Here is a 144,179-nt window from a genome sequence, read left to right on the forward strand (position 1 = left end):
GAAGATGTAGAGCTAAAAAAAACTATGGTCAGGAAACACTGCATGCTCTCCTCCGCTCCAGGAATGGAACCTTATCTCCTTTTGGTAACAAACTCTTATCAACGTTTTCTCTTAACGTGATTCCGTTTTGATTTAATTCACTTTGTACTGGGTAACTTTAGAATTTGGTCTAGACCTGATGATGCTGAACCATGCGACTGTGACCATTTTTCAACACAGGATACGATGCACTTTATTATGTTCTGCGGACATTACACTGAGATCAGGAAAAGTTATCTGCTCCCTATTTTACGTAACCAGGGCTTTATCCAGGTTAAACCAGCCCTGTTGTTTTGCAACTTCTCCCTAATGTTAAAGTAGCTTTTTCCGTCGCTAGTTTTCTAGTTGCAGGTGCACGTTTAAACAAGCATCGCATAAGGCACAGGCACTTTATCTCTGAAAAATGAATTTCCTCTTTTCTCATTTATCTGAATGAGTTGTGTTTTAATAAGTCCTTCTTCTTATCTCTTTTTAAATATTTATGTATGTCTCATTGTAGATTCAGTGTTTTTAATATAATGATTGTATGTTTTAAATTTGTTAAATTTTGTGCTTTGATGAAATTGTGATATGTAATTCTGCTCGATCTTTTATGATTTTCAATAATCGAATAAAGATAATTGACTGACTGACTGACTGACTCATCCCGAGCCTTGCAAGCAAGGGTATATGCATGCAACTTTCACACGCATGATTTCTTCTGTGACATTGAGATATGTCTTCATACTACTTTTGACCAGTTGAAGTTTGTAATATAGAAAAACGTGAAATTCACGCTTTACTAAGGGCACTGTCCCCTACGAGCGGTGATTTGAAATAACTGATAAACAGGCTGCATCAGCGTAATGGGTTGAGAAAGGGCAAAGGTAGTAATACTTTTATCACATAAAACACACAAGGTATTCACATCTGCCATGAATACCAGTATTCTTTTCACTTGTACATTTTATTTCTTCACTTCAGATCCGATTTGGAATATGATTACAGGACCTACGTAAACTCACAAGTAACAGGTGTAGTAATCAGATGAGCAAACTGAAGTATACTAGAAAGGGAGTAAGACTGGGATCTAACAGTCCTGATGAAGGCCGGGAGATGCACGAAATCCGGCAGAAACGTGTCGACTTCCTTACAGAACGGAGGGGTGATTGGTGCTTAAATCACTAACTTCACCCCCACCCTTTGGTAGGGAGACACGTTTTAGCCCTAACAGGGGAATCCTGGAATAAAATAGTTACTGGGATATCTCTTAGTTACTTTTACATTTATTATCTGCATTTGTTTTTCTTTGGATCCTTCCTTTTCTTTGGGTTTGTATTGTCGTCCCCTCTCTATTGCTCCACCTCTAGCATTGGTCAGCGCAGAGGTGTCGCAGCCCTATGATGAAGCATGACACAACTTGCTCTGGGCGAGGGCAGTCTATACAAAGCATTGCACTTTGCTACTCTTTGCACTTAAGTTTCTCATTCAAAAAGCGATCCACATGTCCTCACTTCTCTGTGCGTGATAAGGTGCCAGTCCGGACAGGAGTCCCCGCTCATCCAAGCTTCAAGCATCAAAAGAGCCTCGACTCCTCCCCTCTGGCATGTTGTGTATGTCCGAGGTTCTTCTGCAGGCCCAGTATGTCAATCAAGGCAAGAAAAGGGGGGCTCATTTCTTCAACAACAGAACTTCACAAGTGCTGCTGGGTGTAAGGGCCGCCAAATACCGAGGCTGCCCGCCTTGAGTCCACATATGGCTTCTTTCTTCCACCACCCTCTAGCAGTCTCCACTTCCTGTGTCTTTATCCCATGCTCGAAGGTTCTTTTCCATCTCTGTAATCCTTCAGTTTCCATTTGGCCTCTTTCTTCCACCACCCTCCACTTCCTGGCTCTTTATCTCATGAATACGAGGCTGCCCGCCTCGAGTCCACCTCTGGCCTTTGCCTTCCACCACCCTCCACTTCCTCCATCTTTAGCTCACGCCTGCAGGATGTTCTTTTCCACCTCTGTCATCAGATCTCTCTCCTGCTTTCTCCCTCTGTCTGTCTTTCTCAGGGTAAGAGTCTGATGATGAAAAATAAGTTTCGATCACCTGAAAGGGGAATGTTGTGAACCCACAGCTAGCACCGGCACAAATTAAGCAGGTGTAGCCGCGGCCTCCTGCGGTTGGGCGGCAGGTCCCCAGCCCACGGCGGACGCGTTACTCAAGGCCTTGCCATATAAAGTGACGCTTCATATGAATAATCCATGACCCGGCATGTTAAGCCTCTGTAACATGATCTGAGCACGAGGCGCTCGGGAGGACGCTAGTGGAGCACCGGAGACGACTGCACCTCCCTGAGGGCGGGGTGAGGTGGGGGGGGGGGAGAGGGGGGGGGGAGTCTACTGATCCATGCGAAGGGGATATCCCTGAGCTTTTCGGGGCGGTCACTGCCAACCCCTACCTGGACCACAGCAGGCTCTGCTAGTTTCGTGAGAGTAAAGTCTCTGAGGGGGGGGGGTGAGGGGGGGGGCACACAGAGGCGGACTGGCCTTCTTTGGGGGCTGTCTACAAAGGGGAACCGGCCTTTATAAGGGGACTGGACTTCAGAGGGCGGTGTCTTTTATGTGTGAGTGAACTGGCCTTAGGGGGCTGGCCTTCCACGGAGGGGCTGGTGTACATTGGGGGGCTGGCCTTCCACAGAGGGGCTGGTGTACATTGGGGGGCTGGCCTTCCACAGAGGGGCTGGTGTACATTGGGGGGATGGCCTTCCCAGGAGGGGCTGGTGTACATTGGGGGGATGGCCTTCCACGGAGGGGCTGGTGTACATTGGGGGGCTGGCCTTCCACAGAGGGGCTGGTGTACATTGGGGGGATGGCCTTCCCAGGAGGGGCTGGTGTACATTGGGGGGCTGGCCTTCCACGGAGGGGCTGGTGTACATTGGGGGGCTGGCCTTCCACAGAGGGGCTGGTGTACATTGGGGGGATGGCCTTTCCAGGAGGGGCTGGTGTACATTGGGGGGATGGCCTTCTCAGGAGGGGCTGGTGTATTTTTTATTTATTTATTTATTTATTTATGCATTTTTTATATAGCGCGGACTTTACCCGAAGGCGTCAGAGCGCTTCACATTAGGAACAGAAATGAAACATAATGAGAAACATTACAAAAGAGCAGATTACTAAAACATACGTTACTTACATAAGGTAATAGTGACAATTGTGAGCAAACAAAAAAAAACATGAGGTAGTAAAAATTGTGAGCAACCAAAAATACATGAGGTAGTAAAGGTAATAGTGACAATTGTGAGCAAACAAAATACTTGAGGTAGTAAAAATTGTGAGCAACCAAAAATACATGAGGTAGTAAAGGTAATAGTGACAATTGTGAGCAAACAAAATACTTGAGGTAGTAAAAATTGTGAACAACCAAAAATACATGAGGTAGTCAAAAGTGCACAAGAGGAAAAGTGACAAGTGTGCAGTTATAAGTGAAAACAGAGTATAATTTGAGGTATAATACTGCAATAAGTGCTGGCACAAGAACAGGCGTTACGTAGGCAAGGTGGCCCTTGTGCAAGTATCAAAGGTAAAAACATGTGAGAGGTAGCAACCGTGTGTTACATGGGCAAAGTGTAGTGTGCATGTTACAAAAGGGCACCGAACACAAGTACATGGAGAATACTGCAAAAAGGCAGACACTCCCACCACAGGAAAACACTGGGAAGGCACTCCCATGGTCATAGAAAGTAGAAAATATCAGTAGTGGGGAGTCTTCCTCCAAATAGCAAGAGGACGTGAATTACTTTTGGAGGTGTCTCTGGAGGAGGAGAACTTTGAGGTCCCTTTTGAAGGCCTGGGAGGAGGCGGTGGTCCGGAGCTCAGGCGGAAACGAGTTCCAGATTCTCACTGCGTTGCCTGAAAAGGATTGGGCCATTGTTCTTTCCTTCTTGAAAGTGGGAGGTTCAAGCAGTAGATTCTCGGCATTGCGTGAAGGTCTAGAGCCTCCAGAGAGTTTCAGTTTATTCGCCAGGTAGCGGGGAGAGGAGGAGTGCAAGGCTTTGTGGGTGATACAAGCGGTCTTGTAGATAGCTCTAGCCTCGAAGGGAAGCCAGCGGAGGGTGGATAACATCGGTGTGATGTGATCGCTTCTTTTGGCCCCATAAATGAAACGAGCTGCTGAATGGAAGACAGACTTAAGTGGGGACAGGTGAGATTTGGGGAGGCCAGTAAGAAGAGAATTGCAGTAGTCCAGTCTGGAGAGGACCAGCGATTGCACCAGGGTTATAAGGTCCTGCTCCGGGAAGAAGCGACGGATTCCCCAAAGAAGGCGCAGTTGGTAGCGAGCAGATTTTGCAACAGAATTGATTTGGGGAGTTAGATTGAGTTTTTTGTCTAGAATGACACCCAGGGATTTTGCGCTGTCGACAATGATGGGTTTATTGTTTAGTAGATTCATCTGATCCATCCATGATTGAACCGGGGGAGGAGAGAGTGAGGAGGAGAAGAGGAGGAATTCAGTTTTGGAGGGATTCAGAATCAATTGATGAGATGACATCCAGTTTTGAATGGAGTCAAGAGTAGATCTTAGGATGGAGAGATCATGAGTGGAGGCAACCTTGAGGTAGAGTTGAGTGTCATCAGCATAGAGATGATAGTGAATCCCGGATTTGCTTAGGAGGTTTCCCAGTGGTTCTAAGTAGAGATTGAACAGTGTGGGTGCAAGTATAGAGCCTTGAGGAACACCCTGAGCTACCGCCACAGGAGAAGAAAGATTGTTCGCTATTTTGATCATTTGGGATCTGTCAGAGAGGAAGGATGCAAACCATTTAAGCACAGTGCCCTCCATGCCCATTCTCTGTTGAAGAATATTGAGGAGGGTGTTGTGATTAACAGTGTCGAAGGCTGCGGAGAGGTCCTTGGGGGGCTGGACTTCCACGGAGGGGCTGGTGTACCTTGGGGGACTGGCCTTCCCAGGAGGGGCTGGTGTACATTGGGGGGATGGCCTTCCCAGGAGGGGCTGGTGTACATTGGGGGGCTGGCCTTCCCAGGAGGGGCTGGTGTACATTGGGGGGATGGCCTTCCCAGGAGGGGTTGGTGTACATTGGGGGGCTGGCCTTCCCAGGAGGGGCTGGTGTACCTTGGGGGGCTGGCCTTCCCAGGAGGGGCTGGTGTACATTGGGGGGATGGCCTTCCCAGGAGGGGCTGGTGTACATTGGGGGGCTGGCCTTCCCAGGAGGGGCTGGTGTACATTGGGGGGCTGGCCTTCTAAGGAGGGGCTGGTGTACATTGGGGGGCTGGCCTTCCCAGGAGGGGCTGGTGTACATTGGGGGGCTGGCCTTCCACGGAGGGGCTGGTGTACATTGGGGGGCTGGCCTTCCACGGAGGGGCTGGTGTACATTGGGGGGATGGCCTTCCCAGGAGGGGCTGGTGTACATTGGGGGGATGGCCTTCCCAGGAGGGGCTGGTGTACCTTGGGGGGCTGGCCTTCCACGGAGGGGCTGGTGTACCTTGGGGGGCTGGCCTTCCCAGGAGGGGCTGGTGTACATTGGGGGGATGGCCTTCCCAGGAGGGGCTGGTGTACATCGGGGGGCTGGCCTTCCCAGGAGGGGCTGGTGTACATTGGGAGGATGGCCTTCCCAGGAGGGGCTGGTGTACATTGGGGGGATGGCCTTCCCAGGAGGGGCTGGTGTACATTGGGGGGCTGGCCTTCCCAGGAGGGGCTGGTGTACATTGGGGGGCTGGCCTTCTAAGGAGGGGCTGGTGTACATTGGGGGGCTGGCCTTCCCAGGAGGGGCTGGTGTACATTGGGGGGATGGCCTTCCCAGGAGGGGCTGGTGTACCTTGCGGGGCTGGCCTTCCCAGGAGGGGCTGGTGTACATTGGGGGGCTGGCCTTCCACGAAGGGGCTGGTGTACATTGGGGGGCTGGCCTTCCCAGGAGGGGCTGGTGTACATTGGGGGGCTGGCCTTCCCAGGAGGGGCTGGTGTACATTGGGGGGCTGGCCTTCATAGGTGAAAAGGACTTTATTAGGGGCTGGCCTTCAGATGGTGCTGGCTTGTATGGGTGGGGTGACTGGCCTTAGGCGGGTTGGCTGCCAAGGGGTGCTGGCCTTCATGGAGGGTGTGCCTTCATAGGGGCTAGCCTACAGAGGGGGGCTAGCCTACAGAGGGGGGCTAGCGTACAGAGGGGGGCTAGCCTACAGAGGGGGGCTAGACTACAGAGGGGGGCTAGCGTACAGAGGGGGGCTAGCGTACAGAGGGGGGCTAGCCTGCAGAGGGGGGCTAGCCTACAGAGGGGGGCTAGACTACAGAGGGGGGCTAGCCTACAGAGGGATCTGCTTACATGGGGGCTCTGGGGGGAGGGGTGCTATGAGGGGCTGAGGCAAGACGCATTTTGCTCTAGTATCTCTCTAAATATCCGATTTGCATTGCAGGTGGTATGCGCACTTTCAGGCAATTTTCCTTAAATGTTGCACAATTACAATGGAGCAAAGTATGTGCATTTCGCCCACCCCTAGAGGTTAGCTCTGGACAGGTCTAGCTTGCTCATTGGAAGACAGTGGGACGGTCATACAAAGCAGAACTGAATCTGTAAATGAGTAGTGTGCACTAAGATGCGGGGTCAACACTGACACCCCTCTTTTTGTGAGCACCTGGGATGGAGAGAGCCAGTGTTGTCTTAACGCATGGGCATGCTGGACACTCTCCCGGGGGCCCACAAGCAGAGGGGCCCCACGCAGACCAGAATTTAACACTAATTTTCATTTAAACATTGTTAGGTTGAGCCTGGGCAGCGCATGCGCTGCTCTGCGAGCCATGCTGTATTGGAGTATGTACTTGAAGCCCCGCCCACTCTCCACCCATATTTGTCATTGGCTTCTGTCATTGTCCTACCTAAATGGTGGCTTCTAATTCGTTAATAGGCTTGTCAGTCCCACCGTAGTACCGCCCTGTCTACATTTGTACCCTTCCATGAGGACTGCCCCTTCGGTAGTTACACAGCATGTCTTGTTCAGTCTGTAGGCACTATTTTCTTTCATGAGTCTCTCCGACTGCCGGCACCACATGCCTTCCTGCAACATTCCGCGTGCCTTGAGCTCCTCCACTTTCCAAGCTTCTTTCAATCCTTCTCGCAATTACAAGGCTTTGAGCGATCGGAACTGTGCATGACAATGCCTTTTATTTAGGTGTTAATTATCAAAACAGATAAATAAAAGGCATTGTGATTTACAATGCCAATGCCTTAAACTCTCGCAAATGCGAGACCTATTGCATTGCAAATGCTTGTGATTTCTGTGAGTGTGTAGGCAGGGCCCAGGCAAAACAGCATTTTCGACCCCAGGAGGTCATTACCAATTTGTGGTGATGCCCATTGTCTCGAAGAATGCACCTGCCACTTTCCAAAGGTTGGTGAACCAAGTTCTCTCAGGTCTTGATGACTACTGTGCAGCTTATCCTGATGATATTGCTGTCTTTAGCTCCACTTGGGAGGATCACCTGATCCACCTGAAGAATGTTTGGAGGCCCTGCAAAAGGCCGGCCTAACTATCAAGGCTACTAAGTGCCAGATAGAGCAGAGTAAGGTTGTGTACGTGGGCCACCTTGTAGGTGGAGGTAAGGTTCAACCATTGGAGAGCAAGATCCAGACCATAAAGGACTGGACTGCTCCCAAAACCCAGACACAGGTCAGAGCTTTCTTGGGCCTGTCTGGTTACTACAGAACGTTTGTGAAGAACTATGGGTCCATTGTGACACCACTTAATGACTTAACCTCTAAGAAAATGCCAAAAAAGGTTCAGTGGACAGTTAGCTGTCAAAAGGCATTTGATGACCAGAAGCAGGCCATGTGCTCTGCCCCTATTCTAAAAAGTCCAGATTACTCCAAATAATTAATTGTCCAAACAGATGCTTCTGAGTTGGGTGTGGAATCTGTTCTTTCACAATTGAATAAAGATGGTCAAGACCAGCCCACTGCTTTTATTAGCAGAAGGCTGGCCCCTAGAGAGAAATGAGAGGGAGGCCTTTGCTGTGGTTTGGGCCCTGAAGAAGCTGAGGCCATACTTGTTTGGCACTCACTTCAAGATTCAGACAGACCATAAGCCCCTCTTGTGGCTAAATCAGATGAAGGGTGAAAAAATCCCAAACTACTCAGGTGGTCCATTTCCCTACAGGGGATGGACTTTACAGTGGAACATAGACCTGGAACTGACCATGGCAATGAAGATGGACTCTCCAGATAGTTCCACTTAGAACATAAAGACTCAACTGGTGAAGGTTAGTTTAATGTCCCTACGTTTGGGGGGGGGGGGGTTGTAGGGGAGTAGGGTCTGCTTCCTATGGTCACCCCCACTTTTTGCTGTGATTCTCTGGTTATTCGACTTTAGTGTGGCTGGTGGCCTGCTAATCAGGCCCACAGCCCAGCTGTTCTCTCTCTACATTGATACCATGTACTGTAGGTACATACCTAATTGGGAATTGGGTCACCTTCGTGAGCCCCTGTATAATGTACCATAGGTGCCCAGGGCATAGGTGCATCCAAGGCCTACCAGGGGCTGCAGCATGAATTATGCCACCCCTGGCTGGCCATCCAAACTGACACCACAGACTGATCACTCAGCTTGGGCAAGGTGGTATAATCACCCCTTGCTTAGATATATTATTCCTATATCTGCCCTTATATATAGACACATATGTACCTATAAGTCACTCCTATGGCAGGCCTTGCAATCCTTAAAGCAGAGTGCTTGGTTTTATGTGAGATGGTACTCTAGCCTGAGCTAAGCCAGTCTGCAGCTTTCGGAACCATGTCCTTATAGCTGTTCTATGATATAGTCATACCATATACTCTTAAGTGCATTATAATCTTTGCGGTTAATGCTAACTTTGGTTTGGCTTTATCAAAACATGTCGTGTAAGGTGTCAAACAATTTGGAATACTACCCCCCCCCCCCCCCTCCAGTCCTGGCGGCGGGGGTAGCATTCCACCCTTCTAGAGGGAGAAGGCATGTAGTTACTGCTTTACCCGGTTAAACTTAAACAGAACCTCAGCATCACAAAATGGATGCTGCTGCCACAGACATGAGTCTGATCTCCTGCAGCTGGATGAAACTCCGGCAAGGGAGGCCTGTAGTGGATTGGGGCAGGGTGGGTTCAATGGAAAGATGATTTTCCAGGCTCTGCCTGGGGCACACAAGGTGCTCCATGCATAGCCCGGTTCAAACCAGTTGCTAGGGCACTCCAGCCCCAACTCCGGCGCGAAACTGGACAAAGAGAAAGGGGTGTAACCAGCCCCTTCTCAAGGTCCACCCATAGGAGGGACCTAGCAGGTAATCCTGCCCCTTAGATTAGTATTAAGATGGGAGCTGTGTCTAGAGACATTAGATTATCCTGGAAAGAAACTCTGAAATGAACTCTTGGACCTTCGACGCTCCAAATCGACTGGAAGACTGAAGACATCTCCCTTGTGGTCAAGGAGTGATTACCTTGTGCAGACAGGCACCACCAGTAACTCTCCGGTTTGCTTTGTCGACGCTTCTGCCAGAACGCGAAGACTCAGCGATTCAGGAACTAGACTTTCAGACTTCCCAGACTCCGATCCACATCCACAGCGAAGCTGAGAACCGTGGCGGACACGAGAGATGTGTGACCGGACATCCTGGGCTACTTGCTTTTTGATAACCATGCAGCTTCAGAGGTACCCTCGAAGTAGTGCATTGGGGTTTTAGAAGCACACACTCAAGCAGCATTTGCACCGAATCTCAGCCTTCCACACTCCATGAGTGCCGCGTTGGGCCCGCTCCTGCATTTCAGCTCGACATGTGTTCCCTGTTGCTAGCCCGTTGGCTAGTGAGCCCTACGAAGACGAATCTTCAAATCTACAATGATTGCCTGGTTGCTCCAGACTTGCTCCAGCTTTCCTGTGAAGGAGAAGCACCCCAGACCTTGCTGGTCTTAACAGAAGCCCATTTTTACTTCCTTACTGGGTTGGGGTTACCAAGGCTTGTTGGGTCCAATCCGGATACTGATAGTGCAGTCACCTAGATCCTTTGTGTGTCAGCTCGTATCAAGCGCCTGGTCATCGTCGACGCCTCCTGCTCCACGTGGCTGCAGAGACAAGCTTCACCTCTTCACCTGATTGCATCTCAACATCGGTTCCTTCCTGGTTCCTTCCTGGTCACTGGCTTTCAGGTTCTTCACGACTCCAATCCACCCTTGGATCCACCCGAACACTTTTCTCCTGGTCACTTGCAGCACTTTCTTGCAGCTCTCCATAGGAAACAGCTACGAAACCTGACACGAAAAGACACCTATGCACCCGGCTTTTCTGGGTGAGGTAACTCGAGTACTCCGGTGCTCCCATGGGTATTAACTATCCAAGTGTCCTAGTTTAACAGGGTTCTACCGTAGTCCATCTAGAAGTGTCCGAAATCTACTACTTTGTAACTTTTACGTTCCCATTGAAACTCTATGGTAACTCACGTGTGTGTTTAGACACAGCACACACATCCTGTGGGACTCCTACTTCCTAACATTTGGTTGTCCAGTGTAGCCCCAGCGATTCTCTAGGCCCTAGGCCTATTCACTATTCCTGAAGTGGTTCCTATACCACTTACTTAGTATATGGTTTGTGAGGCCCCTAGGGCAGGATTGTATTTGTGCAACTTATAGTATGCTTAATGAGTAACTTGTAACATACCTCGAACTCTGACCTCATAAAGAGTTCAGAGGGGTTGTGTTAGTAATAAATACATATATATTGGATATATACCTTGTATGGTGTCCTTTCATTTGATATTCAAGGGGTTATTGTTGGTAAAACAGCTGGCTTCACATGCCCTCTTGAGTTTAGCCTAAGACCTAAGACTGCTTTGTCCATGCTACCACTAGGATAGCTGGTCTATAAGGTTGACTTTACAACCACCATCATAAGGGTTGTTTGGACTGATACAGGGTGCCCACTAGAATAGTGGACAACATGTGCCAGGCTAACTTCTCACAGAGTGGAGTAGCTTAGAGCGTAGTGGTGTACAGTACATTGATATAGAGAGCAGTAGAGTGGTGTAGAGTAGAATGCAGTGGCATAGAGTGCAATGGTGCAGAGAAGAGTGACGTAGAGTTCAGTGGTGGAGAGTGTATTGTTGCAGAGTAAAGTGACATAGAGTGCAATGGTTTTAAGTAAATTGGTGCAGAGTGCATTGGTGGACACTGCACTGGCATAGAATGGAGTGTAGAGAGGAGACTCGCTGACATTGTTTTAACCTTTGCCTGTGATACTATGTGCTTTTAAACTCACCTCCTCCCTGTTATTTGAACCTGTGACAGGGAACGATCAGGGCTTCCCAGCGCAGCAGATTTTAGCGCTGCCGCGGGCCTCATTACTCTTTGCCGCCATCGCCCCGGACCAAGCCCAAGCCACGCCCACTATCTCCAGGCCATGCCTCTTCTCCCCCTATAACCATGTGCATTTCCAGGACGCGCAGCGGACGAGCGCAGCGGGCGCGCCGTTTGCACGCCGAAGGTGCGCCTAAGGCAAGCCCGTCTGCTCCCGTCCGCACCAGGTCGGGCCTAGGGACTAGGCAGTATGGGGAAAAATACAGCTATACCTCCCTCGAACTCTGCTCTCTACAACACTCTCGCCTTCCCTGCCTCGACCCCGCCACACGCGCCTGCCTAACGGCTAATAACATCTGCCCCCCCACTTTATCCAGGACACCTCTGCCACATCGCCCCAAGGCTCTTACTCCTCCAGTCCTACCCCAAGGCCTAACGACCTTACACTCCGCTGCCTATACTTTAACACCAGATCTATGGTAAAACATCAACTAGACATCTTCTTACTGCTTAACTCTGATAGACCGGACATAATACTTATCTCTGAAACCTGGCTTACCGAGGACTCTCTACCGGATGTCCTTGCAGCTCTCCCGGCAGACTACTACATATTATCAGTGAACAGAGCACCAGGAAAGCCTGGGGGTGGCGTCGCCACCATCATCCATAAAGATCATAAGTTCATAACATTACCCTCCTTGGATCTACCAGATACCGAAAACCTTGTAATTAAATCCGACACAGATAAGGGAACTATGGTATTGGTATTAATCTCTATCGTCCACCGAAAACTATGCCCACATTCCCGGTCTCTCTGTCCGAGCAAATGGCCAGCTTAGCTGTCAATTATGACAAGGTAATGCTGATTGGGGACTTAAATTACTGGTACAACGACCCGGAAGCAGGACCTCAGGCCACGGAACTCTTTGAGCTCCTCTCCCATATAAACTTTTCTCAATTAGTCCTGACCCCCACTCACGAAAAGGGACATATTCTGTACCAGATCTGGTCACACAATGTCCCACTGTCCACCCCATCCACAACGCCCTGCATATGGTCTGATCACCATTTATTGCAATTCTCCTATACTCTTCACGGCCACACAAAGGTCCCTGCCTCGGCTGGGGGGGTGAGTAAGGAAATGGAGCTCACTAAACAACCAATATTTTCTGTCCACCTTGGCTAATTCTATTCCAGCACCCTCCCCAAACATTAACCTCATGGAAAAAGATCTCACTGACTGGCTCTTGGCGGCCTGCAACGAGCATGTTCCACTCACCAAGTTCTCAATCGCTCGCCGCATGGACGCCCACAGGTGGTTTACAGCAGATCTAAAAAAACAAAAATTACAATTGCGCCAATTGGAGAGAAAATGGAGACATGGGTACTCTGACGAAGACAGAACATCTTATACAACTGCCCGCAGGAATTACAAGAATTCCATCCTATCTGCTAAGGCAGCTTTCTTCTCCGATAACATTTCGAATGCCCCAAATAAATCCAGTGAAATCTTCAGGGTTGTGAATGACCTTTGTAATGATGCCAGAACCTCCCCCTCTCAATCCCCCACTCAAATGCTGTGCAATCAGCTTAATAATTTCTTCAAGGACAAGATCGCCATTATAAAAGAAAGCATTCCAATCAATCCTACCACGGCGGACAGAGCAGATATCTGCAGAAACCTGTCCGAATTCGAGGCCTTTCCTCCGATAGACCAATCTAGGCTAGCAGAATTGATGAACCGTGTGAAATCCGGGTCTCCCAACGACCCCTGCCCCCTCCATGTATTAAAGGAAGTTTATTCAGCACTCCCACTAGGCATACTCCCTCTCTTGAATGAGTCCCTTTTGCAGGGAATAGTTCCCAACTCATTTAAAAACGCTACGTTGGTCCCATTAATTAAAAACCTGGTGCCGATTCATCAAATCTGTCGAACTACCGACCCATATCCCTCCTCCCTTTTGGTGCAAAGATTCTAGAAGCCTATGTGGCCAGCTGTATCTCTAACTTCATAGAAACATCTGACTACCTGGAGCCAAACCAATCCGGCTTTCGCCAGGCGCACTCTACCGAGGCAGTGATCCTCGCTGTCCTGGACACAATGAGGTCTAATGCCGATAGGGGCTTACATCAGGCCTTGGTCACCGTGTCGAACAAGCCGGCCTACGAGGCACGGCCCTTGGCTGGGTGAAGTCCTTCCTGAGCGACCGATCCCAGGCAGTCATGCTCGGAAACTTCACAGCGCCCAAATTACCCACCACCTGCGGCGTCCCACAAGGCTCATCTTTGTCCCCCCTCCTGTTTATTTGTACCTTAAACCCCTATTACACTCTTTAAAAAACAGGAGGGTCACAATCTACAACTATGCGGACGACCTGCAGCTAATTTTCCCACTGGACTCAACTGACTCCGTCGAGGAATTCCAGTCCACGATGCTGCACATTCAAGAGTGGATGTAGCTGAACCACCTAAAACTCAACCCCGGAAAGACCGAGCTGGTACTCCCGGGTAAAAGTTCAATCAGCTGAGGCCCTCAATTCTGGCCGTCATCAATGGGATCTCCTCCGTCTCCCTCTCTCTCGGTGAAAAGCCTCGGGATCACCATCAACTCCGATCTCTCTCTGAAAAGCCAGGTGGGAGCGGTGATCTCGTCCAGCTTTCTCCAGCTACGCAAGATTAAGAAAATTGTTCACCTACTCACGCACCCTGCCCTCATTCAGGTGTTTATCGCCTTGGTCCTCTCCCGATTAGATTTCTCTAATTCCATGTATTTAGGCCTCCCCCTGGTACTATCTAAACGCCTGCAAATCGTGCAAAATCAGGCGGCCAGACTAATCTTCAAAAGCAACGGTAGGAGTTCGGCGAAACCACTACTGGCCACCCTTCACTGGCTACCCATAGCCCAACGGGTAACATTCAAGGTAGGCTGTTTGGCCTTCAAGGCCCTCCACGGAAAAAGCCCCAAGTTTATTAACAACCTTATTACCAAACATGAGCCGACCCGCAATCTCCGCTCCGCCCACCTGTCCCTCCTCACTCTGCCCTCCTTCAAAAGGAAGCATCTTGGCGGATGTCGATTCGCTCACTTGGCCCCAAAGGCTTGGAACTCTTTCCCCTTGTCACTCTGTAGATGCACTAATCTCATGAAATTCAGGGGCGCACTGAAGACCTGGTTATTTAAGCAAGCGTCCGGTTAGGTCACTGTTTGTCATCTCTCCTCATAATTAGTGCCATGAAACCTCTGGGTGCTCGTGCGCTTAACAAATTCCGTATAACATAACATAACATAAAAGAGTGGAGTGGTGCAGGGTAAAGTGTAGTGGCGGAGAGTGGAGTGGCATAGAGTGCATTGCAATAGAGTGGCATAGAGTAGAGTGGTACAGAGTAGACTGCAGTGGCATAGAGTGCATGAGAGTAGAGTAGAAAGGTGTAGAGTTCAATAGCAGAGAGTGCAGTTTTGCAGAGTAGACTGGTGTAGTGTGCAGTGGTGTGTAGTAGAGTTGTGTAGAGAATGTTAGTGTGGAATGTAGAGGCATAGAGTGGTGCAGAGAGCAGCAGTGGTGTAGAGGACAGTGGCGCAGAGTAAAATAGAGTGGCATAGAGTTCAGTGACTACCAGTACAATAGCATAGAGTGCAGTGCGTATAGTTCAGCGGCGTAAAATTTTGCAGAGTAGGGTACAGTGGCATTGAATAAAGTGTTGCAGAGCAGATTGCCGTAGAGTGCATTGGTTTTGAGTTAAGTGGTGTAAAGTGCATTGGCGTAGAGTGCAGTGATGCAGAGTAGAGTGCAGTGATGCAGAGTAGAGTGCAGTGGTGCAGAGTAGAGGGTTGTGGCACAAAGTAGATGCTGTGGCACAGAGTAGAGTCAACTGGCACAGAATGGAGTGGAGCTGATTGGATTGGTGTCGAGTGCAGTGGCTCCAAGTGCTGCAGAGTCATTGAGTGCAGTGGTGCAGGGTAGACTGTTTCAGAGTAGAGTGGAATGGTGCCTGGTAGAGTACAGTGGAGTAGAATAGAGCAGCATAGAGTGCAGAGTAGATGACAGTGGCGTAGAGTGGATTGGTATATAGTGCACTGGCATAGAATGGAGCGATACCGAGTAGAGTGCATTGGCGTAGTGTGCAGTGACATAGAGTGCAGTGTTGCAGAGTAGAGTGGCGTAGAGAGCAGTGATGCAGAGTAGAGTGCAGTGATGCAGAGTAGAGTGTAGTGATGCAGAGTAGAGTGCAGTGGTACAGAGTAGAGGGTTGTGGCACAAAGTAGATGCTGTGGCACAGAGTAGAGTCAACTGGCACAGAATGGAGGGGAGCTGATTGGATTGGTGTCGAGTGCAGTGGCTCCAAGTGCTACAGAGTCATTGAGTGCAGTGGTGCAGGGTAGACTGTTTCAGGGTAGAGTGGAATGGTGCCTGGCAGAGTACAGTTGAGTAGAATAGAGTGGCATAGAGTGCAGAGTAGATGACAGTGGCGTAGAGTGGATTGGTATATAGTGCACTGGCATAGAATGGAGCGATACAGAGTAGAGTGCATTGGAGTAGTGTGCAGTGACATAGAGTGCAGTGTTGCAGAGTAGAGTGGCCTAGAGTGCAGTGGTGAAGAGTTGAGTGGCATAGAGTAGAGTGGCACAGAGTGCATTGGTGAAGAGTGAAGTGGTGCATTGTAGAGTAGTGTGGGGTAAAGTGCATTGGCATAGAGTAGAGTGGCATAGAGTAGAGGCGTAGAGTGAAGTGGTGAAGAATGGAGTGGGGAAAAGTAGAGTGAAGTGAGACATTGTGGAGTGGAATGGAGTGGAGTGGCACAGTGTGGAATGGTGTAGATCAGACTGTAGGGGTGTGGAGTGGTGCAGCCTAGAGTGGAGTGGGGTTAAGTGTAGTATCCTTGGTGTGGAAGAGTACTGTGATTACAGACAACTAAGGGTGGGCGGAGCTTGCAGAGTTTCACTACACGGAATTCCACAGAGTGCCCATAAAACTCTGAGTACCCCCTACCCTGGCCCTGAAAGAGCCCTGACATGTGAGTGCCCTCTGTCCCGGTCCTCAAGGGGCTCTGACACATGAGTGCCCTCTGCCTCGGTCCTGAAGAAGCCCTGACATGTGAGTGCCCTCTGCCATGGTCCTGAGGAGCCCTGACATGTGAGTGACCTCTGCCTCACTCTTGAGGGAGCCCTGACATGTGAGTGCGCTCTGCCCAGGTCCTGAGGGAACCCTGACATGTGAGTGCACTCTGTCCCGGTCCTCAAGGGGCCCTGACACATGAGTGCCCTCTGCCTCGGTCCTGAAGAAGCCCTGACATTTGAGTTCCCTCTGCCTCGGTCCTGAGGGGGCCCTGACATGTGAGCGCTCTCTGCCATGGTCCTGAGGGAGCCCTGACGTGTGAGTGCACTCTGCCCAGGTCCTGAGGGAACCCTGACATGTGAGTGCACTCTGTCCCGGTCCTCAAGGGGCCCTGACACATGAGTGCCCTCTGCCCCGGTCCTGAAGAAGCCCTGACATTTGAGTTCCCTCTGCCCAGGTCCTAAGGGAGCCCTGACATGTGAGCGCTCTCTGCCATGGTCCTGAGGGAGCCCTGACATGTGAGTGCGCTCTGCCCAGGTCCTGAGGGAACCCTGACATGTGAGTGCACTCTGTCCCGGTCCTCAAGGGGCCATGACACATGAGTGCCCTCTGCCCCGGTCCTGAAGAAGCCCTGACATTTGAGTTCCCTCTGCCCGGTCCTGAGGGGGCCCTGACATGTGAGCGCTCTCTGCCATGGTCCTGAGGGAGCCCTGACATGTGAGTGCCTTCTGCTCAGGTCCTGAGGGAACCCTGACATGTGAGTGCACTCTGCCTCACTCTTGAGGGAGCGCTGAAATGTAAATGTAAATGTATGTATACTTGTAAAGCGCACTATCACCTTTCAGGCATCCTGGCGTTGTATACCGCGGTGGAACCCTTCCTGGCTTTCCCTGTGAGATGCCCCCTGCTGGGCACCCCCCAAGGTGAAGCCAGGCATCCCGCCGCGGGGGGCCGTTGTGGAGATTAAGCAAGCTATTGCCCAGAGTTGCAGAGTGGGAAGAGGTGTGGCGCCGCTGCTAGGGCGACTGACTCTGGAATCTGGGGATCACGGTTTGATCCCCGGCACCGGCGATAATCTTCCCGACGGCCCCCAGCTCCTAGAGACCCTTACGGGTGATTGTGCGCTTTACAAATGTGGATTATTATTATATTATATTATTACCCATGATTAGAGTAGGCACCGAGGCGAGAATTATCGAGTCTGTGGACATTGAGCCCAAGACCTTGCGGCGTTGGGCATTGAACCCTGGTCCCAACCTCTGGTCAGACCTCTGCATCAGGGTCTGCCACTTCTAACCAGTGAGCCACACTTCTCTGAGTGCCCTCTGTTTTGGTCCTGGGCAGCCCTGACATGTGAGTACACTCTGCCTCACTCTTGAGGGAGCCCTGACATGTGAGCGCCCTCTGCCTCACTCTTGAAGGAGCCCTGACATGTGAGTGCCCTCTGCCCCGGGGCAGGGGAGCCCTGACATGTGAGTGCCCTCTGCCCCAGTGCAGGGGAACCCTGACATGTGTGTGCCCTCTGCCCGGTGCTGAGGGAGCCATGACATGTGAACGTCCTCTGCCCCCTTCTTGAAGGAGCCCTGACATGTGAGTGCCCTCTGCCTCAAGCCTGACGGAGCCCTGACATGTGAGCGCCCTCTGCCTCAATCCTGATGGAGCCCTGACATGTGAGCGCCCTCTGCCTCACTCTTGAGGGAGCCCTGACATGTGAGCGCCCTCTGCCTCACTCTTGAAGGAGCCCTGACATGTGAGTGCCCTCTGCCCCGGGGCAGGGGAGCCCTGACATGTGAGTGCCCTCTGCCCCAGTGCAGGGGAACCCTGACATGTGTGTGCCCTCTGCCCGGTGCTGAGGGAGCCCTGACATGTGAACGTCCTCTGCCCCCTTCTTGAAGGAGCCCTGACATGTGAGTGCCCTCTGCCTCAAGCCTGACGGAGCCCTGACATGTGAGCGCCCTCTGCCTCAATCCTGATGGAGCCCTGACATGTGAGCGCCCTCTGCCTCACACTTGAGGGAGCCCTGACATGTGAGTGCCCACTGCCAAGTGCTGAGGGAGCCCTGACATGTGAGTGCCCTCTGCTTCGGTCCTGGGCAGCCCTGATATGTGAGTAACCCTGCCTCACTCTTGAGGGAGCCCTGACATGTGAATGCCCGATGCCTCGATTTGAGGGAGCCATGACATGTGAGTGCCCTCTGCCTCGAACTTGAGGGAGCCCTGACATGTGAGTGCCCTTTGACCCGGTGCAGGGGAGCCCTGACATGTGGGTGCCCTCTGCCCCAGTGCAGGGGAGCCCTGACATGTGAGTGCCCTCTGCACAAGTGCTCGGGAGCCCTGACATTTGAGTGCCCTCTGCCTCAGACCGGAGGGGGCCCTGACATGTGAGTTCCCTCTGCCTCAGTCTTGAGGGAGCCCTGACATGTGAGTGCCCACTGCCCTGTTCCTGATGGAGCCCTGACATGTGAGCACCCTCTGCCTCACTGTTGAGGGAGCCCTGACAAGTGAGTGCCCTCTGCCCCCGTCCTGAGGAAACCCTGACATGTGAGTGCCCTCTGTATCGGACCCAAGGGGGCCCTGACATGTGAGTGCCCTCCGCCTCAGTCCTGAGGGAGCCCTGACATGTGAGTGCCCTCTGTCTCAATCCTGAGGGAGCCCTGGCATGTGAGTGCCCTTTGCCCCTGTCCTAAGGGAGTCCTGGCATGTGAGTTCCCTCTGCCTCAGTCCTAAGGGAGCCCTGACATGTGAGCGCCCTCCAGACCCGGTTCTAGCGTGTGGGCCGGGTGGGCCAGGCCCACTCAAACATGAATTTTGCCCCCACCTCCCCCTCGTGTGTGTCAGGATTGCTGATACAGCTTCCGGGCACACACAGCCGCACCCCAGTACTTCACAGGTCTTTAAAAGACCATTTACGTGCTAATGAGGCTTTGTTGCTTTGTTCACCCCTTCTTAGAGCCCCTGCATTGCTGGAAGAATTAGCCCCACTCAGACATTTTTGGTAGGAGACCGACAAAATGTGTCTCTTGTTGCTCTTTTTGGGGGGAAATTATTTGCCATGTTTTGCCCCTCGTCACGGTCAGCCAGGATCCATTCCTATCTTCCACTTGAAACTCCAAAATGCTCCAGTGACAGGAAGTCGTGCATGAGCAACGCCAGGTCTCCTAGCGCTTTCTGTCAGGCTTTGCTGAAGAGGTTCTACCATTTTAGATTTAATGCCACATTGATGGTAGTGGGCACACCCAGCTCATCCAGGCACACTGGATCAGCAGTGATGCTCTGCTGTTTCAAAGGCGGAGGCAGTTATTCACCCACATTCGGTGAGGAACCTTCTCTCAAGGTGGGAAGTGGCTTATTTTCTTTAAATTAAGAACCGTGGTTTGCACCCACTCTGCTGTAGCAAATGCTTAATGGTGTTTAAACGGACTTGCTTTATTTAATTGCAGCCAATCACTGGGTGAAACGTGGAAATGCCTCTGATCGCGGTGGAAACCAAAAGTGAATGTGTTCTCCTTGTGTAATGTAACTGGTGCTCAGGCAACGCACTCCAATAATGTGGCAACATTAAACGTGAAATGTAGCAGACAGCGCTTTATAAATCAGATCACTCAAGGTTCAAGGCAAGTGTCCTTTGGATCGAGTGGCAATTGAGAGCCCTGGAGCGGAGACTGACGGCACTGCACTTTTCTCATAGTGCCTGCAGTCAGTCAAAAACATGTTCAGAATACATGACCATCCATTCTTGGCCTCTCGGCAGAGAGCACAGGGTGGTCACATACTCCTGTTATTGTGATTCTGTTGAAATGGGTGTGATGGGATCCTTTTGATGGCGCTACACAGGGCTTTAAGTGAGATGAAAAAACTGGGGAAGGTCTCTCAATGGGGCGTGGCCACTAATTAGGGGCGTGGCTTTTAAACACTTGCGCTAAAATTCTTTGTTTAGTATAGTGTGCCGCCCAACTTGTATTTTGCTGTTTCTGTCATTGCATTCATATATGTGATACAACAAGTAACATCATACCTACAACAAGTAAGGACTATTGGCTTTGTCAACGATTATTAGTTACATAAGGTAAATAAGCTGCAACTATACCTTGCTACATATAATATTGAAAACGCTTCCAATTAAAGCCCTGGTGACCCTACCACAATGTTGCTGCTCTTGCGTTTCAGAAAGAGAAGGGACATACAGAGAGAAAATGACTCTTAAAGGATTTCCCTTCCCCCACAAAGCTCACCTGGCATGACGTCATGCCGTAACTTCTCCATTAGTGAGAAGTGGGCAGCGCACATCCATGTGCTTGTCTCGAAACGGGTCTCTATCGGGCTGTTTTGCGCCCTGGCACTTTTTTCCGGACTGCAGTGACAGCAAACTGCTGTCTCTGCAGTCTGGAAAAAACGGACCGCCTGTGCCAGGGCTCAAAACAGAGCCCGATAGAGACCCGTTTCGAGGCCTCTTATAAAAAAACTCCCGGGGCCTCGACCCCTTGAGACCCGGCCCACTTAAAGCCCTGGCGCTACACAGTCTTCAAAGTAATAAGACTAAAGTAGAGTAAAAGAAACTGCAGTGCTCGCGTGCGACGTAAGTCATCCCTAACTTTACGTTTTACCACTTTCAAATGTCACTAGCCGCCACTGGCAGCGACATTAAGAAGGCCAACAAAAACTGGCCACTGAAATTTAAAACGTTCCTCTGAACGTTATTTTTCTACTTTTAGGAGGTGCGTGATTGGGCGTGAGCTCTTTCTCACAACCCCCACCCCCCAATCATGCATCTCGTTTTAGAAAGGTGGGCTGTGCCCCTGCCCACTCGTGCAGGTAGAATAGGGGCGAAGGGGACACATCTTTTCTTTGACACAAATGCAAGACAACAGTAAAAATGTCCAGATAACTCTGGTGATTAATTATCCTGCTGGAGAGCAATCCTTTGTCTGTTAGTAGTTTTTAAATGCAGATGAACTGTAGTTTGTGTGGACAGCTCAGTGGGTTACTGCCTTGCTTACAGAGATCCTTTTATACTTGCAGTTCAGCAGTTACAATCCTAACAGGACAGTGACCTATGAACTGTCATCAAGGAGCCGCAGTATAATTAGAACTTTATTGTGTAGTTAATATTTCCCCAGTCTGTCATTATTCTAATGTTGCTATAAAGAGTTTGTTAGGGCAGATATACATTTTAATCAGTAAAGTCCCCCTGCCACCATTACTGGGGTATGCTTTAAATCCTGCGTTTGTGCTTCTCCAGACCAAACTCTCTTAACACATGCTGCCCACCAGTACGGATGACATGTGATTCCTGCTCCTTGCAATCCTCATTGGCTTATGTGACATTCCCTATAGGCTGATTTACATACTTGTATGATTCATTGTCTCTGCATAATGTGGGCACAATGTAAAGTACACTATGAGTAGCGCTACACAACTAATGAAGTGCATATGAGAGAGGGGCTACGGAGATACGAGGGGCAGTGGTGGAGCGTGGCAGTGAGGGAGTCTGAGGAGGAGGTCATGGGGGAGGGTGGGAGATACAGAGATATGAGGGGCAGCGGTGGAGCGTGGCAGTGAGGGAGTCTGAGGAGGAGGTCATGGGGGAGGGTGGGAGATACAGAGATATGAGGGGCAGCGGTGGAGCGTGGCAGTGAGGGAGTCTGAGGAGGAGGTCATGGGGGAGGGTGGGAGATACGGAGATATGAGGGGCAGCGGTGGAGCGTGGCAGTGAGGGAGTCTGAGGAGGAGGTCATGGGGGAGGGTGGGAGATACGGAGATATGAGGGGCAGCGGTGGAGCGTGGCAGTGAGGGAGTCTGAGGAGGAGGTCATGGGGGAGGGTGGGAGATATGAGGGGCAGTGGTGGAGCGTGGCAGTGAGGGAGTCTGAGGAGGAGGTCATGGGGGAGGGTGGGAGATACAGAGATATGAGGGGCAGTGGTGGAGCGTGGCAGTGAGGGAGTCTGAGGAGGAGGTCATGGGGGAGGGTGGGAGATACGGAGATATGAGGGGCAGCGGTGGAGCGTGGCAGTGAGGGAGTCTGAGGAGGAGGTCATGGGGAGGGTGGGAGATATGAGGGGCAGTGGTGGAGCGTGGCAGTGAGGGAGTCTGAGGAGGAGGTCATGGGGGAGGGTGGGAGATATGAGGGGCAGCGGTGGAGCGTGGCAGTGAGGGAGTCTGAGGCGGAGGTCATGGGGGAGGGTGGGAGATACAGAGATATGAGGGGCAGCGGTGGAGCGTGGCAGTGAGGGAGTCTGAGGAGGAGGTCATGGGGGAGGGTGGGAGATACGGAGATATGAGGGGCAGCGGTGGAGCGTGGCAGTGAGGGAGTCTGAGGAGGAGGTCATGGGGGAGGGTGGGAGATATGAGGGGCAGTGGTGGAGCGTGGCAGTGAGGGAGTCTGAGGAGGAGGTCATGGGGGAGGGTGGGAGATACAGAGATATGAGGGGCAGTGGTGGAGCGTGGCAGTGAGGGAGTCTGAGGAGGAGGTCATGGGGGAGGGTGGGAGATACGGAGATATGAGGGGCAGCGGTGGAGCGTGGCAGTGAGGGAGTCTGAGGAGGAGGTCATGGGGAGGGTGGGAGATATGAGGGGCAGTGGTGGAGCGTGGCAGTGAGGGAGTCTGAGGAGGAGGTCATGGGGGAGGGTGGGAGATACAGAGATATGAGGGGCAGTGGTGGAGCGTGGCAGTGAGGGAGTCTGAGGAGGAGGTCATGGGGAGGGTGGGAGATACGGAGATATGAGGGGCAGCGGTGGAGCGTGGCAGTGAGGGACTCTGAGGAGGAGGTCATGGGGGAGGGTGGGAGATATGAGGGGCAGTGGTGGAGCGTGGCAGTGAGGGAGTCTGAGGAGGAGGTCATGGGGGAGGGTGGGAGATACAGAGATATGAGGGGCAGTGGTGGAGCGTGGCAGTGAGGGAGTCTGAGGAGGAGGTCATGGGGAGGGTGGGAGATACGGAGATATGAGGGGCAGTGGTGGAGCGTGGCAGTGAGGGAGTCTGAGGAGGAGGTCATGGGGGAGGGTGGGAGATAAGGAGATATGAGGGGCAGTGGTGGAGCGTGGCAGTGAGGGAGTCTGAGGAGGAGGTCATGGGGGAGGGTGGGAGATACAGCGATATGAGGGGCAGCGGTGGAGCGTGGCAGTGAGGGAGTCTGAGGAGGAGGTCATGGGGGAGGGTGGGAGATACAGAGATATGAGGGGCAGTGGTGGAGCGTGGCAGTGAGGGAGTCTGAGGAGGAGGTCATGGGGGAGGGTGGGAGATACAGAGATATGAGGGGCAGCGGTGGAGCGTGGCAGTGAGGGAGTCTGAGGAGGAGGTCATGGGGGAGGGTGGGAGATACAGCGATATGAGGGGCAGCGGTGGAGCGTGGCAGTGAGGGAGTCTGAGGCGGAGGTCATGGGGTGGGTGAGAGATACAGAGATATGAGGGGCAGGGGTGGAGCGTGGCAGTGAGGGAGTCTGAGGAGGAGGTCATGAGTTGGAGGGACTACGGAGATATGAGGGGCAGCGGTGGAGCGTGGCAGTGAGGGAGTCTGAGGCGGAGGTCATGGGGGAGGGTGGGAGATATGAGGGGCAGTGGTGGAGCGTGGCAGTGAGGGAGTCTGAGGCGGAGGTCATGGGGGAGGGTGGGAGATATGAGGGGCAGTGGTGGAGCGTGGCAGTGAGGGAGTCTGAGGAGGAGGTCATGGGGGAGGGTGGGAGATACAGAGACATGAGGGGCAGTGGTGGAGAGTGGCAGTGAGGGAGTCTGAGGAGGAGGTCATGGGGGAGGGTGGGAGATACGGAGATATGAGGGGCAGCGGTGGAGCGTGGCAGTGAGGGAGTCTGAGGAGGAGGTCATGGGGGAGGGTGGGAGATACGGAGATACGAGGGGCAGTGGTGGAGCGTGGCAGTGAGGGAGTCTGAGGAGGAGGTCATGGGGGAGGGTGGGAGATATGAGGGGCAGCGGTGGAGCGTGGCAGTGAGGGAGTCTGAGGCGGAGGTCATGGGGGAAGGTGGGAGATACAGAGATATGAGGGGCAGCGGTGGAGCGTGGCAGTGAGGGAGTCTGAGGCGGAGGTCATGGGGGAGGGTGGGAGATACAGAGATATGAGGGGCAGCGGTGGAGCGTGGCAATGAGGGAGTCTGAGGAGGAGGTCATGGGGAGGGTGAGAGATATGGAGATATGAGGGGCAGCGGTGGAGCGTGGCAGTGAGGGAGTCTGAGGAGGAGGTCATGGGGGAGGGTGGGAGATATGAGGGGCAGTGGTGGAGCGTGGCAGTGAGGGAGTCTGAGGCGGAGGTCATGGGGGAGGGTGGGAGATTCAGAGATACGAGGGGCGGCGGTGGAGCGTGGCAGTGAGGGAGTCTGAGGCGGAGGTCATGGGGGAGGGTGGGAGATACAGCGATATGAGGGGCAGCGGTGGAGCGTGGCAGTGAGGGAGTCTGAGGAGGAGGTCATGGGGGAGGGTGGGAGATACAGAGATATGAGGGGCAGTGGTGGAGCGTGGCAGTGAGGGAGTCTGAGGAGGAGGTCATGGGGGAGGGTGGGAGATACGGAGATATGAGGGGCAGCGGTGGAGCGTGGCAGTGAGGGAGTCTGAGGAGGAGGTCATGGGGGAGGGTGGGAGATACGGAGATATGAGGGGCAGTGGTGGAGCGTGGCAGTGAGGGAGTCTGAGGAGGAGGTCATGGGGGAGGGTGGGAGATACAGCGATATGAGGGGCAGCGGTGGAGCGTGGCAGTGAGGGAGTCTGAGGAGGAGGTCATGGGGGAGGGTGGGAGATATGAGGGGCAGCGGTGGAGCGTGGCAGTGAGGGAGTCTGAGGAGGAGGTCTTGGGGGAGGGTGGGAGATATGAGGGGCAGTGGTGGAGCGTGGCAGTGAGGGAGTCTGAGGAGGAGGTCATGGGGAGGGTGGGAGATACAGAGATATGAGGGGCAGCGGTGGAGCGTGGCAGTGAGGGAGTCAGAGGAGGAGGTCATGGGGGAGGGTGGGAGATACAGAGATATGAGGGGCAGCGGTGGAGCGTGGCAGTGAGGGAGTCTGAGGCGGAGGTCATGGGGGAGGATGGGAGATACGGAGATATGAGGGGCAGCGGTGGAGCGTGGCAGTGAGGGAGTCTGAGGAGGAGGTCATGGGGAGGGTGGGAGATATGAGGGGCAGTGGTGGAGCGTGGCAGTGAGGGAGTCTGAGGAGGAGGTCATGGGGAGGGTGGGAGATACAGAGATATGAGGGGCAGTGGTGGAGCGTGGCAGTGAGGGAGTCTGAGGAGGAGGTCATGGGGGAGGGTGGGAAATACGGAGATATGAAAGGCAGTGGTGGAGCGTGGCAGTGAGGGAGTCTGAGGCGGAGGTCATGGGGGAGGGTGGGAGATATGAGGGGCAGTGGTGGAGCGTGGCAGTGAGGGAGTCTGAGGAGGAGGTCATGAGTTGGAGGGACTACGGAGATATGAGGGGCAGCGGTGGAGCGTGGCAGTGAGGGAGTCTGAGGAGGAGGTCATGAGTTGGAGGGACTACGGAGATATGAGGGGCAGCGGTGGAGCGTGGCAGTGAGGGAGTCTGAGGCGGAGGTCATGGGGGAGGGTGGGAGATATGAGGGGCAGTGGTGGAGCGTGGCAGTGAGGGAGTCTGAGGCGGAGGTCATGGGGGAGGGTGGGAGATATGAGGGGCAGTGGTGGTGCGTGGCAGTGAGGGAGTCTGAGGAGGAGGTCATGGGGGAGGGTGGGAGATACAGAGATATGAGGGGCAGTGGTGGAGCGTGGCAGTGAGGGAGTCTGAGGAGGAGGTCATGGGGGAGGGTGGGAGATACGGAGATATGAGGGGCAGCGGTGGAGCGTGGCAGTGAGGGAGTCTGAGGAGGAGGTCATGGGGGAGGGTGGGAGATACGGAGATACGAGGGGCAGTGGTGGAGCGTGGCAGTGAGGGAGTCTGAGGAGGAGGTCATGGGGGAGGGTGGGAGATATGAGGGGCAGCGGTGGAGCGTGGCAGTGAGGGAGTCTGAGGCGGAGGTCATGGGGGAGGGTGGGAGATACAGAGATATGAGGGGCAGCGGTGGAGCGTGGCAGTGAGGGAGTCTGAGGCGGAGGTCATGGGGGAGGGTGGGAGATACAGAGATATGAGGGGCAGCAGTGGAGCGTGGCAATGAGGGAGTCTGAGGAGGAGGTCATGGGGAGGGTGAGAGATATGGAGATATGAGGGGCAGCGGTGGAGCGTGGCAGTGAGGGAGTCTGAGGAGGAGGTCATGGGGGAGGGTGGGAGATATGAGGGGCAGTGGTGGAGCGTGGCAGTGAGGGAGTCTGAGGAGGAGGTCATGGGGAGGGTGGGAGATACAGAGATATGAGGGGCAGCGGTGGAGCGTGGCAGTGAGGGAGTCTGAGGAGGAGGTCATGGGGGAGATACAGAGAGAGGAGGGGCAGCGGTGGAGCGTGGCAGTGAGGGAGTCTGAGGAGGAGGTCATGGGGGAGATACAGAGAGAGGAGGGGCAGCGGTGGAGCATGGCAGTGAGGGAGTCTGAGGAGGAGGTCATGGGGGAGATACAGAGAGAGGAGGGGCAGCGGTGGAGCGTGGCAGTGAGGGAGTCTGAGGAGGAGGTCATGGGGAGGGTGGGAGATACGGAGATATGAGGGGCAGCGGTGGAGCGTGGCAGTGAGGGAGTCAGAGGAGGAGGTCATGGGGAGGGTGGGAGATACGGAGATACGAGGGGCAGTGGTGGAGCGTGGCAGTGAGGGAGTCTGAGGAGGAGGTCATGGGGGAGGGTGGGAGATACGGAGATATGAGGGGCAGTGGTGGAGCGTGGCAGTGAGGGAGTCTGAGGAGGAGGTCATGGGGGAGGGTGGGAGATATGAGGGGCAGCGGTGGAGCGTGGCAGTGAGGGAGTCTGAGGCGGAGGTCATGGGGGAGGGTGGGAGATACAGAGATATGAGGGGCAGCGGTGGAGCGTGGCAGTGAGGGAGTCTGAGGCGGAGGTCATGGGGGAGGGTGGGAGATACAGAGATATGAGGGGCAGCGGTGGAGCGTGGCAATGAGGGAGTCTGAGGAGGAGGTCATGGGGAGGGTGAGAGATATGGAGATATGAGGGGCAGCGGTGGAGCGTGGCAGTGAGGGAGTCTGAGGAGGAGGTCATGGGGGAGGGTGGGAGATATGAGGGGCAGTGGTGGAGCCTGGCAGTGAGGGAGTCTGAGGCGGAGGTCATGGGGGAGGGTGGGAGATACAGAGATACGAGGGGCAGCGGTGGAGCGTGGCAGTGAGGGAGTCTGAGGCGGAGGTCATGGGGGAGGGTGGGAGATACAGCGATATGAGGGGCAGCGGTGGAGCGTGGCAGTGAGGGAGTCTGAGGAGGAGGTCATGGGGGAGGGTGGGAGATACAGAGATATGAGGGGCAGTGGTGGAGCGTGGCAGTGAGGGAGTCTGAGGAGGAGGTCATGGGGGAGGGTGGGAGATACAGAGATATGAGGGGCAGCGGTGGAGCGTGGCAGTGAGGGAGTCTGGGGAGGAGGTCATGGGGGAGGGTGGGAGATACGGAGATATGAGGGGCAGTGGTGGAGCATGGCAGTGAGGGAGTCTGAGGAGGAGGTCATGGGGGAGGGTGGGAGATACAGCGATATGAGGGGCAGCGGTGGAGCGTGGCAGTGAGGGAGTCTGAGGAGGAGGTCATGGGGGAGGGTGGGAAATACGGAGATATGAAAGGCAGTGGTGGAGCGTGGCAGTGAGGGAGTCTGAGGAGGAGGTCATGAGTTGGAGGGACTACGGAGATATGAGGGGCAGCGGTGGAGCGTGGCAGTGAGGGAGTCTGAGGCGGAGGTCATGGGGGAGGGTGGGAGATATGAGGGGCAGTGGTGGAGCGTGGCAGTGAGGGAGTCTGAGGCGGAGGTCATGGGGGAGGGTGGGAGATATGAGGGGCAGTGGTGGAGCGTGGCAGTGAGGGAGTCTGAGGAGGAGGTCATGGGGGAGGGTGGGAGATACAGAGATATGAGGGCAGTGGTGGAGCGTGGCAGTGAGGGAGTCTGAGGAGGAGGTCATGGGGGAGGGTGGGAGATACGGAGATATGAGGGGCAGCGGTGGAGCGTGGCAGTGAGGGAGTCTGAGGAGGAGGTCATGGGGGAGGGTGGGAGATACGGAGATACGAGGGGCAGTGGTGGAGCGTGGCAGTGAGGGAGTCTGAGGAGGAGGTCATGGGGGAGGGTGGGAGATATGAGGGGCAGCGGTGGAGCGTGGCAGTGAGGGAGTCTGAGGCGGAGGTCATGGGGGAGGGTGGGAGATACAGAGATATGAGGGGCAGCGGTGGAGGGTGCCAGTGAGGGAGTCTGAGGCGGAGGTCATGGGGGAGGGTGGGAGATACAGAGATATGAGGGGCAGCGGTGGAGCGTGGCAATGAGGGAGTCTGAGGAGGAGGTCATGGGGAGGGTGAGAGATATGGAGATATGAGGGGCAGCGGTGGAGCGTGGCAGTGAGGGAGTCTGAGGAGGAGGTCATGGGGGAGGGTGGGAGATATGAGGGGCAGTGGTGGAGCGTGGCAGTGAGGGAGTCTGAGGAGGAGGTCATGGGGAGGGTGGGAGATACAGAGATATGAGGGGCAGCGGTGGAGCGTGGCAGTGAGGGAGTCTGAGGAGGAGGTCATGGGGGAGATACAGAGAGAGGAGGGGCAGCGGTGGAGCGTGGCAGTGAGGGAGTCTGAGGAGGAGGTCATGGGGGAGATACAGAGAGAGGAGGGGCAGCGGTGGAGCATGGCAGTGAGGGAGTCTGAGGAGGAGGTCATGGGGGAGATACAGAGAGAGGAGGGGCAGCGGTGGAGCGTGGCAGTGAGGGAGTCTGAGGAGGAGGTCATGGGGAGGGTGGGAGATACGGAGATATGAGGGGCAGCGGTGGAGCGTGGCAGTGAGGGAGTCAGAGGAGGAGGTCATGGGGAGGGTGGGAGATACGGAGATACGAGGGGCAGTGGTGGAGCGTGGCAGTGAGGGAGTCTGAGGAGGAGGTCATGGGGAGGGTGGGAGATACAGAGATATGAGGGGCAGCGGTGGAGCGTGGCAGTGAGGGAGTCTGAGGAGGAGGTCATGGGGGAGGGTGGGAGATATGAGGGGCAGTGGAGGAGCGTGGCAGTGAGGGAGTCTGAGGAGGAGGTCATGGGGAGGGTGGGAGATACAGAGATATGAGGGGCAGCGGTGGAGCGTGGCAGTGAGGGAGTCTGAGGAGGAGGTCATGGGGGAGGGTGGGAGATATGAGGGGCAGTGGTGGAGCGTGGCAGTGAGGGAGTCTGAGGAGGAGGTCATGGGGGAGGGTGGGAGATATGAGGGGCAGTGGTGGAGCGTGGCAGTGAGGGAGTCTGAGGCGGAGGTCATGGGGGAGGGTGGGAGATACGGAAATATGAGGGGCAGCGGTGGAGCGTGGCAGTGAGGGAGTCTGAGGAGGAGGTCATGGGGAGGGTGAGAGATATGGAGATATGAGGGGCAGCGGTGGAGCGTGGCAGTGAGGGAGTCCGAGGCGGAGGTCATGGGGAGGGTGAGAGATACAGAGATATGAGGGGCAGCGGTGGAGCGTGGCAGTGAGGGAGTCTGAGGAGGAGGTCATGGGGGAGGGGCTACGGAGATATGAGGGGCAGTGGTGGAGCATGGCAGTGAGGGAGTCTGAGGAGGAGGTCATGGGGGAGGGTGGGATATATGAGGGGCAGTGGTGGAGCGTGGCAGTGAGGGAGTCTGAGGAGGAGGTCATGGGGGAGGGTGGGAGATACGGAGATATGAGGGGCAGCGGTGGAGCGTGGCAGTGAGGGAGTCAGAGGAGGAGGTCATGGGGAGGGTGGGAGATACGGAGATACGAGGGGCAGTGGTGGAGCGTGGCAGTGAGGGAGTCTGAGGTGGAGGTCATGGGGAGGGTGGGAGATACAGAGATATGAGGGGCAGCGGTGGAGCGTGGCAGTGAGGGAGTCTGAGGAGGAGGTCATGGGGGAGGGTGGGAGATATGAGGGGCAGTGGTGGAGCGTGGCAGTGAGGGAGTCTGAGGAGGAGGTCATGGGGAGGGTGGGAGATACAGAGATATGAGGGGCAGCGGTGGAGCGTGGCAGTGAGGGAGTCTGAGGAGGAGGTCATGGGGGAGGGTGGGAGATATGAGGGGCAGTGGTGGAGCGTGGCAGTGAGGGAGTCTGAGGAGGAGGTCATGGGGGAGGGTGGGAGATATGAGGGGCAGTGGTGGAGCGTGGCAGTGAGGGAGTCTGAGGCGGAGGTCATGGGGGAGATACGGAGATATGAGGGGCAGCGGTGGAGCGTGGCAGTAAGGGAGTCTGAGGAGGAGGTCATGGGGAGGGTGAGAGATATGGAGATATAAGGGGCAGTGGTGGAGCGTGGCAGTGAGGGAGTCTGAGGCGGAGGTCATGGGGAGGTTGAGAGATACAGAGATATGAGGGGCAGCGGTGGAGCGTGGCAGTGAGGGAGTCTGAGGAGGAGGTCATGGGGAGGGTGAGAGATACGGAGATATGAGGGGTAGCGGTGGAGCGTGGCAGTGAGGGAGTCTGAGGAGGAGGTCATGGGGGAGGGTGGGAGATACGGAGATATGAGGGGCAGTGGTGGAGCATGGCTGTGAGGGAGTCTGAGGAGGAGGTCATGGGGAGGGTGGGAGTTACAGAGATACGAGGGGCAGTGGTGGAGCGTGGCAGTGAGGGAGTCTGAGGAGGAGGTCATGGGGGAGGGTGGGAGATACAGAGATATGAGGGGCGCTGGTGGAGCGTGGCAGTGAGGGAGTCTGAGGCGGAGGTCATGGGGGAGGGTGGGAGATACGGAGATATGAGGGGCAGCGGTGGAGCGTGGCAGTGAGGGAGTCTGAGGAGGAGGTCATGGGGGAGGGTGGGAGATACGGAGATATGAGGGGCAGCGGTGGAGCGTGGCAGTGAGGGAGTCTGAGGAGGAGGTCATGGGGGAGGGTGGGAGATACAGAGATATGAGGGGCAGCGGTGGAGCGTGGCAGTGAGGGAGTCTGAGGAGGAGGTCATGAGGGAGGGTGGGAGATACGGAGATACGAGGGGCAGCGGCGGAGCGTGGCAGTGAGGGAGTCTGAGGAGGAGGTCATGGGGGAGGGTGGGAGATACGGAGATACGAGGGGCAGCGGTGGAGCGTGGCAGTGAGGGAGTCTGAGGAGGAGGTCATGGGGAGGGTGGGAGATACAGAGATATGAGGGGCAGCGGTGGAGCGTGGCAGTGAGGGAGTCTGAGGAGGAGGTCATGGGGAGGGTGGGAGATACAGAGATATGAGGGGCAGTGGTGGAGCGTGGCAGTGAGGGAGTCTGAGGAGGAGGTCATGGGGGAGGGTGGGAGATACGGAGATATGAAAGGCAGTGGTGGAGCGTGGCAGTGAGAGAGTCTGAGGAGGAGGTCATGGGGGAGGGTGGGAGATACAGAGATATGAGGGGCAGCGGTGGAGCGTGGCAGTGAGGGAGTCTGAGGCGGAGGTCATGGGGAGGGTGGGAGATACAGAGATATGAGGGGCAGCGGTGGAGCGTGGCAGTGAGGGAGTCTGAGGCGGAGGTCATGGGGGAGGATGGGAGATACGGAGATATGAGGGGCAGCGGTGGAACATGGCAGTGAGGGAGTCTGAGGAGGAGGTCATGGGGAGGGTGGGAGATACGGAGATATGAGGGGCAGTGGTGGAGCGTGGCAGTCAGGGAGTCAGAGGAGGAGGTCATGGGGGAGGGGCTACGGAGATATGAAAGGCAGTGGTGGAGCGTGGCAGTGAGGGAGTCTGAGGCGGAGGTCATGGGGGAGGGTGGGAGATATGAGGGGCAGTGGTGGAGCGTGGCAGTAAGGGAGTCTGAGGCGGAGGTCATGGGGGAGGGTGGGAGATACAGAGATATCAGGGGCAGTGGTGGAGCGTGGCAGTGAGGGAGTCTGAGGAGGAGGTCATGAGGTGGAGGGGCTACGGAGATATGAGGGGCAGTGGTGGAGCGTGGCAGTGAGGGAGTCTGAGGAGGAGGTCATGGGGAGGGTGGGAGATACGGAGATACGAGGGGCAGCGGTAGAGCGTGGCAGTGAGGGAGTCTGAGGAGGAGGTCATGGGGGAGGGTGGGAGATATGAGGGGCAGTGGTGGAGCGTGGCAGTGAGGGAGTCAGAGGAGGAGGTCATGGGGGAGGGTGGGAGATACAGAGATATGAGGGGCAGTGGTGGAGCATTGCAGTGAGGGAGTCAGAGGAGGAGGTCATGGGGGAGGGTGGGCGATACAGAGATATGAGGGGCAGTGGTGGAGCGTGGCAGTGAGGGAGTCAGAGGAGGAGGTCATGGGGGAGGGTGGGAGATACAGAGATATGAGGGGCAGTGGTGGAGCGTGGCAGTGAGGGAGTCTGAGGAGGAGGTCATGGGGGAGGGTGGGAGATACGGAGATATGAGGGGCAGCGGTGGAGCGTGGCAGTGAGGGAGTCTGAGGTTCCGTGACGATTTGAACCCGTGTTTTCAAGTTTGTCGGAAATACATAATATTAGTATCAGCGAACCGCAAATGATCCATTTAGCATATCCTGGTGTTTTCGCTACGATACGAGCAAGAGCACTCCTGTTATGAACACATTTCTGATCTACCCACGGCATCCATCTTAGATCATGTCCGCCATTTTGTGTTTCTTGCCCTCACATACGCAATAACCTCTGATCACTTCATTTCGATTAAGGACACGTAGCCTTAGCCGGAGATTCACCTCTTTCATGACACGTGTACCTTAAACCAGATCACGCTGTAGCTGCATGACTTGACAAAGGCTGCCTCCTCTGCCCGAGGCCAGCCCACCTGAACTGGTTCTCGTGTCCATGGTCCCGATCATGATTAGGCGGCCGAAGCCGGTAGTCTTGCCCATTTACAACCCACAAACATCTCTTATCCCGCTTTCCTATCTCCTACACCTGGCTCTGCTCCTTTCCTTCTGGGCCTTTATTAGGGGGAGGTAACGAACTTTACGATGAGGCGGTCCGGCTCTTGAATGCAATATTGACAAGGGATTGTGATGGACTAGTGAGAACCCCTCTTCGTGATGTTTGGCATCAGATATTATCGACAGTTCCTGTGTAACGCCAAATATTTATTGTTTAAGATACAAAGGTTTAGGAATGTACTGACATGTGAAATATTTGCCTGAAGCACAATTTTTAGTATATAAGGCGCAACCCTCAATGTACAAATCGAACAGGCTCCTGGTTACTGCCCATGCGTAGTTTCTGTGACTTCTGTGTCCCTGCAGTAATAAACCTTTGGTCTTTGACGCCACCATCGAGAGGCCCGTGTTTCTGTTCATTTGCGCACCAAGGCAGGTGGAACTCCGGGGTCTTTGGGTGTTGTTCCCTGACACCTCTGGACGGAACCAAAAAGTCCAGAACTCCAATTGGCGCCCAACGTGGGGCGACGTCATTCGGTACCGGTCCAAAAGCCTGAAGAGTTCGAGGAGCTTCGTGTGAAGATTTCCGAGGGAGGCGCCCCACTTCATAGATCCCGGCATATCGCAAAAGTGGCCCGAAGTTCTCTTCCACGAGGGTTCCCGTTCAGGACGGCTGCAGTGGGCCGTTGCCTTGACCGTCGCCCTGTCTTGGACCCGAGGTGCAGCCCTTAGTACAGCGAAACGTGACGGGTTTCTCCTTGGTGACGTCTTCAGTGCCTCAGTTAAGTATTTAGTGATAGCTAGCTGGTTACTTTGTGAGGATTGTTAAAATCCTTGATCGGTTCTTGGTTTGGTTTGGTTTCGTAAGATTATCACTAGTTGTTCTGGTTACGATAATCTATTTGGTTCAGTTTGGGTATCGATACATTAGTTTGGTTTTGGTAGGCCTAAGTTCTTGGTTCGAGTGCACATATTTGTTCCGTGTTTTGTTTGTTTTGTGTTCCAGACTGAAAATGGTAAGTCGGAAAATGTTGTCTTGTTTCGGTTGCAACCATGACTCACGATTGGAGGATTCCTGTCTGGTTCCTCCGATTGGGACTCCCCTTTATGACTTATATTGTAAACATGGTGTGGGTCCTATATCTTATAATGAGGTATGGGTCCGTTACTGTAAGAAGGATGGTGTCCTTAGTTGGCCACTACATGGTAGTTTTGAACCCGAGATTCTTGATAATTTAGAAGCGAAATTGTTTAGTAAGAAAGCCCGGCCGGCAATGTTTGATTCTTTCCGTTATTGGCGAAAAGAGTCCAAACAGAGAGAAATGAAAAGGTTGAAGAAAGAACAGAAAGAGAAAGAAGAGCTAACTCTAGAGCAAGCAACTAAACAATTGCAAGATAATGAGTGCGAAAAGGCAATAGATGTAGCAATTAGAGAGCATAATTTAGCGATTGACAAGTGCTACCCTGCCTTGCCATCGAAAACAGCTAAGATACTGGAGGATCCCGAAAACGATCCTCTGTTGTCTTATCTGTTACGGTCACCTCCACCGTATGCACAAGGTGCTACGGCCCAACTTGTACCGAATGTCCAATTGCCGGTTGCTGGACAACCTGGTGTTCTTGTTCCTCAGAATCAAGTTCCTGTACCTCCTGTGGTTAATGTGAATATTCCTACGGCTCCTCCTCTTCCTGGGTTGCCGTCTTCTATACCTGTATCTGTCTCGCTTACACCTACTACATCACAAACTATTTTTCTCGATACTCCTACTACCTCGCTATCTGTTCCTACCTCTACTGTGTTCTCTACGTCTGCAAGTGTGTTAACTCCACTTTCTGTACGTCGAAAGATAACTGATTCTGTTGCTAATATACTGTCTCCTTTATATAAATCTTTAATTAAGACTCCTACTCCTGATTCAGTTCAGAGACGTAGTCAGCTACCAAGTACTGAAGAACGGGGAGTTTTAGATTCCACGGCTCTCAGATGGATTACGAAAGTTAGAAGATATAGTACGAGAGATGTACTAGATACGTTTATGCAGTGGAAGGAACCAACGCAACGGTACGTCTTTGATGAGATGTGCTCGTTGTTACGTGAGGAAATAGAGGAAGATGATGTTGAATCAGACTTGGAAGATTTAATTATAATTCAAAAAGAGTTTGCTGCAGGAATGATAGTGGGTGATAATATAAAAGAAGCGATGGAACTTATTTTAAGTTTTAGGAATGATCCATCTCTTCGTTCGCCGAGAGATTTAGAGAAAGGTAAAATGAAGCCAAGTCGCCAATATCCTATGAGGGAGGTTCCTCCAATTTGGCGCGAAGCAATACAACGTGATGATAATGCGGGTATTGCAGCTGCTCCAGCACAGTTCCAACGAGTGTGGATACACATTCCATGGAAGCGAGCTGAAGTGCTAGCGGTGAAACAGGCCTTGCCAGATCCGCGTAAAAATCCAGCTGGATATTACAAGGAATTAACACAGACAGTTGAGGCTTGTATAATGAACTTAGCGGACATCGATATGTTATTTGGCAATGTAGTTCCACAACCAGTGTGGGCTAAAATTCGTAGGGAGGATCATCAAGTAGCCTTAGGTGGTGATTGGGCAGCTATCACCGCAGCGGATGGTCAGCAAACGGGTGGTGCAAAACCCGAACCCCTAATTGCTAATCTTCCAGGTAGAATAATTGACTTAATGAAGACTCTGATGCCTGCGTTGCGTGTTAATTGGGATAAATTATCCGCATGCAAGCAAAAGAAAGATGAAAGTGTCTCCGACTTCTTCACGAGGTTCGAAGAGACATTTGTAGATCATAGTGGTCAGGATATGAGCACTGAAGGAGGACAGAGACTGTTTGTCGATAAATTTGTGCATAATTTGTTACCTGAATTATGCAATAAATTAAAGGATTCAGAGAGCGCGTGGGCTGTTTCCACAACTGCGCAAATACTTGCGACTGCACAATACTACGAAAATAGGGATAAAGAGGAAAAGGAAAAATCAGAGAAGAAAACGAAAGATTTAAAGACTAAAGTTCTTTTACAGCAGGCGTATCCGCCTCGCACGAATCAGACTAATATGTGTTGGACAGGCCACATGAAGGGCCGCTCTCCCCCAGCCCAACCAGGCCCGAGAGCCGCCACGACAGTACCACGCACCATCATTGTACATCTGCTGCCCTCTCAGGGCCCCTGCCTGCGAGGCAAGCTAACCTCGTGGGCCCGATCCCCTGCCGGCCCACGCGGCCAACCTGAACCGCCATCTTGGACACTTCACCACGAGGTCGCCTGGCCCCCGATCGACCCCGACCCTGGGCCTGGCCCGGCCTCAGACATCTCGGCACCACCATCCACCCAGGAGGTGAGCGGGCTACTTGGCAAGTCAATGGGAGAAAGAGGTGTCGATGGCTCCCCCCGCCAAGTGCCGCTCGCCCATCGCCTCCCCGGGCGCTGGCTCCACCCCCCTGCTGGGTGTCTGGAATCCCGCATCCCGGACCCCCGACCTCCAAGTGCGAGGGTCCGGACATCAAAGCACGCCAGCCCTATAACTGGGGCAGCTCCAGAGCAGGAAGGCAGTTGTATCTTGGAGTCGAGAGACGTAAAGAGGAACTCATCCTGAACGGACTACTGGCGCTGCCGTAGCTCTGTCCTGTGCACCATCATCCTGCCTGTTGGCGCTGCCACAGCCGTCGTAACCTTCATCCTTCATCGTCGTCCGGATCTGCTGGCGTGGCCGCGGACCGTTGTAACCGTCATCTTCATCGGGACCTGCAGGCTCCGCCGCGGACCGTCATCTTTCATCCGACCATCTCGGGACCTGCTTGGCTCCTCCACGGCCCGATCATCAAGAACGCCGAGCTCAAGGATTGAGAGCTATTTTTGGACTCACCGGTAACTAAAGACTGTCCCGCTACCCTTTTCCTCAACCAAAGACTAAGCTAGAGGGGACCCCTGAGTCCAGACCTCCTTGTACCATATCATCGTAACCTAAGAATTGCATATAAAGTCTCGTTAACCTTCAGTCTTGTGTGGTGTCCGTCTGTGGGGGGGAAGTTATTCATCTGTACAGTCGTTGGAGACGGCTCTCCCTGGAGACCTCTCCCCGTACCTCGGCCGACCCTCCCGGTCCGTCTAACATTGGTGGCCAGCGGCGCGATTCGAATCACCGCATAACGTACAGAAAATAGCTCACCCCACAACGAACCATAATGACAACTAAAGAAAGCGGATCAACCGAGAAGTTCCAAATGGAAAAACTAGAGGAATACAGCCACCGTGAACTAAAGCAGTTCTGCATCGAACTAGGTATCGCTACCACCGGACTAAGCACCAAGGACGATTTTAAACATGCCCTACAATCTTGGGCAGAGACCGGGGATACCGAAGCCCCTGAGCAAACCACCACAGCCCCTGAAGGGCAAAGAACCGGTCTCCCGCAAGACGAGATCCAAGAAAGAGAAAAAATCCGACTACACGAGCTAGAAATGGCCCGACTCAAGATGGAAATAGAACTCAAGTTGGCCGAACAAAAAATCAACTTAGAGCACCTACGTCTCCGAGAAGAAAGAGAAGAGAAACAGAGACAAAGGGAGCTCGAGGAAAAGAAACTGGCGTACGAGCACGAACGGAACATAGCCGAGATCAACCTGCGCAAACAGAATAAAGAGTTAGGGGTGCCCGAGAGACCACACACCCCGGGGACCGCGGAGAAAAAAGTACACATCCCCAAGGATGTGGTCCGAGAATATTTCCGAGAGGACGACATCCAACAATGGTTTAAGGCCTATGAAATCGCTATGACTGCGCACCGGATCGATAGAACCGACTGGGGTGCCGGCCTATGGGGCAGATTCCTCAATGAAGGCCGCGATACCCTGTTACAGCTCCCAGACCACCAGATGACCTCCTACGACCATATGAAAGCGGCCCTCCTCACCCGCTATGGTCTCACGCCCGAGATGTACCGCCAGAGGTTCCGAGACTGCACACGCATCCCGGGTACAACTTGGGTGGACTATGTAACGTACTTTAGCAGAGCTTTCGAAGGCTGGATCAAAGGAAACAACGTCACGACATACGAGCAGCTGTTCAATCTGATGGTATGGGAGCATCTGTCCAACAATTGCTTCATCGAACTACGCCAACACCTCCTCGACAGCAAGTTGACCGATCCCCGGCAGCTCGCAGCCGAAGCTGACCGGTGGGAGATAACCAGAGTGGGCCGGAATGGGTCCTACGAGCAAAACAGGAACAACAATGGACACCACCGACCGAGAGGAGGGGGAGGGGGCCAAGGACGAGGGAGAGACAACACTCCGGCCGCCCCCGCTGCCAGCACCACCCCCCCGGCCAACCGGGGCAGCACCCCGGCGCGACCGGGGTACAGAGCCAATGTCACATGTCACCGATGCCAGCGAGTCGGCCACTATGCAAATGACCCAAGCTGCCCGCACTATCAGAGTCCAAAACCCCGCCAAATGGCCGCCGCGGCACTAGGGGAAGAACAGATCCCCGAGGAACAAGAAACAGACCAGCAAGAGTATCAAGAGTGGGAGCCAGCTGCCATGACTCTCGCGTGCTTAGGGGGAAGAGACATGGTCCCGCGGGTCCCCCTACCCGCTAACACCCAGAAGTACAGCCAATGGGTAAGCATCAATGGACGACGGGCCGAAGCCCTTCGAGACACCGGGGCCAGTGTGACAGCCGTCCGCTGTCACCTGGTGACCCCCGAACAATATCTACCGAACATCCTCTGCCCTGTGCGATCAGCCGACAACTCGGAAAGTCTGTGTCGGATGGCCTGCGTCCCCTTTGAGTGGGGGGGGGTCTCCGGCATGCTGAAGGTGACGGTCCGAGACGACTCCCCCGTGGACTGCCTACTCGGAAATGACCTGGAGAGCTCCCCGTGGGCAGCCGTGGAGCGAAAAGAACACTTGGGGATGTTAGGCGTCCCGGACTGGGCGTGCGTCACCACCCGGTCCATGGCCGCCCGGGCCAACCCTCACCCAGAAGAACCAGAATGGCCGGCGCCGCCGCCTCCGGTCGCCCCAGCCGAGACCACCGACCATGACACCCCCCTCGAACCTGCTCCACCTTCCGACATCGCTAACCTTGACCAGTGGGCCCAAGAGGGGGGACCCACGCAAGAACAATTTCGCCGGGAGCAGAAGACCTGTCCCTCCCTAGAGGGACTCCGCCAACAAGCGCTCGCCCAAGGCGCAGGGGATACTTCCGGAACTCATTGGGTCTACTGGGACAATGATCTACTGTACAGCGAGCAAAGAATCGCCGAGCTGGGGGCCAACAGAGTACTAGCGGTACCCCTCCGTTTCAGAGACTTCCTGTTAAACTTGGCCCACGATGTCCCCCTGGCAGGGCACCTCGGACAAGATAAAACTTACAGCCGCCTAGTGACCCACTTCTTCTGGCCCAAAATGAGAAACGATGTGCACCAGCATTGCCGATCTTGCCCCACGTGCCAAGCCAGTGGGAAGAGCGGCCGCAAACTAAAGGCCCCCTTGCAACCCTTTCCAGTAGTCACGACCCCATTTGAGAGGGTCGGAATAGACATTGTGGGACCCCTAGACCCGCGTACAAAACAAGGCCATCGCTTTATTCTGGTGCTGGTGGACCACGCCACCCGCTACCCTGAGGCTATACCTCTCCGGACCGTGACAGCCCCAGTGGTCGGCCGGGCCCTGATGGGGATCTTCTCCCGTGTGGGGTTCCCCCGAGAAGTCGTCAGCGACAGAGGCACGAACTTTATTTCTAAATACATGAAATCACTCTGGCAACAGTGTGGGGTCACCTACCGATTCACGACCCCCTATCACCCCCAAGGGAACGGACTGGTTGAGCGGTTCAACCGCACACTAAAAGGGATGATCGGGGGATTGGAAGAGCCCCTCCGTCGCCAGTGGGATGTACTGCTGCCGTGCCTCCTCTTCGCCTACCGAGAGGTCCCACAAAAATCACTAGGCTTCAGCCCATTTGAACTGCTATACGGGCACCCAGTGCGGGGGCCGCTCAGCCTGATCAAAGAAGGCTGGGAGATGCCTCCGGCCAAGAACCCTCCAGACGTCTTCCGGTACCTCCTCACCCTCCGCAACCAGTCACAGCGGTTCAGAGACCTAGCAAAAGCCAACCTAGAGGCCAGTCAAGAGGATATGAAAAAATGGTATGACCAGAACGCCTCATCCATTGAATTCGAGCCGGGGCAACAAGTATGGGTAATGTCCCCCACAGAACCTTGCGCTCTCCAAGACAAATGGACGGGGCCCTTCAAGGTGATCGAGCGCAAGGGCCCTGCCACCTATCTGATCGATATGGGGTCCTCCCGGAACCCACTCCGGGTCCTCCACACCAACAGGCTGAAACCTCACTTTGCACGAACCGAACTCAGCCTACTGATGGCCACAGACAACGGGGCTGAAGACGACTCCGAGCCTCTCCCTGACCTCCTGCGGACCCAGGAGCAAGACGGCTCCGTAGATGGGGTCCGCCTCTCGGAGACCCTCACCAGAGAACAACGCCAAGAGTGCCAAGCCCTCCTGTCACAGTTCGCCAGCCTGTTCTCCCTCACCCCAGGTGTCACGTCCTGGTGTGTGCACGATGTGGACACCGGAGATAGCCCTCCTATCCGCCACCGGGCCTACCGCGTACCTGATCGGGTACGGGCCTGCATCCAGGCGGAAGTGGCCAAGATGCTCACGCTCGGGGTCATCGAGCCCTCAGACAGTCCATGGGCCAGCCCGGTCGTGCTGGTCCCCAAAGCAGCCGCCCCCGGAACCACCCCAGAACTCCGGTTCTGTGTCGACTACCGGGGCCTGAATGAGGTCACCCGGACGGACGCACATCCCATCCCCCGGGCAGATGAACTGGTCGACCGAATGGGAGCTGCCCGCTACCTCAGCATCTTCGACCTGACAGCAGGTTATTGGCAGATCGGCCTCACACCCCGAGCACAGGAACGTTCTGCCTTCTCCACCCCCGATGGCCACTATCATTTTACGGTCATGCCTTTCGGCATGAAAAATGCACCAGCGACTTTCCAACGGCTCGTCAATAAGGTCCTGGCGGGGCTCGAAGGGTTCAGCGCCGCCTACCTAGACGACATCGCTGTGTACAGCCACCACTGGACCGAACACCTCCACCACCTCCGAGCAGTGCTGCAAGCCCTTCAACGAGCTGGCCTCACGATCAAGGCCAGCAAATGTCAAATTGGACAAGGGTCTGTGACCTACCTCGGGCACCAGGTGGGAAGCGGCCTAGTGGCCCCTCTACAGCTAAAAATTGCTGCCATCCAGGACTGGCAGCCCCCTATCACCCAAACCGAGGTACGAGCATTCCTGGGCCTCACAGGCTATTACCGAAGGTTTGTAAAAGACTATGGAACCATAGTGGGGCCTCTCACGGAACTCACGTCAAAGAATCAACCAAAGAAAGTGAACTGGACCCCAGAGTGTCAAACGGCATTCGAACAATTGAAGGCCGCCATGTGTTCCGCTCCTGTGCTCCAGGCCCCCGACTACAGCCGGGAGTTCCTCGTCCAGACGGACGCCTCCGACCAGGGCATTGGGGCGGTCCTGTCCCAAGTGAACACCGAAGGCCTTGATCAACCCGTGGCCTTCATCAGCCGGAGGCTCCTACCCCGGGAGCAACGCTGGAGCACCATAGAGAGAGAAGCATTCGCAGTGGTATGGGCCCTCAAAAAGCTCCGGCCCTACCTTTTTGGCACCCACCTCCGGGTGCAGACCGACCACCGACCCCTGCAGTGGCTGATGCATATGCGGGGGGAAAACCCAAAATTGCTGCGCTGGTCCATCTCCCTGCAAGGTATGGACTTCACAGTCGAACACCGGCCAGGACCAGACCACGCCAACGCAGACGGCCTGTCCCGGTTTTTCCGCCTCGACGACGAGAGTCCCCAGGAAGATGGGTAACTCTCCCCGCCTTCAGCTGGGGGGGACGCATGTTGGACAGGCCACATGAAGGGCCGCTCTCCCCCAGCCCAACCAGGCCCGAGAGCCGCCACGACAGTACCACGCACCATCATTGTACATCTGCTGCCCTCTCAGGGCCCCTGCCTGCGAGGCAAGCTAACCTCGTGGGCCCGATCCCCTGCCGGCCCACGCGGCCAACCTGAACCGCCATCTTGGACACTTCACCACGAGGTCGCCTGGCCCCCGATCGACCCCGACCCTGGGCCTGGCCCGGCCTCAGACATCTCGGCACCACCATCCACCCAGGAGGTGAGCGGGCTACTTGGCAAGTCAATGGGAGAAAGAGGTGTCGATGGCTCCCCCCGCCAAGTGCCGCTCGCCCATCGCCTCCCCGGGCGCTGGCTCCACCCCCCTGCTGGGTGTCTGGAATCCCGCATCCCGGACCCCCGACCTCCAAGTGCGAGGGTCCGGACATCAAAGCACGCCAGCCCTATAACTGGGGCAGCTCCAGAGCAGGAAGGCAGTTGTATCTTGGAGTCGAGAGACGTAAAGAGGAACTCATCCTGAACGGACTACTGGCGCTGCCGTAGCTCTGTCCTGTGCACCATCATCCTGCCTGTTGGCGCTGCCACAGCCGTCGTAACCTTCATCCTTCATCGTCGTCCGGATCTGCTGGCGTGGCCGCGGACCGTTGTAACCGTCATCTTCATCGGGACCTGCAGGCTCCGCCGCGGACCGTCATCTTTCATCCGACCATCTCGGGACCTGCTTGGCTCCTCCACGGCCCGATCATCAAGAACGCCGAGCTCAAGGATTGAGAGCTATTTTTGGACTCACCGGTAACTAAAGACTGTCCCGCTACCCTTTTCCTCAACCAAAGACTAAGCTAGAGGGGACCCCTGAGTCCAGACCTCCTTGTACCATATCATCGTAACCTAAGAATTGCATATAAAGTCTCGTTAACCTTCAGTCTTGTGTGGTGTCCGTCTGTGGGGGGGAAGTTATTCATCTGTACAGTCGTTGGAGACGGCTCTCCCTGGAGACCTCTCCCCGTACCTCGGCCGACCCTCCCGGTCCGTCTAACAATATGCAATAGAATTCGTATCAGAGGACAGATTATAGTTCAACCAGGCCCCAATACCAGTGGAATCAGTGTGCATACTGTAAGAAAGAGGGTCACTACAAAAATGAATGTCCAATCTTAGCGCAAAATAATGCAGCAGCAGCTCAGAGAGGTCGTGGTGGTTTTGTGCAGAATTCTAGAGGTCGAGGACGAGGTGCTATGCCTCCGCAAACGAATGATCGTCCCTCCAATCACTTTGATCAACGAAATGTACAGTCAGCTCAACAAAATAGATCTCAGCAATACCTTGTTGAAGATTATTGTGAAGTGGATGAGGGATTTCAGCAAAATGGGTACTAGGACAGCCATGGACAGAGAGAGGGAGTAGTATCAGTTCCAGTGGATCAGAGTGGGCCTTATGTCGCAGTAGCAACATCAGGTGTAGTCGAACCGTTTCTGTTGGATACTGGTGCCGCAAAAAGTTCTATCATTCATGCGAAACTCCCTGGCGCACCTTTGTCCGGCTCAACAAATGTTTCCGTAGGTTTTTCAGGCGCCCCTGTTTACAACCCGATATCTGGTCCTTTGTCTATTTCTGTTGGACCGTGTCAATTGAAAGCACCCTTGATTTTGACGACAGGTTGTAATGAAAATCTGCTTGGTTTAGATTTGTTAAAACGACTATATGCGACATTGTACTGTTCTCCGGAAGGGGTACAGCTTACTTTGGGTAAAAGAATCACTTCTCCGATGTACTTGTCAATAGACGCACTCCCGCCAGAGCTGCGCTCACTCCCTGATTCTCTTTGGGCGACTGGTCCTAATGATGTAGGCCTTTTAGAAATACCACCGTATGTAGTAACTTTGAAAGCAAATGTAACATTTCCAAGAATTCCCCAATATAAAATATCTAGTGAAGGAGAACGTGCACTTTTATTGATTGTGCAAGATTTGATTAAGAAAGGCGTGGTTGAAGAAACTCGAGGAAATGTTTGTAATAGTCCTGTATTGCCGATTCTGAAACGAACTGATCCTACGAAACCTCCAGTGTACAGGTTTGTCATAGACCTTAGAGAAGTTAATAAAATTGTGGTTCCGCAGTTTCCTGTGGTTCCAGACATTACTGCATTGTTAACATTGATTCCTGCTACAGCCACTTGGTTCTCAGTCATCGACTTGAAGAATGCCTTTTTCAGCATTCCGATAGCCGAGGAAAGCAGAGACATTTTTGGCTTCTGTCTAGGAGGTCGAAGTTTCAGATTTAAACGCGCTCCACAGGGATACTGTGAAAGTCCATCTATTTATAGTCAAGCATTAAAAAGCCACTTAGATTCTTTTGTCCTTCCTCCAGGTTCTGCCCTAGTACAGTACGTAGACGATCTTTTAGTAACTGCCGATGACAAGGAAACTTGCAAAGCAGCTACAGTATCGTTATTGCATCATTTGTCTGATTTGAATCACAAGGTATCACCTTCCAAGATGCAATACTGCTGCCAAGAAGTGACCTACCTAGGTCATCTCTTGTCAAAGGAGGGAAGGAAGTTGACCCCAGAAAGAATAAAAGCAATTACGCAAATGAGTGTTCCACGCACACAGAGAGAAGTACGTGCCTTTTTAGGTATTACCTCCTACTGTAGGCAGTGGATTCCAAATTTTTCTCTTTTAGCGAAACCATTGGTAGCTTTGACTGGGAAAAATGTTCCGAGTCCGGTGCCATGGTCTGATGAATGTCAAGAGAGTTTTACTGAATTACGAAAAGCCTTGTGTTCAGCTCCTGTATTGGGTACACCTGATTACAGTAAGCCATTCACGCTCTACGTACACGAGAGAGAAGGTTGCGCGTTGAGTGTCCTGACACAGAAGTTTGGTGATAAACAACGCCCTTGTGCGTATTTCTCATCAACATTAGATCCGGTAGCTAGAGCGTTGCCTAGTTGTTTGAGAGCTACAGCGGCAGCTGCGGCTTCCATTCGGCAATCTGCTGGTTTGGTGATGAACAACATGCTAGTGGTCATGGTTCCTCATGCTGTGGACACACTCATGAATCGAACGAAGACACAACATCTTACCAGTGCGAGATTATCTGGTTACGAGTTGACATTACTAGCGAGTCATATTCAGATCAAAAGATGTAATGTATTGAATCCAGCAACGCTGTTGCCGACTGATCAAGAGTCGAGTGATTCTGAGCCACATGACTGCTGTTTTAAAACGGAGGAAGAGACAAAAGGACGCATCGATTTGAAAGATACTCCGTTATCCGATCCGGATGGTACGCTGTATGTGGACGGGTCATGTTTTAAATTGGAGAATGGTGATGTGACTGCTGCTTACGCGGTAACGATGTTGAAGACGATTGTGGAGACTGCAAGAGTGAGTCAGAATTCTGCCCAAGCTGCAGAATTAATAGCTCTAACGAGAGCATGTGTTTTAGCTGAGGGAAAGAGAGTGAATGTATTCACAGATAGTCAGTACGCATTTGGCGTGGCCCATAGTTTTGGCCGGTTGTGGAGAGAAAGAGGTTTCATTACGTCCCATGGGACTAAGATTCAACATGGTCAGCTAGTTAACGACTTGTTGGAATCTTTAACCTTGCCGACTGAAGTTGCAATTGTAAAGTGCAGTGCTCATAAAGCAATCACGGATGATGTTGGACGTGGGAATGCTTTTGCTGATGAAATTGCTAAACAGACAGCTAGAGACATGATGAGTAGAATGTATGTTGCAACGTCTGCAAGATGGATCGCTGAGTCTGGGATGTGTGAAGATACAATGGAAAGTGTGAAAGAGATTCAGAAAGAAGCAACTGAGGAAGAGAAACGTGTATGGAGAGAGAGTACGGGCAAGTTGGACTCGAATGGATGTTGGATTGATTTGACAGAGCAGCAGCGTTGGATGTTGCCGGATGCGTATGTGCTTGCAGTAGTGACAATGGCGCACGGAGTAGCGCATATAAGTTCTAAAGGGATATATAAGATGTTGGCTCCGGTCTGGAAAAATGAGGGAATCAGTAAGTGTGCAGAGAGAGTGGTGAAAAATTGTATGGTGTGCTTGATGCATAATCCTGGCAAGGGAACTCCAACTCCAGCTGGTCATTTCGCTCCTCCTTCCTGCCCCTTTGAAGTGATTCAGTTAGACTTCATTCACATGGAACGCTGTAATAATTTAAAATATGTCTTGGTGGTGGTTTGTGCTTTTTCCAGGTGGATAGAAGCATACCCACTGAAGGACAATACTGCCTTATCAACTGCCAAAATTCTTCTCAAAGAATATTTCCCTAGATTTGGAATGCCACGGATTGTATGGTCAGATAACGGAAGTGAGTTTATAGGGAAAGTTATGCAGAGTGTATGTGCAGGCCTAGGTTTGAAACAAAAATTTCACAGTGCGAACCATCCCCAGTCAGCTGGTTTAGTGGAGGGTTACAATGGCACCCTCAAGCTGAAGATAGCTAAAATACAAGCATCCACAGGTTTAGCCTGGCCAGACGCACTTCCTTTGGCTTTGTTATCAACAAGAGCAACTGTACATTCTAGAGTGGGGCTTAGCCCATACGAGGTAGTCTTTGGCCGCCCAGCAAATATCTGGGGTGTGCCAAGGCCTAAGGAATTTAAGTCTATAGAATATCCTATGTTGATAGACTACCTTTACGACTTGACTGCTAAATTGAGTCTTATTCATCAACAGGTTTTCGATGCTTTGCCAAAACCTCCGGAGAGTCCAGGGCATCAGCTGAAACCAGGAGATCTGGTTGTCATCAAGAACTTCGCGAGGACGAAGAACCTTCAACCAAGATTTGTGGGGCCCTTTCAGATCTTACTGACAACGAGGACAGCCGTTCGTGTAGCTGGCCGCAAGCATTGGGTGCACGCATCTCATGTTAAGCGTGTACCCTTGCCGCTACCTTACGACGACTGGGTGAAAAAGGGAATTGGTGCCTCCAAAACTGAAAGCACACCGAAGTTCATCCCTTTCAGCGATGCCGAATTGATTACTGACACTCCAAAATCTGACTCTCCTCCTGAAAAGACTCTTTTGAACACTGAACATTTGTCTCCAGCATCAGAAGAAACTTTGCTATCTGCGAACTTAAACACTGCAACAGCTGCTAGTGATACACTATTTTCCGATCAGACAATACCTGCGAAGCAGAGATACAACCTGAGAAAACGTAACATGGACAAATAAAGCAGGCAACTGCATATTGTGATTTTGATATATTGAACATTTGCCTTCAGCCAGGAAGTTTACTATTGTTTATCATTTTTTTAAAATTGCCTTGCCGTCTGGGTAGCCGTAGGGTCGTGGCTGTGTGCCTAGTTTGAATCTGCAGGGGTCTGACACAAGGTCGATCTTTCTGTTGGTTCTGGGAACTCCCAGGGCTGACAGAGGCATTTTCATCTACGTACACATCATCAGTGGTCGCGAGCGGATTGTAGAAGATGGAGCTTCCTGCGCTGCAACGAGAAAATGTGATTTATGTTCGCAGAAACAGACTGTACAGAATTCTTCGTAGCAAATGCTTTTTGATGCAATGTGCCGTTACATTTTTGATTATTTTAGCAACATTGGTGGGTGGAATCGTCTTTAGTATAAATCTGATTTTTGTGCCAGTTACTACAGTACCTCCCCTTGATCCTGCCATTTCTACTGTTTCTTCTATACACTCTTTTCACTCGTTTCCTGAACATGAGCAAGCCCGACGCACAGAGTTCATTAACAACACTTTTGTACAGCTCTTGCACCAACACCAATTGGTAGTTAACACTACAGACTGCTGGGTGTGTGGCTTGATACCCCACACTATGGATAAAGGTATTCCCTATCTGGTTTTGCCTTTCAGCTACAATGGATCATTTCAGGCCCTTCAAACCATCTTTGCTTATGCCCTTGAGACCTATCCTCCACGTCCACCACGTTCCACTAGATATAACTCTGCCAACAAAGCTTTAGTCCAGGGAATTATTGACATGATCAAGGATGTCAATAATACTCCATCTTACCCTAGAGACGAACTACGAGTGTATTTAAGTTGGAATACTTCAGAGTATCGCCTTAGTTTAGGAGAAAGCAAGCGTAAAAGCTCAACTCCAATCTGGGTCGTACCTCACCGAGGTCAGGTCTGTTTGCAAGGGAATGGGAGAAATCCGAGAGCTCAGCTAGGGAGGAGTGAGTGCGTTGAGACTTATGTGTTTCCGGCTAACTCTTCCCCTGCCTTCCTTACTGCTAGGGGTACCTACTTCATTTGTCGAGACCGAGCTTATACATGGTTGCCTGCTGACTTTTCAGGTTCATGCTATATTGCTCGATTGTTGCCTCCAACATACACTGCTTCATCTGATTACCACAGAACCAGAATAGCGAGAGGTGTCTTCAGCAAGGAAGATACTGCTGGTCAGGAAGCTGGAGACTTCTTCAAAGGCTTCCTTCCGTTCTGGGGGCCTATGGCCAATAGTAGAAACATATGTCAGCTAACACGGGTAGTTGAATCTACTATTACTGAAACTGCTGGTGCCCTTAGCAATTTGACAGCTGAGCTTCAGGCGGATAGACTCATGACGTTGCAGACTTGCAGATCGAGGTGGGGTATGCAGAATGATCCAATCGAGCTGCTGTGTCTTTATTCCTAATAATGCTCCAACAGTCTATGAGGCGATCTCTAAGCTACACAAGATTTCCGACTCTATACATGTAGACAAGGGAAACTGGTCCTTTATGGAGTGGTTTTGGACTCTGATCTCAGCGTGGGGATGGAAGGTTCTAATGGTCATCGGTGTCATCTTAGTATTCCTATTCTCATGCTGCCTGATTATCCAGTGTGGTCCTGCTCTGTGTAGTTTTTGCGCTGCAACTTGTCTCAGAAAATCACCTGCGTTTGGAGAAAAGGCACGAGAAAGGATGATGATACAACAACATGTTACTGACCTGATGAGTATAGAACTAGACTCTGATATAGACTGAGTAATTGCCTATGTAAGGGCAAAAGGAGGGTCTGAGGTTCCGTGACGATTTGAACCCGTGTTTTCAAGTTTGTCGGAAATACATAATATTAGTATCAGCGAACCGCAAATGATCCATTTAGCATATCCTGGTGTTTTCGCTACGATACGAGCAAGAGCACTCCTGTTATGAACACATTTCTGATCTACCTACGGCATCCATCTTAGATCATGTCCGCCATTTTGTGTTTCTTGCCCTCACATACGCAATAACCTCTGATCACTTCATTTCGATTAAGGACACGTAGCCTTAGCCGGAGATTCACCTCTTTCATGACACGTGTACCTTAAACCAGATCACGCTGTAGCTGCATGACTTGACAAAGGCTGCCTCCTCTGCCCGAGGCCAGCCCACCTGAACTGGTTCTCGTGTCCATTGTCCCGATCATGATTAGGCGGCCGAAGCCGGTAGTCTTGCCCATTTACAACCCACAAACATCTCTTATCCCGCTTTCCTATCTCCTACACCTGGCTCTGCTCCTTTCCTTCTGGGCCTTTATTAGGGGGAGGTAACGAACTTTACGATGAGGCGGTCCGGCTCTTGAATGCAATATTGACAAGGGATTGTGATGGACTAGTGAGAACCCCTATTCGTGATGTTTGGCATCAGATATTATCGACAGTTCCTGTGTAACGCCAAATATTTATTGTTTAAGATACAAAGGTTTAGGAATGTACTGACATGTGAAATATTTGCCTGAAGCACAATTTTTAGTATATAAGGCGCAACCCTCAATGTACAAATCGAACAGGCTCCTGGTTACTGCCCATGCGTAGTTTCTGTGACTTCTGTGTCCCTGCAGTAATAAACCTTTGGTCTTTGACGCCACCATCGAGAGGCCCGTGTTTCTGTTCATTTGCGCACCAAGGCAGGTGGAACTCCGGGGTCTTTGGGTGTTGTTCCCTGACACCTCTGGACGGAACCAAAAAGTCCAGAACTCCAAGTCTGAGGTGTAGGTCATGGGGGAGGGTGGGAGATACAGAGATATGAGGGGCAGCGGTGGAGCGTGGCAGTGAAGGAGTCTGAGGCGGAGGTCATGGGGAAGGTGGGAGATACAGAGATATGAGGGGCAGTGGTGGAGCGTGGCAATGAGGGAGTCTGAGGAGGAGGTCATGGGGGAGGGGCTACGGAGATATGAAAGGCAGTGGTGGAGCGTGGCAGTGAGGGAGTCTGAGGAGGAGGTCATGGGGGAGGGTGGGAGATACGGAGATATGAGGGGCAGGGGTGGAGCGTGGCAATGAGGGAGTCTGAGGAGGAGGTCATGGGGGAGGGTGGGAGATACGGAGATATGAGGGGCAGCGGTGGAGCGTGGCAGTGAGGGAGTCTGAGGAGGAGGTCATGGGGAGGGTGAGAGATATGGAGATATGAGGGGCAGTGGTGGAGCGTGGCAGTGAGGGAGTCTGAGGAGGAGGTCATGGGGAGGGTGAGAGATATGGAGATATGAGGGGCAGTGGTGGAGCGTGGCAGTGAGGGAGTCTGAGGAGGAGGTCATGGGGGAGGGTGGGAGATACAGAGATATGAGGGGCAGCGGTGGAGCGTGGCAGTGAGGGAGTCTGAGGCAGAGGTCATAGGGGAGAGAAGAAGATACAGAGATATGAGGGGCAGCGGTGGAGCGTGGCAGTGAGGGAGTCTGAGGAGGAGGTCATGGGGGAGGGTGGGAGATACGGAGATATGAGGGGCAGCGGTGGAGCGTGGCAGTGAGGGAGTCTGAGGAGGAGGTCATGGGGGAGGGTGGGAGATACGGAGATATGAGGGGCAGCGGTGGAGCGTGGCAGTGAGGGGGTCTGAGGAGGAGGTCATGGGGGAGGGTGGGAGATACGGAGATATGAGGGGCAGCGGTGGAGCGTGGCAGTGAGGGAGTCTGAGGAGGAGGTCATGGGGGAGGGTGGGAGATACGGAGATATGAGGGGCAGAGGTGGAGCGTGGCAGTGAGGGAGTCTGAGGCGGAGGTCATGGGGGAGGGTGGGAGATACAGAGATATGAGGGGCAGCGGTGGAGCGTGGCAGTGAGGGAGTCTGAGGAGGAGGTCATGGGGGAGGGTGGGAGATACGGAGATATGAGGGGCAGCCGTGGAGCGTGGCAGTGAGGGAGTCTGAGGAGGAGGCCATGGGGGAGGGTGGGAGATACGGAGATATGAGGGGCAGCGGTGGAGCGTGGCAGTGAGGGAGTCTGAGGCGGAGGTCATGGGGGAGGGTGGGAGATACAGAGATATGAGGGGCAGCGGTGGAGCGTGGCAGTGAGGGAGTCAGAGGAGGAGGTCATGGGGAGGGTGGGAGATACGGAGATATGAGGGGCAGTGGTGGAGCGTGGCAGTGAGGGAGTCTGACGAGGAGGTCATGGGGAGGGTGAGAGATATGGAGATATGAGGGGCAGTGGTGGAGCGTGGCAGTGAGGGAGTCTGAGGAGGAGGTCATGGGGAGGGTGAGAGATATGGAGATATGAGGGGCAGTGCTGGAGCGTGGCAGTGAGGGAGTCTGAGGCGGAGGTCATGGGGGAGGGTGGGAGATACAGAGATATGAGGGGCAGCGGTGGAGCGTGGCAGTGAGGGAGTCTGAGGAGGAGGTCATGGGGAGGGTGGGAGATACAGAGATATGAGGGGCAGGGGTGGAGCGTGGCAATGAGGGAGTCTGAGGAGGAGGTCATGGGGGAGGGTGGGAGATACGGAGATATGAGGGGCAGCAGTGGAGCGTGGCAGTGAGGGAATCTGAGGAGGAGGTCATGGGGAGGGTGAGAGATATGGAGATATGAGGGGCAGGGGTGGAGCGTGGCAATGAGGGAGTCTGAGGAGGAGGTCATGGGGGAGGGTGGGAGATAAGGAGATATGAGGGGCAGTGGTGGAGCGTGGCAGTGAGGGAGTCTGAGGAGGAGGTCATGGGGGAGGGTGGGAGATACAGCGATATGAGGGGCAGCGGTGGAGCGTGGCAGTGAGGGAGTCTGAGGAGGAGGTCATGGGGGAGGGTGGGAGATACAGAGATATGAGGGGCAGTGGTGGAGCGTGGCAGTGAGGGAGTCTGAGGAGGAGGTCATGGGGGAGGGTGGGAGATACAGAGATATGAGGGGCAGCGGTGGAGCGTGGCAGTGAGGGAGTCTGAGGAGGAGGTCATGGGGGAGGGTGGGAGATACAGCGATATGAGGGGCAGCGGTGGAGCGTGGCAGTGAGGGAGTCTGAGGCGGAGGTCATGGGGAGGGTGAGAGATACAGAGATATGAGGGGCAGGGGTGGAGCGTGGCAGTGAGGGAGTCTGAGGAGGAGGTCATGAGTTGGAGGGACTACGGAGATATGAGGGGCAGCGGTGGAGCGTGGCAGTGAGGGAGTCTGAGGCGGAGGTCATGGGGGAGGGTGGGAGATATGAGGGGCAGTGGTGGAGCGTGGCAGTGAGGGAGTCTGAGGCGGAGTTCATGGGGGAGGGTGGGAGATATGAGGGGCAGTGGTGGAGCGTGGCAGTGAGGGAGTCTGAGGAGGAGGTCATGGGGGAGGGTGGGAGATACAGAGATATGAGGGGCAGTGGTGGAGCGTGGCAGTGAGGGAGTCTGAGGAGGAGGTCATGGGGGAGGGTGGGAGATACGGAGATATGAGGGGCAGTGGTGGAGCGTGGCAGTGAGGGAGTCTGAGGAGGAGGTCATGGGGGAGGGTGGGAGATACGGAGATACGAGGGGCAGTGGTGGAGCGTGGCAGTGAGGGAGTCTGAGGAGGAGGTCATGGGGGAGGGTGGGAGATATGAGGGGCAGCGGTGGAGCGTGGCAGTGAGGGAGTCTGAGGCGGAGGTCATGGGGGAGGGTGGGAGATACAGAGATATGAGGGGCAGCGGTGGAGCGTGGCAGTGAGGGAGTCTGAGGCGGAGGTCATGGGGGAGGGTGGGAGATACAGAGATATGAGGGGCAGCGGTGGAGCGTGGCAATGAGGGAGTCTGAGGAGGAGGTCATGGGGAGGGTGAGAGATATGGAGATATGAGGGGCAGCGGTGGAGCGTGGCAGTGAGGGAGTCTGAGGAGGAGGTCATGGGGGAGGGTGGGAGATATGAGGGGCAGTGGTGGAGCGTGGCAGTGAGGGAGTCTGAGGCGGAGGTCATGGGGGAGGGTGGGAGATACAGAGATACGAGGGGCAGCGGTGGAGCGTGGCAGTGAGGGAGTCTGAGGCGGAGGTCATGGGGGAGGGTGGGAGATACAGCGATATGAGGGGCAGCGGTGGAGCGTGGCAGTGAGGGAGTCTGAGGAGGAGGTCATGGGGGAGGGTGGGAGATACAGAGATATGAGGGGCAGTGGTGGAGCGTGGCAGTGAGGGAGTCTGAGGAGGAGGTCATGGGGGAGGGTGGGAGATACGGAGATATGAGGGGCAGCTGTGGAGCGTGGCAGTGAGGGAGTCTGAGGAGGAGGTCATGGGGGAGGGTGGGAGATACGGAGATATGAGGGGCAGTGGTGGAGCGTGGCAGTGAGGGAGTCTGAGGAGGAGGTCATGGGGGAGGGTGGGAGATACAGCGATATGAGGGGCAGCGGTGGAGCGTGGCAGTGAGGGAGTCTGAGGAGGAGGTCATGGGGGAGGGTGGGAGATATGAGGGGCAGCGGTGGAGCGTGGCAGTGAGGGAGTCTGAGGAGGAGGTCTTGGGGGAGGGTGGGAGATATGAGGGGCAGTGGTGGAGCGTGGCAGTGAGGGAGTCTGAGGAGGAGGTCATGGGGAGGGTGGGAGATACAGAGATATGAGGGGCAGCGGTGGAGCGTGGCAGTGAGGGAGTCAGAGGAGGAGGTCATGGGGGAGGGTGGGAGATACAGAGATATGAGGGGCAGCGGTGGAGCGTGGCAGTGAGGGAGTCTGAGGCGGAGGTCATGGGGGAGGATGGGAGATACGGAGATATGAGGGGCAGCGGTGGAGCGTGGCAGTGAGGGAGTCTGAGGAGGAGGTCATGGGGAGGGTGGGAGATATGAGGGGCAGTGGTGGAGCGTGGCAGTGAGGGAGTCTGAGGAGGAGGTCATGGGGAGGGTGGGAGATACAGAGATATGAGGGGCAGCGGTGGAGCGTGGCAGTGAGGGAGTCTGAGGAGGAGGTCATGGGGGAGGGTGGGAAATACGGAGATATGAAAGGCAGTGGTGGAGCGTGGCAGTGAGGGAGTCTGAGGCGGAGGTCATGGGGGAGGGTGGGAGATATGAGGGGCAGTGGTGGAGCGTGGCAGTGAGGGAGTCTGAGGAGGAGGTCATGAGTTGGAGGGACTACGGAGATATGAGGGGCAGCGGTGGAGCGTGGCAGTGAGGGAGTCTGAGGAGGAGGTCATGAGTTGGAGGGACTACGGAGATATGAGGGGCAGCGGTGGAGCGTGGCAGTGAGGGAGTCTGAGGCGGAGGTCATGGGGGAGGGTGGGAGATATGAGGGGCAGTGGTGGAGCGTGGCAGTGAGGGAGTCTGAGGCGGAGGTCATGGGGGAGGGTGGGAGATATGAGGGGCAGTGGTGGAGCGTGGCAGTGAGGGAGTCTGAGGAGGAGGTCATGGGGGAGGGTGGGAGATACAGAGATATGAGGGGCAGTGGTGGAGCGTGGCAGTGAGGGAGTCTGAGGAGGAGGTCATGGGGGAGGGTGGGAGATACGGAGATATGAGGGGCAGCGGTGGAGCGTGGCAGTGAGGGAGTCTGAGGAGGAGGTCATGGGGGAGGGTGGGAGATACGGAGATACGAGGGGCAGTGGTGGAGCGTGGCAGTGAGGGAGTCTGAGGAGGAGGTCATGGGGGAGGGTGGGAGATATGAGGGGCAGCGGTGGAGCGTGGCAGTGAGGGAGTCTGAGGCGGAGGTCATGGGGGAGGGTGGGAGATACAGAGATATGAGGGGCAGCGGTGGAGCGTGGCAGTGAGGGAGTCTGAGGCGGAGGTCATGGGGGAGGGTGGGAGATACAGAGATATGAGGGGCAGCGGTGGAGCGTGGCAATGAGGGAGTCTGAGGAGGAGGTCATGGGGAGGGTGAGAGATATGGAGATATGAGGGGCAGCGGTGGAGCGTGGCAGTGAGGGAGTCTGAGGAGGAGGTCATGGGGGAGGGTGGGAGATATGAGGGGCAGTGGTGGAGCGTGGCAGTGAGGGAGTCTGAGGAGGAGGTCATGGGGAGGGTGGGAGATACAGAGATATGAGGGGCAGCGGTGGAGCGTGGCAGTGAGGGAGTCTGAGGAGGAGGTCATGGGGGAGATACAGAGAGAGGAGGGGCAGCGGTGGAGCGTGGCAGTGAGGGAGTCTGAGGAGGAGGTCATGGGGGAGATACAGAGAGAGGAGGGGCAGCGGTGGAGCATGGCAGTGAGGGAGTCTGAGGAGGAGGTCATGGGGGAGATACAGAGAGAGGAGGGGCAGCGGTGGAGCGTGGCAGTGAGGGAGTCTGAGGAGGAGGTCATGGGGAGGGTGGGAGATACGGAGATATGAGGGCAGCGGTGGAGCGTGGCAGTGAGGGAGTCAGAGGAATAGGTCATGGGGAGGGTGGGAGATACGGAGATACGAGGGGCAGTGGTGGAGCGTGGCGGTGAGGGAGTCTGAGGAGGAGGTCATGGGGGAGGGTGGGAGATACGGAGATACGAGGGGCAGTGGTGGAGCGTGGCAGTGAGGGAGTCTGAGGAGGAGGTCATGGGGGAGGGTGGGAGATATGAGGGGCAGCGGTGGAGCGTGGCAGTGAGGGAGTCTGAGGCGGAGGTCATGGGGGAGGGTGGGAGATACAGAGATATGAGGGGCAGCGGTGGAGCGTGGCAGTGAGGGAGTCTGAGGCGGAGGTCATGGGGGAGGGTGGGAGATACAGAGATATGAGGGGCAGCGGTGGAGCGTGGCAATGAGGGAGTCTGAGGAGGAGGTCATGGGGAGGGTGAGAGATATGGAGATATGAGGGGCAGCGGTGGAGCGTGGCAGTGAGGGAGTCTGAGGAGGAGGTCATGGGGGAGGGTGGGAGATATGAGGGGCAGTGGTGGAGCGTGGCAGTGAGGGAGTCTGAGGCGGAGGTCATGGGGGAGGGTGGGAGATACAGAGATACGAGGGGCAGCGGTGGAGCGTGGCAGTGAGGGAGTCTGAGGCGGAGGTCATGGGGGAGGGTGGGAGATACAGCGATATGAGGGGCAGCGGTGGAGCGTGGCAGTGAGGGAGTCTGAGGAGGAGGTCATGGGGGAGGGTGGGAGATACAGAGATATGAGGGGCAGTGGTGGAGCGTGGCAGTGAGGGAGTCTGAGGAGGAGGTCATGGGGGAGGGTGGGAGATACGGAGATATGAGGGGCAGCGGTGGAGCGTGGCAGTGAGGGAGTCTGAGGAGGAGGTCATGGGGGAGGGTGGGAGATACGGAGATATGAGGGGCAGTGGTGGAGCGTGGCAGTGAGGGAGTCTGAGGAGGAGGTCATGGGGGAGGGTGGGAGATACAGCGATATGAGGGGCAGCGGTGGAGCGTGGCAGTGAGGGAGTCTGAGGAGGAGGTCATGGGGGATGGTGGGAAATACGGAGATATGAAAGGCAGTGGTGGAGCGTGGCAGTGAGGGAGTCTGAGGAGGAGGTCATGAGTTGGAGGGACTACGGAGATATGAGGGGCAGCGGTGGAGCGTGGCAGTGAGGGAGTCTGAGGCGGAGGTCATGGGGGAGGGTGGGAGATATGAGGGGCAGTGGTGGAGCGTGGCAGTGAGGGAGTCTGAGGCGGAGGTCATGGGGGAGGGTGGGAGATATGAGGGGCAGTGGTGGAGCGTGGCAGTGAGGGAGTCTGAGGAGGAGGTCATGGGGGAGGGTGGGAGATACGGAGATATGAGGGGCAGCGGTGGAGCGTGGCAGTGAGGGAGTCTGAGGAGGAGGTCATGGGGGAGGGTGGGAGATACGGAGATACGAGGGGCAGTGGTGGAGCGTGGCAGTGAGGGAGTCTGAGGAGGAGGTCATGGGGGAGGGTGGGAGATATGAGGGGCAGCGGTGGAGCGTGGCAGTGAGGGAGTCTGAGGCGGAGGTCATGGGGGAGGGTGGGAGATACAGAGATATGAGGGGCAGCGGTGGAGCGTGGCAGTGAGGGAGTCTGAGGCGGAGGTCATGGGGGAGGGTGGGAGATACAGAGATATGAGGGGCAGCGGTGGAGCGTGGCAATGAGGGAGTCTGAGGAGGAGGTCATGGGGAGGGTGAGAGATATGGAGATATGAGGGGCAGCGGTGGAGCGTGGCAGTGAGGGAGTCTGAGGAGGAGGTCATGGGGGAGGGTGGGAGATATGAGGGGCAGTAGTGGAGCGTGGCAGTGAGGGAGTCTGAGGAGGAGGTCATGGGGAGGGTGGGAGATACAGAGATATGAGGGGCAGCGGTGGAGCGTGGCAGTGAGGGAGTCTGAGGAGGAGGTCATGGGGGAGATACAGAGAGAGGAGGGGCAGCGGTGGAGCGTGGCAGTGAGGGAGTCTGAGGAGGAGGTCATGGGGGAGATACAGAGAGAGGAGGGGCAGCGGTGGAGCGTGGCAGTGAGGGAGTCTGAGGAGGAGGTCATGGGGAGGGTGGGAGATACGGAGATATGAGGGGCAGCGGTGGAGCGTGGCAGTGAGGGAGTCTGAGGCGGAGGTCATGGGGGAGGGTGGGAGATACAGAGATATGAGGGGCAGTGGTGGAGCGTGGCAATGAGGGAGTCTGAGGAGGAGGTCATGGGGAGGGTGAGAGATATGGAGATATGAGGGGCAGCGGTGGAGCGTGGCAGTGAGGGAGTCTGAGGAGGAGGTCATGGGGGAGGGTGGGAGATATGAGGGGCAGTGGTGGAGCGTGGCAGTGAGGGAGTCTGAGGAGGAGGTCATGGGGAGGGTGGGAGATACAGAGATATGAGGGGCAGCGGTGGAGCGTGGCAGTGAGGGAGTCTGAGGAGGAGGTCATGGGGGAGATACAGAGAGAGGAGGGGCAGCGGTGGAGCGTGGCAGTGAGGGAGTCTGAGGAGGAGGTCATGGGGGAGATACAGAGAGAGGAGGGGCAGCGGTGGAGCATGGCAGTGAGGGAGTCTGAGGAGGAGGTCATGGGGGAGATACAGAGAGAGGAGGGGCAGCGGTGGAGCGTGGCAGTGAGGGAGTCTGAGGAGGAGGTCATGGGGAGGGTGGGAGATACGGAGATATGAGGGGCAGCGGTGGAGCGTGGCAGTGAGGGAGTCAGAGGAATAGGTCATGGGGAGGGTGGGAGATACGGAGATACGAGGGGCAGTGGTGGAGCGTGGCGGTGAGGGAGTCTGAGGAGGAGGTCATGGGGGAGGGTGGGAGATACGGAGATACGAGGGGCAGTGGTGGAGCGTGGCAGTGAGGGAGTCTGAGGAGGAGGTCATGGGGGAGGGTGGGAGATATGAGGGGCAGCGGTGGAGCGTGGCAGTGAGGGAGTCTGAGGCGGAGGTCATGGGGGAGGGTGGGAGATACAGAGATATGAGGGGCAGCGGTGGAGCGTGGCAGTGAGGGAGTCTGAGGCGGAGGTCATGGGGGAGGGTGGGAGATACAGAGATATGAGGGGCAGCGGTGGAGCGTGGCAATGAGGGAGTCTGAGGAGGAGGTCATGGGGAGGGTGAGAGATATGGAGATATGAGGGGCAGCGGTGGAGCGTGGCAGTGAGGGAGTCTGAGGAGGAGGTCATGGGGGAGGGTGGGAGATATGAGGGGCAGTGGTGGAGCGTGGCAGTGAGGGAGTCTGAGGCGGAGGTCATGGGGGAGGGTGGGAGATACAGAGATACGAGGGGCAGCGGTGGAGCGTGGCAGTGAGGGAGTCTGAGGCGGAGGTCATGGGGGAGGGTGGGAGATACAGCGATATGAGGGGCAGCGGTGGAGCGTGGCAGTGAGGGAGTCTGAGGAGGAGGTCATGGGGGAGGGTGGGAGATACAGAGATATGAGGGGCAGTGGTGGAGCGTGGCAGTGAGGGAGTCTGAGGAGGAGGTCATGGGGGAGGGTGGGAGATACGGAGATATGAGGGGCAGCGGTGGAGCGTGGCAGTGAGGGAGTCTGAGGAGGAGGTCATGGGGGAGGGTGGGAGATACGGAGATATGAGGGGCAGTGGTGGAGCGTGGCAGTGAGGGAGTCTGAGGAGGAGGTCATGGGGGAGGGTGGGAGATACAGCGATATGAGGGGCAGCGGTGGAGCGTGGCAGTGAGGGAGTCTGAGGAGGAGGTCATGGGGGAGGGTGGGAAATACGGTGATATGAAAGGCAGTGGTGGAGCGTGGCAGTGAGGGAGTCTGAGGAGGAGGTCATGAGTTGGAGGGACTACGGAGATATGAGGGGCAGCGGTGGAGCGTGGCAGTGAGGGAGTCTGAGGCGGAGGTCATGGGGGAGGGTGGGAGATATGAGGGGCAGTGGTGGAGCGTGGCAGTGAGGGAGTCTGAGGCGGAGGTCATGGGGGAGGGTGGGAGATATGAGGGGCAGTGGTGGAGCGTGGCAGTGAGGGAGTCTGAGGAGGAGGTCATGGGGGAGGGTGGGAGATACGGAGATATGAGGGGCAGCGGTGGAGCGTGGCAGTGAGGGAGTCTGAGGAGGAGGTCATGGGGGAGGGTGGGAGATACGGAGATACGAGGGGCAGTGGTGGAGCGTGGCAGTGAGGGAGTCTGAGGAGGAGGTCATGGGGGAGGGTGGGAGATATGAGGGGCAGCGGTGGAGCGTGGCAGTGAGGGAGTCTGAGGCGGAGGTCATGGGGGAGGGTGGGAGATACAGAGATATGAGGGGCAGCGGTGGAGCGTGGCAGTGAGGGAGTCTGAGGCGGAGGTCCTGGGGGAGGGTGGGAGATACAGAGATATGAGGGGCAGCGGTGGAGCGTGGCAATGAGGGAGTCTGAGGAGGAGGTCATGGGGAGGGTGAGAGATATGGAGATATGAGGGGCAGCGGTGGAGCGTGGCAGTGAGGGAGTCTGAGGAGGAGGTCATGGGGGAGGGTGGGAGATATGAGGGGCAGTGGTGGAGCGTGGCAGTGAGGGAGTCTGAGGAGGAGGTCATGGGGAGGGTGGGAGATACAGAGATATGAGGGGCAGCGGTGGAGCGTGGCAGTGAGGGAGTCTGACGAGGAGGTCATGGGGAGATACAGAGAGAGGAGGGGCAGCGGTGGAGCGTGGCAGTGAGGGAGTCTGAGGAGGAGGTCATGGGGGAGATACAGAGAGAGGAGGGGCAGCGGTGGAGCATGGCAGTGAGGGAGTCTGAGGAGGAGGTCATGGGGGAGATACAGAGAGAGGAGGGGCAGCGGTGGAGCGTGGCAGTGAGGGAGTCTGAGGAGGAGGTCATGGGGAGGGTGGGAGATACGGAGATATGAGGGGCAGCGGTGGAGCGTGGCAGTGAGGGAGTCAGAGGAGGAGGTCATGGGGAGGGTGGGAGATACGGAGATACGAGGGGCAGCGGTGGAGCGTGGCAGTGAGGGAGTCTGAGGAGGAGGTCATGGTGGAGGGTGGGAGATATGAGGGGCAGTGGTGGAGCGTGGCAGTGAGGGAGTCTGAGGAGGAGGTCATGGGGAGGGTGGGAGATTCAGAGATATGAGGGGCAGCGGTGGAGCGTGGCAGTGAGGGAGTCTGAGGAGGAGGTCATGGGGGAGGGTGGGAGATATGAGGGGCAGTGGTGGAGCGTGGCAGTGAGGGAGTCTGAGGAGGAGGTCATGGGGGAGGGTGGGAGATATGAGGGGCAGTGGTGGAGCGTGGCAGTGAGGGAGTCTGAGGCGGAGGTCATGGGGGAGGGTGGGAGATACGGAGATATGAGGGGCAGCGGTGGAGCGTGGCAGTGAGGGAGTCTGAGGAGGAGGTCATGGGGAGGGTGAGAGATATGGAGATATGAGGGGCAGCGGTGGAGCGTGGCAGTGAGGGAGTCCGAGGCGGAGGTCATGGGGAGGGTGAGAGATACAGAGATATGAGGGGCAGCGGTGGAGCGTGGCAGTGAGGGAGTCTGAGGAGGAGGTCATGGGGGAGGGGCTACGGAGATATGAGGGGCAGTGGTGGAGCATGGCAGTGAGGGAGTCTGAGGAGGAGGTCATGGGGGAGGGTGGGAGATATGAGGGGCAGTGGTGGAGCGTGGCAGTGAGGGAGTCTGAGGAGGAGGTCATGGGGGAGGGTGGGAGATACGGAGATATGAGGGGCAGCGGTGGAGCGTGGCAGTGAGGGAGTCAGAGGAGGAGGTCATGGGGAGGGTGGGAGATACGGAGATACGAGGGGCAGTGGTGGAGCGTGGCAGTGAGGGAGTCTGAGGAGGAGGTCATGGGGAGGGTGGGAGATACAGAGATATGAGGGGCAGCGGTGGAGCGTGGCAGTGAGGGAGTCTGAGGAGGAGGTCATGGGGGAGGGTGGGAGATATGAGGGGCAGTGGTTGAGCGTGGCAGTGAGGGAGTCTGAGGAGGAGGTTATGGGGAGGGTGGGAGATACAGAGATATGAGGGGCAGCGGTGGAGCGTGGCAGTGAGGGAGTCTGAGGAGGAGGTCATGGGGGAGGGTGGGAGATATGAGGGGCAGTGGTGGAGCGTGGCAGTGAGGGAGTCTGAGGAGGAGGTCATGGGGGAGGGTGGGAGATATGAGGGGCAGCGGTGGAGCGTGGCAGTGAGGGAGTCTGAGGCGGAGGTCATGGGGGAGATACGGAGATATGAGGGGCAGCGGTGGAGCGTGGCAGTAAGGGAGTCTGAGGAGGAGGTCATGGGGAGGGTGAGAGATTTGGAGATATAAGGGGCAGTGGTGGAGCGTGGCAGTGAGGGAGTCTGAGGCGGAGGTCATGGGGAGGGTGAGAGATACAGAGATATGAGGGGCAGCGGTGGAGCGTGGCAGTGAGGGAGTCTGAGGAGGAGGTCATGGGGAGGGTGAGAGATACGGAGATATGAGGGGTAGCGGTGGAGCGTGGCAGTGAGGGAGTCTGAGGAGGAGGTCATGGGGGAGGGTGGGAGATACGGAGATATGAGGGGCAGTGGTGGAGCATGGCAGTGAGGGAGTCTGAGGAGGAGGTCATGGGGAGGGTGGGAGTTACAGAGATACGAGGGGCAGTGGTGGAGCGTGGCAGTGAGGGAGTCTGAGGAGGAGGTCATGGGGGAGGGTGGGAGATACAGAGATATGAGGGGCGCTGGTGGAGCATGGCAGTGAGGGAGTCTGAGGCGGAGGTCATGGGGGAGGGTGGGAGATACGGAGATATGAGGGGCAGCGGTGGAGCGTGGCAGTGAGGGAGTCTGAGGAGGAGGTCATGGGGGAGGGTGGGAGATAAGGAGATATGAGGGGCAGCGGTGGAGCGTGGCAGTGAGGGAGTCTGAGGAGGAGGTCATGGGGGAGGGTGGGAGATACAGAGATATGAGGGGCAGCGGTGGAGCGTGGCAGTGAGGGAGTCTGAGGAGGAGGTCATGGGGGAGGGTGGGAGATACGGAGATACGAGGGGCAGCGGCGGAGCGTGGCAGTGAGGGAGTCTGAGGAGGAGGTCATGGGGGAGGGTGGGAGATACGGAGATACGAGGGGCAGCGGTGGAGCGTGGCAGTGAGGGAGTCTGAGGAGGAGGTCATGGGGAGGGTGGGAGATACAGAGATATGAGGGGCAGCGGTGGAGCGTGGCAGTGAGGGAGTCTGAGGAGGAGGTCATGGGAAGGGTGGGAGATACAGAGATATGAGGGGCAGTGGTGGAGCGTGGCAGTGAGGGAGTCTGAGGAGGAGGTCATGGGGGAGGGTGGGAGATACGGAGATATGAAAGGCAGTGGTGGAGCGTGGCAGTGAGGGAGTCTGAGGAGGAGGTCATGGGGGAGGGTGGGAGATACAGAGATATGAGGGGCAGCGGTGGAGCGTGGCAGTGAGGGAGTCTGATGCAGAGGTCATGGGGAGGGTGGGAGATACAGAGATATGAGGGGCAGCGGTGGAGCGTGGCAGTGAGGGAGTCTGAGGCGGAGGTCATGGGGGAGGATGGGAGATACGGAGATATGAGGGGCAGCGGTGGAACATGGCAGTGAGGGAGTCTGAGGAGGAGGTCATGGGGAGGGTGGGAGATACGGAGATATGAGGGGCAGTGGTGGAGCGTGGCAGTGAGGGAGTCAGAGGAGGAGGTCATGGGGGAGGGGCTACGGAGATATGAAAGGCAGTGGTGGAGCGTGGCAGTGAGGGAGTCTGAGGCGGAGGTCATGGGGGAGGGTGGGAGATATGAGGGGCAGTGGTGGAGCGTGGCAGTAAGGGAGTCTGAGGCGGAGGTCATGGGGGAGGGTGGGAGATACAGAGATAACAGGGGCAGTGGTGGAGCGTGGCAGTGAGGGAGTCTGAGGAGGAGGTCATGAGGGGGAGGGGCTACGGAGATATGAGGGGCAGTGGTGGAGCGTGGCAGTGAGGGAGTCTGAGGAGGAGGTCATGGGGAGGGTGGGAGATACGGAGATACGAGGGGCAGCGGTAGAGCGTGGCAGTGAGGGAGTCTGAGGAGGAGGTCATGGGGGAGGGTGGGAGATATGAGGGGCAGTGGTGGAGCGTGGCAGTGAGGGAGTCAGAGGAGGAGGTCATGGGGGAGGGTGGGAGATACAGAGATATGAGGGGCAGTGGTGGAGCGTTGCAGTGAGGGAGTCAGAGGAGGAGGTCATGGGGAGGGTGGGAGATACAGAGATATGAGGGGCAGTGGTGGAGCGTGGCAGTGAGGGAGTCAGAGGAGGAGGTCATGGGGGAGGGTGGGAGATACAGAGATATGAGGGGCAGTGGTGGAGCGTGGCAGTGAGGGAGTCTGAGGAGGAGGTCATGGGGGAGGGTGGGAGATACGGAGATATGAGGGGCAGCGGTGGAGCGTGGCAGTGAGGGAGTCTGAGGTGTAGGTCATGGGGGAGGGTGGGAGATACAGAGAAATGAGGGGCAGCGGTGGAGCGTGGCAGTGAAGGAGTCTGAGGCGGAGGTCATGGGGACGGTGGGAGATACAGAGATATGAGGGGCAGTGGTGGAGCGTGGCAATGAGGGAGTCTGAGGAGGAGGTCATGGGGGAGGGGCTACGGAGATATGAAAGGCAGTGGTGGAGCGTGGCAGTGAGGGAGTCTGAGGAGGAGGTCATGGGGGAGGGTGGGAGATACGGAGATATGAGGGGCAGGGGTGGAGCGTGGCAATGAGGGAGTCTGAGGAGGAGGTCATGGGGGAGGGTGGGAGATACGGAGATATGAGGGGCAGTGGTGGAGCGTGGCAGTGAGGGAGTCTGAGGAGGAGGTCATGGGGAGGGTGAGAGATATGGAGATATGAGGGGCAATGGTGGAGCGTGGCAGTGAGGGAGTCTGAGGAGGAGGTCATGGGGAGGGTGAGAGATATGGAGATATGAGGGGCAGTGGTGGAGCGTGGCAGTGAGGGAGTCTGAGGAGGAGGTCATGGGGGAGGGTGGGAGATACAGAGATATGAGGGGCAGCGGTGGAGCGTGGCAGTGAGGGAGTCTGAGGCAGAGGTCATAGGGGAGAGTGGAAGATACAGAGATATGAGGGGCAGCGGTGGAGCGTGGCAGTGAGGGAGTCTGAGGCGGAGGTCATGGGGGAGGGTGGGAGATACAGAGATATGAGGGGCAGCGGTGGAGCGTGGCAGTGAGGGAGTCTGAGGAGGAGGTCATGGGGGAGGGTGGGAGATACGGAGATATGAGGGGCAGCGGTGGAGCGTGGCAGTGAGGGAGTCTGAGGAGGAGGTCATGGGGGAGGGTGGGAGATACGGAGATATGAGGGGCAGCGGTGGAGCGTGGCAGTGAGGGAGTCTGAGGCGGAGGTCATGGGGGAGGGTGGGAGATACAGAGATATGAGGGGCAGCGGTGGAGCGTGGCAGTGAGGGAGTCAGAGGAGGAGGTCATGGGGAGGGTGGGAGATACGGAGATATGAGGGGCAGTGGTGGAGCGTGGCAGTGAGGGAGTCTGACGAGGAGGTCATGGGGAGGGTGAGAGATATGGAGATATGAGGGGCAGTGGTGGAGCGTGGCAGTGAGGGAGTCTGAGGAGGAGGTCATGGGGAGGGTGAGAGATATGGAGATATGAGGGGCAGTGGTGGAGCGTGGCAGTGAGGGAGTCTGAGGAGGAGGTCATGGGGGAGGGTGGGAGATACAGAGATATGAGGGGCAGCGGTGGAGCGTGGCAGTGAGGGAGTCTGAGGCGCAGGTCATGGGGGAGGGTGGGAGATATGAGGGGCAGTGGTGGAGCGTGGCAGTGAGGGAGTCTGAGGAGGAGGTCATGGGGGAGGGTGGGAGATACAGAGATATGAGGGGCAGCGGTGGAGCGTGGCAGTGAGGGAGTCTGAGGAGGAGGTCATGGGGAGGGTGGGAGATACAGAGATATGAGGGGCAGGGGTGGAGCGTGGCAATGAGGGAGTCTGAGGAGGAGGTCATTGGGGAGGGTGGGAGATACGGAGATATGAGGGGCAGCGGTGGAGCGTGGCAGTGAGGGAGTCTGAGGCGGAGGTCATAGGGGAGGGTGGGAGATACAGAGATATGAGGGGCAGCGTTGGAGCGTGGCAGTGAGGGAGTCTGAGGAGGAGGTCATGGGGAGGGTGAGAGATATGGAGATATGAGGGGCAGTGGTGGAGCTTGGCAGTGAGGGAGTCTGAGGCGGAGGTCATGGGGAGGGTGAGAGATATGGAGATATGAGGGGCAGTGGTGGAGCGTGGCAGTGAGGGAGTCTGAGGCGGAGGTCATGGGGGAGGGTGGGAGATACAGAGATATGAGGGGCAGCGGTGGAGCGTGGCAGTGAGGGAGTCTGAGGAGGAGGTCATGGGGAGGGTGGGAGATACAGAGATATGCGGGGCAGGGGTGGAGCGTGGCAATGAGGGAGTCTGAGGAGGAGGTCATTGGGGAGGGTGGGAGATACGGAGATATGAGGGGCAGCGGTGGAGCGTGGCAGTGAGGGAATCTGAGGAGGAGGTCATGGGGAGGGTGAGAGATATGGAGATATGAGGGGCAGGGGTGGAGCGTGGCAATGAGGGAGTCTGAGGAGGAGGTCATGGGGGAGGGTGGGAGATACGGAGATATGAGGGGCAGCGGTGGAGCGTGGCAGTGAGGGAGTCTGAGGAGGAGGTCATGGGGGAGGGTGGGAGATATGAGGGGCAGTGGTGGAGCGTGGCAGTGAGGGAGTCTGAGGAGGAGGTCATGGGGAGGGTGGGAGATACAGAGATATGAGGGGCAGCGGTGGAGCGTGGCAGTGAGGGAGTCTGAGGAGGAGGTCATGGGGGAGATACAGAGAGAGGAGGGGCAGCGGTGGAGCGTGGCAGTGAGGGAGTCTGAGGAGGAGGTCATGGGGGAGATACAGAGAGAGGAGGGGCAGCGGTGGAGCGTGGCAGTGAGGGAGTCTGAGGAGGAGGTCATGGGGGAGGGTGGGAGATACGGAGATATGAGGGGCAGCGGTGGAGCGTGGCAGTGAGGGAGTCAGAGGAGGAGGTCATGGGGAGGGTGGGAGATACAGAGATATGAGGGGCAGCGGTGGAGCGTGGCAGTGAGGGAGTCTGAGGAGGAGGTCATGGGGAGGGTGGGAGATACAGAGATATGAGGGGCAGGGGTGGAGCGTGGCAATGAGGGAGCCTGAGGAGGAGGTCATGGGGGAGGGTGGGAGATACGGAGATATGAGGGGCAGCGGTGGAGCGTGGCAGTGAGGGAGTCTGAGGAGGAGGTCATGGGGAGGGTGAGAGATATGGAGATATGAGGGGCAGCGGTGGAGCGTGGCAGTGAGTGAGTCTGAGGAGGAGGTCATGGGGGAGGGTGGGAGATATGAGGGGCAGTGGTGGAGCGTGGCAGTGAGGGAGTCTGAGGAGGAGGTCATGGGGAGGGTGGGAGATACAGAGATATGAGGGGCAGCGGTGGAGCGTGGCAGTGAGGGAGTCTGAGGAGGAGGTCATGGGGGAGATACAGAGAGAGGAGGGGCAGCGGTGGAGCGTGGCAGTGAGGGAGTCTGAGGAGGAGGTCATGGGGGAGATACAGAGAGAGGAGGGGCAGCGGTGGAGCGTGGCAGTGAGGGAGTTTGAGGAGGAGGTCATGGGGGAGGGTGGGAGATACGGAGATATGAGGGGCAGCGGTGGAGCGTGGCAGTGAGGGAGTCAGAGGAGGAGGTCATGGGGAGGGTGGGAGATACGGAGATACGAGGGGCAGTGGTGGAGCGTGGCAGTGAGGGAGTCTGAGGAGGAGGTCATGGGGAGGGTGGGAGATACAGAGATATGAGGGGCAGCGGTGGAGCGTGGCAGTGAGGGAGTCTGAGGAGGAGGTCATGGGGGAGGGTGGGAGATATGAGGGGCAGTGATGGAGCGTGGCAGTGAGGGAGTCTGAGGAGGAGGTCTTGGGGAGGGTGGGAGATACAGAGATATGAGGGGCAGCGGTGGAGCGTGGCAGTGAGGGAGTCTGAGGAGGAGGTCATGGGGGAGGGTGGGAGATATGAGGGGCAGTGGTGGAGCGTGGCAGTGAGGGAGTCTGAGGAGGAGGTCATGGGGGAGGGTGGGAGATATGAGGGGCAGTGGTGGAGCGTGGCAGTGAGGGAGTCTGAGGCGGAGGTCATGGGGGAGGGTGGGAGATACGGAGATATGAGGGGCAGCGGTGGAGCGTGGCAGTGAGGGAGTCTGAGGAGGAGGTCATGGGGAGGGTGAGAGATATGGAGATATGAGGGGCAGCGGTGGAGCGCGGCAGTGAGGGAGTCTGAGGCGGAGGTCATGGGGAGGGTGAGAGATACAGAGATATGAGGGGCAGCGGTGGAGCGTGGCAGTGAGGGAGTCTGAGGAGGAGGTCATGGGGGAGGGGCTACGGAGATATGAGGGGCAGTGGTGGAGCATGGCAGTGAGGGAGTCGAAGGAGGAGGTCATGGGGGAGGGTGGGAGATATGAGGGGCAGTGGTGGAGCGTGGCAGTGAGGGAGTCTGAGGAGGAGGTCATGGGGGAGGGTGGGAGATACGGAGATATGAGGGGCTGCGGTGGAGCGTGGCAGTGAGGGAGTCAGAGGAGGAGGTCATGGGGAGGGTGGGAGATACGGAGATACGAGGGGCAGTGGTGGAGCGTGGCAGTGAGGGAGTCTGAGGAGGAGGTCATGAGGGGGAGGGGCTACGGAGATATGAGGGGCAGTGGTGGAGCGTGGCAGTGAGGGAGTCTGAGGAGGAGGTCATGGGGAGGGTGGGAGATACGGAGATACGAGGGGCAGCGGTGGAGCGTGGCAGTGAGGGAGTCTGAGGAGGAGGTCATGGGGGAGGGTGGGAGATATGAGGGGCAGTGGTGGAGCGTGGCAGTGAGGGAGTCAGAGGAGGAGGTCATGGGGGAGGGTGGGAGATACAGAGATATGAGGGGCAGTGGTGGAGCGTGGCAGTGAGGGAGTCAGAGGAGGAGGTCATGGGGGAGGGTGGGAGATACAGAGATATGAGGGGCAGTGGTGGAGCGTGGCAGTGAGGGAGTCAGAGGAGGAGGTCATGGGGGAGGGTGGGAGATACAGAGATATGAGGGGCAGTGGTGGAGCGTGGCAGTGAGGGAGTCAGAGGAGGAGGTCATGGGGGAGGGTGGGAGATACAGAGATATGAGGGGCAGTGGTGGAGCGTGGCAGTGAGGGAGTCAGAGGAGGAGGTCATGGGGGAGGGTGGGAGATACAGAGATATGAGGGGCAGTGGTGGAGCGTGGCAGTGAGGGAGTCTGAGGAGGAGGTCATGGGGGAGGGTGGGAGATACGGAGATACGAGGGGCAGCGGTGGAGCGTGGCAGTGAGGGAGTCTGAGGAGGAGGTCATGGGGGAGGGTGGGAGATACGGAGATACGAGGGGCAGCGGTGGAGCGTGGCAGTGAGGGAGTCTGAGGAGGAGGTCATGGGGGAGGGTGGGAGATACGGAGATATGAGGGGCAGCGGTGGAGCGTGGCAGTGAGGGAGTCTGAGGAGGAGGTCATGGGGAGGGTGAGAGATATGGAGATATGAGGGGCAGTGGTGGAGCGTGGCAGTGAGGGAGTCTGAGGAGGAGGTCATGGGGAGGGTGAGAGATATGGAGATATGAGGGGCAGTGGTGGAGCGTGGCAGTGAGGGAGTCTGAGGAGGAGGTCATGGGGAGGGTGAGAGATATGGAGATATGAGGGGCAGCGGTGGAGCGTGGCAGTGAGGGAGTCTGAGGAGGAGGTCATGGGGAGGGTGGGAGATACAGAGATATGAGGGGCAGTGGTGGAGCGTGGCAGTGAGGGAGTCTGAGGCGGAGGTCATGGGGGATGGTGGGAGATACAGAGATATGAGGGGCAGCGGTGGAGCGTGGCAGTGAGGGAGTCTGAGGCGGAGGTCATAGGGGAGGGTGGGAGATACAGAGATATGAGGGGCAGCGGTGGAGCGTGGCAGTGAGGGAGTCTGAGGAGGAGGTCATGGGGGAGGGTGGGAGATATGAGGGGCAGCGGCGGAGCGTGGCAGTGAGGGAGTCTGAGGTGGAGGTCATGGGGGAGGGTGGGAGATACGGATATATGAGGGGCAGCGGTGGAGCGTGGCAGTGAGGGAGTCTGAGGAGGAGGTCATGGGTGAGGGTGGGAGATACGGAGATATGAGGGGCAGCGGTGGAGCGTGGCAGTGAGGGAGTCTGAGGCGGGGGTCATGGGGAGGGTGAGAGATATGGAGATATGAGGGGCAGTGGTGGAGCGTGGCAGTGAGGGAGTCTGAGGAGGAGGTCATGGGGAGGGTGGGAGATACAGAGATATGAGGGGCAGTGGTGGAGCGTGGCAGTGAGGGAGTCTGAGGAGGAGGTCATGGGGAGGGTGGGAGATACGGAGATATGAGGGGCAGCGGTGGAGCGTGGCAGTGAGGGAGTCTGAGGAGGAGGTCATGGGGGAGGGTGGGAGATACAGAGATATGAGGGGCAGCGGTGGAGCGTGGCAGTGAGGGAGTCTGAGGAGGAGGTCATGGGGGAGGGTGGGAGATACAGAGATATGAGGGGCAGTGGTGGAGCGTGGCAGTGAGGGAGTCTGAGGCGGAGGTCATAGGGGAGGGTGGGAGATATGAGGGGCAGTGGTGGAGCGTGGCAGTGAGGGAGTCTGAGGCGGAGGTCATGGGGGAGGGTGGGAGATACGGAGATATGAGGGGCAGCGGTGGAGCGTGGCAGTGAGGGAGTCTGAGGCGGAGGTCATGGGGGAGGGTGGGAGATACAGAGATATGAGGGGCAGCGGTGGAGCGTGGCAGTGAGGGAGTCTGAGGCGGAGGTCATGGGGGAGGGTGGGAGATATGAGGGGCAGTGGTGGAGCGTGGCAGTGAGGGAGTCTGAGGCGGAGGTCATGGGGGAGGGTGGGAGATATGAGGGGCAGTGGTGGAGCGTGGCAGTGAGGGAGTCAGAGGAGGAGGTCATGGGGGAGGGTGGGAGATACAGAGATATGAGGGGCAGTGGTGGAGCGTGGCAGTGAGGGAGTCTGAGGAGGAGGTCATGGGGGAGGGTGGGAGATACGGAGATATGAGGGGCAGCGGTGGAGCGTGGCAGTGAGGGAGTCTGAGGAGGAGGTCATGGGGGAGGGTGGGAGATACGGAGATACGAGGGGCAGCGGTGGAGCGTGGCAGTGAGGGAGTCTGAGGAGGAGGTCATGGGGGAGGGTGGGAGATACGGAGATATGAGGGGCAGCGGTGGAGCGTGGCAGTGAGGGAGTCTGAGGAGGAGGTCATGGGGAGGGTGAGAGATATGGAGATATGAGGGGCAGTGGTGGAGTGTGGCAGTGAGGGAGTCTGAGGAGGAGGTCATGGGGAGGGTGAGAGATATGGAGATATGAGGGGCAGTGGTGGAGCGTGGCAGTGAGGGAGTCTGAGGAGGAGGTCATGGGGAGGGTGAGAGATATGGAGATATGAGGGGCAGCGGTGGAGCGTGGCAGTGAGGGAGTCTGAGGAGGAGGTCATGGGGAGGGTGGGAGATACAGAGATATGAGGGGCAGTGGTGGAGCGTGGCAGTGAGGGAGTCTGAGGCGGAGGTCATGGGGGATGGTGGGAGATACAGAGATATGAGGGGCAGCGGTGGAGCGTGGCAGTGAGGGAGTCTGAGGAGGAGGTCATGGGGAGGGTGGGAGATACAGAGATATGAGGGGCAGCGGTGGAGCGTGGTAGTGAGGGAGTCTGAGGCGGAGGTCATAGGGGAGGGTGGGAGATACAGAGATATGAGGGGCAGCGGTGGAGCGTGGCAGTGAGGGAGTCTGAGGAGGAGGTCATGGGGGAGGGTGGGAGATATGAGGGGCAGCGGTGGAGCGTGGCAGTGAGGGAGTCTGAGGTGGAGGTCATGGGGGAGGGTGGGAGATACGGATATATGAGGGGCAGCGGTGGAGCGTGGCAGTGAGGGAGTCTGAGGAGGAGGTCATGGGTGAGGGTGGGAGATACGGAGATATGAGGGGCAGCGGTGGAGCGTGGCAGTGAGGGAGTCTGAGGCGGAGGTCATGGGGAGGGTGAGAGATATGGAGATATGAGGGGCAGTGGTGGAGCGTGGCAGTGAGGGAGTCTGAGGAGGAGGTCATGGGGAGGGTGCGAGATACGGAGATATGAGGGGCAGTGGTGGAGCGTGGCAGTGAGGGAGTCTGAGGAGGAGGTCATGGGGAGGGTGGGAGATACGGAGATATGAGGGGCAGCGGTGGAGCGTGGCAGTGAGGGAGTCTGAGGAGGAGGTCATGGGGGAGGGTGGGAGATACAGAGATATGAGGGGCAGCGGTGGAGCGTGGCAGTGAGGGAGTCTGAGGAGGAGGTCATGGGGGAGGGTGGGAGATACAGAGATATGAGGGGCAGCGGTGGAGCGTGGCAGTGAGGGAGTCTGAGGCGGAGGTCATAGGGGAGGGTGGGAGATATGAGGGGCAGTGGTGGAGCGTGGCAGTGAGGGAGTCGGAGGCGGAGGTCATGGGGGAGGGTGGGAGATACGGAGATATGAGGGGCAGCGGTGGAGCGTGGAAGTGAGGGAGTCTGAGGCGGAGGTCATGGGGGAGGGTGGGAGATACAGAGATATGAGGGGCAGCGGTGGAGTGTGGCAGTGAGGGAGTCTGAGGCGGAGGTCATGGGGGAGGGTGGGAGATATGAGGGGCAGTGGTGGAGCGTGGCAGTGAGGGAGTCTGAGGCGGAGGTCATGGGGGAGGGTGGGAGATATGAGGGGCAGTGGTGGAGCGTGGCAGTGAGGGAGTCTGAGGCGGAGGTCATGGGGGAGGGTGGGAGATACAGAGATATGAGGGGCAGCGGTGGAGCGTGGCAGTGAGGGAGTCTGAGGCGGAGGTCATGGGGGAGGGTGGGAGATATGAGGGGCAGTGGTGGAGCGTGGCAGTGAGGGAGTCTGAGGCGGAGGTCATGGGGGTGGGTGGGAGATACAGAGATATGAGGGGCAGCGGTGGAGCGTGGCAGTGAGGGAGTCTGAGGCGGAGGTCATGGGGAGGGTGGGAGATATGAGGGGCAGTGGTGGAGCGTGGCAGTGAGGGAGTCTGAGGCGGAGGTCATGGGGGAGGGTGGGAGATACAGAGATATGAGGGGCAGCGGTGGAGCGTGGCAGTGAGGGAGTCTGAGGCGGAGGTCATGGGGGAGGGTGGGAGATATGAGGGGCAGCGGTCGAGCGTGGCAGTGAGGGAGTCTGAGGAGGAGGTCATGGGGAGGGTGAGAGATATGGAGATATGAGGGGCAGCGGTGGAGCGTGGCAGTGAGGGAGTCTGAGGAGGAGGTCATGGGGAGGGTGAGAGATACGGAGATACGAGGGGCAGTGGTGGAGCGTGGCAGTGAGGGAGTCTGAGGCGGAGGTCATGGGGAGGGTGAGAGATATGGAGATATGAGGGGCAGTGGTGGAGCGTGGCAGTGAGGGAGTCTGAGGAGGAGGTCATGGGGGAGGGTGGGAGATATGGAGATATGAGGGGCAGCGGTGGAGCGTGGCAGTGAGGGAGTCTGAGGAGGAGGTCATGGGGGAGGGTGGGAGATATGAGGGGCAGTGGTGGAACGTGGCAATGAGGGAGTCTGAGGAGGTCATGGGGGAGGGTGGGAGATACAGAGATATGAGGGGCAGGGGTGGAGCGTGGCAATGAGGAAGTCTGAGGAGGAGGTCATGGGGAGGGTGGGAGATACGGAGATATGAAAGGCAGTGGTGGAGCGTGGCAGTGAGGGAGTCTGAGGCGGAGGTCATGGGGGAGGGTGGGAGATACGGAGATACGAGGGGCAGCGGTGGAGCGTGGCAGTGAGGGAGTCTGAGGAGGAGGTCATGGGGGAGGGTGGGAGATATGAGGGGCAGCGGTGGAGCGTGGCAGTGAGGGAGTCTGAGGAGGAGGTCATGGGGGAGGGTGGGTGATACGGAGATATGAGGGGCAGTGGTGGAGCTGAGGTAATCTAAATTTTATGGTCCAGTTGTGTTCCCTAGCGAGTACCCCACCGACTCCATGTACGAGTTAAAGTGCATGTAACTTCCCTCCTGTGTCAGCTATGAAGACGCAAATACATTTGCGTCCAACGTTAACATGTCCTCTTTCAGACCCACCATGAATGGGTCGAATGGTCCGTTCCTAAGTATGCTATGCCAACGTCTTTTTGTAGTATACTCCTACGTTTTTCAGCTCTGGCTGAAGTAGGCCCTGAATCTCTGCCACCGAGCCACTTTTCTGGCTTCTGACTCCGAGAAATCTCTGCCCAGGCAGCCCCTGTACTCGTGAACTCTGACTTACTTTCAGCGTGGCCCCTCGCGCTCGGCTCAGCCTGCTGCCTGCCAAGATTGACTATAACCTTCGAGTTATCTGTTTCCCTCCCCGAAAATACATTCCAGCCTGCTAGCTTCAGTAAACATCCTTCCTCAGCTACAGGGCTAAAGGGCCGACCTGTCTCTGTGCAAGTAATTCATAGCTTCGTTGCCATGCTTCCATGGAAGGCCCCATGCCCCCACGCTTCTCATACAGACACTCAGGCGCTTATACACGCACTCACAGCAAGTATAGAATAGCTTCTGCTCTAGAGACCTTTCTGCCCAGATAGCTTAGTTCCTAAACATCAGATATCAGATATGATAGAAGCACAAGTTGATCTGACATGCCAGACTTTTGTCTCTTTCCGTCAGTGTAAATGTCAAGTCCCCTGCACCCCTCCAATTTCACGTCATGCAGCTGCGTGCGCATCCAAGTTTCCGATTTCTGCTGACATTGCCACATTTTCTGTTAGTGCCACCCCTTTGTGACACCTATCAGTGACGTTTCCAGAACACACCTCTAGTTCACGCCTCTTGATTACGCACATGTACCACGTGTATATTGTTATCTTGTCTTCTCTCAGCTGTTACGCCTTCTATACTGTTTTAAATGGTGTACAATAAGTATATAAGCTATGTACTGTTAATAAAATGTTAGCGCGCTCATCTATCCCTTCTGACACCCTGTGTGGTGGTCAGAACATGATATCCTGGCCATGACCATTCCTTTTTAAGGAATAAAACCCTTAGAACTCTAACACCACGGACTCTGTCTTTTTTCACCCGATCTGAGTTATTATTGATTAAGTACTTACCTGCATAGAAATTAAGAGAGTAAATTAATTATTTACGTCATTTTGGCGCCCGAATAGGGACCCCTCCCCCACCTCACGCGCCGGTTGGCGCATTGCAAGCTCTGTCCCCTGCCATCAGTTAGAAGGAACATACGCGTACTGGCAGGATTTCCTGCATCTCCCTCTGACCCACGGAGGTGACGAAGACTGCGATCAGTGCCCAGACGAGGCGGTGAGGAGTGCGGAGGATCCCGACCAGAGCCTAGCCGAAAGAAGCAAGGTCCGAGGTGTCAAGAGGCCCACCAGGTTTCCGAAGTTTTCCGAAAATTCCAGAAGTTTTCCGAAGTTTTCCGAAGTATCGAGTCGAGTCCAGTCGAGTTTTCCGAGGCCTTCTGTTTCCGTGCTTCCCGGTGAGTACCATTGCTGGGTCGTATCTAGACGGGTTTGGGTACGCAAGTCCGGTCTGCAATGTTTTTAGGCAGTGTATCTGTACTGTTTAGCAGTATATCTAGTATTCCGAATTTCTGAATTTTTTGCACTGTTACAACAGTGTATCTGTACTGTTGAGCAGTACATCTAGTATAGTGGGGTAGTCATCTATGTTTTAAATGTTTTTGTGATCAATGTCGTGGTATGAATGTGATTGTTCTCTTGTGCATTATTGTGTTTTTTGTATAAATAGTTACATTCAGAATTAAGTACCAAGGATCGAGCATTTCAGTATCAAGTAGGCACAATGCCGTTTTTCAACAAGTTAAAGCAGATAGGAACCAGGAAAGGGATGTTAGAGGAAGAAATTCCGATCCCCCCTAGGGACACTCCAGGTAATTTCATGTATAACAAACATGGCATAGACGCCATATTGTATCTAGAGTTATGGACCGATTATACCAAGCACCTAGAGGAAAGATACCGATGGCCAGTTAACGGAACATGGGATGCCGAGTGCATCATAAAGGTAGAAGAAGCATTACGGAAAAAGAAAGCTAGACAATCTCAGAAAGACGCCATAGAATTTTGGCGTAAGGAAACACATAAACGTGCTGAAAGAGCACTTCGTAGAGAAGACAGACTTAAAGAATCAGAAAAGGCCCAAGAAAACGAATTAGTTATTGAAGGAATTCGAGTAAAATCAGAACAAATAGATCGCATCCGAAATAGCCAAGTGAACAACATGTATCTTTTGGCCGAAGGTACACCTGACGCCATTTCAGAAATACCGAAAAATTTGCCGTCACCATTAGTTCCCACTAAAGTAATGCACAAGACTACTAAAGACATATTCCTAAATTCATACTTAGAAGATGTAGCACCAGCTTACACCAATCTGCCTGTTCGTGCCCTGCCTACTGACAGGGACGGGGGTGGCACTCAACCCCCAGGTCAAGTTCCGACGGTACCGCAACAGACTTCTCCCGTTCCGCCAGCCCCGCCGCTTCCCGCACTCAAAACTGACTTACCGAAACAACGTTTGCCTGATCCACCTAAACGACAAGTTCAAGTTCAGATACAGACTCCACAGGGAGGTAATGCACAAGCGTCCGCTTCAGGAGGTGCGACCGCGGGTCCTCAGACCCCGCCACCAACTCACAGATTCAATCTCAGAGATATGCAGAGTCCTCTCACGTACAGGTCTCCCCACTCCTCTAATTCATCCCGCCTTGACGCATTAAAGGAAAACATGTCAGTTTGCAGATATGATCCAGTACCCGGAAAGGACGATTTAATGATATTGGCATCATTACGGTTAAGATCTGCTACTGATAGCTTGTTATGCTATGCAGGAATGAAGGAGCGTCTAGACAGAATATATGAGTTTGTTCAGACAGGAAAGGACCCTGACAGTATTAAGGATGCCATGGAGAAACAGAAAGTTGGCATGCAAGCGCTGATACTACGATTCTTCATAAATTGTCTAATAAGAGAACGAGACAGGCCCGGAACAGATCAGAGTGAATTAGACGCATTGAACAAGTGGGGTCAAAATATAGCTGATGGAAGACATGACAGACAGAATTGCATAGACTCTATGTACAAGAAAATTAGGAAAGCTGTGATAGCCGTACATCAGAAAGAGAAAGAAGAAGCTCCCTCCGAGGAGGAAGAAGAACAGGAAGAACCCGAAAGAAATGTAGGAACAATAGCATATGTAGGTAAGGGAACTTACCTTAGGAAGGGTATCCGTCCGGAGAGCAAGAGAGTTTTCTTCTCTGCCTTAACAAATCCGAATTCTGCTGAGCATCAGTTCCAGGAAACTGATAAAAGGCTTCGAGATCGAGTTGGGTACCACGTACTAAATTCTATGGATGAACAAGAACTAGCCCGATCAGCTGTATCATGGGCCGAAAATGCAGACATATATAATGATGACACAGTGGCACAGACATTTCTGAACCTCTCCCCCGACGAACAGAAATTAGCAGGTGTATACATGATTCAGCACCTTCTCATCAAATACAGAAAACATTATTCCGATCCAGGTCCCTTACACGAGACACTAGAAGCACTACTGATGGATAGATGGAGAGGTCTAAGCACTAAATTAATTCAAATAATTCTAGAACAACGACACAGATATGATACCTTTGTAAGCTCTGAATATGTTCCCGCCCCACCTCCAGAAAGGAAAATGTACCACATGCAATGCGGGGGTGGTATTGAAAGTCAGAACCCCTTACGAGAAGTGCACCCTGTTATGGGTGAGGATAAAACCTTGAAACGCGTGTATGTACACACGCCTCTGACTAAATTAGAACTGTTAGAAATGAAGAAACTAGTACCATGCCATGATAAAGACCCTGCCGGTTTCCATAGAGAGCTTAAAGACATGTTATTAATGGGGGATTACACGTATGATGATATCATGAAAATGTTGAAAGTATTATTGCCTACGGGTATATTCGAGAAATTAAAGGAAAAGGAATGGGAGGTGGGAGACACAAAGATTGCCTGGGCAGAAATAGAGGAAGAAGAAAAGAAACGGGTCCCAGGGTTAGGCCTTGGGGACAAAACTAAAGCATTACCAGGTTTGATAGTACAGGTCCTGCCCAGATTATTGACAACAAGAAAGGAGGATTGGGATGCAATATCGTCCTGTAAACAGAAACATGATGAAGATACTAGTGACTTCTATTCCCGATTCGAGAAATGTTTTATTATTAATAGTGGCCTCCAGCCAAGTAGCGAGTCGTACCCGCATCTTTTTGTATCAAAGTTAGTCGAGAATTCCTTACCGTTAGTCAAAAATAGAGTGTACAAGGTCGAGAGTACATGGCAAGCAAATACGCCATCACAGATGTTACAAATGTTACAATATCATCAGAACAGAATCAGAGAAGAACAAGATCAGGAACAAAAACGCATGAAAGACACAAAGATGAAAATGTTAGTAGCTCAGACGGTCCCATCCGATGGTCACAGAAAGGGTGCGACCCAGACAAGTCACACTGCAGCTCCCGTTAAAGGGACATGCAATTATTGCAAACAGCCAGGTCACTACGTACACAGGCTCACAAAATGTTTCCCTGGGTTTTTCAGGACAGCCTATTGTAAATGAGGTATCAGAACCAGTTCCCCTGGCTGTGGGTCCATTATCATGTGTTACAGACCTGTTACTCACGAAATCATGTCCAGAAAATCTGTTAGGAATTAAAACATTGAAGGGTCTAGGAGCTATAATATGCTGTTCCCCGGAGGGAGTTAGACTCTTTCTGCGGGATTTCAAGGGTCATTATGTTCTGCGTGAATTTGATGTCAGATTGAAAAATGTACCAGATTACTTGTGGGCAAAAGGCCCAACTGATGTAGGCTGTATGCACATTACACCATACCGCGTTACACTCAAGGCAGGTGTTGTATTACCCAGAATCAGACAATATAAGTTACCACCCGATGCTGTAGTGGCTTTACTGAAAATCATTGAAGAGCTCATTGCCCAAGGAGTGGTCGTCGAGACCGACTCCAATATCTGCAATTCACCCATCATTCCGATTCTTAAACGTACTGATCCCAATGCACCGCCAGTATATCGGCTGGTGATTGATCTTCGAGAATTGAATAAATGCATTATTCCACAGTATCCTGTGGTCCCCGATATCTCCTCTCTATTGACTGCTATTGATTCAGAAGCAACGTTCTTTACTGTAATTGATCTCAAGAACGCCTTCTTCAGCGTGCCTATTGATCCAGAGAGCCAATATCTCTTCGGATTCAGTTTAAATGGACGCAGTTTCAAATTTTCGCGCGCACCTCAAGGATTCACAGAAAGCCCCAGCATCTATAGTCAAGCATTGAAAAGACAACTAGATTGTATTCAAATGCCAGTTAACACCGCTTTACTGCAATACGTCGATGATCTGCTGATCACCGCACGAAGTGAGCCCGAATGTGAAAAAGCATCACTGACAGTTTTACACTTCCTGGCCGACAAGGGACACAAGGTGTCCCCTTCGAAGCTACAATTCTGTGTTCAGCAAGTTGTGTACTTGGGTCACTTGCTGTCCAAAGTGGGGAGACAGCTCACTCCCGATCGCATTCAGTTAATTGCAAATATGCCACAACCCCAGACACAAAAGGAAGTGCGGGCCTTCATAGGCCTCACCTCGTACTGCAGACAATGGATTCCCCAGTATGCATTTCTAGCCAAGCCACTCATCCAGTTAACGACACAGGAGGCAGCGACTTCGACTGCCCTCCCTTGGACTCAGGAACATACACAAGCTTTTGAAGACTTAAAGAAAGCCTTATGTCAAGCACCAGTTTTAGCGACACCCTGTTACAGCAAACCGTTTACACTTTTTGTTACAGAACGTGATGGTACAGCGTTGTCTGTCCTCACCCAAGATCAAGCAGGTTCACATAAGCCTTGTGCTTATTTTTCTAGTACATTGGATTCAGTAGCCCAAGCACTCCCTGCGTGCTTAAAGTCAGTAGCAGCAACAGCGTTAGCAATAAGACAAAGTGACTCAATTGTTTTAGGTCATCAGTTAACAGTTCAAGTACCACATTCTGTAGAGGTTTTGTTAAACAGAACCCAGACTCAACACTTGACTATAGCACGACTGACAGGTTATGAATTAACACTATTTCAGCCACACATAGAAATCAGACGCTGCAGTATCCTGAACCCCGCAACACTATTACCAACAGTTGTGACAGATCCAGCCCCACATGATTGTATAGAAATCATTAATGCAGTAACAAAGCCTAGACGAGATTTAACAGATGTTCCACTGACAAATCCAGACCTGACACTTTATGTGGACGGTTCATGCATGAGAACAAGTACAGGAGAATTAGTGGCCGCATATGCCGTGACCACTGAAACTGAAGTTAAAGAAACACATCGTATTGACACACTGTCTGCTCAAGCAGCAGAACTCATCGCTCTGACCCGAGCTTGTATTCTAGCAAAGAACAGAAATGTTAATATATACACTGATTCCCGTTATGCCTTCGGAGTTGTACACGACTTCGGAGTCCTCTGGCAAGAACGAGGTTTCCTGACCTCTCATGGGGCCAAGATTCAACACGGTCCCCTCATTCAAGCGCTGTTAGAAGCAATACATTTGCCCTCGGGCATATCAGTCATGAAGTGTAAGGCACATACTAAAATTACAGATTCTGTTTCCCAGGGTAACGACCTGGCAGACCAGACAGCAAAACATACAGCACTGACTCACATCCAGATTACTGATGTGACAAAGACAATAGTACCGATAAAGTGTATGGCAGTTAGAGATCCCGCCCTAGACGTAATTGACATTCAGACACATGCTACACCAGATGAAATAAAGAAATGGACTGAACTAGGAGGGATTCAGACAGATCAAGGTTGGATAACGAAGGAAAAATCTATATGGTTTCTCCCTGACTCAATGGTTCAAGTCATGATAAACACAGCACATAGCCCGGCACATCTAGGAGAGAAGGCGATGTTAGACAGTTTACAGAATCTCTGGTACAACAAACACTTACGAGCAGCAGCAAAACAGAAAGTGCGTACTTGCATGATCTGTTGTCAGTTCAATCCAGGTAAAAGCGTCCCTGTAGAACAAGGTGGATTTCATCCTCCCGATCACCCTTTTGAAGTCCTCCAGATGGATTATATCCAGATGAACAGTTGTCGAGGTTTTAAATATGTCCTTGTAGTTGTTTGTGCTCTGTCCCGCTGGACCGAAGCATACCCAGTTCCAGACTACACTGCTCCGACCACTGCCCGACAGTTGGTTCGTGAATTCTTCCCACGGTACGGTTTGCCCCGTGTCGTGTATTCAGATAACGGACAGCCATTCTCGTCCGAGTTGATGAAACAGGTTTCCCTTTTGCTAGGATATCAGTGGAGGTTCCACTGTGTCCGACATCCCGAAGCAGCAGGCCTTGTAGAAAGGCATAATCAGACACTAAAAATCCGCCTTGCAAAGATCTGTCAGGAAAAAGGGGTCGACTGGATAGTCGCCCTGCCCGTGGCACTATTCTACATGAGAATGGTCGCCCATTCAAGATCAGGGCTATCCCCGTACGAAGTGGTCTTTGGCAGACCACCGAATATGTGGGGGACGCCCATTCCAAAGAAAATAACTGATGTTGATTGCAATATGTTGACAGATTACCTTGCCTCCTTGATGTCTGCACTCCAATCATGTCGTTCACAGGTTGCCGCAGCCTTCCCTGACAACACCGATGTGAAGGCGCATGAGGTCCGTCCTGGGGACCTGGTACTCGTCCGGAATTTCGACCGGAAAAGTCCGCTGGAGCCCCGCTGGAAGTCTCCGAAGACCGTTCTCCTTACAACCAGGACCGCCGTGAAGATAGAGGGGAGAAAGGGGTGGGTCCACACGAGTCACATCAAACTTTGCAATGAACTAAAAAACGGACTAAAACAGGACTCTGACTCGTCCACCCCCACCAAAGACTGTGTTGAAAGAAAAGACGTTACAGTGTCTGAACGAGAAAAGACTCCCCAAGAACTATATCGTATGAAACTCCGATCTAGCAAGTCAGACAGTTTAATTGTTTAAGTCCTCCCCTAGGTGAATCGGTTAAATAGTTTCTGACATGTATCCCCTAGATCGAGATAGAGAGAGAGAGAGAGAAGCAAAGAAACGTACATACTGTAAATCACTGCGTAGTCACTGTATAGTGACGTTGTTAATAATGTTTTTTCTAAGTATTCTAATTATTATTGCCAGCATTCTGCTACCTATATATTGGCCTATTTTCAGGCGTGAACAATCTGTTTACAATGTCTCTGCTGAACACACTTTTAGTGAACTTCCTGCACATGAACTCTCTTACAGACTTGCGCTGCGCAACAATACATTCATTAGTATGTTACACCACTCCCATCAGACTAATAATGCTACTGACTGCTGGATATGTGGCCGACTCCCTCCCTACCAGAATTACAAGGGAGCTCTGCCCCTCTTTCCGTACCCGTTCACTCACAATGGCTCCTGTGGGGCATGGTTTAAAATAATTAATTCCTTAGATCCTGATATTGCTGTTTTCGATGGGGGCTGGGTTTGGGGAAACTTGAACTTAGTCCTGCTCGACGTCTGTTATCCTGATAAAGAGGGACTTCCCACTCGAATAGGAACTGATCTAGAAAATGAAGTATATGGATTAGGTAATTACACAATTAGCCTTATGATCCTTACTGTAGAATCCGAGGATACTCCAGTTCTGCCCCATATGTTAGTATTACCAGTCACAGGTGAATTATGTGTTAGCAAGAAAGGTTCAGTACATGTAGGTCATAGTAAATGCACTACTGTGGTCGAATTCAGTGATCATGGTAAATCGTCTTTCAAAGCTATCAGTCACTCCTATTTTGTTTGTGGTCATACCGCATACATACGTTTGCCTCCAGATTGGGATGGTACCTGTTACATTGCATTCCTTCTGCCACCTGTTTTTCTAGCTCCCCCAGATTACCATAGAAATACGAATCTAGTACCGAATAGACCCAAAAGAGATATTCCACTTGTCGACTATACAGAAACGGCATGGGAACAGTACACTGATTTCAATAAAGGATTCTTCTTCTTTCTAGGACCTGTCCAAAACAGTAAATTAATACGTAGATTAACTAGAACACTTGAAGCAGTAGTACATGAAACTGCCTCCGCCTTAGGTAACTTAACAGAGGAGCAATCTGCTATGCGGGTTGTTGTCCTTCAAAATCGTCTTGTTATTGACGTCATCTTGGCAGATAGAGGTGGAGCCTGTAAGGTCATCGGGTCAAGTTGCTGCGTTTTCATCCCACAAAATGCACCATCTGTTTATGAAGCTATTACCCGTCTGCATAAAATTGCGAATCAGATACATCAGAATCCAGGCACCTGGACTTGGTCTGGTTGGTTCTGGACAACGTTAACAGCTTGGGGATGGAAGATCTTCTCCTTCCTAGGCATTGGCCTTGTTATAGTATTCAGCTGCTGCCTGTGCCTACAGTGTGGGCCAGCGATATGTGGACTGTGTGCCACCTCGTGCATTGAACATTCCAGTTGTCTCTCAAACAGTCAAAGAAAGAAAGATGAACATATAATGTTACAAGAACAAACCGATCGATTTATGAGGATCGATATATCATGAAGGGTCCGTAGGGAACAAGGAGGGAATGAGGTAATCTAAATTTTATGGTCCAGTTGTGTTCCCTAGCGAGTACCCCACCGACTCCATGTACGAGTTAAAGTGCATGTAACTTCCCTCCTGTGTCAGCTATGAAGACGCAAATACATTTGCGTCCAACGTTAACATGTCCTCTTTCAGACCCACCATGAATGGGTCGAATGGTCCGTTCCTAAGTATGCTATGCCAACGTCTTTTTGTAGTATACTCCTACGTTTTTCAGCTCTGGCTGAAGTAGGCCCTGAATCTCTGCCACCGAGCCACTTTTCTGGCTTCTGACTCCGAGAAATCTCTGCCCAGGCAGCCCCTGTACTCGTGAACTCTGACTTACTTTCAGCGCGGCCCCTCGCGCTCGGCTCAGCCTGCTGCCTGCCAAGATTGACTATAACCTTCGAGTTATCTGTTTCCCTCCCCGAAAATACATTCCAGCCTGCTAGCTTCAGTAAACATCCTTCCTCAGCTACAGGGCTAAAGGGCCGACCTGTCTCTGTGCAAGTAATTCATAGCTTCGTTGCCATGCTTCCATGGAAGGCCCCATGCCCCCACGCTTCTCATACAGACACTCAGGCGCTTATACACGCACTCACAGCAAGTATAGAATAGCTTCTGCTCTAGAGACCTTTCTGCCCAGATAGCTTAGTTCCTAAACATCAGATGTCAGATATGATAGAAGCACAAGTTGATCTGACATGCCAGACTTTTGTCTCTTTCCGTCAGTGTAAATGTCAAGTCCCCTGCACCCCTCCAATTTCACGTCATGCAGCTGCGTGCGCATCCAAGTTTCCGATTTCTGCTGACATTGCCACATTTTCTGTTAGTGCCACCCCTTTGTGACACCTATCAGTGACGTTTCCAGAACACACCTCTAGTTCACGCCTCTTGATTACGCACATGTACCACGTGTATATTGTTATCTTGTCTTCTCTCAGCTGTTACGCCTTCTATACTGTTTTAAATGGTGTACAATAAGTATATAAGCTATGTACTGTTAATAAAATGTTAGCGCGCTCATCTATCCCTTCTGACACCCTGTGTGGTGGTCAGAACATGATATCCTGGCCATGACCATTCCTTTTTAAGGAATAAAACCCTTAGAACTCTAACACCACGGACTCTGTCTTTTTTCACCCGATCTGAGTTATTATTGATTAAGTACTTACCTGCATAGAAATTAAGAGAGTAAATTAATTATTTACGTCAGAGCGTGGCAGTGAGGGAGTCTGAGGAGGAGGTCATGGGAGGGTGGGAGATACAGAGATATGAGGGGCAGCGGTGGAGCGTGGCAATGAGGGAGTCTGAGGAGGAGGTCATGGGGGAGGAGCTACGGAGATATGAGGGGCAGTGGTGAAGGGTGGCAGTGAGGGAGTCTGAGGAGGAGGTCATGGGGGAGGGTGGGAGATACGGAGATATGAAAGGCAGTGGTGGAGCGTGGCAGTGAGGGAGTCTGAGGAGGAGGTCATGGGGGAGGGTGGGAGATACGGAGATATGAAAGGCAGTGGTGGAGCGTGGCAGTGAGGGAGTCTGAGGAGGAGGTCATGGGGGAGGGTGGGAGATACGGAGATACGAGGGGCAGCGGTGGAGCGTGGCAGTGAGGGAGTCTGAGGAGGAGGTCATGGGGGAGGGTGGGAGATATGAGGGGCGGCGGTGGAGCGTGGCAGTGAGGGAGTCTGAGGGGGAGTACATGGGGGAGGGTGGGAGATACGGAGATATGAGGGGCAGTGGTGGAGCGTGGCAGTGAGGGAGTCTGAGGCGGAGGTCATGGGCGAGGGTGGGAGATACGGAGATACGAGGGGCAGCGGTGGAGCGTGGCAGTGAGGGTGTCTGAGGAGGAGGTCATGGGGGAGGGTGGGAGATACGGAGATATGAGGGGCAGCGGTGGAGCGTGGCAGTGAGGGAGTCTGAGGAGGAGGTCATGGGGAGGGTGGGAGATACAGAGATATGAGGGGCAGTGGTGGAGCGTGGCAGTGAGGGAGTCTGAGGAGGAGGTCATGGGGAGGGTGGGAGATACGGAGATATGAGGGGCAGTGGTGGAGCGTGGCAGTGAGGGAGTCTGAGGCGGAGGTCATGGGGGAGGGTGGGAGATACAGAGATATGAGGGGCAGCGGTGGAGCGTGGCAGTGAGGGAGTCTGAGGCGGAGGTCATGGGGGAGGGTGGGAGATATGAGGGGCAGTGGTGGAGCGTGGCAGTGAGGGAGTCTGAGGCGGAGGTCATGGGGGAGGGTGGGAGATATGAGGGGCAGTGGTGGAGCGTGGCAGTGAGGGAGTCTGAGGCGGAGGTCATGGGGGAGGGTGGGAGATACGGAGATATGAGGGGCAGCGGTGGAGCGTGGCAGTGAGGGAGTCTGAGGAGGAGGTCATGGGGGAGGGTGGGAGATACAGAGATATGAGGGGCAGTGGTGGAGCGTGGCAGTGAGGGAGTCTGAGGAGGAGGTCATGGGGGAGGGTGGGAGATACAGAGATATGAGGGGCAGTGGTGGAGCGTGGCAGTGAGGGAGTCTGAGGCGGAGGTCATGGGGGAGGGTGGGAGATACAGAGATATGAGGGGCAGCGGTGGAGCGTGGCAGTGAGGGAGTCTGAGGCGGAGGTCATGGGGAGGGTGGGAGATATGAGGGGCAGTGGTGGAGCGTGGCAGTGAGGGAGTCTGAGGCGGAGGTCATGGGGGAGGGTGGGAGATATGAGGGGCAGTGGTGGAGCGTGGCAGTGAGGGAGTCTGAGGCGGAGGTCATGGGGGAGGGTGGGAGATACGGAGATATGAGGGGCAGCGGTGGAGCGTGGCAGTGAGGGAGTCTGAGGAGGAGGTCATGGGGGAGGGTGGGAGATACAGAGATATGAGGGGCAGTGGTGGAGCGTGGCAGTGAGGGAGTCTGAGGAGGAGGTCATGGGGGAGGGTGGGAGATACAGAGATATGAGGGGCAGTGGTGGAGCGTGGCAGTGAGGGAGTCTGAGGAGGAGGTCATGGGGGAGGGTGGGAGATACAGAGATATGAGGGGCAGTGGTGGAGCGTGGCAGTGAGGGAGTCTGAGGCGGAGGTCATGGGGGAGGACTGATATAACTGCTACAGCGGGACTCCGGAAATAAACTCTAAACTGCCCTGGCATTTCTCTAAAACCTCAGAAACACACATATCATTCAACAGTGGGGCCCATTACACCGCATACTTACTCTGTTTGTATAATTCAGCTTCAAAGATCTGGCCAATAACCCAGGAGTCCCACTATAACATTGGCGGAGTGCCTAAACCTATTGAACTATTTTTATTTACACCTGTAATTAAAGCATTTTACCATGGTTTCATTTTAAACACTATTCATTCAGACACACCACCATAATGGCAGTGGATCTGCTTGAACGAAAATTAGGCGTAGGAAGAATTGATGGAGCAAGGATTCGCACGCAAAGCGACTTGCTCTTACTCAAGAACCTCGCCTAACTTGTAATAATATTAATTCAACCTGTCCGTCATTTATGTCGCCTTTTTCCCCAACACGCGGGTGTCCCTAGGAGGCTTGCCTATGTGTTTTTCCGTAATAACAAAGCTTGCACTACTGAATGGCCGCTTCGCAAAAAATCCAGTCTGCGCTTGCGTCGGTCATACCCACGTGATGTGACGCACTCGCATTTTGGAGGGATTTTGTTGCTCATGCGCATTGTTGCTAAAATGGCCGCTTGTCTTTAACCATGCCCTCTGCTTGCTCAAGCTGCTTTTCGCATATCTGTCCTTTTTCGCACTAACCTTAATGCTATAGATATTATAAAGTAAGGGGTGCAGAGAAGCATTACCTGGTATACAGTGTATTCATTTTGTCTATGTTTCTAATTTGTTTTCGCTTACTTTTCATGTATTACGCATCCATGGGCTGGGGTCTGGAGATTGAATCCATTTTGAAGCCTGTAAACTCCCCGCACACGTGATGAGGGAAAAACCCAACTGCGCAGAAGCAAAACTCAGCCAGCTGGCTCCTGAAGCAAGATGCGCCTGGGAAGCTACCTAGGCCATGGGAGAAGATGCTGATATCTACCTAACTTGTGATACATTGTTTCTATATGCTGTACACTCTCATTGTTTTCCATATTTCTATGCCTGGGAACATAAACGCAAGGGGCGGGTATGAAAAATTAAATATTCATTGTGGGAACACAGAGTTATAGGTGGTAACCATGACATAACCACCTTTCCTGACCAATCATAAGTTGAGAACTTGTCACTTGCAACATTTGTGGGTGGTCTAGGGGTCCCAAAAGAGTATAACTAGTCTAGTTTAGCTTAGAGAAATTGTCCGACTTGTCCGAGTAGCAGACCTGTCACTGACCCTACGAACTCTATAGGTGATTGATACAGAGCGCTGCGGAGCACTCTGTCCACACTTTCCACAAACTCCAAAGGGGTGGAAATAGTCTTAAGTGCTGGCGAAGCACTTTGCTGGGAAATTCGAAAACCCCCCATCGGGGTTACTGGCGGATTCTGTGCAGAAGAGGGGGTAACGCAGGCGTTGCATCCGAGGCTGCAGGTGTTGGTCGTGCCCTTTGGTGAGCCCAGTCCTGACCCAAATCCTGAGGGGTATCCTGTCCTGACCGTCCGTGAGCTGTACCTGCTCACCTTCTGGTATCCCTGAATCCTTGAGGGTCCTTGTCCCTGAACTTGTCCCAACTGACCCGTGGCCAGGGTTAGTCTTCATTTACGTCCTAGGTAAATATTTTATGTGGGTGTCCGTTTGACTATACTCTTACTTTTCCTCTTCTTAATAAAGCACTCTTGCCTGTGATATTGCCCTATCACCTTTAAAGTGATTTATATGCAGTTGTTTATTAGTGATGTTCCACTTCTCTCCCTACCTGTAGGATATTATTAAATTGTCATATTATGTTAGTGTGTTCCATTTTCCCTTCCCTTTAGTATGTTTGCAGTGAACTTAGTAAGAATAGCATAAAGTTTAAGAATAAGTGCACATGATAGGTCCTTCTCACGTCCCCTGCCTTAGTTTAAGCCTGTGCTGAATAGCATGTTCCGTAATACTCATACTCTGTAGTGTTCCCTATATACTCTAATGGTACTTGCCCTAATCCATAGTTACATTGTGGCTTTAATCCTAATCATTGATGTACTGATTTGTATCTGCCTCATTATCCTGGCATACTCATTTTAAACTTCCTTATATAAAACTTTGAAACCCATCAGGTGTCTGTGGTCATTATACCTTATCGAGTGTGGATAAATGTACTAAGTATATAAAAGTTCTACTCCTTGTTAGGAAACTTGTTGCCTGTCCACTGCTAGCTCCTGATCCATCAGGAGTAATGTGCCTGTGGTAAGTCAGGTACATGAATAGTAAGTGGTGTGAGAGTCACCCCCCGAATTACTCATAGTAGCGTGTGGAAAAATCACCCGGTTCACGCAAAACACTGTCATCTGTATGCACGCCAGGGCCCAGTGCGTGGAAATTTGGTAAACCAGTGACCCGGGTGAACTGCGCGCTCTATCAGTAATTTTCTGGTAGCAGAGTTATGGTTAGGACTAGTTAAGATAGGTAGACAAGATAGTTAAATAAATAAACCGTGAAAATAAAATGTGCTGCTAAAAATTTTATATTGATTGCATTGCTTCAAATATTGCGCAAATGTTTTAAAGGATTTTTATATATATGTAAATGATTGTTGTATTGCTGCTATAAGTATTATATGTAATATTAACAAAATTGTATGTGAGCGTTCAGTGTAGTCCGAATCCCCGGGGAAGTCTATAGCTAACGGTGAGCAGAATCCGGTTAGCTGATGAGGTCGCATGTCGTGAGTTATTAGTGCATGGTTAGGAAGGACCGGAAGCACTAATTAGGGGCTTTTTGTATCTGAATAAATGATAGCCACGAGTCCTTTAGTAAAACTTCCATTGTGATATCACCTAGTAAGGGGCACATACGGAAGGAGTAATAGGATCTCCAAGGCTTGACTGATAAGCAAGGTAGTCCGCTGGTGAAAGCCTGACTTAGTATATATCCCGGAAAGAAGTGGATGAGTCAGAGGAGTAGCAGGTTCTATATTGCTCGTGTGGGAGGTTAGACAGAGAAGTCTATCCGGAGTGAATGAAAAGTAGACAGAAGTGGTTTACTTGTAGTGAGAGAAAAATTTTCTTTCTATTTAGAACACTCAGACACAGCGGCGAACGTTGTATATTGTTAACTAAAATTTGCACTCGCACTTTAGGAAAAATTCAAAGTTTCCGATACCTTGTGAAGGAGGGAGTCAGTCGGAAGACTGCCCTGACGTCACTCTGTGCCGCGCTGGTATTGGTTGAGACAGCGGGCGTGTAGTGAAGCTGAAATTGTAAGGGAGGGGTGAGTGCCGGAGCGTGAGACTTCGTCTCGCGAAAGGTCGCGCACCCATTGGACAAGGGCTTTTGTAATCACTGTGTTGATTGGCTGTCGCGAAATAAAATTTGCGCTAGCATTGGAAGCACAAAGGTAAACAAAATTAATCAACAGGAGCTTGAGAGGGGTTTGGAGAGGTGTATGTGGTATCCTGAGTTCCTACCTAATCCACAGAACTTAGGCTTCTATAAGGAACAGATTCTACGAGGTAGACCGCGCATAATGTACGGAGTAAAAAGAAAAATGTCCTTTTCCGATAAAATAAAGAATTTTTTTAAGACAGACAAGCCCATTAGAACGAGGGAAGGTGTGATCATTCCCCCGCCAAATACTCCTGCCTCCTTCATGATGTTTGAAAAAGGGTATCATACCTGTGTATGGTTAGAAAACTGGGTAAAGTACACTGCAGATGACGGAGTTCTAGCATTTCCTATTGATGGTACCTTTAATGGTAGGATCCTGTTTAACTTAAGAACCCAAATGAATGAATTACATCCCAGACCCAGATTAACCCAGTACGAAGCACTAGAAGAATGGGAGATTGAAGCCCTAGAAAGAGATAGACCCCGGATGGACAAGGGAGTAAGCAAATGGTATCCAAGGGTCCAAAAAGAAACCAAAGAGCAGAAAATGAAACAATGGAGACAGAATATGATGGTTGAGGGGTTGTTTCCAATGATGGGGGTACTCGAACAAGAGAAAGGGAAATGTACTGAGAAAACCCGCCACCTAATGACCGTGGGGGACTCAGAAGATGAACACCTAGAGGATTTGTTGATGAAAAACCCCCCTCCCTATGTTGCAGAATCAGAACCTATGAGTCCACAGAACCCGTTCTCTAAATATCCCAGGTATCGAAGGGCCAGTGAGACAGACGTGCCTGGCACTGAAAGTAAACCCAATGATGGTGATGGGTTTTGCAGACCTAGTACCGCGATTCCAAATTATTGCCCTTTTGGGGAAGACCGACCAAGTTTGGTCCTTCCGACTGCCCCTAATATCTATCCTACATTGGTACCCCAAGTAATGAATGACAACTCTTCAGAAAGGGTTTTGCGTGAGCGAGAAAAAGAAGCCTTGAATCGACAATGAATTGAATTGATTCAGACCATAGCTCAGATAAATCCCAGTCCGGATTCACTGACTATCCCAGTAACTATCGGTCCAGCTATACCTCTTTATGGGGATAGACTGACTAGTCCAAGAACTCCTATTATAACTCCAATTGTACAAACCCCTACCATTCCTCCCCCAAGAAAAGAGCCGCTCATAGTCGATGATCAAGAAAGTGAATGTGAATCTGTAATCTCCCTAATGGATCTGCCTATCAGGGAACCTGGAACCAGTGTACCGAGGGCAAGAACCCAGGCTAGGACAAAGGAGGTCCTGATTGAAACCACTTCAGGAGTCAGAAGTGCCACGGTAGTTTCTCCGGAAGAATTGGATAGATGGACCAAAGAGTTAGAAAAGGACACACCCCAACCTAAACCCTTAGAGATCTACAGACTAAGGATAGAAATAGAGGAACTAATGGCTGGTAATGTAGGATTGGACCGGTTAAACTCCTTTAGTGAAGACGAGTTACTATTCATCAGCAAAAACCTTACCCGAAACGCTAGATTGCTCCATGAGAGATTGATGGACACTGCCGCAGACATGGGAATTGATGTTAGTTGTTCCAAAGTCCTTCAGAAACCCTACAGAGCAGATTTTTCCGACAAAGACTTAGAGAACATGAATGTGGCAGGAAAACAAACCCAGATAAAAGAATTGTTGAAGCTCCTACAGAAATGGGGGGATGTAGAAAAATGGAAAACTCGGTGGGCGAAGAAAAAGGAAGATAGTAGGGCTAAACCCATGGCGTCAGAATACGTGCTGAAAGAAGTAGGTCCCACAGAGAAATTGTGTCCCATGAGAGAAGTACCTGGGGGAAAATATGTCCATGTCCCTTGGTCCCGACAAGACATTGTGTCATTTACTAATGACTTTCCAAAATTACGGGAAAAACCAGTTGATTGGTACAGACAGGTCGAACGCTTCATAAAAGTTCAGAAATGCCTTTTGAAAGACCTGGATGGGTTTTTCGACATTGTGGTGCCTATAGATTTGTGGACCGAATGCAAAATAGAAATTAATTGGCCTAATGATGAATATGAGAGAGACCCCAAAACTGGAGCTCCCTCACCTGAAGTAATGAGAAAGTATGATCAAGTCATACAATACCTGAAGAAGAAGGTGCCCGCAAAAGAAACTGATTGGACCCGGATAGATAGAACTACCCAAGAGCGCGATGAAACTGTCCATTCCTTTTATGAAAGGTTACTACAGGTGTTCAAAACTTACAGTGGAATTGATAATGTGGACATGAAGGACATGACCCATTTCAGTTATAGATTCGTGTTAGGATTAAGGCCTGAAATATCCCAGTGGATTCGAGATAATAAAATCAGTTGGCAGGGCAAGCGCATAGATGATGTCCTCAAGTATGCCAAGTGCTGCGAGGATGAGATAGAAAACAAGAAGAAAGAATTCCAATGCTGGGGGAGGAGGGAAACCCCGGGTAAAAATGAGTCCGGAGGAGGCTATGAAAAAGTTCCCCTGCCACGGGTGCGGTCAGATAGGGCATTGGAGAGACGAGTGTTCACATTTGCAGGCCAGTAATGCCCCCGTAAATGGTTTAAATCCACAGGTGCAGAAAGAGGGGACAAGAAAGAACCAGCAACAGGTTAAGCTGCCTCCAGTGCCTCGCGCTCCTAGACCGAATTATAAGAATCAGGGTCAGCAGAATGAAAGGGCCAAGGTATGGGAAGGAGAGAATGAGAGAAATGCAACAATTCCGCAGTATTTGTTAAATGATTCTTTCCTCTGTGATGAACAAGATTGACGTGGCCTGAGGGGGGAGGACAAGGAGTGCGTACTTGGCGCCTCCTTACCGGTAGACCAGACTGGACCATACATCGAAGGAAAGGTTGAAGGAAAAGACGTCACCTTTCTGTTGGACACTGGTGCTACCCGTTCTACTGTAAGAACAGTGGATGTTCCTAACCTACCCCTCTCGGGAGAAGCAATCCAAGTAGTGGGTGTTTCAAATCAAATAATCAGTACTCCAGTAACTGAACCCATGGAGATTTCCATAGGAAATTTCAAGGAAATGCACAGATTTGTGGTCTGTGACTCCAGTCCCGTGAACCTGTTAGGACGAGATTTGTTGTGCAAAATGAACTGTACCATCTTTTGCACACCAAATGGTGTCGAGATTCAGACCCCAGATGAAGATGGCCTGTACAAATTGATGTTAGTAAGACCTGACACAGAAATTAGACCCCTGTCCATTGAAGACCTTCCTGAAGAATTGCAGTCAAAAGTGGTACCTGAAGTATGGGATTTCACAGGAAGAGATGTAGGCTTAATGGCAAATGTAGATCCAGTTAAAATAGCCATAAAAACAAATGCTGTGTACCCAAGAACCAGACAGTATAAAATGAGTGCAGAAGTAAAGGCTGGAGTCGCAATTGAAATAAACAGATTACTTGAAGCAAACATCATACAGGAAGTAATGAGCAGTCCCTGTAATTCGCCCATAATTGGAATTAAAAAGCCTAGCGGAAAGTACCGGGTAGTGCAGGATCTGCGCAAGGTAAACCAAATTGTTGTACCTTGCTGTCCCATTGTGCCTAACCCCGCAGTGATACTATATCAGATTCCTTGGAATGCGGAATGGTTCACTGTCATTGACCTGTGCCATGCATTCTTCTCCATCCCATTGCATCCTGAAAGCAAGTTCCTTTTTAGTTTTGAATTTGACAGCCATGTCTATGTCTGGAATCGTGTCCCCCAAGGGTACACCGAAAGTCCATCGATTTTCAACCAGATCCTAAAAAGATGCCTTGAATCTTTAGTACTGCCAAGAAAGTCTGTTATGGTACAGTACATAGACGACCTTCTGGTGGCGTCCAAAAGTCAAACTGACTGTGTCACTGATACCGTTGCCTTGCTGAATCACTTAGGACAGGGAGGACATAAGGTATCACCAGACAAATTACAGTTCTGTAGGAACTCAGTGAAATATCTGGGGCACCTGATAGAGAAAGGGATCCGAAAAGTCACTACAGAAAGGATCAAGATAATTCAAACTATGGACCTGCCCAGAACCCAGAAAGAAGTAAGAATGTTCCTAGGAGTTGTAGGATACTGCAGACAATGGATTGTAGGATACGCAGCACTAGCAAAACCCCTGATAAAAATGACCAAGAAAGGAGTGGAAGACCCAGTCAGTTGGGACGAAGAAAGCATGTCCACATGGGTAAAATTGCGAAATTGTCTGTGCTCAGCTCCTGCATTAGGAATGCCTGATTATTCCAAGAACTTCGAACTGTTCTGTGACACAAGAGACAATTGCGCGCTCTCAGTCCTGACACAGGAGCATGGGCTGGTCAGGCGTCCCGTGGCCTATTTTTTGGCCACTTTAGATCCAGTGGCTGCTGGATTACCAGGATGCCTGAAAGCAGTAGCTGCTACTTGCGCCAGTCTGGAACAGAGTGAGAATATTGTCATGGGACATCCTGTCACTGTATATGTTCCACATTCTGTTGTTATCTTACTGACCCGAACCAAGACCCAATATCTCACCCCTAGTCGGCTGTCTAAGTATGAGAGAATTCTAAGAGGTGCTGAAAATGTAATTATTTCCTGGTGCAATGTACTGAACCCTGCAACCCTGTTGCCTATTCCTCTGGATGTAGAAGCAGAAGTTGAAATGGAGCATAACTGCATAGATTTAACAGAATTCAGCACTAAGCCACGTCCTGATGTCAGAGAAATAGCCTTACTTGATGAGGATATTATGATGTTTGTGGATGGCTCATGTTTGAGACATGAAGATGGAGGATTAAGTGCTGCCTATGCTGTAGTCACATTGGCGACAACCCTGGAAGCATCTTACCTATGCGAAGTAAAATCTGCACAAGTAGCAGAACTAATCGCATTGACAAGAGCTTGTAAGCGGGGGAAAAACAAAAGAGTAACCGTTTATACCGACAGCCAGTACTGTTATGGGGTTGTTCATGACTTCGGCCAACTATGGTTACAAAGAGAATTCATGACTTCCTCAGGTACCCCTATCAGAAATGGAAAGGTGGTACAGAACTTACTGGAAGCAATTCAATTGCCCAAAGAATTGGCTGTGGTCAAGTGTGCGGCTCACAGGTCTGGAAATGATGATGTGACAGCCGGAAATCGATACGCTGACCAAATTGCCCAGTTTTGTGCCCGACACAAAATGTCCCTCCAAATTGGATTATGGGGTGGTGGAAACAGCTGCCAGCTGATGTTGTTTGAAAGTGTATCTACATGGGAGGAATTGAGAGACTTACAACAGGCAACAGACAGGGAAGAAAAGGACAGATGGAGGACGAACGAATGCAGAATCAGGAATGATGGTGTGGTGGTTAACCAAACTGGTGTGCCTGTACTGCCAGACAGCCTGGTAGACCCAATGGTCAGAATGATACATGAACCCACACATATGGGGAGGGATGCAATGTGTCGTGTGTTTGAAAAGGTATTCTATAATTCAAAATTCAGGAACCAAGCGGAAAAGCTTTGCCAGAGGTGCCTAGTGTGCCAACAATTCAACGCTGGAAAGAGGACTGTAGTAGAACAAAGTACAATTGGAAAGGCAGAAGGTCCCTTTGTCAGGATGCAGGCGGACTTTATCCAGTTGCCCATGTGCAAAGGATACAGATACGTCCTAGTCATAGTTTGCCTATTTTCTAGATGGGTGGAGGCCTACCCAGCAAAGAAAAATGATGCCCTAACTGTAGCCAAACTATTACTCAGGGAATTGATACCTAGATATGGAATTCCAGAGACTATTGAAACAGACCAAGGTGGGCACTTTGCCAACGATGTCCTAAAGGAACTCTGTAGAGCATTTAAGATGGAGCAAAGGCTGCACTGTGCATATCATCCAGAGGCTTCTGGAATAGTGGAACAAGTGAATGGTACGATCAAGTCCCGACTGGCGAAAATATGTGATTCCACCAAAATGAACTGGATAGAAGCTTTGCCCCTTGTGCTGATGAGTTTGGGAAGTATTCCAAACCGAAAAACAGGCCGGAGCCCCCATGAAGTGCTAATGGGGAGAGTGATGCGACAGGCATGGGTACCTGGACACAAACTGCTAAGTATTTCTGATGATTTGGTACTAGAATACTGCAAGCAGCTGGGTGACCAAGTGCGTTCTATCTCTCACCAGATTGGAGAGACAGCTAACGACTGGCCCAAGACTCCAGCACATAAACTGAAACCAGGTGATTGGGTGGTGTTAAAGAAACACACCCGGAAGTGTTGCCTTGGACCAAAGTGGGGAAAGCCAAGACAAGTGATCCTTGTCACCACAACTGCTGTAAAGTGTGCTGGTGTACCGAAGTGGATCCATGCCAGCCACACGAAGCGGGTAACTGGAGAAAACGCGACTGAAGCTGAAGGTAGCCCAGCTGAGGAAACTCCCGAGGAGGGTCCAGATCTCGCTGACATCGAACTACCGAGCACAAGTCAAGACGTTGATTGGTTCCCTGCCGACGACCAGGTTCTTGATCCAATACGAACCAGAAAATATTCCTACCTAGATAGTGAGTGGGATAGTGCAGGTGAGACAGAATTAGAGGACGAAGGTCAGGTCATCGAGACTCACATCAAACCTGATCAGGAAATAGGCCAAGTAGGGACAGATCAAGTCATTGACACTCCTCCTGAAACTCCAGAATCTGGAAAGGGTCAGATAGTGGTTAAAGTTGAAGTAAATGCGGAAGAAAATCAAGGGATCGAAGTGCATGAACAGGAACAGATAGATATAGACGAACGTGTTCATGAAGCAGAATCCAGATCGCCTGAAAGTAAAGAACAAATACAACTCCAACCTGAACAAGGCCTGCTTAGAAACCAGGCAGAAGAAATAGATGAAAGACCTGGAACAAGTCAGACAGGAAGGGAAATAGACACTGTCAAGACAAAAGTGCCACAACAAAGTGAAATCAAGAGAGTTCACGAGGAAGGTCAAGTTTCCTCGACCACTGAAAGCCACAAGAGTAAGGGTGAACCCCGATACATCAAAAGACTGAGACTCCGAATAAAGACAGTTGAAGAAAAACTAAAAGACCGAAAAAGGGCTGAAAGAGACTCCGAATAAAGACAGTTGGAGAAAAACTAAAAGACCGAAAAAGGGCTGAAAGTGAAAGGAAAGAAGCCCAAGGCAAGTCTCACAGAAAAAGCGACAAAGTAAAGAAACAGAACAGGTTGTATCGGAGCCCTGAATTGACTTACTTGGTGTTGGAAGAAATTGATGAGCCCAACCACAGTGGCAAAAGTGACGAAGAGTCCATTGCTGATCGGAGTTCTGACGAAGACCCTCCTTGAGACACACCTAAGTGAGCCTCTGGTGTAAAGAAACAAAGAGGGGTCGAAAAAGAACCACCTGTAAGCTATAATGTCTGATTCAAGTGTCAATGGAAGATCCAGATTTAGTTGTTGCAAAACCTGCTGTAAAATATGCATATGTAGTGTAGCAATGTTGATAGTGATATGGATAGGACTAACAGTCTTTATACCCTTTATGATAAGTAAAGATCCTAACTTGTACCCTATTGAACCAGTGACGTTAGACTCAGAAGTTGTACAGACTGAAGAAACACCACGAAGTTTAGAAAAACGTGACAATACAGTTAGCCTGAGACAAACACGACATAAATTAGAAGCATCAGATGAGGGTGGACCACATTTTCACAGCATGAAAAACAGGACACACTTAAATGTCTTTGCTAACCTTTTAGTGCACTATGTAGAAGCTATGGAAATAGGAGATTGTTATGTCTGCATTTGCCCCTGACCTACGGAATTTCCTGTAGTATATTAGCAAGCTTATTCTATAGAAGCACTTTACAGTACTATTACTCAAACACTGACGTAATATTTTCAGAACTTCCTGTTCGTGGAAACCTAAACCTTGTACATATTAGGAGTGAGGTGACCCGTTACATGGGAGAATATTTCCTGACTATAGGTGACATAGATTTAAATGAAGCTAGACAAGCTAATCTGACCTGTTCCTTGCAAGAGCAGGAAAAGATGTTTATAAAAATGGCAGAGAGAAGGAGGGAAAAGTTTCAGAAAAAGGCCACTGACGAAAAGGATAGAACCCCTAGGTGGGCAGAAAAGATGGAAAGCACCTCAGAGGGCGAAGCTGCTCCTGCTTTGTTGCTGAATTTTGAACGGAAAGGGAAACTCTGTCTTCATAGAGAAAAGACTAGTTATTATAACAATGTATTCATCGGTTCCAGCGGTATACACCCGTTACAACGCATCTTTTACTCCGCACTACCATTACAACGCGACTTTTACTCCGCATACCATTACAACGCATTGCGCTGGGGGGCGCTCTAGGATAGGGAATAAGTATAATTTACTATCCAACACCTTCCCTAGGGTCTACGGGGACTGGAGTTAGAATAGTAAATTATACTTACCACTATCCAGCACCTCAAAGCGCTATGCGTTGTAATGGTATGCGTTGTAAAAGTCGCGTTGTAATGGTATGCGGAGTAAAAGTATGCGGAGTAACGTCATATATCCGTTCCAGCGAGTGTGAACATAATTACAAGGTAATTGGAGGTTGGGGTTTCAAAAATGGGTCAGAACCTGTGTTTCCTGGAATATATTATATATGTGGGAACAAGGCATATTTCAAATTGCCGGATCACTGGTATGGAAGCTGCTACTTTGGCATTGTTTTCCCAAAAATATACCATGTGAACAATGCTGCTGGAAGCAATGAAGATACTAATGGCTTAGCGCATAGAAAACGTGAAAGTGTAGGAGAAATTGTTGGTGATATATTTAGTGACCTGATACCTGGAATGGGGGTAGTTCTAAATACTCACAGAATCTGCAAATTGTCTACAGTAGTGAATCGGTTATCAACTGACACTGCTGCTGGATTTCTGCTGGTTAATACTGAAATGGTTGCGATCAGATCAATGGTTTTACAGAATCGCCTTGCTCTTGACACCTTATTGGCAAAAGAGGGCGGAGTCTGCAGGATGCTGAAGGCGCAACATTGTTGCACCTACATACCTGACAAAAGTATCAAACTTAAGAAATATGTAAGGAACATAACTAATTTGGAAAAAGAACTCAAACCATTAGAGGTTGACAGTGCCTGGAAGAGACTGACTGATGGTCTCTCCTCTGTAGGTAGATGGTTTTCTAACTTAGGTAAAAGTCTTCTGTGGAAAATACTGATGCCAATAGCTGGAATAGGTGTGGCTGTACTGATCATATTCATCTGCTGTAAATGTCAAAAGTGTAAAAAGAAATACACTGTGAATAAGAGAGGAGTGAAGAGAAATGTTGATGAGCTGGAATTAGAAGAATTAAGAAACCAGATTTATAAGAAAGCCACAAATCATCATTCTCATAGAGAAGCTGAAAGAAAACTCAACAATAAATTTGTTGAAATAGAAATGAACGAATTGGAAGAATGAAGTTGGCATCTGTTTCCTCGGAACGTTATTTTTCTTCTTTTAGGAGGTGCGTGATTGGGCCCAGGGTCTTTCTCACAACCCCCACCCCCTAATCATGCATCTCGTTTTAGAAAGGTGGGCTGTGCCCCTGCCCACTCGTGCAGGTAGAATAGGGGCGAAGGGGACAAATCTTTTCTTTGACACAAATGCAAGACAACAGTAAAAATGTCCAGATAACTCTGGTGATTAATGATCCTGCTGGAGAGCAATCCTTTGTCTGTTAGTAGTTTTTAAATGCAGATGAACTGTAGTTTGTGTGGACAGCTCAGTGGGTTACTGCCTTGCTTACAGAGATCCTTTTATACTTGCAGTTCAGCAGTTACAATCCTAACAGGACAGTGACCTATGAACTGTCATCAAGGAGCCGCAGTATAATTAGAACTTTATTGTGTAGTTAATATTTCCCCAGTCTGTCATTATTCTAATGTTGCTATAAAGAGTTTGTTAGGGCAGATATACATTTTAATCAGTAAAGTCCCCCTGCCACCATTACTGGGGTATGCTTTAAATCCTGCGTTTGTGCTTCTCCAGACCAAACTCTCTTAACACATGCTGCCCACCAGTACGGATGACATGTGATTCCTGCTCCTTGCAATCCTCATTGGCTTATGTGACATTCCCTATAGGCTGATTTACATACTTGTATGATTCATTGTCTCTGCATAATGTGGGCACAATGTAAAGTACACTATGAGTAGCGCTACACAACTAATGAAGTGCATATGAGAGAGGGGCTACGGAGATATGAGGGGCAGTGGTGGAGCGTGGCAGTGAGGGAGTCTGAGGAGGAGGTCATGGGGGAGGGTGGGAGATACAGAGATATGAGGGGCAGTGGTGGAGCGTGGTAGTGAGGGAGTCTGAGGCGGAGGTCATGGGGGAGGGTGGGAGATACAGAGATACGAGGGGCAGCGGTGGAGCGTGGCAGTGAGGGAGTCTGAGGCGGAGGTCATGGGGGAGGGTGGGAGATACAGCGATATGAGGGGCAGCGGTGGAGCGTGGCAGTGAGGGAGTCTGAGGCGGAGGTCATGGGGGAGGGTGGGAGATACAGAGATATGAGGGGCAGCGGTGGAGCGTGGCAGTGAGGGAGTCTGAGGAGGAGGTCATGGGGAGGGTGAGAGATATGGAGATATGAGGGGCAGTGGTGGAGCGTGGCAGTGAGGGAGTCTGAGGAGGAGGTCATGGGGAGGGTGAGAGATATGGAGATATGAGGGGCAGTGGTGGAGCGTGGCAGTGAGGGAGTCTGAGGCGGAGGTCATGGGGAGGGTGAGAGATATGGAGATATGAGGGGCAGTGGTGGAGCGTGGCAGTGAGGGAGTCTGAGGAGGAGGTCATGGGGAGGGTGGGAGATACAGAGATATGAGGGGCAGCGGTGGAGCGTGGCAGTGAGGGAGTCTGAGGCGGAGATCATGGGGGAGGGTGGGAGATACGGGGATATGAGGGGCAGCGGTGGAGCGTGGCAGTGAGGGAGTCTGAGGAGGAGGTCATGGGGAGGGTGAGAGATATGGAGATATGAGGGGCAGTGGTGGAGCGTGGCAGTGAGGGAGTCTGAGGAGGTGGTCATGGGGGAGGGTGAGAGAAACAGAGATACGAGGGGCAGCGGTGGAGCGTGGCAGTGAGGGAGTCTGAGGAGGAGGTCATGGGGGAGGAGCTACGGAGATACGAGGGGCAGTGGTGGAGCATGGCAGTGAGGGAGTCAGAGGAGGAGGTCATGGGGGAGGGTGGGAGATACGGAGATATGAGGGGCAGTGGTGGAGCGTGGCAGTGAGGGAGTCTGAGGAGGAGGTCATGGGGAGGGTGGGAGATACAGAGATATGAGGGGCAGTGGTGGAGCGTGGCAGTGAGGGAGTCTGAGGAGGAGGTCATGGGGAGGGTGGGAGATATGGAGATATGAGGGGCAGTGGTGGAGCGTGGCAGTGAGGGAGTCTGAGGAGGAGGTCATGGGGAGGGTGAGAGATATGGAGATATGAGGGGCAGTGGTGGAGCGTGGCAGTGAGGGAGTCTGAGGAGGTGGTCATGGGGGAGGGTGAGAGAAACAGAGATACGAGGGGCAGTGGTGGAGCGTGGCAGTGAGGGAGTCTGAGGAGGAGGTCATGGGGAGGGTGGGAGATACAGAGATATGAGGGGCAGTGGTGGAGCGTGGCAATGAGGGAGTCTGAGGAGGAGGTCATGGGGGAGGGGCTACGGAGATATGAAAGGCAGTGGTGGAGCGTGGCAGTGAGGGAGTCTGAGGAGGAGGTCATGGGGGAGGGTGGGAGATACGGAGATACGAGGGGCAGCGGTGGAGCGTGGCAGTGATGGAGTCTGAGGCGGAGGTCATGGGGAGGGTGGGAGATACAGAGATATGAGGGGCAGCGGTGGAGCGTGGCAGTGAGGGAGTCTGAGGAGGAGATCATGGGGAGGGTGAGAGATATGGAGATATGAGGGGCAGTGGTGGAGCGTGGCAGTGAGGGAGTCTGAGGAGGAGGTCATGGGGAGGGTGGGAGATACAGAGATATGAGGGGCAGTGGTGGAGCGTGGCAGTGAGGGAGTCTGAGGAGGAGGTCATGGGGGAGGGTGGGAGATACGGAGATATGAGGGGCAGCGGTGGAGCGTGGCAATGAGGGAGTCTGAGGAGGAGGTCATGGGGAGGGTGGGAGATACGGAGATATGAAAGGCAGTGGTGGAGCGTGGCAGTGAGGGAGTCTGAGGCGGAGGTCATGGGGGAGGGTGGGAGATATGAGGGGCAGTGGTGGAGCGTGGCAGTGAGGGAGTCTGAGGAGGAGGTCATGGGGGAGGGTGGGAGATATGAGGGGCAGTGGTGGAGCGTGGCAGTGAGGGAGTCTGAGGAGGAGGTCATGGGGAGGGTGGGAGATACAGAGATATGAGGGGCAGCGGTGGAGCGTGGCAGTGAGGGAGTCTGAGGCGGAGGTCATGGGGGAGGGTGGGAGATATGAGGGGCAGTGGTGGAGCGTGGCAGTGAGGGAGTCTGAGGCGGAGGTCATGGGGGAGGGTGGGAGATATGAGGGGCAGTGGTGGAGCTTGGCAGTGAGGGAGTCTGAGGAGGAGGTCATGGGGAGGGTGGGAGATACAGAGATATGAGGGGCAGCGGTGGAGCGTGGCAGTGAGGGAGTCTGAGGCGGAGGTCATGGGGGAGGGTGGGAGATACGGAGATATGAAAGGCAGTGGTGGAGCGTGGCAGCGAGGTAGTCTGAGGAGGAGGTCATGGGGGAGGACTGATATAACTGCTCCAGCGGGACTCCGGAAATAAACTCTAAACTGCCCTGGCATTTCTCTAAAACCTCAGAAACACACATATCATTCAACAGTGGGGCCCATTATACCGCATACTTACTCTGTTCGTATAATTCAGCTTCAAAGATCTGGCCAATAACCCAGGAGTCCCACTATAACATTGGCGGAGTGCCTAAACCTATTGAACTATTTTTATTTACACCTGTAATGTAAAGCATTTTACCATGGTTTCATTTTAAACACTATTTATTCAGACACACCACCATAATGGCGATGGATCTGCTAGAACGAAAATTAGGCGTAGGAAGAATCAAAGAGCAGCTTTTATATTCTTCTTTTGAATTCAGAATGGTTGCTGAAAGTTTGTGCCAAAGGTGCCGAGTGTGCCAGCAATTCAATCCAAACAGGAGAACTGTTGAGAGTTTGGGAACCATAGGACGGGAGGGTGGTCCATTCACATGCCAATTGCCCTTTTGCAACTGCAAAAAATGGTTGTACATCTGGCCCTAAGTAAGCTAAAAGGCAAGTCTGCTGTTATGTGCGCCTACTAGTGGCTTAGATTCTTAGTGCACATGAGGCACTATCCTAGTAGACAAAATCAAACAGAAAATATGTTTCTAAATAAACTATGTGTTGGGTAACAGGGCCCCGTGTGGTGTTGGTGCTCCCGCTTAGCAGTATTATCCTTATTCGTAAACAGTTGCTATGGTGCTCAAGGGAGGGGTAAATCACCCACACCCCCAATATGTGACCCCTAGGGATCTACCTTACAAGTGAGACCAAGTCCGAGCACTCCTATATCAAATGATGAAGAGTGCTCAGGCGTGTGTTTTGTGCAGTGCACATCTGGAACCCATGTATTTGAAGGTGCGCTCTTATGTGGTGAGGAAAAAAGGAGGCTCAGGGAAATATAGGTTTGGCTAAGATCACACAATTTGGTCAAGCATGGGAGCCAGGATTGATCCCATGATTTCTAGCTGCACATTCTGCAATTCAGCAACTAGATGGGTGTCTCGTTCTCCTGTATTGCATTACAGATTGATGCTTTATCTTTCATAATTTGACTATTTTAGCCCACAAGAAAGGAGCGCACGGAAACCTATGTGTGGATGAGCTTATAAGGGACTGCTGGTATTGAAATGGTCGGTGTGAAAACTGCTGACAGTTCTCAAAAATACTCCTTAATCTTTTTTCAGATACGTTAGTGTTTTCCAAGAATTTGTATCTTTGAAACTACATCGCAAAAGAATGACAAGAAAGTAAAATGTATCAAGGTAAATTTGTGCCGAGAAATAAGTGTTGGACAAATTGCAACAAGTAAATAGCCAGCCTTTCTAATACGGTGATGTCAAGGCTTTTGTGTGGTAAAAGGGACTTTCTTAATCTTGAACTATTATAATGTGCTTTGCATTCAAGTGCTTGCATTGAAGCCTGACTTGCTGGAATTGGAGGGTTTGCAGTTAGGTCCAGACATCGCTCTTACTTTCAAATAACTCTCCACATGCTCTGTATACACTCAGAAGCGATCCGTTGTATCATGGTGACTGTTTGCAAATAGATATGATGTAATCTAGGGCTTGTAGGCTACCTCTAGAAGCAACAAATTGGTCCCACAGTGCAGGGGCGGTTCCTACACTAGGGCGGAGGAGCGTCGCCCCACTGCTTCTAGCAGGGCGAGAAGCAGAAACATAAAATGGTGATAACTTTAGGTTTTTACCATTTTATGTTTGGTTGCGGGTGGGGGGGGGTGGCTGCTCTGAGAGCAGGGCAGGGGAGGAGTGGTGTGCCCACTCCTTAGTACGTAAAGACTGTTTGGACGGCCCTCTAGGGTCACACACACCAGTCATGTACTATGTGTCCTTATCCATGCTGATTAATTAAAATTATTATTATATTAAACCCAGCACAACCCCCCGCTCACCCCCCAGCCAGCCGGGACTGCTGAAGTGGCCCACCTGAAAGGACCCTTGGCCCACCCAAATAAAAATTCCTAGAGCAGGGCCTGGCACCCTCTGCCTCAATCCTGAGGGAGCCCTGACATGTGAGTGCCCTCTGCCCCGGTCCTGGGGAGCCCTGACATGTGAGTGCCCTCTGCCCCTGTCCTAAGAGAGCCCTGACATGTGAGTGCCCTCTGCCCCTGTCCTGAGAGAGCCCTGACATGTGAGTGCCCTCTGCCCCTGTCCTAAGAGAGCCCTGACATGTGAGTGCCCTCTGCCTCGGTCCTGAGGGAGCCCTGACATGTGAGTGCCCTCTGCCTCAATCCTGAGGGAGTCCTGAAATGTGAGTGCCCTCTGCCTCAATCCTGAGGGAGTCCTGACATGTTAGTGCCCTCTGCCCCTGTCCTAAGAGAGCCCTGACATGTGAGTGCCCTCTGCCTCAATCCTGAGGGAGCCCTGACATATGAGTGCCCTCTGCCCGGTGCTGAGAGACTACTGACATGTGAGTGCCCTCTGCCCCGGTCCTGGGGAGCCCTGACATGTGAGTGCCCTCTGCCTCAATCCTAAGGGAGCCCTGACATGTGAGTGCCCTCTGCCTCAATCCTGAGGCTGCCCTGACATATGAGTGCCCTCTGCCCCTGTCCTTAGGGAGCCCTGACATGTGAGTGCCCTCTGCCTCAATCCTGAGGGTGCCCTGACATGTGAGTGCCCTCTGCCCCTGTCCTAAGGGAGCCCTGATATGTGAGTGCCCTCTGTCTCAATCCTGAGGGAGCCCTCAGCCCTGACATGTGAGTGCCCTCTGCCTCAATCCTGAGGGAGTCCTGACATGTGAGTTCCCTCTGTCTCAATCCTGAGGGAGCCCTCAGCCCTGACATGTGAGTGCCCTCTGCCTCAATCCTGAGGGAGCCCTGACATATGAGTGCCCTCTGCTCCTGTCCTAAGGAAGCCCTGACACGTGAGTGAACTCTGCCCCTGTCCTAAGGGAGCCCTGACATGTGAGTGTCCTCTGCCTCAATCCTGATGGTGCCCTGACATGTGAGTGCCCTCTGCCCCTGTCCTAAGGGAGCCCTGACATGTGAGTGCCCTCTGCCTCAATCCTGAGGGAGCCCTGACATGTGAGTGCCCTCTGCCCCGGTCCTGGGGAGCCCTGACATGTGAGTGCCCTCTGCCCCGGTCCTGGGGAGCCCTGACATGTGAGTGGCCTCTGTCCTGGTCGCGGGTAGCCCTGAAATGTGAGTGCTATGGTCCAGGAGAGCACTGAGCTGCAGAGTCTTCTGGGCGCTCTCTGTGCCCCCCCCCCCCCCCCCTCTCTCTTCTCTGCTCCTGGGGCCTGCCCCTCGCCGGGCCCCTGCGCGCCCACCATCTTGCAGGCCAGAGTGTGTGGGGCCCGGGGTGCTGCTGTTGTAATTGCTGTGTACAGCTCTCCTCGGCAGCCTGGCAGCAGCAGAGTGTGTGGGCCCGGGGGGAGTGTGTGTGTGTGTGTGGGAGGGGGGAGGGGGGGGGTGCAGCTCCCCTCAGCAGCCTGTGCTGCTGGCGGCGCAGATGAAAGGCCTGTCCTTGCAGTCGCTGCGGGCGCTGGGCTCCTCTCTGTCCCAGCAGAGCGGCCGCACCTCCTGCCCCGGGCACCGGCAGACGAGAGGCGCAGGGCAGGAGGAGGCCCCGCCCCGTGCCAGCTGCCAGGCAGGCACGGGAGACGGGCCCCGGGATTACCTGTCTAGCGCAGCCCCGCAGCTTCAGGGAGAGGGCACCGGCACGAGGCATGGGGCAGGACATGGAGGGGGCACCCGAGGCAGGGCAAGGAGGGGGCACCAGAGGGGAGGCAAGAAGAGGGCACCAGAGGGGAGACAGGCCGAGGGCACCAGAGGTTGACAGGCAAAGGGCACCAGAGGGGAGACTGACCCAGGGCACCAGAGGGAGACAAGCAGAGGGCACCAGAGGGAGACTGACAGAGGGCACCAGAGGGAGAGACAGGCAGAGGGAACCAGAGGGAGACTGACACAGGGAACCAGAGGGGAGACAGGCAGAGGACACCTGATGGAGACAGGCAGAGGGCATCAGAGGGAGAGACGGGCAGAGGGAACCTGAGGGAACCAGAGGGAGACAGGGAGAGGGAACCAGAGGAGAGACAGGCAGAGGGCACCAGAAGGAGACAGGGAGAGGGAACCAGAGGAGAGACAGGCAGAGGGAACCAGAGGGGAGACAGGCAGAGGGCACCAGAGGGGAGACAGGCAGAGGGCACCAGAGGTTGACAGGCAAAGGGCACCAGAGGGGAGACAGACCCAGGGCACCAGAGGGAGACAGGGAGAGGACACCAGAGGGAGACAGGCAGTAGGAGGGGGCTCCAGAGGAGAGACAGGACGAGGGCACCAGAGGGGAGACAGACCCAGGGCACCAGAGGGAGACAGGGAGAGGACACCAGAGGGAGACTGACAGAGGGCACCAGAGGGAGAGACAGGCAGAGGGCACCAGAGGGAGACAGGGAGAGGGCACCAGAGGAGAGACAGGCAGAGGGAACCTGAGGGAGACAGGCAGAGGGCACCAGAGGAGAGACAGGCAGAGGGAACCAGAGGGGAGACAGGCAGAGGGCACCAGAGGTTGACAGGCAAAGGGCACCAGAGGTTGACAGGCAAAGGGCACCAGAGGGGAGACTGACCCAGGGCACCAGAGGGAGACAGGGAGGGGACACCTGAGGCGAGTTAGGCAGAGACCACCAGAGGGGAGACAGGACGAGGGCACCAGAGGGGAGACAGGCAGAGGGCACCAGAGGGGAGACAGGCAGAGGGCACCAGAGGGAGACAGGCAGAGGGCACCAGAGGGAGACAGGGAGAGGGGACCAGAGGAGAGACAGGCAGAGGGAACCTGAGGGAGACAGGCAGAGGGCACCAGAGGAGAGACAGGCAGAGGGAACCAGAGGGGAGACAGGCAGAGGGCACCAGAGGTTGACAGGCAAAGGGCACCAGAGGAGAGACAGACCCAGGGCACCAGAAGGAGACAGGGAGAGGACACCAGAGGGAGACTGACAGAGGGCACCAGAGGGAGAGACAGGCAGAGGGCACCAGAGGGAGACAGACCCAGGGCACCAGAAGGAGACAAGGGGGAGGACACCAGAGGGAGACTGACAGAGGGCACCAGAGGGAGAGACAGGCAGAGGGCACCAGAGGGAGACAGGGAGAGGGCACCAGAGGAGAGACAGGCAGAGGGAACCTGAGGGAGACAGGCAGAGGGCACCAGAGGAGAGACAGGCAGAGGGCACCAGAGGTTGACAGGCAAAGGGCACCAGAGGGGAGACTGACAGAGGGCACCAGAGGGAGAGACAGGCAGAGGGAACCAGAGGGAGACAGGGAGAGGGCATCAGAGGGAGACAGGGAGGGGACACCTGAGGCGAGTTAGGCAGAGACCACCAGAGGGGGGACAGGACGAGGGCACCAGAGGGAGACAGGCAGAGGGCACCAGAGGGAGACAGGCAGTAGGAGGGGGCTCCAGAGGAGAGACAGGACGAGGGCACCAGAGGGGAGACAGGACGAGGGCACCAGAGGGAGACAGGCAGAGGGCACCAGAGGGAGACAGGCAGAGGGAACCAGAGGGAGACAGGCAGAGGGCCCCAGAGGCAGGAGGAGAGACAGGAGTGAGCCATCACTCTACTGCGGGGTGGGGGGGGGTCACAGGGTGACTTGGACATGATGCTGAGGGCAGCTGGAGGGACCATCACTCTGCTGCCTGGGGTCACACACGTGTGGCAGATTAAAAATGGTGTGTTAATTGTTTATAAAGCGCTCCATGCAACTTTGATTCTTCCTCAAAGCACTGGGGAAGATCAACTCGGCGAGGGTGTATCTATGAAAGTCTGAGTGAAAAAGAGATATTGTATTAAAGGTATTTCGACCATTAACGAAAAATATCCAGGCGGCAATAAATATTTAAAAAACAGCCTAATCAGGAGAATGGTTCAGAAAATAAATGCCCCGATGTCATACATGACCACATTTGGGAACAAGTACTGGGGAAAGGGTGGGGCAATTTAGAGGGGAAAAGCCCCCCATTGACTTGCACTGAGTTGTAGAAAGTTTTAAGCAGGACACTGCTAAAATATCTACATTTTTGCTTAAAATCGTTAATCGCCTACCTGAAACAAGGAAGTACAAAGCAAAGCGCAATTAGGTAATTGCTATTCCCATTAGCGATTTCTAGTAGGTCGCAAATGGACCTACCTCATGTATATGAATGAGTTATGTTGCAATTTGCAACCCTTTGGGAATCTCTCAAATCAAAGGGATGTGCCCTGCTGGGGCTAGCAGTCCAACATGTCTGTGATGGCTTTTAAAGAAAACAAGCATTTTTTTTGTAAGCCCGTTTTCCTTAAAATAAAAACTGGCTGCATCAAAAGAAAAAATAGAAAGTTTTCTTTTTGCATTTATTAAGAGCAGGCAGTGGCCCATGGGACCACTGCCTTCTCTAAAAACATGTTTTCACTGCCATTCCCAAAGGGGAAGGGGGCCCCTGGAGATCCCTTCCCTTTTGCAAATTGGTTACCACTTTCTTGAAGACGGTGGTAAAATGCGAATGTATTGCAGCCGCATTTTGGTCCCAAAACATTCCTGCATACCACTACGATTCAGTATTATGAAGGGACGCCCTGAACACGCCCCTTCCTAATAGTAATTGGCTAACCCATTTTGCGATTCGGGATTACCGAATCGCAAAATAGGGTTTGGTACATTGGAAAAGTCATTTTAGGTCTCGCCTAGCAGCGCGCATGCACTGCATAGGCAAAAGACCTTTTGGAATCACTTTGGCTTTTCAGCCCAAAAAGTGCACCCGTTCTATTGCCTCTAATGGCAACACGAACATGTTTGGCGATTCCCTTGCGGGAGAGAGGAGCTGGCGCCATATGGTATCAATTATCGAGCTTTGCTGCTCTCTCCCGCAAGGGAATCACGCAGGCCCCTCCCCCTGCTGCAGCGCAAGTGCGCTTGTGCTTGTCCTGCTTGAGAAAGCTGTCTATTGCCTGAACGCACTCATCAAAAGATTCGGTCTGGTCACTGCAGGGCTCATTTCTGACCCTCTGTGGTACGGCTTCCGGTGTCATTTTTGGATGGGGGGGCCGCATCACAGCGAAAATAACAAAACATTACGTGTGTAAAGCGCACGCTCAGCCTGAAGGGTATCTAGACGCTCAATAACAGATGTTAATTGATATCCAACCTAATGGTACTCATTTTATCGACCTCAGCAGGATGAAAGGAACAGACACAATGTATAAGGAAAACTGAATCTGCTTGTGTGCATCAAGTCTGCAGTGGAAACCCTCAGCTGATAAGAGTTTATACTCTCAAGACACTTCAGAATGAGCTCCACGTTCAGTCACAAATGCTCTCCCTGTAACCCTCAACCAGAGGCCCACAGTGCCTTTGAGGCAGGATGCTTTACTAAATGATGCCACAAAGAGGGACCTTCTTTCAATGCTCTGTAGGCCAGACACAGAATTTTAAAGGAGATTCTGTGCTGCACGGGAAGCCAATGAAGGTCCTTCCTGGCTGAGGTGGCGGAAGAGGATTTCGGAAGATCCAAGACAAAGCGTGCTGCAGCATTCTGCACAATCTGCAGTTGATGTATCAGGCTTTTGTTGGTTTCCATGTACAGGGAGTTGCAGTAATCCAGCCTCGAGCCCACCAGGGCGACTGCAACCTGTTTGCGCACCTGTGGGGAGAGATACACGCGGATTTTATTAAGTATCCTGATCACACCCCAGCAGGTGGCCACGGTCCTGTTAACTTGCAGGGACATAGAAAGCGAGGTGTCAAATATTACACCAAGATTTCTGGCAGATTGGGAGGGAGTGGGGCAGATGCCAAGAGAGGAGGGCCACAACTCATTAGACCACACATCTTGGTCCTTCCCAAAGATCAACACCTCCGTTTTTTCGCCGTTCAGTTTGAGGGAATTTATAGTCATCCAGTCTGCCACATACTGCATGCATACCCTGAAACTGGCGGCAGATGTGCTAACAGAGGTGTGAGCTAGTGACACCATGTTCTGGGTGTCATCTGCGTAGGACACCACCTCCATCCCCTGAGATCTAACTAGTCTTGCCAGGGGAGCCACGTAGATGTTAAACAGGGTCGGACTTAAGGCCGACCCTTGTGGCACCCCACACTGCAATGACTTGGCAGGTAAGCATGGGCGGAAAATCCGTTACGCTCGCGGATTTTGCGGATTTTCGGGAAATCCGCAATCCGCGAGATTTGCGAATTTCCCGCAAAATCCGCAAATCCGCGAGCAGCGGATTTTGCTCGCGCTGCTCGCACTGTTCGCGTGAGTTCGCGCCCCGCGAATAAGTGCAAAATTGCAGAAATACGATCTTAGCAAAACTGAAAGTAACTACTTACCAGGTTCAAAAGTTCAGGCACATCATTAGTAGCCATTTCCTGTAGTGCTTCCTGAGGGACCCCTCCAGAGTTCAGTTGCCAGTTGAAACTATTATGTGACCCTGCTCTGAACCTCAGAATAGTTACACATATGCCACAAAGGTCCTGAATTACAGCTAAGGGAGACAAGCAGGAGCCAGGCTGGAAGTTAAAATCCATTAATCAGCCCCTAATTCATTATTGTCAGTTGGGGCAGGGCAGGTGTTGTAACTAATTTTGCAACAATGAAAGCACTTAGCAAGTGCAAAAGATCACTAATCAGGGCGCACTAAGGAAGCAGGTGCCAGCTAAAAAAATATTCTGTGACACATTAATCAGCCCCAAATTAATTCAGGTCACTTGAGGCAGGGAAGGTGTGCTTTGCTTTGCCGAAAATAATGTACACTGGACAACCAGAGGGTGTGGTGATGAAACAGAGGGTGGCATGGGTGGGCCAGAGGGTGGCATGAGTAGTCAGAGAGTGGCAGTGGTGACAGAGAGTGGCAGTGATGAAGAAGAGTGTCCCAAACAGGCTGGACACGTAGAAACAACAAGTTCGCAAAACTTGCGACCCGACAGGTAAGTTCGCAAATTGCGAAATTGTAAAAACCCTCGCGAACTGGCAGAAACACGGGCGAACACAAAAAGAAAAAAATCCGCAAATTCGCGGGAATTCGCGGATTTTGCGGATTGCGAATCCGCAAATCCGCAAAATTCGCGGATTGCCAATCCGCAAAATTCGCTCATGCTTATTGGCAGGGGAGAGGTGGTTCCCAAGCATCACTCTCTGCTCCCATTCAGTCAAGAAATACACATCACAACACCTCCGCCCAGGCACGCACCGGCAACAAGGCCGTGCCAGCAAACCCTGCCTACTGTGATGCAGGACCAGCAAACACAGACCTGCACAAATCACTAATCAGGAGCGGCCATTATTCTGGATATGGACCAAGCACCAGAATCAACCAGAACCTGCAAAATTTGGGGCATATAGTTCCATGGTGCTGTGGGTTTTGAAGTGTGCGGTAAAGGGTTCTGATGTCCAAGTAGGTCCCAATCCTTCACTTCGCCAGTTATCTTGTCAATCCACCAAGGGACTCAATACTTTAATGGAGTGACTAGCTTGGCTTCTACCTTCAGAAACCGTGCTCCCATGGACCTTATAAGCTATTTGTACAATTTTTTGACAATTTTTGTTCACTTTACAAATTATTCTATTTCCATAACAAACTATATTACAATAAGCAGCTTAATCCGCGAGACCTCTCCTGTGAAGCAGGATTACACAGGCCTGTCCTCCAGAATCTTCCAAATATCACAGAAATGACTGAACAGGAGTTTCTGGGATGCGGTCGCCATCGTTTTAACTGCTTTTCTACCACAGGATATATTCCATTTAGATGCACCTTTATCCATCCTATATGTTAAAAGCTTTAATGGGTCACTTAAAATATTATGTATTTTCTTCTTGTTGGTCAAATGTTTATAAAGAAGTTAAGGGCATGGCCTAGAGCCAGAGCTGCGAGAACCCAGATCCTCCAGTGCTGTCTTGCCTAGTGCTGATGAAAGCTACTTCCTCTCCTGGCTCCGACTGCTGATAGAGTTGTAAAACAGGCCTGCAGTGGAGCATGTACTCCCTTCCACCGAGCACAGTGGCAAAGATGAGGGGAAAAAAGCAGTGCATGTCGCACAGCAGAGGAAAAGGGCTACAATGCATCTATGAGGTCACAGGAGAGGGGAGAGTGGTAGCTATTGCCCTTGAGCAAGGTAAGAGAAGTAGGAGAGACTTGGTGCTGATGCAAGCATAGGGAAGAGGAATCACAGAATTTCCGAGCTGGGGTGACGTGCAGGGACAGGAGCGTCTAATCGTGGCCATGACAATGCATCACTCAGCGCCACCACAGCATCACTCAGCATCACCACAGCATCACTCAGCGCCACCACAGCATCACTCAGCATCACCACAGCATCACTCTGCGTCACCACAGCATCACTCAGGGCCAACACAGCATCACTCAACACCACGACAGCATCACGCAGCACCACCACAGCATCACTCAGCACCAGCACAACATCACTCAGGGCCACCACAACAACATTAGGTGCCACCACAGCAACACTCAGCGCCACAACAGCAACACTCAGCACCGCAACAGCATCACTCAGCGACACCACAGCATCACTCAGGGCCAACATAGCATCACTCAACACCACCACAGCATCACTCAGCACCACCACAGCATCAGCACAACATCACTCAGGGCCACAACAATTTCACTCCGCGCCACCACAGCATCAGACAGCACCACCACAGCATCACTCAGCACCACCACAGCATCACTCAAGGCCACCACAGCATCCCTCAGCACCACCACAGCCTCATTCAGCACCACCACAGCATCACTCAGCACCACCACAGCATCACACAAGGTTACCCCAGCATCACTCAGCACCACCACAGCATCACTCAGCACCACAATAGCATTGGTCAGCACCACCACAGCATCACTCAGCGCCACCACAGCATCATTCAGGGCCACCAGCACCACCGCAGCATCACTCAGCATCATCACAGCACCACTCAGGGTCAGCACAACATCACTCAGGGCCACCACAGCATTACTCAGGGCCAGCACAGCTTCACTCAGTGCCACCACAGCAACACTCAGCACCACCACAGCATCACTCAGCATCACTCAGCACCACCACAGCATCACTCAGGGCCACAGCAATATCAGTCAGTACCACCACAGCATCCCTCAGTACCACCACAGCATCACTCAACATCACATCAGTATCGTCTCAGCACCAGTCACCACCACCACCACCACCACTACCACCACAACATCATTCAACACCACCTCAGCCTGCTCTCGGAATCTGCCATCTGTTGATTCTCCCCTAGCGTCTGGCCGCTGCTAGTGTTATAATACAGGTACTAGTTCAAACCTTCAACCTCCAATTGTTTATGCCCTCTGAAAAAAAAGTTTAACAAGCAGCCATTGGAATAGGCAAAAACAAGTTGCCAGCATTGCAAGAACAAAAGAAAAATGAGGAAATGTTTTATTGTGTATACATTTTTTAATATGGTCGTTCTGTTGGACATAATGCCTTCTTGGTCATATATAAGGTAGCAAAAATGCTTCTTCCACTTTTTTATTACAACTTTTCAGCATACTGCACAGCAGCCACACTTCTCTACAGCACAGCTTAAACACATTGGCAAAGTCAATAGCTCTGCCTAAACACTTATAAGGCCCCAAAGGCGAGACCTATTGGCGTTGCCAATGCTTGTTTCCTGTTGCAAACGGCCCATTTCTGCAAATCTGCCCTTTTGCGACCTTAAAAAAGGTGCATACATGTGGCCCAAAAATGTCAGGTGATTTACCGGAAGCTTACTGTGAGCCACTGCCAGACTCGCCTCCAGAGATGACGACAGCGCCCTCTCCTGGCAGATACCCAAGCACAAAATGTATGGCAGGCTTTGAAGACTGTGTTACATTGTATGGTATTTCAGTATTTATATAGTGCTTACTGCCCCTATGTGGGGCACTGAAGCGCTTGCCTATATAAGTCGCACATTACACTGTGCAGGGTGTGTGGTTGGTAGGATGTTGTCTTTGTTTTGATCGTACAAGGGAAGAGCTTCCTTGTCGTGCGTGAGGACCCCGAGGTGCGGTTATCATATTATCGAAGCATCGTAGGATGCTGACCCTTCCCTCCTCTGCTCATCAGTCTCTACCAGTAAGGATCATTTCCTGTCAAGGACCTGAGAAGCATGTGGGATGATCTTAAGCAGAAGGTGATGTCACTCAAGGTGTACCAACGCCGGAAGTTGCAGAGACGATATGGAAGACCACCACCAACGCTCTGCGCCCCTGGGAGGGGGGCAGGTGAGGGCCATTAATGATGTCTCAACTGCTGACTCCATGGAAGGGTTGGAGACCAGAGAAGAAGGCAAAGAGGAAACTGGAGTGGACCTCATGGCAGCCATAGCATCGTTGGTGTGCTGTGAACCTACACGTGCCGGGCTCTGGTGCAGGTCAAAGCCAAGCGTCCTGCATTTCAGGTGATGCAGAGGCCAGCGTGGCCAGGGCTTGAAGTGTTTGCAGCAGGAAGGGCCATCGCTTGACCTTCAGCCCCAGAGATCTCTGCCACACCCTGCTCCACCGTCTCGCGATGTGCCACAGGGCTAGCAGCAATGGATTCCATAGTTGGGAGCCCAGAACTCGAATCATTTGGCCACCACATTGACCTGGTCAGAAACGAGGACCCTGAGAAGAATTTGAACCTCATCCTTAAAGACCTTCCTGAGAAATGAGGGACACAAAGACTGGCCCATCCTGTGAAATGTCCAGTGCACCATGCAAGGTCCTTCACCGACAGGCACTGCAGGGAATGTCAAGCCGCAGTGACGTGGGCATAGCAATGAAACCCCACGCCAACCTTACTGCCAGGCGCTTCTGTCATCTTTGAAGTTTATTGACCACAAAGGAAGTGATGTTCACCCACCACTCTTGATGAAGACCTCGACATCTCATTGATTAGTTGTGCGTCTGAATACTAAAGCCCCGAAAGTTTTATCCAAGGGGGCGCCAGATGCTAAAGCCCTCCAAATCACAGTCAAGACTCCTACCCAAGTGGTTTATATGAAGGGACAACAAACAACAAAACCATTCCTATACCAGGCAAGCCTTCTACCCCAAGGTGTTCATCGGAGGGGGCTTGATAACGCTCGCGTTATCAGGCGTGGGGGACCCTCACATCTCGAGAATACGACGGACTGTGGGTCGTACGCTCACCCGAATGCACGTATTTTGAATTCCTGAATCGCGTTTTACACTTTTTTGCTTACGATTGGGGCTATAATACAACAGACTTTGTGTATGCACATGTTTGTTTTTACAAAGGTTCACCTTGGAGCATCTGTACTGTGAGCCTAGAGGGGGCCATTACACTGTAAGAGGCTCTACATATTACAGGAGGCTGAGCCCCGCACCGCTTCTACTTGTGGGCTCTTTTGCTCCACCGCGGTACTCACTTCCGCATGATTTGGTTCCCAATTCGTCTATCTTCAAGATTCCACTGCGACGTGACCTGTTGATGATGCTTTTGACCGCCTTATTGCCTTGAGAAAGTCTGAATACCAACTTTGTACAGACGAAACACGTGTTGGCTGCTTCTCACGTCTGAATGTGAACGAACATCTTGATTTGGTCATCTTGTCCTGATGAAATTTGGGATTTGTCTGTCATTGACTATATCTTGTACTTGTATAACAAAGGTTTCTTACAATTCTATAATCTTGAGATTGTCAAGATCTTACACGTTTGTAATTGGGGTTGTGATTCGCTGACCTCCTCATTTTTTTTATCACGGCAGATCATTTCGATGTGCTTTTTGTCACTTCCTGGTAGTGATTGGCATTGGTTTCTAGAGCACCCCCGCTGTACGTACAGCAGTCTTGACTTTATTGTGCCCTTAATACATGGTTATCTTACATTTATTTATGTTTTGATGTGCAGTTATTCCCTGACAGTTATTCCTTGACAATACGTAAAACTCTAAATAATGGCTGTCACAGACAAGCCTCCTACACCAAGGGGTATATCCAAGGGGGCAACTAACAATAAAGCCCTTGCTACCACAGTCACTTCTTCTACCCCAGGGGTTTACCCGAGAGGGCAACAAACACTAAAGCCTTTGCTATCAGAGTCAAGTCTTTGACGCGGAGGGGTTTATCTGAGGGGCAACAAGCATTAAAGCCATTGGTTCCTACATGAACATGTAATTTCACCATGTAACAAATTACCAGTCTGGAGCCCTCATCCAATTCAATCAAAGAGCTCTTGGCTTCTTTAAAGACATTCACAATAGGAAAGTCAGGTATATGCACTGCTGTGAGGGTGTGCAGTCAGGTACATGCACTGCTGTGAGGGTGTGCAGTCAGGTACATGCACTGCTGTGAGGGTGTGCAGTCTGGCATACGCACTGCTGTGAGGGTGTGCCGTCCTATGCACTGCTGTGAGGGTGTGCCGTCCTATGCACTGCTGTGAGGGTGTGCATTCAGGCATATGCACTGCTGTGAGGGTGTGCTGTCCTATGCACTGCTGTGAGGGTGTGCAGTCAGGTACATGCACTGCTGTGAGGGTGTGCAGTCTGGCATACGCACTGCTGTGAGGGTGTGCCTTCAGGCCTATGGACTGCTGTGGGTGTGCAGTCAGAGATATCCACTGCTGTGATGGGTCTGCAGTCAGGTACATTCACTGCTGTGAGGGTGTGCCGTCAGGCCTATGCACTGCTGAGAGCGTGTGCCGTCCTATGCACTGCTGTGGGTGTGCAGTCAGGCATATGCACTTCTGTGATGGGTGTGCAGTCAGGTACATTCACTGCTGGGAGGGTGTGCCGTCAGGCTTATGCACTTCTGTGGGTGTGCAGTCAGGCATATACACTGCTGTGAGGGTGTGCCGTCAGGCCTATGCACTGCTGGGAGGGTGTGCCGTCAGGCTTATGCACTTCTGTGGGTGTGCAGTCAGGCATATACACTGCTGTGAGGGTGTGCCGTCAGGCCTATGCACTGCTGTGAGGGTGTGCCGTCCTATGCACTGCTGTGAGGGTGTGCCTTCAGGCATATGCACTACTGTGAGGGTGTGGAGTCAGGCATATGCACTGCTGTGAGGGTGTGCCGTCCTATGCACTGCTGTGGGTGTGCAGTCAGGCATATGCCCTGCTGTGAGGGTGTGCAGTCAGGCATATGCACTGCTGTGAGGATGTGCCGTCTTATGCACTGCTGTGGGTGTGCAGTCAGGCATATGCCCTGCTGTGAGGGTGTGCAGTCAGGCATATGCACTGCTGTGAGGGTGTGCAGTCAGGCATATGCACTGCTGTGAGGGTGTGCCATCAGGCCTATGCACTGCTGTGAGGGTGTGCAGTCAGGCATATGCACTGCTGTGAGGGTGTGCCGTCCTATGCACTGCTGTGGGTGTGCAGTCAGGCATATGCCCTGCTGTGAGGGTGTGCAGTCAGGCATATGCACTGCTGTGAGGGTGTGCAGTCAGGCCTATGCACTGCTGTGGGTGTGCAGTCAGGCATATGCACTGCTGTGAGGGCGTGCCGTCCTATGCACTGCTGTGGGTGTGCAGTCAGGCATATGCCCTGCTGTGAGGGTGTGAAGTCAGGCATATGCACTGCTGTGAGGGTGTGCAGTCAGGCCTATGCACTGCTGTGAGGGTGTGCCGTCCTATGCACTGCTGTGGGTGTGCAGTCAGGCATATGCCCTGCTGTGAGGGTGTGAAGTCAGGCATATGCACTGCTGTGAGGGTGTGCCGTCCTATGCACTGCTGTGGGTGTGCAGTCAGGCATATGCCCTGCTGTGAGGGTGTGAAGTCAGGCATATGCACTGCTGTGAGGGTGTGCAGTCAGGCCTATGCACTGCTGTGAGGGTGTGCCGTCCTATGCACTGCTGTGGGTGTGCAGTCAGGCATATGCCCTGCTGTGAGGGTGTGCAGTCAGGCATATGCACTGCTGTGAGGGTGTGCAGTCAGGCCTATGCACTGCTGTGGGTGTGCAGTAAGACATATGCACTGCTGTGAGGGTGTGCAGTCAGGCATATGCACTGCTGTGAGGGTGTGCAATCAGGCCTATGCACTGCTGTGAGGGTGTGCAGTCAGGCATATGCACTGCTGTGAGGGTGTGCAGTCAGGCATATGCACTTCTGTGAGGATGTGCCATCCTATGCACTGCTGTGGGTGTGCAGTCAGGAATATGCCCTGCTGTGAGGGTGTGCAGTCAGGCATATGCCCTGCTGTGAGGGTGTGCAGTCAGGCATATGCACTGCTGTGAGGGTATGCAGTCAGGCATATGCCCTGCTGTGAGGGTGTGCAGTCAGGCATATGCACTGCTGTGAGGGTGTGCAGTCAGGCATATGCCCTGCTTTGAGGGTGTGCAGTCAGGCATATGCCCTGCTGTGAGGGTGTGCAGTCAGGCATATGCACTGCTGTGAGGGTATGCAGTCAGGCATATGTCCTGCTGTGAGGGTGTGCAGTCAGGCATATGCCCTGCTGTGGGTGTGCAGTCAGGCATATGCACTGCTGTGAGGGTATGCAGTCAGGCATATGCCCTGCTGTGAGGGTGTGCAGTCAGGCATATGCCCTGCTGTGAGGGTGTGCAGTCAGGCATATGCACTGCTGTGAGGGTGTGCAGTCAGGCATATGCCCTGCTGTGAGGGTGTGCAGTCAGGCATATGCACTGCTGTGATGGTGTGCAGTCAGGTACATGCACTGCTGTTTGTGTGCAATCAGGTATACTGCATGTCTCGTACAAGTTCACAATAAACAGAGCAGACATGTGGCACAGGACGCACATGATCCCAATGTCCCAGCAAACCTGTAGTTTGCATCATTGGTTTATCACCATAACCAACTCAGGCCTAATATATTGAGGTAATCGGGAACCCTTCAGGAACAGTCATGAAAGAGCTGTCCAAGAACACACATCGCTCTGAAAGCGCCTCAGAAGGATTCTCACAGTGAAAATCTTCAGCTCCAAGTGTATGTCACAGGGCAGAACCAACACCAACCCCTTGCCTCTGACAGTAAGTGTGTGAAAGAAGTTGGCCTGGTATTTGATGGCCACTATTCTAGGGGACACCTTGCACCAGTCTAATCGACACTTATTGATGATTAGGATAAAAGACAACTTTTATTGAAATCTATCCTAGTGGTAGCTGGGGAGAGCAGCCTTCAGGATAAGACATAGAGGCGAATTAAGCAGGTTGCTTTACCAGTAATAATCCCTTATATACCAAATGAAAGCACACCACACAAGGTATATATCAAACATATATGTATTTATTCTAAACACAACCCCTCTGGACTCTTTATGACGTCAGAGGTAAAAGTACAATACAAAGAACTTAATTAACATACGATAAGTTGCACAGTATACATTTTGCCCTAGGGACCTCACAAACCAAATACTAAAATACTTTTATAAGAACCACTTGAGAGTTAGAAAGCAGGCCTAGCGCCTGTACAACCGCTGGGGCTACCCGGTACCACCAAAAGTTAGGATGCAGGAGGCCTAAGGGGACGCGTGCAGTGTCTAAACACAGCCGCGGATCACCATTGACTTTCAATGGAGAACGAACAAGTTACAATTTTAAAGATTGAGGACACTTCTAGGTTAACTACGATGGAACCTTTTTAGACTTAGACACTTCGAGAGTCAAGACCCAGGGTAGCACCGGAGTACTCGTGTTACCTCACTCAGGGAAGCCGGGTGCATAGGTGTCTTTTGGTGTCGGGTTTCGTACTCGATTCCAATGGAGAGCTGCGAAGAAGTGCTGCAGGCGACCAAAGTAAAAGTGTCCGGGTGGATTCAAGGGTTGATCGGAGATCTGAAGAAAATGAAAGCAGAGGGGACAGAGTCTGGGTCACTTGCCAGTGACCAGGACAGCGGTGGGAAGCTGCCAGCCAATGTCGGGTGTTTTCAGGTGAAAGAGGTCAAGCTTGACTCTTCAGCCAAGAGGTCCAGGAGGCGTTGATGATGACCAGGAGCTGGATTGGAGCTGTCCCACAAAGGATCTTGAGTGCTTCAGCGTCGGAATCCTGATTAGACTAAACAAGCCTTGTCAACAGCAATCCATGCAAGATGACAAGATTGGCTTCTGTTTCAGACCAGCAAGGTCTGAAGGACTCCTCCTTTGGAGAGGAGTTAAAGCACGTCTGGAGCAACCAGGAAAGCTCAAGAAATCAAAGATGACCCTTCGTGAGGGCTCGCTAGCCAACAGACTAGGAACCACAAAGGGGCCTCAAGCGGAAATGCACAAAGCAGGCCCACAGGACACTCATGGAGCGTAGGCCTCTGAGCTTCCTAGCAAAAGGTGCTCGGGACAGGGGATTCAAATACCCCAATGCACAACTTCGGGATACCTCGGGAAGTAGATGCAGTTGCAAAGATGCAGGATGTCCAGGAGTTCATGTCCCACGTCTACCGTGTCTGCTGCAGGTCTCAGCTTTGCTGGGAATGCAGATCAGCATAAGAGATGTCTGGAAGTCTGTGTCCTGTGTCATAGATTATTCGGGACCCGGCGGGAGCCTCGAAAATGCAGACCAGGAAAGATGCCTTTGTTGCCTGTTTGAACAGGGAGGTCGCGCCTTGACCACAAGGGAGATTTCTTCCATCTTCGATATGGAATGTTGAAGGTCCAAGATATATGTTGCAGAGTTTTGTCCAGGGTAATCTAAAGTCCTAGATACTGGGATCCTATTCTTATAGCAAGTCTAGGGGTTGGATTAACTTTAAGGTCCCACCTATGGGAGGACCTGGAGTGGGGGTGGTTACACCCTTTCCCCTTTGTCCAGTTTTGCACCAGAGCTGGGGCTGAGTGCCCCAGCAACCGGTTTGAACTGGGAAATGCGTGGAGCACCTTCTGTGCCCCAGGCAGTGTCTGAAAAGCATTCACTGAATGCAACCCACCCTGCCCCAATACACTAAAGCCTGTCTGGGGAGGTGCCAGGCCAGCAACTCCCTGGACAGGATTCCTATTGTCCAGGCCTCCCCTGCCGGAGTTTTTCCCAGCAGCAGGAGGGCGGACTCGTGTCTTCGGCAGCAGCATCCATTTTGTAACTTGAACCGGGTTTACCAGTAACTTCATGTCTTCTCCCTCTAGAAGGGTGGAATGCTACCCCCGGCGCCAGAACTGGCGTGGGGGGGGGGGGGTTTATATTCCAAAGTGTTTGACACCTTACACAACATGTTTTGATAAAGCCAAACCAAAGTTAGCATTAACCGTGAGGATTATAATGCACTTAAGAGTATATGGTATGGCTATATCATAGAACAGTTATAAGGAGATGGTTCCGAAAGCAGCAGAGGGGCTCAGCTCATGCTAGGGCACCCTCTCACAAAAAAACCAAGCACTCTGCCTCCAGGATTGTCAAGGCCTGCCATAGGAGTGACTTATAGGTTAATGTGTGTCTATATATATATATATATATATATATATATATATATATATATATATATATATATCTATATATATATATATATATTGCTTTCACGAATCAGTTCAATGCGAATTGATAGCCCGGACACCTTTTCTGTGCAATAATATTTAAAGGTTTATTGGCAACAACAACGCGTTTCGGCGGTTAAGCCTTGATCACGCTTACCGTCTCGCCACAAACAAGGCATTTTAAATCCATAAACAAGTGAAAAAACATAAACAAAGGACTGTTGTGCAGATTGAGCCAAACTCATGGTTAAAGTGTCGGCCATCTTATCATGTCATTCGGGCCAATATAGATCAACATTATGACACACATTTCAGTTGTAAAGAACCAAAATTAAGGCTAGTAGAACTAAGAAAGGAATATCCACAGTGTCACTCTTAATATAGAGACAAACATCGCGCCCCAGTGGGCGATTGGAAAATGTACCAAAAAGTCCTCCTCGCCCAAGTGGCCGTTACTATGCAAATCAATGATAGCAACAAAGTTCTCCTCGCCCCAGTGGGCATGGTACAAATATAGTCCAATATCTCTTCAAAAAATGGCTTCTTCACAACAATAAGCCTAATCTGCAAAACAGTTTCTAAATGCCTGAAAAAAAGAGAAAATGTTAAAATTACTGAAAGTCAGTGCTAACAAGCTATCATGTCACAAAAAGTTTAACTTAGTGGAGATGTATTGCTAACTCTTCATTGACATTGAGGCCCCAAGGTACAGTACAGTCGAAATCACTAATGTAGGTCAATTCCAATTTTCTCAGGGACAGTTCACAGTTACCTCCTCTCACCCCCAGATCTATTTTGTCAATCACCACCATGCGCAGTTTGGTTTCCTCACTATAGTGGTGTGTCTGAAAGTGACGAGCTACAGGGTATGTCTTGGTTTTGTTTCTAATGGCTCGTAGGTGTTCCAAGATTCTCTTCTTGGCTGTGTGTTTGCTGCTACCCACATACCACCTATTGCATGGACATATCAAAATGTATACACAATAAGTGGTCTCACAGGTCAGATATTTTCTTATGTGGAATTCCTTCCCTGTTGTAGGAACCACTAGTTTGTCGCAATTGACACTCCCTCTGCATGCTTTACACTTTTTACAGAACTTGAAGCCAATCTTGGTTGAGGGAGTGATGTTCCTGGTAAGTGTGACATAATTATGACTGAGTTCATCTTTTAAGGATCTGCTCTTTCTAAATGTAATCTGTGGATTACTGGCAAGGTCAGATCTGAGATGTTCATCATTCAACAACACATGCCAATGTTTGTTAAATATGTCTCTCAACTCAGTCGCTTGACCACAGTAGGTGGTGATAAACCTGACATTTTTAGTCGTATCTGGTTCTTTGGTGGGGTATAGCAAATCAGTCCTAGACACCTTTTCAACTCTGTCACATGCATTCAAGATGGTTTTGCTACTGTATATATATATATATAATATATATATATATATATATATATATATATATATATATATCTATATATATATATATATATATATATATATATATATAGATATATATATATATATAGATATATATATATATATATATATATATATATATATATATATATATATATATATATATATATATATATATATATATATATAGATAGATAGATATAGGTATGCTATGTCTAAGTAAGGGGTGATTACACCACCTTAACCAGGCTGCAGATGCAGACCTGTGGTATCAGTTTGGAAGCTGAACCACGGGTGGCACAATACATGCTACAGCCCCTGGTAGCATTGGGTGCACCTATGCCCTGGATACCTAAGGTACCATATACAGGGGCTCACAAGGGTGACCCAATTCCCAATTAGGTATGTACCTTATGTACATGGTATCAATTTAGAGAGAGGACAGCTAGGCTGTGGGCCTGATTAGCAGGGCCTCAGCCAGACTAAAGTCGAAAAACCAGAGAATCACAGCAAAAAGTGGGGGTGACCATTGGAAGCAGACTCTACTCTCCTACAGTGAAGTAGTGTGGCTCACTGGTTAGAGGCGGCAGCCCCGAGAGCAGAGGACGGCCCGGGACCAGGGTTTGATTCCCGGCGCGGCAGGTTTCTGGACCAGGGTCAGCGGACTCGATAATTCTCTCGCCTCGGTGCCCACTCTGATCAGCGATCACACTCGGCAACTCTGGGCATTAGCTTGCCTCATCTTCACTAACGGCCCCACCAGACCGCCGGGGATGCCTGGCCTCACCCTGGAGATACCCTTTAAGGGACCATCTCTCAGGGAAGCCAGGAAGGGTTTTGCAGCGGTCGAAGCGCTTTGGGACCCTACGGGTAAGTAGTGCGCTATATAAATGCCAATAAATTTACAAAAATTTAAAATTTACAGTGTGACCTTCTGCAACCGATAACACAGTATAATTACAATCCACCGAGCCTGATTACCTTTAAAGAACATATTTCACAGTAAATTGCTCGGGCCTACTCGCTTTGTCATAACATTTCACAGTAAAAACCTCATAGTGGTATTGAGGTCAGGTCTCAGACAGCACAGCACCCCTGCTATAAATCTGATGAGTCACACTGGACTCGGTTCTTATACAGCAGAACTACCCCTCTGTGCACGTGTCCGTGATGAGTTGCACTGGACTCAGGTCTTATACAGCAGAACTACCCCTCTGGGCACGTGATGAGTTACACTGAACTCAGGTCCTATACAGCAGAACTACCCCTCTGTACACGTGATGAGTTACACCGGACTTGGTTCTTATACAGCAGAACTACCCCTATGTGTATGTGATGAGTTGCACTGGAATCAGGTCTTATACAGCAGAACTACCCCTCTGTACACATGATGAGTTACACTAGACTCATTTCTTTTTTTTTTTTTAAGTTCAAGACTAGACTCATTTCTTATGCAGCAGAACTACCTCTCTGTGCATGTGATGAGTTGCACTGGACTCAGGTCTTAGGCAACTGAACTACACCTCTGTGCACATGATGAGTTGCACTGGACTCAAGTCTCATGCAGCAGAACTACCTCTCTGTGCACGTGATGAGTTCTACTGGACTCAGGTCTTATGCAGCAGAACTACCCCTCTGTGCACGTGATGAGTTACACTGGACTCGGTTCTTATGCAGCGGAACTACCCCTCTGTGCACGTGATGAGTTACACTGGAGTCAGATCTTATACAGCAGAACTACCTCTCTGTGCACGTGATGAGTTCTACTGGACTCAGGTCTTATACAGCAGAACTACCCCTCTGTGCACGTGATGAGTTACACTGGACTCGGTTCTTATGCAGCGGAACTACCCCTCTGTGCACGTGATGAGTTACACTGGAGTCAGATCTTATACAGCAGAACTACCTCTCTGTGCACGTGATGAGTTCTACTGGACTCAGGTCTTATACAGCAGAACTACCCCTCTGTGCACGTGATGAGTTACACTGGACTCAGGTCTTAGGCAACTGAACTACACCTCTGTGCACATGATGAGTTGCACTGGAGTCAAGTCTCATGCAGCAGAACTACCTCTCTGTGCACGTGATGAGTTCTACTGGACTCAGGTCTTATGCAGCAGAACTACCCCTCTGTGCACGTGATGAGTTACACTGGACTCGGTTCTTATGCAGCGGAACTACCCCTCTGTGCACGTGATGAGTTACACTGGAGTCAGATCTTATACAGCAGAACTACCTCTCTGTGCACGTGATGAGTTCTACTGGACTCAGGTCTTATACAGCAGAACTACCCCTCTGTGCACGTGATGAGTTCTACTGGACTCAGGTCTTATACAGCAGAACTACCCCTCTGTGCACGTGATGAGTTCTTCTGGACTCAGGTCTTATACAGCAGAACTACCCCTCTGTGCATGTGATGCGTTGTACTGGACTCAGGTCTTATACAGCAGAACTACCCCTCTGTGCATGTGATGCGTTGTACTGGACTCGGCTCAATTCAATTCAATATATTTATTAAAGATTTGGAACTCCTAGGAGGTCCACATAAAATGCATTCGTAGAATTACGAATAAAACAGAAACACATAACAAGCATAATCACAAACCATCAATAAAGTTATAAAGAGCCTGCCTTCGATTAGCTAAATTTCAATAAGAAGAAATAAACAATATTATCAAAAAACCTGATCATTCAGTGCTTGAGATTTTCCACATTATAACTCCTAGGATGATATATTGGACATTATATAAGCTCACAGTTCATTTAATAAAAACCAAAAGTTCCATTTCAACTAGAGAATCAATTTAAAATTAGAGGCAGAATTAAAACATGGGCATAATCAGACCTGTGCAAAAGGCAATACAGTAGCAACCAGCGCACAAGAGAAAAACCTCCTGAATCCCACTGCATATAAGTTTTTAGAATGAACAACAGAACATAGTGGGAAGCATAAAGCAACCTAACCCTAATTATGAGAAAGTAGCAGTTAATAGCTGCCTATCAATGTGCAAAATACAAATTAATAAAACTAAAGACTACTACAGATGGAGAGCTAACTAAAAGGCTGGCTATGGGGATAACCACCCGTTTGAAAAGTGTACTAAGAAAGCAAGAGAAATTAAAAAGTTTTAGTCTCACTGCTTCGTTTTTTGTTCAAAGTTGATAATCTCGGGTTGCTGCTACATTTTATACACAATCTTATAGAAACATCATTACAAGGTTAAAATATATACATACATTCCTTAAAATAATTAAATAATTTTACGCGGACTGCTTTGTTTTTAGGACAAAAGAGATAATCTCGAGCTGATGCTACGTTTTTAACGGAGTTTTGTAAAAACATCGGACGGAGCCAACGATAACGGCTCAATGCCAATGCTGGACATACAAACAAAACATGGTCCAGAGTCTGAGTGCTCAGCAAACACAAATTACAAATGTTCCCATTATTCGGATTCTGAGACCAGTTTGCTGTAAGGTCATTTAAGGGCAGAAGATTCATGCGACCTAAAATAAGTAAGCGACGAATGCTGTGCTCTAAGTTCCAAAATAAATATTTTTGTGCAATTCTCAGAGACTTTGTCCTAATTATTAGTTTTAATCTTTCATTAGAGTTACAGGATTGAACGTCTCTATCGAAACTAATCCTGCCACTCAAAGTTTTTAGGAGAGACTTAAATCCTAATGATGGAAGGGTAAGCACTGATTTTTCTTGTATACTAAAGACTTTTAATGCCAAAAAGAAATCACGGTAAAAGGAGTAGTTACCTGCCTTAACGTCAAAGATTTCATGGCTTAAGACACCTCTTAGTGAATCAGGGTCGCTATGTTTTAGAACCCCAACGTAGAACCCTGGATAAGCCTTGAGTATAAGAGCTTATCAAACCGAATTCCAATCTGATTGCTGCCGTTGGAACTAAGGTGTTAAAATTACATATTTTTCGTGGTATCTGGCCTTCAACCTTGTCCAAAAAACTCCAGTCCTTAACAGGGATTGATTCTATCCCATAAAGCAGGGTTAGGGGGATTTTTGCCTTAAAAACCGTCAATAAATGTACAAAATGTCTCCTACCCATAGCGCTGTAAAAAATGCGCAAGCCGTTGGCATGTGAAGTAGCTTTACTAGAGCAGTGTGAAATGTGAGGTCTATTTTTCAAGCTGCTTGTTAAAAGTTTCCCTAAATAGATGTATGAATCTACTACCTCCAGTCTTTCAGGACCGATTTGCCAATTAAAATTATATGATTTTCTGCTTTTAGAACTTTTCAAAATTAAAATTTTACTTTTGGATTTGTTTATTTTCAAAAAGTGGGCCACAGAATATTTTTGTAAGGAGGCCAACTTTCTATTCAACCCAGTAGGGGTTAAGTCCATTACTACTATATCGTCTGCGTATAGAAGACATGCAAAAGGACGGGTACTGATCTTCGGGGCATTTCCATCATCTTGAGCAAAGCAATCGGGTAAGTCTGCTATATATAAGGAGAATCGCAGCGGTGCTAACAAGCAGCCCTGTTTGGGACCGTTTTCAGTAGGGATTGCATTTGATAATCCTTGATTTCCACCCATTAATATCTGGCACCAGGTTTGCGAGTGGAGTGCTATGATCAAGGATAGAAGAGGGGGAGGCAAACCCATTTTTTGCAGTTTTCTCCATAGTAGAGGTCGATCTACCTTATCGAAGGCTGCAGAAAAATCAATGAAAGCCATAAATACATTTGAATTACGATAGATTGTGTATTTTTCCTCTATTAATTTCAACATACAAATATTATCTAGCGTAGAATGATTTTTCCTAAAGCCTGGACTCAGGTCTTATACAGCAGAACTACCCCTCTGTGCACGTGATGAGTTACACTGAACTCGGTTCTTATACAGCAGAACTATCCCTCTGTGCACGTGATGAGTTACACTGGACTCTGATCTTATACAGCAGAACTACCCCGCTGTGCACGTGATGAGTTACACTGGACTCAGATCTTATACAGCAGAACTACCCCTCTGTGCAAGTGATGAGTTACGCTGGACTCGGTTCGTAAGCAGCAGAACTACCCCTCTGTGCACGTGATGAGTTACACTGGACTCGGTTCTTATACAGCAGAACTACCCCTATGTGCACGTGATGAGTTACACTGGACTCGGCTCTTATACGGCAGAACTACCCCTCTGTGCAAGTGATGAGTTACGCTGAACTCGGTTCGTAAGCAGCAGAACTACCCCTCTGTGCAGTGATGAGTTACGCTGAACTCGGTTCGTAAGCAGCAGAACTACCCCTCTGTGCAAGTGATGAGTTACACTGGACTCGGTTCGTAAGCAGCAGAACTACCCCTCTGTGCAAGTGATGAGTTACGCTGAACTCGGTTCGTATGCAGCAGAACTACCCCTCTGTGCAAGTGATGAGTTACGCTGAACTCGGTTCGTAAGCAGCAGAACTACCCCTCTGTGCACGTGATGAGTTACACTGGACTCGGTTCTTATACAGCAGAACTACCCTCTGTGCAAGTGATGAGTTACGCTGAACTCGGTTCGTAAGCAGCAGAACTACCCCTCTGTGCACGTGATGAGTTACACTGGACTCAGATCTTATACAGCAGAACTACCCCGCTGTGCACGTGATGAGTTACACTGGACTCAGATCTTATACAGCAGAACTACCCCTCTGTGCACGTGATGAGTTACACTGGACTCAGATCTTATACAGCAGAACTACCCCTCTGTGCACGTGATGAGTTACTCTGGACTCAGGTCTTATACAGCAGAACTACCCTTCTCTGCACATGATGAGTTACACTGGACTCATGTCTTATACAGCAGAACTACCCCTCTGTGCACGTGATGAGTTACACTGGACTCAGGTGTTATACAGCAGAACTACCCCTCTGTGCACGTGATGAGTTACACTGAACTCAGGTCTTATACAGCAGAACTACCCTTCTCTGCACATGATGAGTTACACTGGACTCAGGTCTTATACAGCAGAACTACCCCTCTGTGCACGTGATGAGTTACACTGGACTCGGATCTTATACAGCAGAACTACCCCTCTGGGCACGTGATGAGTTACACTGAACTCAGGTCTTATACAGCAGAACTACCCTTCTCTGCACATGATGAGTTACACTGGACTCAGGTCTTATACAGCAGAACTACCCTTGTCTGCACATGATGAGTTACACTGGACTCATGTCTTATACAGCAGATCTACCCCTCTGTGCACGTGATGAGTGGCCCGAGCTGGGGTTTCAGACAGCAGACCTACCCCGCTCTTTATGATAAACTCGCGGCTCGACCTTTCCTCTCTATGATTTTTTTTTTTAGTCTGGGTTGTGCCCCCACCACCCTCGAGGTGCGGGGTGGGGGTCTGCAATGGCCACGGCAGGCGGAAGATCACCACACACAACCCCTATTTGCCCTGACCACCATCCCTGGCCCTGACGCCCCCCCACCTGGTAAGGACTGAGGCATCAGCATCCAGGGCTGCATTGGACACGGTCTGTCTTTATTGCCCCTGCCTAGGGGGGCTATCAGTGCCGGGGTGGGGGGCGTGCTCCGTGTCCCATTAGTGACCGCATCGAACTGCGCTCCCGCCGCGTCTAAGCCGGGTTTATGGGGGTCCCGCTGCCTGCACGGGCCCCCCGTCGATTAACACCCCCTCCATGGCCACTCCCCTTCCCCCCCCCCCCCCCCCCCCCCTCCAGGCCGGGGCATCTGTTTCCTGCCTGGTAAAATGTCACACTCTGTCCACCGCAGGAATCAATTGGAGTCCAGAGTGGGGGGGGGGGGGGGGGGCATATGGTGCGTCCGGAGACCCCCACCGCCCCCGGCAGACCCCTCTGTTCGAGCGAGGCGCTATGAGAGCGCGGGGGCCAAGTGAGACTGAGGGGTGGGGGGAGCACTCCGTTGGACCTGAAGGAGAGCTGGGGGTGCATATGCAACACAGGGCGACTGGGGGCCCAGCTGAAACTACAATCAGCCTGGGGGCCCAACTGAATCTACAGGCGCTCAGGGCCCAACGGAAACTATAGGCAATTTGGACGGTGGCACAAATTAAAGGACAGGAAGTCTGAGGTCGACTAAAGCTACTCAGAGTCTGTGGTTAACTGCAACAGCAGGGGGTCTGCGGCAGACTGAAGCTATAGAGAGTCTGGGGGCGGCTGGAACCATAGGGAGCCTGAGGGACAACTGGAACCGTAGGGAGTCTGAGGGACAACTGGAACCATAGGGAGTCTGAGGGTCAACTGGAACCATAGGGAATCTGAGACACATCTGGAACCATAGGGAGTCTGAGGGACTACTGGAACCATAGGGAGTCTGAGGGACTACTGGAACCATAGGGAGTCTGAGGGACAACTGGAACCATAGGGAGTCTGAGGCCAACCGGAACCACAGGGAGTCTGAGGTAACTGGAACCATAGGGAGTCTGAGGGACAACTGGAACCATAGGGAGTCTGAGGCCAACTGAAACCATAGGGAGTCTGAGGGACAACTGGAACCATAGGGAGTCTGAGGGACAACTGGAACCACAGGGAGTCTGAGGGACAACTGGAACCATAGGGAGTCTGAGGGCAACTGGAACCATAGGGAGTCTGAGGGCAACTGGAACCATAGGAAGTCTGAGGGACAACTGGAACCACAGGGAGTCTGAGGGACAACTGAAACCAAAGGGAGTCTGAGGGACAACTGGAACCACAGGGAGTCTGAGGGACAACTGGAACCACAGGGAGTCTGAGGGACAACTGGAACCATAGGGAATCTGAGGGACAACTGGTACCATAGGGAGTCTGAGGGACAACTGGAACCATAGGGAATCTGAGGCCAACTGGAACCATAGGGAGTCTGAGGCCAACTGGAACCATAGGGAGTCTGAGGCCAACTGAAACCATAGGGAGTCTGAGGGACAACTGGAACCATAGGGAGTCTGAGGCCAACTGGAACCATAGGGAGTCTGAGGCCAACTGGAACCATAGGGAGTCTGAGGCCAACTGAAACCATAGGGAGTCTGAGGGACAACTGGAACCATAGGGAGTCTGAGGGCAACTGGAACCATAGGGAGTCTGAGGGCAACTGGAACCATAGGAAGTCTGAGGGACAACTGGAACCACAGGGAGTCTGAGGGACAACTGGAACCACAGGGAGTCTGAGGGACAACTGAAACCATAGGGAGTCTGAGGGACAAATGGAACCACAGGGAGTCTGAGGGACAACTGGAGCCACAGGGAGTCTGAGGGACAACTGGAACCACAGGGAGTCTGAGGGACAACTGGAACCATAGGGAGTCTGAGGCCAACTGAAACCATAGGGAGTCTGAGGCCAACTGAAACCATAGGGAGTCTGAGGGCGAACTGGAACCATAGGGAGTCTGAGGGACAACTGGAACCATAGGGAGTCTGAGGGACAACTGGAACCATAGGGAGTCTGAGGGACAACTGGAACCATAGGGAGTCCGAGGGCAACTGGAACCATAGGGAATCCGAGGGACATCTGAAACCGTAGGGAGTCTGAGGGCAACTGGAACCATAGGGAGTCTGAGGGCAACTGGAACCAGAGGGAGTCTGAGGGCAACTGGAACCATAGGGAGTCTGAGGGTCAACTGAAACTATAGAGAGTCTGAGGGACAACTGGAACCATAGGGAGTCCGAGGGACAACTGGAACCATAGGGAATCCGAGGGACATCTGAAACCGTAGGGAGTCTGAGGGCAACTGGAACCATAGGGAGTCTGAGGGCTAACTGAAACCATAGGGAGTCTGAAGAAAAACTGGAACCATAGGGAATCTGAGGGCAACTGGAACCATAGGGAATCCGAGGGACATCTGAAACCGTAGGGAGTCTGAGGGCAACTGGAACCATAGGGAGTCTGAGGGTCAACTGGAACTATAGAGAGTCTGAGGGCTAACTGAAACCATAGGGAGTCTGAGGGACAACTGGAACCATAGGGAGTCTGAGGGAAAACTGGAACCATAGGGAGTCTGAGGGCAACTGGAACCATAGGGAGTCTGAGGGACAACTGGAACCATAGGGAGTCTGAGGGACAACTGGAACCATAGGGAGTCTGAGGGACAACTGAAACCATAGGGAGTCTGAGGGACAACTGGAACCATAGGGAGTCTGAGGGACAACTGGAACCACAGGGAGTCTGAGGGACAACTGGAACCATAGGGAGTCTGAGGGACAACTGGTACCATAGGGAGTCTGAGGGCAACTGGAACCATAGGGAGTCTGAGGGACAACTGGAACCACAGGGAGTCTGAGGGTCAACTGGAAGCATACGGAGTCTGGGGCCAACTGGTACCATAGGGAGTCTGAGGGACAACTGGAACCATAGGGAGTCTGAGGGACAACTGGAACCATAGGGAGTCTGAGGGCAACTGGAACCATAGGGAGTCTGAGGGACAACTGGAACCATAGGGAGTCTGAGGGCAACTGGAACCATAGGGAGTCTGAGGGACAACTGGAACCATAGGGAGTCTGAGGGACAACTGGTACCACAGGGAGTCTGAGGGACAACTGGAACCAAAGGGAGTCTGAGGGACAACTGAAACCATAGGGAGTCTGAGGGACAGCTGGAACCACAGGGAGTCTGAGGGACAACTGGAACCATAGGGAGTCTGAGGGACAACTGTTACCGTAGGGAGTCTGAGGGCAACTGGAACCATAGGGAGTCTGAGGGACAACTGGTACCATAGGGAGTCTGAGGGACAACTGGAACCACAGGGAGTCTGAGGGTCGACTGGAAGCATACGGAGTCTGGGGCTAACTGGTACCATAGGGAGTCTGAGGGACAACTGAAACCATAGGGAGTCTGAGGGACGACTGGAACCATAGGGAGTCTGAGGGCAACTGGAACCATAGGGAGTCTGAGGGACAACTGGAACCATAGGGAGTCTGAGGGCAACTGGAACCATAGGGAGTCTGAGGGACAACTGGAACCATAGGGAGTCTGAGGGACAACTGAAACCATAGGGAGTCTGAGGGACAACTGGAACCATAGGGAGTCTGAGGGACAACTGGAACCATAGGGAGTCTGAGGGAGTCTGAGGGACAACTGGAACCATAGGGAGTCTGAGGGCAACTGGAACCATAGGGAGTCTGAGGGACAACTGGAACCATAGGGAGTCTGAGGGCAACTGGAACCATAGGGAGTCTGAGGGACAACTGGAACCATAGGGAGTCTGAGGGACAACTGGTACCATAGGGAGTCTGAGGGACAACTGGAACCATAGGGAGTCTGAGGGCAACTGGAACCATAGGGAGTCTGAGGGACAACTGGAACTACAGGGAGTCTGATGGACAACTGGAACCACAGGGAGTCTGAGGGACAACTGGAACCACAGGGAGTCTGAGGGACAACTGAAACCATAGGGAGTCTGAGGGACAACTGGAACCACAGGGAGTCTGAGGGACAACTGGAACCACAGGGAGTCTGAGGGACAACTGGAACCACAGGGAGTCTGAGGGACAACTGGAACCATAGGGAGTCTGAGGCCAACTGAAACCATAAGGAGTCTGAGGCCAACTGAAACCATAGGGAGTCTGAGGGCGAACTGGAACCATAGGGAGTCTGAGGGACAACTGGAACCATAGGGAGTCTGAGGGACAACTGGAACCATAGGGAGTCTGAGGGACAACTGGAACCATAGGGAGTCCGAGGGACAACTGGAACCATAGGGAGTCCGAGGGCAACTGGAACCATAGGGAATCCGAGGGACATCTGAAACCGTAGGGAGTCTGAGGGCAACTGGAACCATAGGGAGTCTGAGGGCTACTGGAATCATAGGGAGTGTGAGGGACAACTGGAACCATAGGGAGTCTGAGGGACAACTGAAACCATAGGAAGTCTGAGGGACAACTGGAACCATAGGGAGTCTGAGGGACAACTGGAACCACAGGGAGTCTGAGGGACAACTGGAACCATAGGGAGTCTGAAGAACAACTGGAACCATAGGGAATCTGAGGGCAACTGGAACCATAGGGAATCCGAGGGACATCTGAAACCGTAGGGAGTCTGAGGGCAACTGGAACCATAGGGAGTCTGAGGGTCAACTGGAACTATAGAGAGTCTGAGGGCTAACTGAAACCATAGGGAGTCTGAGGGACAATTGGAGCCATAGGGAGTCTGAGGGACAACTGGAACCATAGGGAGTCTGAGGGACAACTGGTACCATAGGGAGTCTTACGCTGGACTCGGTTCGTAAGCAGCAGAACTACCCCTCTGTGCACGTGATGAGTTACACTGGACTCGGTTCTTATACAGCAGAACTACCCCTATGTGCACGTGATGAGTTACACTGGACTCGGCTCTTATACGGCAGAACTACCCCTCTGTGCAAGTGATGAGTTACGCTGAACTCGGTTCGTAAGCAGCAGAACTACCCCTCTGTGCAGTGATGAGTTACGCTGAACTCGGTTCGTAAGCAGCAGAACTACCCCTCTGTGCAAGTGATGAGTTACACTGGACTCGGTTCGTAAGCAGCAGAACTACCCCTCTGTGCAAGTGATGAGTTACGCTGAACTCGGTTCGTATGCAGCAGAACTACCCCTCTGTGCAAGTGATGAGTTACGCTGAACTCGGTTCGTAAGCAGCAGAACTACCCCTCTGTGCACGTGATGAGTTACACTGGACTCGGTTCTTATACAGCAGAACTACCCTCTGTGCAAGTGATGAGTTACGCTGAACTCGGTTCGTAAGCAGCAGAACTACCCCTCTGTGCACGTGATGAGTTACACTGGACTCAGATCTTATACAGCAGAACTACCCCGCTGTGCACGTGATGAGTTACACTGGACTCAGATCTTATACAGCAGAACTACCCCTCTGTGCACGTGATGAGTTACACTGGACTCAGATCTTATACAGCAGAACTACCCCTCTGTGCACGTGATGAGTTACTCTGGACTCAGGTCTTATACAGCAGAACTACCCTTCTCTGCACATGATGAGTTACACTGGACTCATGTCTTATACAGCAGAACTACCCCTCTGTGCACGTGATGAGTTACACTGGACTCAGGTGTTATACAGCAGAACTACCCCTCTGTGCACGTGATGAGTTACACTGAACTCAGGTCTTATACAGCAGAACTACCCTTCTCTGCACATGATGAGTTACACTGGACTCAGGTCTTATACAGCAGAACTACCCCTCTGTGCACGTGATGAGTTACACTGGACTCGGATCTTATACAGCAGAACTACCCCTCTGGGCACGTGATGAGTTACACTGAACTCAGGTCTTATACAGCAGAACTACCCTTCTCTGCACATGATGAGTTACACTGGACTCAGGTCTTATACAGCAGAACTACCCTTGTCTGCACATGATGAGTTACACTGGACTCATGTCTTATACAGCAGATCTACCCCTCTGTGCACGTGATGAGTGGCCCGAGCTGGGGTTTCAGACAGCAGACCTACCCCGCTCTTTATGATAAACTCGCGGCTCGACCTTTCCTCTCTATGATTTTTTTTTTTAGTCTGGGTTGTGCCCCCACCACCCTCGAGGTGCGGGGTGGGGGTCTGCAATGGCCACGGCAGGCGGAAGATCACCACACACAACCCCTATTTGCCCTGACCACCATCCCTGGCCCTGACGCCCCCCCACCTGGTAAGGACTGAGGCATCAGCATCCAGGGCTGCATTGGACACGGTCTGTCTTTATTGCCCCTGCCTAGGGGGGCTATCAGTGCCGGGGTGGGGGGCGTGCTCCGTGTCCCATTAGTGACCGCATCGAACTGCGCTCCCGCCGCGTCTAAGCCGGGTTTATGGGGGTCCCGCTGCCTGCACGGGCCCCCCGTCGATTAACACCCCCTCCATGTCCACTCCCCTTCCCCCCCCCCCCCCCCTCCAGGCCGGGGCATCTGTTTCCTGCCTGGTAAAATGTCACACTCTGTCCACCGCAGGAATCAATTGGAGTCCAGAGTGGGGGGGGGGGGGGGGGGGCATATGGTGCGTCCGGAGACCCCCACCGCCCCCGGCAGACCCCTCTGTTCGAGCGAGGCGCTATGAGAGCGCGGGGGCCAAGTGAGACTGAGGGGTGGGGGGAGCACTCCGTTGGACCTGAAGGAGAGCTGGGGGTGCATATGCAACACAGGGCGACTGGGGGCCCAGCTGAAACTACAATCAGCCTGGGGGCCCAACTGAATCTACAGGCGCTCAGGGCCCAACGGAAACTATAGGCAATTTGGACGGTGGCACAAATTAAAGGACAGGAAGTCTGAGGTCGACTAAAGCTACTCAGAGTCTGTGGTTAACTGCAACAGCAGGGGGTCTGCGGCAGACTGAAGCTATAGAGAGTCTGGGGGCGGCTGGAACCATAGGGAGCCTGAGGGACAACTGGAACCGTAGGGAGTCTGAGGGACAACTGGAACCATAGGGAGTCTGAGGGTCAACTGGAACCATAGGGAATCTGAGACACATCTGGAACCATAGGGAGTCTGAGGGACTACTGGAACCATAGGGAGTCTGAGGGACAACTGGAACCATAGGGAGTCTGAGGCCAACCGGAACCACAGGGAGTCTGAGGTAACTGGAACCATAGGGAGTCTGAGGGACAACTGGAACCATAGGGAGTCTGAGGCCAACTGAAACCATAGGGAGTCTGAGGGACAACTGGAACCATAGGGAGTCTGAGGGACAACTGGAACCACAGGGAGTCTGAGGGACAACTGGAACCATAGGGAGTCTGAGGGCAACTGGAACCATAGGGAGTCTGAGGGCAACTGGAACCATAGGAAGTCTGAGGGACAACTGGAACCACAGGGAGTCTGAGGGACAACTGAAACCAAAGGGAGTCTGAGGGACAACTGGAACCACAGGGAGTCTGAGGGACAACTGGAACCACAGGGAGTCTGAGGGACAACTGGAACCATAGGGAATCTGAGGGACAACTGGTACCATAGGGAGTCTGAGGGACAACTGGAACCATAGGGAATCTGAGGCCAACTGGAACCATAGGGAGTCTGAGGCCAACTGGAACCATAGGGAGTCTGAGGCCAACTGAAACCATAGGGAGTCTGAGGGACAACTGGAACCATAGGGAGTCTGAGGCCAACTGGAACCATAGGGAGTCTGAGGCCAACTGGAACCATAGGGAGTCTGAGGCCAACTGAAACCATAGGGAGTCTGAGGGACAACTGGAACCATAGGGAGTCTGAGGGCAACTGGAACCATAGGGAGTCTGAGGGCAACTGGAACCATAGGAAGTCTGAGGGACAACTGGAACCACAGGGAGTCTGAGGGACAACTGAAACCATAGGGAGTCTGAGGGACAACTGGAACCACAGGGAGTCTGAGGGACAACTGGAACCACAGGGAGTCTGAGGGACAACTGGAACCATAGGGAGTCTGAGGGACAACTGGAACCATAGGGAGTCTGAGGCCAACTGAAACCATAGGGAGTCTGAGGGACAACTGGAACCATAGGGAGTCTGAGGGACAACTTGAACCATAGGGAGTCTGAGGGCAACTGGAACCATAGGGAGTCTGAGGGCAACTGGAACCATAGGAAGTCTGAGGGACAACTGGAACCACAGGGAGTCTGAGGGACAACTGAAACCATAGGGAGTCTGAGGGACAACTGGAACCACAGGGAGTCTGAGGGACAACTGGAACCACAGGGAGTCTGAGGCCAACTGGAACCACAGGGAGTCTGAGGGACAACTGGAACCAAAGGGAGTCTGAGGGACAACTGGAACCATAGGGAGTCTGAGGGACAACTGGAACCACAGGGAGTCTGAGGCCAACTGGAACCATAGGGAGTCTGAGGCCAACTGAAACCATAGGGAGTCTGAGGGACAACTGGAACCATAGGGAGTCTGAGGGCAACTGGAACCATAGGGAGTCTGAGGGCAACTGGAACCATAGGAAGTCTGAGGGACAACTGGAACCACAGGGAGTCTGAGGGACAACTGGAACCACAGGGAGTCTGAGGGACAACTGAAACCATAGGGAGTCTGAGGGACAAATGGAACCACAGGGAGTCTGAGGGACAACTGGAGCCACAGGGAGTCTGAGGGACAACTGGAACCACAGGGAGTCTGAGGGACAACTGGAACCATAGGGAGTCTGAGGCCAACTGAAACCATAGGGAGTCTGAGGCCAACTGAAACCATAGGGAGTCTGAGGGCGAACTGGAACCATAGGGAGTCTGAGGGACAACTGGAACCATAGGGAGTCTGAGGGACAACTGGAACCATAGGGAGTCTGAGGGACAACTGGAACCATAGGGAGTCCGAGGGCAACTGGAACCATAGGGAATCCGAGGGACATCTGAAACCGTAGGGAGTCTGAGGGCAACTGGAACCATAGGGAGTCTGAGGGCAACTGGAACCAGAGGGAGTCTGAGGGCAACTGGAACCATAGGGAGTCTGAGGGTCAACTGAAACTATAGAGAGTCTGAGGGACAACTGGAACCATAGGGAGTCCGAGGGACAACTGGAACCATAGGGAATCCGAGGGACATCTGAAACCGTAGGGAGTCTGAGGGCAACTGGAACCATAGGGAGTCTGAGGGCTAACTGAAACCATAGGGAGTCTGAAGAAAAACTGGAACCATAGGGAATCTGAGGGCAACTGGAACCATAGGGAATCCGAGGGACATCTGAAACCGTAGGGAGTCTGAGGGCAACTGGAACCATAGGGAGTCTGAGGGTCAACTGGAACTATAGAGAGTCTGAGGGCTAACTGAAACCATAGGGAGTCTGAGGGACAACTGGAACCATAGGGAGTCTGAGGGAAAACTGGAACCATAGGGAGTCTGAGGGCAACTGGAACCATAGGGAGTCTGAGGGACAACTGGAACCATAGGGAGTCTGAGGGACAACTGGAACCATAGGGAGTCTGAGGGACAACTGAAACCATAGGGAGTCTGAGGGACAACTGGAACCATAGGGAGTCTGAGGGACAACTGGAACCACAGGGAGTCTGAGGGACAACTGGAACCATAGGGAGTCTGAGGGACAACTGGTACCATAGGGAGTCTGAGGGCAACTGGAACCATAGGGAGTCTGAGGGACAACTGGAACCACAGGGAGTCTGAGGGTCAACTGGAAGCATACGGAGTCTGGGGCCAACTGGTACCATAGGGAGTCTGAGGGACAACTGGAACCATAGGGAGTCTGAGGGACAACTGGAACCATAGGGAGTCTGAGGGCAACTGGAACCATAGGGAGTCTGAGGGACAACTGGAACCATAGGGAGTCTGAGGGCAACTGGAACCATAGGGAGTCTGAGGGACAACTGGAACCATAGGGAGTCTGAGGGACAACTGGTACCACAGGGAGTCTGAGGGACAACTGGAACCAAAGGGAGTCTGAGGGACAACTGAAACCATAGGGAGTCTGAGGGACAGCTGGAACCACAGGGAGTCTGAGGGACAACTGGAACCATAGGGAGTCTGAGGGACAACTGTTACCGTAGGGAGTCTGAGGGCAACTGGAACCATAGGGAGTCTGAGGGACAACTGGTACCATAGGGAGTCTGAGGGACAACTGGAACCACAGGGAGTCTGAGGGTCGACTGGAAGCATACGGAGTCTGGGGCTAACTGGTACCATAGGGAGTCTGAGGGACAACTGAAACCATAGGGAGTCTGAGGGACGACTGGAACCATAGGGAGTCTGAGGGCAACTGGAACCATAGGGAGTCTGAGGGACAACTGGAACCATAGGGAGTCTGAGGGCAACTGGAACCATAGGGAGTCTGAGGGACAACTGGAACCATAGGGAGTCTGAGGGACAACTGAAACCATAGGGAGTCTGAGGGACAACTGGAACCATAGGGAGTCTGAGGGACAACTGGAACCATAGGGAGTCTGAGGGAGTCTGAGGGACAACTGGAACCATAGGGAGTCTGAGGGCAACTGGAACCATAGGGAGTCTGAGGGACAACTGGAACCATAGGGAGTCTGAGGGCAACTGGAACCATAGGGAGTCTGAGGGACAACTGGAACCATAGGGAGTCTGAGGGACAACTGGTACCATAGGGAGTCTGAGGGACAACTGGAACCATAGGGAGTCTGAGGGCAACTGGAACCATAGGGAGTCTGAGGGACAACTGGAACTACAGGGAGTCTGATGGACAACTGGAACCACAGGGAGTCTGAGGGACAACTGGAACCACAGGGAGTCTGAGGGACAACTGAAACCATAGGGAGTCTGAGGGACAACTGGAACCACAGGGAGTCTGAGGGACAACTGGAACCACAGGGAGTCTGAGGGACAACTGGAACCACAGGGAGTCTGAGGGACAACTGGAACCATAGGGAGTCTGAGGCCAACTGAAACCATAAGGAGTCTGAGGCCAACTGAAACCATAGGGAGTCTGAGGGCGAACTGGAACCATAGGGAGTCTGAGGGACAACTGGAACCATAGGGAGTCTGAGGGACAACTGGAACCATAGGGAGTCTGAGGGACAACTGGAACCATAGGGAGTCCGAGGGACAACTGGAACCATAGGGAGTCCGAGGGCAACTGGAACCATAGGGAATCCGAGGGACATCTGAAACCGTAGGGAGTCTGAGGGCAACTGGAACCATAGGGAGTCTGAGGGCTACTGGAATCATAGGGAGTGTGAGGGACAACTGGAACCATAGGGAGTCTGAGGGACAACTGAAACCATAGGAAGTCTGAGGGACAACTGGAACCATAGGGAGTCTGAGGGACAACTGGAACCACAGGGAGTCTGAGGGACAACTGGAACCATAGGGAGTCTGAAGAACAACTGGAACCATAGGGAATCTGAGGGCAACTGGAACCATAGGGAATCCGAGGGACATCTGAAACCGTAGGGAGTCTGAGGGCAACTGGAACCATAGGGAGTCTGAGGGTCAACTGGAACTATAGAGAGTCTGAGGGCTAACTGAAACCATAGGGAGTCTGAGGGACAATTGGAGCCATAGGGAGTCTGAGGGACAACTGGAACCATAGGGAGTCTGAGGGACAACTGGTACCATAGGGAGTCTTACGCTGGACTCGGTTCGTAAGCAGCAGAACTACCCCTCTGTGCACGTGATGAGTTACACTGGACTCGGTTCTTATACAGCAGAACTACCCCTATGTGCACGTGATGAGTTACACTGGACTCGGCTCTTATACGGCAGAACTACCCCTCTGTGCAAGTGATGAGTTACGCTGAACTCGGTTCGTAAGCAGCAGAACTACCCCTCTGTGCAGTGATGAGTTACGCTGAACTCGGTTCGTAAGCAGCAGAACTACCCCTCTGTGCAAGTGATGAGTTACACTGGACTCGGTTCGTAAGCAGCAGAACTACCCCTCTGTGCAAGTGATGAGTTACGCTGAACTCGGTTCGTATGCAGCAGAACTACCCCTCTGTGCAAGTGATGAGTTACGCTGAACTCGGTTCGTAAGCAGCAGAACTACCCCTCTGTGCACGTGATGAGTTACACTGGACTCGGTTCTTATACAGCAGAACTACCCTCTGTGCAAGTGATGAGTTACGCTGAACTCGGTTCGTAAGCAGCAGAACTACCCCTCTGTGCACGTGATGAGTTACACTGGACTCAGATCTTATACAGCAGAACTACCCCGCTGTGCACGTGATGAGTTACACTGGACTCAGATCTTATACAGCAGAACTACCCCTCTGTGCACGTGATGAGTTACACTGGACTCAGATCTTATACAGCAGAACTACCCCTCTGTGCACGTGATGAGTTACTCTGGACTCAGGTCTTATACAGCAGAACTACCCTTCTCTGCACATGATGAGTTACACTGGACTCATGTCTTATACAGCAGAACTACCCCTCTGTGCACGTGATGAGTTACACTGGACTCAGGTGTTATACAGCAGAACTACCCCTCTGTGCACGTGATGAGTTACACTGAACTCAGGTCTTATACAGCAGAACTACCCTTCTCTGCACATGATGAGTTACACTGGACTCAGGTCTTATACAGCAGAACTACCCCTCTGTGCACGTGATGAGTTACACTGGACTCGGATCTTATACAGCAGAACTACCCCTCTGGGCACGTGATGAGTTACACTGAACTCAGGTCTTATACAGCAGAACTACCCTTCTCTGCACATGATGAGTTACACTGGACTCAGGTCTTATACAGCAGAACTACCCTTGTCTGCACATGATGAGTTACACTGGACTCATGTCTTATACAGCAGATCTACCCCTCTGTGCACGTGATGAGTGGCCCGAGCTGGGGTTTCAGACAGCAGACCTACCCCGCTCTTTATGATAAACTCGCGGCTCGACCTTTCCTCTCTATGATTTTTTTTTTTAGTCTGGGTTGTGCCCCCACCACCCTCGAGGTGCGGGGTGGGGGTCTGCAATGGCCACGGCAGGCGGAAGATCACCACACACAACCCCTATTTGCCCTGACCACCATCCCTGGCCCTGACGCCCCCCCACCTGGTAAGGACTGAGGCATCAGCATCCAGGGCTGCATTGGACACGGTCTGTCTTTATTGCCCCTGCCTAGGGGGGCTATCAGTGCCGGGGTGGGGGGCGTGCTCCGTGTCCCATTAGTGACCGCATCGAACTGCGCTCCCGCCGCGTCTAAGCCGGGTTTATGGGGGTCCCGCTGCCTGCACGGGCCCCCCGTCGATTAACACCCCCTCCATGTCCACTCCCCTTCCCCCCCCCCCCCCCCTCCAGGCCGGGGCATCTGTTTCCTGCCTGGTAAAATGTCACACTCTGTCCACCGCAGGAATCAATTGGAGTCCAGAGTGGGGGGGGGGGGGGGGGGGCATATGGTGCGTCCGGAGACCCCCACCGCCCCCGGCAGACCCCTCTGTTCGAGCGAGGCGCTATGAGAGCGCGGGGGCCAAGTGAGACTGAGGGGTGGGGGGAGCACTCCGTTGGACCTGAAGGAGAGCTGGGGGTGCATATGCAACACAGGGCGACTGGGGGCCCAGCTGAAACTACAATCAGCCTGGGGGCCCAACTGAATCTACAGGCGCTCAGGGCCCAACGGAAACTATAGGCAATTTGGACGGTGGCACAAATTAAAGGACAGGAAGTCTGAGGTCGACTAAAGCTACTCAGAGTCTGTGGTTAACTGCAACAGCAGGGGGTCTGCGGCAGACTGAAGCTATAGAGAGTCTGGGGGCGGCTGGAACCATAGGGAGCCTGAGGGACAACTGGAACCGTAGGGAGTCTGAGGGACAACTGGAACCATAGGGAGTCTGAGGGTCAACTGGAACCATAGGGAATCTGAGACACATCTGGAACCATAGGGAGTCTGAGGGACTACTGGAACCATAGGGAGTCTGAGGGACAACTGGAACCATAGGGAGTCTGAGGCCAACCGGAACCACAGGGAGTCTGAGGTAACTGGAACCATAGGGAGTCTGAGGGACAACTGGAACCATAGGGAGTCTGAGGCCAACTGAAACCATAGGGAGTCTGAGGGACAACTGGAACCATAGGGAGTCTGAGGGACAACTGGAACCACAGGGAGTCTGAGGGACAACTGGAACCATAGGGAGTCTGAGGGCAACTGGAACCATAGGGAGTCTGAGGGCAACTGGAACCATAGGAAGTCTGAGGGACAACTGGAACCACAGGGAGTCTGAGGGACAACTGAAACCAAAGGGAGTCTGAGGGACAACTGGAACCACAGGGAGTCTGAGGGACAACTGGAACCACAGGGAGTCTGAGGGACAACTGGAACCATAGGGAATCTGAGGGACAACTGGTACCATAGGGAGTCTGAGGGACAACTGGAACCATAGGGAATCTGAGGCCAACTGGAACCATAGGGAGTCTGAGGCCAACTGGAACCATAGGGAGTCTGAGGCCAACTGAAACCATAGGGAGTCTGAGGGACAACTGGAACCATAGGGAGTCTGAGGCCAACTGGAACCATAGGGAGTCTGAGGCCAACTGGAACCATAGGGAGTCTGAGGCCAACTGAAACCATAGGGAGTCTGAGGGACAACTGGAACCATAGGGAGTCTGAGGGCAACTGGAACCATAGGGAGTCTGAGGGCAACTGGAACCATAGGAAGTCTGAGGGACAACTGGAACCACAGGGAGTCTGAGGGACAACTGAAACCATAGGGAGTCTGAGGGACAACTGGAACCACAGGGAGTCTGAGGGACAACTGGAACCACAGGGAGTCTGAGGGACAACTGGAACCATAGGGAGTCTGAGGGACAACTGGAACCATAGGGAGTCTGAGGCCAACTGAAACCATAGGG

Source organism: Lissotriton vulgaris, chromosome 10 (assembly GCF_964263255.1).
Source record: "Lissotriton vulgaris chromosome 10, aLisVul1.2, whole genome shotgun sequence".
Classification (NCBI taxonomy): domain Eukaryota; kingdom Metazoa; phylum Chordata; class Amphibia; order Caudata; family Salamandridae; genus Lissotriton; species Lissotriton vulgaris.